Source organism: Hydra vulgaris, chromosome 02 (assembly GCF_038396675.1).
Source record: "Hydra vulgaris chromosome 02, alternate assembly HydraT2T_AEP".
NCBI classification, from domain to species: domain Eukaryota; kingdom Metazoa; phylum Cnidaria; class Hydrozoa; order Anthoathecata; family Hydridae; genus Hydra; species Hydra vulgaris.
The window spans coordinates 13,880,001-14,015,000 of record NC_088921.1 but is presented as its reverse complement, the minus strand read 5'-3'; the positions used below and the strand labels follow the sequence as shown (position 1 = coordinate 14,015,000).

Sequence of the window (135,000 nt, the reverse complement as noted above, 5' to 3'; positions counted from 1 at the left end):
TTCAAATAATTCTTTAAAATTATGGCTTACAAAAGGGGTTTAAAAAACATCCAACCTATCCTTTTAAAGATTGTAATTTGTAAATTCTTATCTATGGTTTTTTTTTGCATGATTAAATAAATCTTGATACTAATTATTGAACTTATCAGCTATTGTAGCATTAATCTACAATAGCTGATAAGATATAATTAATAACTCTAATACATCTTTTTTAATTAAGTTCTACATAAGAGATCTCATTAGTTTTTTAAGTTCTTGATATAAGAATGGTGCTAATGAAGAATCTGACTGAAAAAAATCTTAAAAAAGACCCTGCAATTAAGCTAAATATTGAAAAAAATTTTTTTTTTACCAGGCATCATTGACAGTATCAGTAACAATGATCATTGACAGCATCAGTAACAATGTTTACAGTATAACTTTAGGTAGTTTAGATTGTGTGACATACAACTTCACATCATTATAAATATCTAAAGCTTAAAACTAGATCATGGAAATATGGGGCAAGACCATGTGTGATGTTATAAGCCACTTTAGTTTTTGCAACAGCCATTTTTTTAGCTATAAAACTGTCAGAGAACATAGACAGAAACAGTTGTCCTATTTTCGAACATGATCTGAAAGAGAAATCCTGCTGTGCAACATATAGCGCCTAAAGTATTTCAAAATGTGCTAAATCATTTTGAGCTATAAATAATGAGAAAGGTGCTACTATTGTGCTGGAAGAATTTGTTGAAACGATTGGTATTATTTGAGAAGATTCGACTACTCAGAAAGCTAATAGCAATGATTAAGCAAAATTAAAGTTGATGTTGATGATTCAACCCCATGATGAGTGACATTCAACCCCATGATGAGCGACATTCAAGATTTAATCATTATCAAAGTAAGTTATTTTGGACATTTTTTATTATTTCTATAATATTTACCGGGAAAAAATTAAAATTGTATTAACATAGTTGATTAAAATCATGTGTTTCGATAGACTTATATATTTCAAAGATATGTAACAAACTTTAGGTAATCATATTTTATTTTTCCATGCAATTTTATAAATGTATGGCAAAATGGATATAAATTTTTAATTTGATTAATGGTTGTGTGAGAGTTTGTGAAAAACATTAAAAAAAATTTCAAATTTTGAAAATAAAGATTTTTCCCCCTGAATTTTGAAAAAAAAAACCTGAAAATCCCTGACTTCTCCCTAATTTACCTGATTTCCAGTTGGCTGGCCACCCTTCGTTAGATGTCAAACTTTATCAAAGGTTTTAGAAATATCATAAGCAATAGCCTTAAACTATCCACATTTATCTAATGCATGATAAAACTTATCAGTTATAATCGTTAACAAATCAGCTTACTGGTGATCAGAATCATGATTGAATGATAAAGATGTGAAATTAAGTGTTTGTTGATTAAAAAAAACCTTGCTTATGATAGGAAGAAGACTAATGGGACGGCAGTTAGATGAATCAGATCCCTCTCCAGAACTTTTGAAAATAGGGATAAAAGATGCCACTTTCCAGCATACTGGAAAACAAGACCGGTCTTGAAATTTGTTTAGGGGACCTTTTTTTTTTTAAGAAAACAAATTTAAAAGATTTATATATTACACCCCACCCTAGTATTTTACATTTTTCCAAATAAAAGTATAAATAATTGACCAAAATAATGTCACATTTATTAAAACATGACGGCTTTGACGCCGACATCGATTCGCCACTAATTTTCATTTACATACTTTATTCACTTATTAATATAAAGAATTAAATTAAATTTGCTTCCTTTTTGCTTCTCCCATGAGTACCCTTCACAGGTACTCACAATTTAAATTTTATATGACAAACTTGGTGAATCCTTTTGCTACCACGCAAATGATTTTATTTTTTGACAACTTGACCATGACTGTTTAGATAATATTTAAATATTTTAGAAATGCACTGAAAAAAGAAAAGCTTGCTTAGCTTAAACTAGAAATAAAAATTCAAAAATAAAACTAATGAAAAAAGAAAACAACTCCTTACAAAAAATGAAAATATTTAAGCACTAAAATAAAACTCAAAAAACCTAAACTCAAAGCGAAAATTGCTTTTTGTTACGTCTTTAATTGCGTTTTAAATAAATTACTTAAAAAATTATCTTTTGAAAGGTTTTATTAACATAATACTCCTTTACAGATTACTTCAAATGATTGTTTTATGAACAAATTTTATTTAAATTAAGCAAAAGTGTAATATAAATTATTTTAAACATTTATTATTTTCAAAATGCAAAAAAAAAAAGAAAGTTTAAAAAAATGTCTATTTAAAACAGAAATTTTTTTCATTTCATGCTCTGATTTGCTCTGTCAAGTTTAAAAAAAAAATTTTTTTAACAATTCTTTGTGAAAATGGAAAAAAAAAAAAAATTAAATAAAGCAATTAAATCATTCCATGGCAACAGAAAATTTATTTTAACGTATAATTTAATGTAACTTAAAAAATTTCTTTCAAAATTTTTTTATAATTTTAAAAATTTCTTTCAAAAGATTTTTAGAAAGACCTGGAATTGTTTCAAGGAATAGTTTCAAACATTTAAGTTTATCATAAAAAACATTCTTACATAAAAAAGATTTAAATATAACATTATTTGTTAATTTACACAAAATGCGTTGATTTCACTATAATTAATCATCTTATTTTTAAACCTTCACATAAAATAAAAACTTTAAAAAAGGTCAATGATTTAAAGTTATTCATAACGTTACAATTTTTTTAATAGTATTTAAATTGTTAAAACATCAAAATCGCCATGGTTAAATTGTAAAGAAAAAAAGTATGAGCGTGTCAGTTACAGTGTGCACGTCATTCCTGTCCAAGCCTTCTAGATACGTCGCTGTTAGCTAAAGGATAAAGAGAAAGTACTTGGTCAATTTGATCATAAATAACATAGGAAAGACTGCAGTCTTGAGATGAAAGAGAGTGATAGAGAACAAAGTGAAAAGCAATAGACTCAAGTGGTGCTAAACGAAAGCACATAAAAGAATAGTCTATGGATTCAAATCTAACTTCCGTACAAATAGGTGAATACTTACAAATGTAAATGCCCAAGCCAAGCATGCGACTATTGGAGTATTTACGAATTAAAGGAAGATAACCATCAACAAGACCAATCAAGATCACAAGATGAGACAACTTAACTCAAATTAATCTCGCAAAGAGAAAGTAGGTCTGGTGAACTTTACAAAAAACAAGACTCAACAGAAGAAAAGCTACTTCAAAGACCACGAATATTAGTGAATATTAATGATAGATTTAGTGAACTTGGTGATAATGATGGTTTTTTGTGTTTCATAGTTTTTTAATAATGTAGTCTTTTTATAAAGTGGTTTAAAAAACTTATTTTGAAGCACAGGTAGTACTCAATACATTATTAAATAGTCCAAGTAATTGTCTCATTACTATTAATAAACCCTAAGCTGTAACAAAGAGCTCCAAATGTGGGCTTGACAATGCACACCAAAAGCAGGAACATGGATATCATCCATGCACAGAACGGCACTGTTAGTACTCTGATAATTTACAGCTTTTAATGGAATCAGCCTCTCTGAGAGCAACTACAGAGTTTGGAAACCTGACTACCAGACGACCTCCGAACCATCAAACTTTAGAGTTTTAGAACTGTACCCTCATTAGGAGATAATAGAACTAGTTGCCTAGTCATAAAAACAGAGACACAAGCAAAACCCATGCATTGAGTCAAGATCCAGCATTTAACATTCTAAACTGGAAACAATGTATTATGAATATCTATACCAGCCTAACAGATAAAAAAGGGGTGCGAAGCTGGTCGACAGATGGCTTTTTAATTGATTGAAAAATCAATTGAAGAAACTTATTTAAAAGCGATTTAAAAAGATAGAAAAATTCTAGAGCTGCATTAAAAACTAACAGTTATTGGCATTGCGCCTGTCATTTTGTCATATATATTTCCAAAGCTTGTTTTAGCATAAAATATGTAAATATTCTAATAAGGAAGACAATTCTGTTAAGATTTGTTAAAACCATTTTTGTTGTTTGGATTCAGTTAATTAAGTATGTGAAATTTATTTTTGAAATTTTTTAAAAGATTTTACCTTATCTTTTTTTTGTTTAATGTTTTTAGTAAATTGTGAAAAAATTGATTTTTATTTGGTTACTAAGAACACATGAGCTATATAGTATCAATAAACCTAAACTTAATGAATTATTTCTACAAATCCTGAGCAACTAAGACTGATCTGAAAGGTTGTTTTAAATTCTTTTTTAAAGACTTAAAATCACTTTTTATTTTACAAAAATAAAATATTTATTCTGAGAAAAAATAAAATTATTTAAAAATAAAAAGATTTCTAAAAGTCCTAGAACTAGCAACAGCAGAAATGAGTAGTTTGTTACATGTTCAAATACATAAAACGTTTTCGAAATAGTCTGTATAAATAGAATCATTTTATTTTATAACTGTATAAAATAGAATGATGGTATTTAAAGAAAGTCTTATAACCTTGGCAACTATGCAAAATGCTCTGTTGCTATGCATTTCAAGTTTCCCTAGAAACTGAATAAAAATCAGTGCCATAGTTCCACAAGATATGTAACATTAAAATTATTCAATCTGGTGATTATTGAAACAATCAGATATAAATTTTAAAAGTTATTAGTTTTGTCCTTATAGTGATGATTTTGGCCCAATGCACAACCTTTACAAACAAAGTCAGTAAATAATGATTTTGGCCCAATGTGCAACCTTGGCAAACAAGGAGTTACTTTTAGTTAAAAAGAAAACACAATTGAAAACATAAAAAGTAAAACATGTAAGTGAAAAACAATTCTTCAATAAGTAAATAAAAAGAAAAATCAGAAAGAAAAATTTTTTTAATGTAAATTAATTTAATTGCAAAATTAAAAATTTATTGCAAAGCAAAACAAGTGAGAAAACAAAAATAATTAACTAACATATTTATAACACAAATGAAATACTTAGCTGCCATAAGCGTAATGAGTGAAAAAAACAAAAAAACTTATATTTAATAAACATATTTATAACAAACATATTTATAACACAAATAAAATAAATACTTAGCCGCCATATGTAACAATGTTCTTTTTGATTTTCCATGAAAAAAATTGACATCAAAATTTTTTCCAGTTCCAAGAAGTTCAACAAATGTTCTAATCAAAAAATATAAATTAATATATATACTTACAATGGTGAAATGTTAGATTTTTTTCCATTATCTTCAGTTTTACCATATTGTTATATTTGAGTTATTGGCAATGATTACACAAAAAGCAATAAAAAAAATTATAAGTTGCAATAGTTACAGAGATTAATTTTTTTCTTTATATTTATATAGTTATGATTAACACACATTACAAAAAAATATTTTTGTAAATAAAAAAAGCCAAATTGTATGAAAATTTCAAATATTTTATATATCATATAAAATATTTCCACCAGTATTCTTATTTGTCATCGGACTGTTTTAAAGATATTGACATTGCAGCTAAAGACATAATTAACCATGGAACTTGCTCGTCATTCGCAACTGGTATGATCAGTGAGTATGATCCAAAAAAGGAAAAAAACGTTTTTTCTATCTTGAGTTTTTATTATTTGAAAAAAAATATTTTATATTATTATTGTTATTACTATTATTATTACTATTATTATTATTGTTATTATTATTATTATTATTATTATATATTATGATTTTATATAATATTTTATATATACATTTTATATATAAATGTATACTTTATTGCAAATTTTTTCGATATATTAATACAAAATATGATGAAAAATTTTACAATTTTTATATAAATTTTTTTTTTGAGGTTGAGTTAACATAAAGGGCCGATTAAATGTTCCACACCTAGTCTTCTCTGTTTAGCCAGCATTTTCGCTCAAGTTTTTTTGCGCTTGCCCACACCCCTGCAAAAACTTTGGCAAACGCATAAAAATGTGCTTGCCAAAGAAATAAAAGCGTTTTATTTTAAACGGCAGCAAAAAACTTTTTTGTTTATTTATTCAACTTTTATGAAAAATAGCTTTTTTCAATCTGTTTTTTTTTAATCATTTTATAAAGTATTTATTCAAAGTTTTCTTTTTTCTATTTTTTTTAAATTTAAATAGCAGAAAAAAATGGATTTTTTAAATCGCATAGGCTAACTTAAAAATGACTATCATTTGGGTGCTGGCATTAAAGTTCAAACGGAGAAGACTGAGCACCATATTTTTTTCTTTTTATATTACTGTATTAAAATTATTACTTGGTTCGAAATAAAAATTAAGGAGTACTTTTTTTTAATTGTTTTTCTACATTCACATTTATTTCGTTTACACACTTTACTGTAACTAGAATTTCTAGAATATATTTTAGTGGCAGTGGTTTACTCCAACATTTTAAGAAAAAAAAAATTATCTTCAACACCAATAATGTAAGAACTAGCTTATCTATTATGTTTATTTATTTATGTTTTATTTATTTATGTTCAATTTATTTATGTTTTATTTAATGTAGCTATATTATTGTATTATTAAATTCTATTATCACGTATTCTATTTAATGCTATATTACATTTGTCATGTTAATGATGAAATTTCTGTTTTTTCTCCCAATGTTATTCACCTTTCCAAGACTTAGGGGCACACTACAGTCACTACAGTGTTTCCCTTAACTCCTCAACTCTAAAACACCAGCCTGGATGAAAAAGGTTCTCGCACAGAGAAACAAGTTGAGCTTGGTGTTACCAGGGATGTGCTAGGGATCAAATTTGGAACTTCTCATTTAAGATGCGAGCGCTCTCCTACATATATTTTATGATTTAGGACTTATGGTAAGAACCTCATTTTAACTATTTGTTGTCTTTTGTTTATTTTAATAATTTATAAGTTTATTGTTTTAGGTAAGTATTTTCAAAATGATTTAAGCGCATGTTTTACATATACATATTTGTATGCAATTATACATATATGTAATATGTAAATTACTTACAGGATAAAAATATTTAAATAAATCACATCAGGATTACAAATATTTCATGACGAATTATGCAAAAAGCTAATTAATTTTTTAATTTTTAAGAACTTTTGTGTTTCCGCTTTTATTTTAATTGTTTTGTTTATAAATAAAAGGTTTATTTAGAGTTAATTAAAAAGTTTTTTTGTCATTTATACTATAAGTATTTTACTCATTTGAATATATATGGGGTAGTGGTGTAGTGGTAAAGTGCTCCCTTCAAAAGTGAGAGGTTCCGAGTTCGATCCCCACCATGTCCCTGGTAGTACCGCACTCAACTTATTTCTCCGCGCAGCGGCCTTGCTCGTCAAGGTTTTTGTTTCGGAGTTATAGAGTTGAGAGAGGGTTATAACCGCTATTAAGTAGCCTCCTCATCTGTAGTGGCCATCTCGGCCTTGAGGAGGTAAATAACAAATATATATATATATATATATATATATATATATATATATATATATATATATATATATATATATATATATATATTACTACAACGTTTATACTCTAAGAGATTTGGGGTTTTTATTTTAACTATAATTATTTTATTTTGAATTTAAATAAAATTTATGAAAATATATTATTAAAAAATTATTATTATTTTATATTTTTTTTTAAAATTAAAATTTTACTTTGTATTGACATTTTCATTTTAACTACTTTATTTAGAATTTGAATAAAAAGTTCTATATTCCACTTTTATTTTAATTTATTTTGAATTTAAATAAGACGTTCATTTTGCAGTTTAGTTTTTTAAATTGCTTTGTTCAGAATTTAAATAAAACATTTATTTTTCTTTTTTTTATTTTAATTAGTTTATTAAAAAATAAAATAAAAAAAGTTCTTTATCCTGTTTTTTATTGAAGTATTTTATTTAGAATTAGAATAAAAAGTTAGTTTTGCTGTTTTATTTTTATTCTAAATATGGAGAAAGTTGAGCAGCCATAGCGCAGTGGTTAGCAAACTTCACTTGAAAGCTAGAGATCTAAGCTCTAGAGATCTAAGGTTCAACACCACCTTTGGGCAAGTTTTACAAGATTGGTAAGGAAGGAGATGTGAACTTCCTTTTAAATACTCTTAATAACATTGAATTAATAGAAGTATTTATTATATATTACAAATGCATGATGAATTACCTGGGCTGATTCTGCATTATAAATGATAGTAACATAAAATATGCTGCCTTCGGGTCTATGAAATAAAATATAATGAAAAAAAGTCTTTTTTTTGTTTAACGTAATAATAAATAACCTAAAAATTAAAATGTCTGTGTTTCTCTTAAGCAATTTATACCTTCTGGTAGTTCAAATGATCTTCCTGATTTTAATGAGCGAACAAGTCTCTGAACAGCCTCCATTTTCACAAAACCTGAAATACATAAAAACAAGTGTAATAAAAGCAGGTTACAAGCGGGTTACAAAGCGGGTTGTTACTAGTATATTAATTGTTACCTTTAATACTTGTTATTATTATTATAGTCATATATCAAGCGCGGATGCAGCTTTTTTTTTGATGTTTGACTTCCAGACAAGAAACAAATTATAAACATTTATATCTTAATACTTATGTCAAATAAGGATGCTTTGCAATAAATTGTGATCATTAAAACCTGGGAACAAAAAAGCTCTAAAATATTAACTACATCTGCTCCAAAAGCAAGAGCAACAAGTTGATAAAACATTTTTTTTTTACTATTCTTAACTTTATATTTATCAATAAATTTTTAATTTCAAAGTATAATCTCTCAGCGTTCAAACATAATGACCATTTAAAGTTTGAACCCCCCTCAATTTGAGGAGGTTAATAATTTTATACAGCCATAATTTTTAAATGGTAAAAGATAAAACTATGAAATTTATCGATGAATATAATTTTAATTGAAAAAAGTAAAAAAAAAATGTATCAACTTGTTGCTCTCTCACTTGAGGCAGGTGTAGCTAATAAAGGTGTAGCTCCTAAAGGCCGAGAAGGCCACTACAGATGAGGAGGCTACTTAATAGTGGTTATAACCCTCTCTCAACTCTATAACTCCGAAACACGAACCTTGAGGAGCAAGGCTGCTGCGCGGAGAAACAAGTTGAGCGCGGTACTACCAGGGACGTGGTGGGGATCAAACTCAGAACCTCTTGCTTATGAAGCGAGCGCTTTACCACTACACCACTACCGCATATATTCAACATAGCAACATAGCTGATATATTCAACATAGCAACATAGCTGATATATTCAACATAGCAACATAGCTGATATATTCAACATAGCAACATAGCTGATATATTCAACATAGCAACATAGCTGATATATTCAACATAGCAACTTAGCTGATATATTCAACATAGCAACAAAGCTGATATATTCAACATAGCAGCATAGCTGATATATTCAGCATAGCAACATAGCTGATATATTTAACATAGCAACATAGCTGATATATTCAACATAGCAACATAGCTGATATATTCAACATAGCAGCATAGCTGATAAAAGAAAATAATAATTAAAGTGTTTGAGTTCAAAGTTGCCTTAAGATGGATATATAAAAATAGATCTAGCAATTTAACTTTGAACATTTTTACTAAAAATCTGTCAAAAACTGCTTTGACGCTGTGTTTTGTTTTTTAAAACATTAAAATAAAATTTTAAAAAATTGAAACTGGTTGATTTGATTGTGTAGCATTTAATAATGTAGCATTTAGCAATCTCATTTGAATTTCTATTAAATTTACTACTATGAAGTTTTTGTCACTAAACAATTAGTTCACCAGAACTATTTATTTAAATATAGTAGCACTACGTTTAAACAACTAAGCGCTACATTTAAACAAGCACTATAAGTGCTTGAGTTATTATCAACAATACTAATTATTACTTTCAATTTAAAAAAAAGTAAAAAAAAACAAAAACAAATAAAGAAAATAGAATAGAATAGAAAATACACACTTGAAGTTGAGTCTTAACCACATTGAATTAATACTATGGCAGCCACTAATAAAAATCAAGTTTAAAATTAAAAAATTTTTCTATACTATTTTTAAAATTTTTTGAATTTGTAAATATTCAGCATATTCTACAATTGTTACTTCGGCTGGATCATTCCTGCTCAAATCTGGAGTGTGGTGAAAATTAAGGTGGAGGGTGGTGAAAATTCTTTCCCTTTTGAAATTACATACATTTGAATCAGATCAGATTCTTCTATTCTGCAAAGTTGGCAATTCTAATATACTGTGTTGCATTAGTTCAAGACTTTTAACCTCCTTTATTTTGTACTCCAATACGGACTACAAAGTGTTGCTTTATATTCCAAATTGGGACATATTGGGTCATTCCATGCCAAGTGGTGCAAATTTTAATGAGGTCCCTCATGGACCATCTCAGATTTTATAGAAATTTTTTGATTTTGTACATATATATGTTAAAAGCATGTTTTGAAAATTTTAGATCAATATCTAATATGGTTCTTGAGAAAACGCTATTTAAGTAGTGGGCTATTTTGCATAAAATTTCACTCTACAAGAAAAAGGGTTTTTTCATCATTTTTAACAGCCAATAACTTTTGAACAAGTTAGTTTTATACTTCAATTATTATAAGATAGCAAGTGTGCTGTGGATACTTTGAAAAAAGAAAAAAATATTATTTCTGGCATCTTAACTTTTTCCATAATGGCGGGCTAAAGTTGATTTTTTTGTTTTAAGAATAAGTTTTTTTGTGATTTTAAAGACCTTAATCTTAAAAACTAGTTACAAAGTTAATACAAATCAAATTGCCTGCTGATCTACATGTGGTGGATAAACATTTTGCATTCAAAAGTTATAGGTCTCCAAAATGAGTCAGATCGAGATTTTCGTAAAATTGATCTGTGATGCAAAGCATCTGTTACCTAAGATGGCACTTTTTTTTTTTTATAAAATTTTTTATACGCATCAATTAAAGACTGTTAATTAATAAAAACCAAAAAAATTAATGGGCGCTTATTTATAACCCCCAAAAGGTAGTCTCTAAAAGTCTGGTAAATTTTCCATAAAATTCTGAAATTGACATAATAAATAAATGCATTGAATTATATAATGTTATTTATTATGAAATATCGATTAAAAAATATCAATGCTTAAAGCCTTTTAATCCCTTTAGATAAAGAACTTTTAAATCCCAATAGATAAAGTCCCCTCCCCTCTGTCCCCTCCCCTCTGTCCCCTCCCCTCTTTATAATACAATAATTTTTTTAATGAAAAACAAACAAAATGTTTTTAAGAAAATAAACAAAAATAATAAAATTTACATAAGGTTTAATTTCTCAAATAATAAAATAATCTCATTGATTTCTTTTAAGTCAATACTATAAAATCTTCCACTGTTTGACTGGACTTTAAGAGATTGCACTTTGCATAAAATATGCATTAGAGGTACCCAACAAAGATCATCTCTGCATGGCCACGTAAACTTGTTACATAAAGACTTTTTCATGAATTTCATATTAAGATCTTGATGCTCTTCTGAAATACTAAGAATATTTCCTAAATACCATTGAGCATCGTAAACGCAGGCCACATATTCTCCTGGTGAGTAACTGGAAATTTTATTAATATAAATTCTGCAAGTAGAAAAATCCACATTAGTGCAAATAATATCAAATGAGACTCTTCTTATTTTTATTGAGGTAAGTGACATTGGGATAAAACTGTGGTGGTTTCGTGTCCCAGGTATTGTCGAACAAGAACGATACCTCTCTTCCAAATTGAAGTTTGTAGTATGTGTTTCTATTGAAACTTTGTCAACAAAAAAAAAAGATATTCCTTTGACGTGTTGAACACACCAGCTGTACATTTTGCTTGGTGTGTCAATAGGATCGTTTAGTGATTGTAGACTGGCTCGTGCAACAAGACGTTTCACTGTTCCACCAACACCATCACAAGGGCTTTTACCATGCGATGTTGCAAAAAAGTGCCACTCTGCAGTCATGTCAAAATCGTGTTTATGGTAGCATAAGTTGATAAGATTTTTGTAATTTTTATATTGTGATGCAGCTCCATCACTAAAATAGATAATGTGTTCAAATGTTTGTAATTGTTTAAGTTTATCAATAAAATTATTGATAAAGCAATGAACAGCATCTGTTCCATGTTTCAGATGATCTGATATAACACAATAACTTTGACTATCAAGATTTCCATCTTTTATAAAATACGCAACAAAGGGGTGCACAGTTGCTTGGCTGTTATTCCAGTGAAAACCTTGCACTGCATCCTGTATTAGAAAACTATAGTTTTCTGCAAAGTCAAGAAGAACCAAAGCTTGATTTTCTTTTAAATTAGTTTTCAAGTGTTGGTAGTAGGTGGCTTGACTTTTTGATATAAAATGATGCACTCGTAAACTATCTAACTGTTCATAAACCATTTCAATAAATTCATCTAAAGGTAGAGTTGCTGGTACTAAAGTACATTGGTAATTTGATTTTTCCCATTGATAAAAGTTAACTTCACTAATTTCTTTTTCTGTAAACAAAGTGTCAATGTAGTCTAACAAAACCTTTTTAGCAGGACATTTATCGCAGCTATGCAGCATAGAATCTCTATTTTCAATGTTACAAACCATTAATTTTAATAAGATTTTGTAATCAGAAATTCCAGGAATTTTCTGTACAAGGAGCTTTACATTTTGATGGTACTGGCAAACACAAACTGCATGCAGACCAGAAGCACCACCCACAGGAATGCACCACTTGGGCCTTAGCTCACAAAATTTTGAAAATCCAACTTTAAGATAATTATATTTCTTTTTAAACTCAATATGTAGCTCTTTCATATTGACTAGTAGAAGGCGCTTTTGGATATGTTGCTTTTTACTATCTACTTTAACTGAAACAAACTCTTTTTTTCCTGGACAAACCCTTGAATATTCATCGCATTCGTAGAAATGAACAACCTCTGTAATTACATCTTCGCTTAGTTTTCTACCCGATTTTGGAGAAGGTTTTGATAGTATTCCACTTTTTTTACTTAGTTTTCTGGCTTGTACTACAGATCTTTTTGAAGTAAAAAAAAACTTCTGAGTTTTCTCTATTGACCAACTGTCTGGAGTGAGTGTAAGAAGTGTGATTTTTTCAGAATTTGACAATGTTTTTTCAAATTTTGACTTAATTTGAGTCATAATATTGTCTAAATCTGTGATTGTTTTTTTCAAACATTTTTTTGAGGGTGATTCAATTCCACAAAGTGCAGCTATTTCTAAACCTAGCACATTGGCAACAGCCTTTTGTGTATGAGCACTTACGCTATCAATTTTACGCTTTCCATATGCAACTCTATCTTTTTTTGAAACAAGTTTTAGAGGTGAGCATCCAAAACTTGCAATACTTGAATTAAGATCTTCTTTTAATGTATGGTTGTCAACATAAATTTCTTTTTCTTGGAGTTCATTTTCTTTTGTATTATGTTTGCAATTCAGAACTTTTCTGCAACTAGTGCAAATTTTTTGACCAGGTATTAAACCAAAATCTTTGGCATATGAAAGACTGATAACTCTAAGAGAATCTAAAAAATAACGGAAATAATTATTAAATATTTTTTTTTTAATTTATTTAGTGTTATTAAGGTATTTTTATTAAATTAAGATATTAAATATTGAAACTTACTTTTCACATTTTTTGCGTGCTTGTTCAACGGATTACAACAATACCTGCGATGTTCATTCTCATACCTCGACAAGTAAACTTTCTCGTGATAGCTACAAATAAAATCTATGGGATTTATTTTGCTTCTCAAAGAAATAAGCTCTTGGTTTAGTTTATACAGTTCTTGGTAGCGTTTACTTTTATTAGATAGATAGCACTGTTCATTTAACGCTTTACCAATACAGCAAGTAGAAAGCTCAGGCATATTACTTATTATTAATTAGTTCTAAAATACAACAATTTATTTGGTTTTATTAGTACTTTTTAGATTGACATACTAGTAATATAGAATTAAATGAAACAATAACTAAACTTTTAAAAAGTAATAATTTTTTATGGAAAATTTACCTGACTTTTAGAGACTACCTTTTGGGGGTTATAAATAAGCGCCCATTAATTTTTTTGGTTTTTATTAATTAACAGTCTTTAATTGATGCGTATAAAAAATTTTATAAAAAAAAAAAAGTGCCATCTTAGGTAACAGATGCTTTGCATCACAGATCAATTTTACGAAAATCTCGATCTGACTCATTTTGGAGACCTATAACTTTTGAATGCAAAATGTTTATCCACCACATGTAGATCAGCAGGCAATTTGATTTGTATTAACTTTGTAACTAGTTTTTAAGATTAAGGTCTTTAAAATCACAAAAAAACTTATTCTTAAAACAAAAAAATCAACTTTAGCCCGCCATTATGGAAAAAGTTAAGATGCCAGAAATAATATTTTTTTCTTTTTTCAAAGTATCCACAGCACACTTGCTATCTTATAATAATTGAAGTATAAAACTAACTTGTTCAAAAGTTATTGGCTGTTAAAAATGATGAAAAAACCCTTTTTTCTTGTAGAGTGAAATTTTATGCAAAATAGCCCACTACTTAAATAGCGTTTTCTCAAGAACCATATTAGATATTGATCTAAAATTTTCAAAACATGCTTTTAACATATATATGTACAAAATCAAAAAATTTCAATAAAATCTGAGATGGTCCATGAGGGACCTCATTAAAATTTGCACCACTTGGCATGGAATGACCCTATTACAATATGTATAATAATTTCAATGAAAACTCATCCAAATACTCAAAAGAATTTTTTATCATGCAAATTTCTATTTTCTTTGCCAATAGCTGAATATGATAACTTTACTTTAGATTATTTGAAACAAAAATCTATATTTATATCTTGGATCCTTTTTAGCAATATAGATGACTTTACATTTTGATTCATTGAATTTAATTGCCCATTCTTTAGACCATTTTCTAACATGTTTCTTGTAATAACTTAAAAACAATATGGCCATGATTGATTGAAATAATTTTGGTATTTTGTTGGAGAGATTACAACTTTTATTATTAACAAAACCACGTTGCTTTTCAGAAATAAAATTGTTTTTAAGGATATGCACCATTACCTGAAATCTAACAATTCTCTTCATAATTTTAAAAACAATTGATGTTAATGAAACCGGTCTATAAATGGTATCTTATTTATTAGCCTTCTTAAATAATGGAATATTTGCATATGACCACAAACTTGGCATATTGCCTGTATGAATGATTTATCAAAAAGTAATGCTAAAGAAAAAAGATTCAGAACATTCTATATTCCAAAATAAGAAATTCCAAATTCATTAGGAGTTTACTATCTCTTAATTATTAGTTATAACAGCATTATGTAACTTGATGACTTTTATTGCTAATAATTCATATTAATTTAAATAATTTAAATTTAATAATTTATATTAATAATTTAGGATTATCTTTAATCCTTGTTTTATTAAATATACACTTTTAGTATTGCTTTTTGAATTATAAGGTAAGATTCTTTCAAAATTGTGAATATTTTTCCTGATGGGTCTTTTTATTTCTTTATTTAATTTTTTATATTTATAGACCTTTGAGACTTTTGAAACCTGAATTTCTGCTTCTAAACTTACATTTCTTTTTTTTCTTTGCACATACTTTTAAGTTTACTCCTCATCCACGGTGAGCTTTTTTTTTAAGAATATATTTTTCACACCCTATTTCATATTTTCTCAGCCATTTTTTGTAACATTCAATAACGCCAAGACTTTCAATTTCCTGTGCCCAGTTTTTCATTCATTCATTTCATTCAGTTTATGTTTTTAAAATACAAAATTAATTCCTTTTATTTTCCCTTTTAATATTTTTTGTAATTTTTTATAATTTAACTCTTTTTAGTTTCCCTTTTAATATATAATATCTTTTATATATTTTAATATATATTTTTTTCTTTGTTGCGTTATTATTAAATTAGAGCTATTCACATAACCAAATTGATATTTCAAAATATGATGTCCATGTTTGATGCCACCTAATGGCATAAAATACTCCAGAACGCAAACTCAGTTGCTATTAGCAGTTAATATGAGGTCTAAAATGTTAGTATCTATACCAACTCAAATATAATATACTAACTCAAAAACTGAGTTAATGTTATGTCACTCTTATTTGCTATTTCACTTAATTTTTCATTGTTACACTTGATGTATGGGTAGCTGGAATCTTCACATTTTAAAAAACCAGTACATTTTTTATGTTGCTTGAGTACATACACTTTTTTAATGATTTTATGATGTCAATAAACTTTTCACCACCACAACTAAGTTGATGATGTTTTCTAAACAGAATACAACCTATAATATAAGTAGCTGACATTACTAAGTCTGACCACAAAGTCTTAGTTAAATCAGGATTTGCATAAATACTACTAATCTTAAAATGTAGTTTTTTTATTAAGTCATTTCTTGTTTTCTTATTTCTTAACTCAACAACCACTGGTAAATACCTTTCTGTATTTAAATATAAACATACAATATCATATCATGCTTATTCTATCGATAATTGATGCAATTAACTAAAAACTTCACTTTCATCATCTTTCTTTATATCAGCGTCTATTTTATTTGATTCTTCTAAACCAAAAATTTTCATGTTTTTCTCTCTTCTTTCAATTTCTTTATTTTCATTTGAAACCCTATTAATAATATCAATATGAGATTAGGTTTTATTAAGTTATCTACCCACTTCAATATACTAAGCTTTATTTGAAGCAAGAACAATAACTTTGTTTTTGCTAAAATATTCATTCTTTTCAGTTCATTTAGCTGCTTTTATTTCTAATGATCGCAATTTTTTATTCAAATCTGCTGCAGCATTATCAACTTTTGATTTATATTATTTTTCAGTTTCCTATCCAGAACATCTAAAGTCTCTTTAAACTCCTTTGCATTCACCATAATTAAAATATTTAGACCAGATTAATTGATCATTAAGATTATTATATAAAAGGTTTTTAAATCATATAAAAGATAACTATATAAAGTATTATAAAAATTACCTTCAAAAATTTTTTCTAACCAAACATTATATATTGTGGGTATTGATCAACTTTAAAATTCATATATTGTAAGCAATGATTTGCAATGCAATAAAATATTGTAATCAAACGCCCCCCCCCCCCCCCCCCCCCAATCCTCAAGAGCTGCGCTTTATTGCATATTTCAGCATACTTATAATCTTAGACCATTAAAAACTAGTTTTTAATGGTCTAAGCTTTTAATAGGCCGTTGGATGTTCTTGCTCCTTTGACTTTCGATTTCATTTATAAATAATGTAAAAAATGAAATCGAGTAAATAAAACAAACGAGTCAGTCCGCAATGAGTAACGCCGACGACCAGCATAACATGTTATGAAGTTGTTAACAACTTCAATATATTTATATCCAGTATTTGCAGGATTTAAAGTGGTACTACCCTACAAATTTTATTTTCTAAAATGTGATCTTTTTCTTAAAATGATAATAGTTAACTAACTGAATATAAAAAACACCATTTTTCATTTATTTGTCAAAAACAGATGCTGAGTCAGCAAAAAAAGGCAAAAAACATGCAGTTACAAGTACATAAATAGCTTTAAATTTTACAAACATGTAGCTAAATGGTTGTAGAATTAGTAGAACTTTTCAAAACTGCTGAGCCAAAATAAAATGATATTAAAATTTTGACTTCTAATCAAAACAAATGTTTTTTATTTATTCTATTACCAAGTCTTTCTACAATATTTATGAACAAACTGTTAAATTTTCAAATAAAAAGAGTAAATAGTTACTGAGATATTTATATTCTAGTTTAAAAAAATTCGAAAAATGTTATTCTGAGAAAAACAACTTTTAAAATAAAAAATATCATCAGCTAATAAAATTTCTCATTAAAAAACATAAAAACTGACTAGAACAATAAGAATGACCATTTTCAATATCTTGCTTTATGTAAAAATAAACTTTCTATAGTATCAATAAAAAATTGTGAAAATAGGCCAAAAACATTGACAGACATGGTTGCTAAGGCCGTTGTTAGGGGTTCAAAAATAACCTTGTTACCTTTTAATACAAATTTTGTAACTTTCTGTTAATTTTTGAAGAAAAGTTATGTTTTAGGATGTTCAAACTGTTAGATTTTAAAGAATAAAAAGAAAATACTTTTTTGTTGCTGATTTTAACAGGGTAGTACCGCCTTAAGTCTAATATATAGTATAAAAAATACTTTATACTACGAATTAGTTTACCCGTATTAAACGTTGCCGGGGAAATCGGGTATACCTAAATTACTACTTTTTCAAAAATCTTTCAAAAGAGTGAAAACAGAATATAAAAATTTAATGAAATAGATATAAAGATATAATAAAATGTTTATTGCTTTGTTACGAATTAAAAATTAAAAAACTTGCAAATGTGAAAACTTTCGAATATGATGTAGAGAATCTTTTTCTAAATAAGATGATATAAGATTGAACAAAAATAAACAATCTATTTTTTTTTTTTTTTTAATTTACTTATTCAAATATATTTTGCGTTATGTTCCGTATGATTTCATTTAAAATGAAAATCAAAATTAGGTAAAACTAATTTATTTAAAGAAAAAGATCACGATAAGAAAAAGTGGTCATTTGCAGTTTTGATAAAAGTTTCTTTAAAAAGTGGTGTTGAGCTTTAAAAACGATTTGCAAAATTAATTGCGTGTTTCTGATGTCGATAGAAAGATTTATGTTTCGTTTTGTTAGCGATTCCCTTTATAGAATTTTCATAATTTATATTACAATTAATAAATGGATAATACAGTTGTGTTAATTATCATTTATTTAATATATGTCTAGCTTTACATAGATTTCGAATGGATTTATCAAATTTTTATAGAAACATTTATTTTTATCTTTAAAACATGATTTTATCTATCATGGCTATAAGGAACTTTGCAACTTTTTCTTTATTTAGGATTGTGTTGTCAATTCAGGTCAGGCATGATATTTTGAATTGTCTCTCTTTTTATTTAGATGCTGGGCAAAAAATATTCATTTCGATTTGATATACAAAGACAAACTTTTTATTTGAACCAATTTATTTTAGTTCATCATTCATTTTAATAAAAAATATTTTTTATGTCTTCGAGTGACTTCGTGTGAATTGAATATAATCGTTTCAAAAATTATGGTCTTTAAGTAATTCTTGTAAAGATCATTTATGTATATCAATATGAAAATGGCTCAAGTATGGTTCCTTGGGGAACAATTTTATATTTGTTTGTAATTACGACGGAGATTCGTTCTTATATACAAATTGTTTACGGTTATTAAGATAGCTTTTAAACCAATTTGGGGATTTATCTCTCATATCACAGCTCTTTAGCTTTTCCCATAATATTCGGCATTTAATAGTATTAAATGCTTTGACAAATCAATGAATAATTCAAGTAGTGTAAATTTTGAATTCTTAAAAGAGCCGTCATTACTGTGCGTTACTTGGAAAATAGTGTATTCGGTAGAACAGTTTCTCTGAAAACCAAATTAATTTTTATAACGAAGTATATTATCAGTTTTGATTTTTATGATGCGCGTAGTTTATTAAGTTATTTAAATTTATTTATACAAATTATATAAATTATATCAACTTATAAAACTCAATTTTTTTGTACTCTTTATACTTTTTTAGTTTTAAATCAATTTCTTTTAATTAAAGAGTGTTTGCTTAAACCGAAATTCTGAGTTGTTTTATGTGCACTTAACTGCTCGTGTTCCTATTTATTCAGTCAATGTATGAATAATGTAAGCACAGAGCATGTCCCCGTTTACGTAATTCAATGTATGTACACTAGGCAGGTACGTGTTTAGGGATCGGAAAAACTGTAACTTTGCCACTTTATTTTCCCATTCTACGTTGATATACAAGACAATTCCAAAAAAAGTTATAAAATATTTCAATTTTCTTGACCTCCTAGAGGGTTTGAATATTTTTAAAAAAGTCATTTTTGACCAATTATTCGTTAAATTGCTATCTTAATTGGATCAAGGACCAACAAAACTAATAAATTATTTTTGTGTGAGCTGACTCTACTATTAGATAGGTTCGTATAAAAAATTGAGCTCAAAATATTTAAAATTTCTCGAGATAACACATTTTGAAATATGACCTGGTTTCTTTTAAAGACCTGGTTTTTACTATGTTTTCAATTGTATATTTATCTAAATACTCCTAAATATTCATTAAAAAAATTAATAAAATTTGCATTTAAGAAGTTTGTTAAATAAGGAATCCAAATATTGTACTTAATAAAGATAAAAAAATAAAAGTAAACTGTTAAAAATGTAAAAGACTTTGACTAAAGGTTTTACAAACACATTTTGTAAATAATATACATAAAAAATTTTTCTTATATAAAGTTAAACTTTTCTTACAATTTATTAAGAATTTCTTAGGACCAGTTACACTTATAAAATGGAAAATTAACTCTGTGTTCCTTCAAAACCAGTAAAATATCTTGTAACTTTTCCTCTTTAATTGTTGAATCAATAGTCTTTTACCAATTTAATAGCTCTTTCGCAACAGTCATTGACACAGACTAATCTCTTTATAAACGATGCCTTTTTTATAAAACTTTGCTTAGTGTAGTGCATACATTATATAAAAAAGATGATAAAATTATTCTAAGAATATTTTGTTAATGTTCCAATTCTCCCCCTCTCTTCCCTGAAGATACTGTCAAGTTATAAACTTAAATTAATTTTATAATATTTTTAAGCTTTATTAAATAATCATCATTAATATTAATGCATATTAAGGTGGCACAAAAAAAAAAAAAAAGAAAACCTCGCAGTACATTTTCCGGTTCTACCAAACTTAATGAGTCTACAAAAAAAAATTTTAGATTCCTTAGTGATCAGGGAGAGCTACTTGTAAATTTTACGTTTAAACATTTTTTCTTTCTTCGCATTATTTTATTATCTTAACATCATTCAGCAAGTTTTTACATGTGTCAAAAACTCAAGATGTTTCTAAAACATTTGTGGTCATTTACAATTATTTTCATAAAAAGTTTAATTGCAGCATAAATTTCGTGGTTTGCGTTTAATCACGTGCGTCACGTGGAAACTTTTGATTTATTAATCATTTTGCTTCGAACTTTTGAATTTTTTTTTACTACTTACATATCCGTAGAAAATGTTGAAAATCAAAGAGAGAAGTTATAACAAAAGAAATTCGCTATAAGGCTCGTAGGTCTGTTTACCTGCTTAACTCACCTTTAAGCTATCTACCTATAAAGCTACTTCCATCGAATAGAAGTGTTCCTCAATATTACTTGTTCCTAACTTCAGCTAGAGATAAGCGATTCAAACCTATTAAAATAAACTTTTCATGTTCTCAAGCACAAGAGGATGTTATATGCAAAGGGAAAGGCAAGTTTCGTAATTCAAATGCCGAAAAATACTGTTTACTTCGACAAATTGTTAATATTTGGAAGTCTGCTGGTTTCAGTAATTACATGATTTCTGAGAGAAGTGTTGTGGAAAAGTTTAAATCTCTTAACAGCAAATACAAAATTTTGTGCAACAGTAAAATCTTTCAAATCAAAAAGCAAATTTTCGAACGCCACAAAAATGACTTTTATAATATGGTAGAGCAACTGTTTGACATCAGTGCAAAAGACTTAGAGAAGAAGTTGAGATACGATGAATCAATGCTTCGTAATACTTCTGCTTTACAAGAGGTATTGGCCTTCTTAGATGATCAAAGGAATTTTTTTTTATTGAAAGACATATCTACTAATTTATCCCAAATATAAAAAATCATTTTTATGAGAAATTTTGTTTTTATATTCAAATTTATCTTACGCTAAGTGTTTTAACAACTTTTTGCACAGAACAAACAGAAATATGATTATATCTTCTAATATTGACACAGAACTTGAGGCGTAGTTTCAGAGAAAGATTAATAGATGCAAGAGGAAAGAAGAATACAAAGATCGAACACAGAATAGCAACGATTCAATAATTCGTGATAATAAAGAGGAAGTTGGTGAAAAAAGGCAATGGAATCATAAATTTTTTCCTAACAATGATATAGATTTCGATTTCGCAGATTAGGAACCTACATAACATAAAAAAAACAAGAGGTGAATCACAGTTAGGTAATATCAAAGTATAATTTGTTTAACACATAAAAATATTTATTTCAACTTCTGATTAAATAAAAAGAGAGAATGTAAACAATTTTTTCTAATAGTGCACGGACATTTTAAGTAAAATTATTAATTTTTTGAAGTAAATGTATAACTGAGCTAAAAGTCTTTATATTAATTAAGATGCTGGAAGTGTAATTGCTCCAAAGTTTTTGTCCCAAATAAAAATGTTAACTTTCACGAAGCAAGCTCAAAAAGTAGGCATCATTTTAGACCAGCATACTTGAGAGTTGGAAAGGAGATAACTAGTTAGGGTCTCATTGTAACAACAACTTCCACCAGTATAATAACCGATCTCAGCATTCAAGATCCAGCCCTTATTATTGCAAGCGTAGTAAACTAGTTAGGAGGAAATGTTAAACGACTAAAGTTAAGCAGAGAATCTGGCAGAAGGTGACGTAACAGATTTTTAGAAGAGGAAGGAGGCCAGATACGTAATGATTATATTGATTTAATGGCTAATAAGATAAGTATATTGAGGAGGACACTAGACAGGCAACTACTGCATATCAATAGTCTACTATTAATATTTGTAACTAGCCCAGAGTTTGAAAACAAAGATAATCTTTTACTTGGTGTTGTGCCAACTGATAGTGGTAAGGGAATAAATTAAAAGTATTATGAATCTCGTTATAAGTATTATGAATCTCCAAGAATATTTTGAAATTTGTGACTATATTGTAGGATTCTGTTCACAGTAAGTAACACTGGATCGAAATCTGGTGCAATAACTATTATGGCAAGTTTTTTAGTAAACCATTTCTTTAGTTATTGTGTAGACACCATATTAGCGAGATAAATATCACTTGGGCTTTTAAAGCAATTTCAAATGAAACGTCTAAAGCCCCTGCAAATAAGTTGCTAAAAGATTTTCAAAAAAGTTCAAACGGTTTCCTGAGCAAGACCTTATTGTTGGCAGTGATCTCTGCAAATTCTATTTGAAGTCTAAAAAGTTTGCAACTAAAGTACTAGAACATGAAATCTTCCCCAGGTTTGTAACAATAATATAAAATAAATAAGTTTTTCCATAAATAGACTTTTTTTTTTAAAAGGATATTAAATAAAAATAAGAATATTTTAAAAATGATTATAGAGCATATTGCTGGATATTTGGTGCATTACATGAACATCCATGCCTACATTACATTTTCACATCTATCAGCCAGGCACCTGTCACAATGCAAGGTTTATGGCCTTTACAATATACTTTCTAATGCTCGATATGACATCTGCAGTAGGGTGTTTGATATTTTTCAATTTTTCAAATCAAACTCGCAAACCGATCCATAATTTGACCATTTATATAAAAATAAGTTTGAGCAAAAAAAAAAAATATATATATATATATATATATATATATATATATATATATATATATATATATATATATATATATATATATATATATATATATATATATATATACATAATTTTTAGGGTCCCCACCAGTTCGATTTTGGGCAAATATGTTGGGTGTTTTAAACGCCTGGCGAAGACCTTTAAATTTATCCTATAAAATTTTTTATTCATTTAAATAATATATAATGAATTGAATATTAATTACATAAAAGGAGCATGTTGAAAAAATTAACCCTTTCAGTGCGTGATTAAGTTTAAACGCCGTACCGAGAAATTAAACTAAAAAAGAAAAAAAATCAAAAAACAACTATTTTAAGTTTTAGTTTATTTTTTGTAGTTTTTAAAAGAATTTAAGAAATGTGATGTATTTAATTCAAAACTGTTGTATGATAATTAGAAAAGCATCCAGGGCTCAGTCCAACACAACATGACTGACATTTTCAACTGGTGCGGACTCGAGTTTGGTGCCCAGCAACACATTTTATTTTTTTTCCTGAACCAATTTTGACAAGGTTAAGACCATATAAAGGATTGTTAATCGCTGTGTGTTGAGGAAGCGGATATGGTACAATTGTACTTCTAGCCACTTCAATCTCCCTAGATGTTCGTCTTTTAGTTACTATTTTTACTGGTTGATACCCTCCAGCTAAACTTTCCACAATTGCCATCATAAAACTTATTCTAGACATGGGCTTACGTTCATTAGTGTTAAGCTTATACAATAGGTAGCTGTTTAGAATAGCCCTGCCAAATAAAGAAAAGGCAACTTTTGTAGTCCACTTTATTGTCTTACGCTCTGACAGGTACACGTAATGCTGTGCATCTCCCAAATCTACCCCTCCCATAGTTCGATTATAAAAGGCAACAACATTTGGCTTCATAACTAAATTACCTCTTCTGTTACGCAATTTAGTAAAACCTGACGAAAAACAAAGTTGTAAGTCATATCATGGGCAACAGCTGCTTCATCTGGATTTTTTCCTCCCTTGTAAATTTCAAACAGAGACATATAACCATTGGTGCTGTCTAAAACACACCATAATTTTATTCCAAACCGAGAATGACGCTTGTTTGGCATATATTGGCGGAGATGTGGTGTCTTTCCCTTGTAACCAATCATGCTCTCATCTATAGAAATATCTTTTGAGGAATATAAAAATACAGAAATTTTTTGTTAAAATGTTCAACTAAATACTGAACTTTATAAGTCTTATTTAGTTGTTGTTGATTAGGGATAGAGATATCAGTAAAGTGAATAAACTTAAGCAAAAATTGAAAACGGTCACGATTGAAGTGAGTAACAAACCAGGGAGTGGAAGCACAAAGATGACAAATATCCCAATATAATTAATACTAGCTTTCTTGATAAGACCCATATTAATAACAACACCAAGGAATGCCTTTATTTCTAAAAGATTTGTTTTTCCTTGCTTTATCCATACATGACCTATCAACAATGGATGGGATCTCAAATGTTGTTGGCTACTTTGTATCCATGCATCAGCATACTGGTTTGTATAAGTTACTAAATTTTCCAAAGATTCTGTTGTGAAAAATAAGTCAACATAGTCAATGGGCTTTGACTATAGTGAAATAGTATGTTTTGGTCCTGGTACACCAGTAAAAGGAAAAACATTTGGGCCATTATCATCTCCTACAACAGTTACAATTTTCCTTATTTTCCATATTTAGTTTATGAACAGCGGTATTTTTGCAGAAAAAGTTATAGTTTTGAAGAACACTTTCAAAGCCACGATCGTGGCTCTACGTGCTCTGACGGTATAGCCACGATCGTGGCTCCTCGTCCTTCTTCTTCTTCATCATCTTCTTCATCTTCTTCTTCTTTTTCTTCTTCTTCTTCTTCTTCTTCTTCTTCTTCTTCTTCTTCTTCTTCTTCTTCTTCTTCTTCTTCTTCTTCTTCTTCTTCTTCTTCTTCTTCTTCTTCTTCTTCTTCTTCTTCTTCTTCTTCTTCTTCTTCTTCTTCTTCTTCTTCTTCTTCTTCTTCTTCTTCTTCTTCTTCTTCTTCTTCTTCTTCTTCTTCTTCTTCTTCTTCTTCATCATCTTCTTCTTCTTCTTCTTCTTCTTCTTCTTCTTCCTCTTCTTCTTCTTCTTCTACTTTTAAATCGTCTCAAGTTCTAAAACAATCAGTAAAGACGTAGATACTAAGAAATTGCTGTTTTGACCAATGTGTTCCGGTCTGATAATTTTTTTTTGAATTTTTTTTGTTTGTATGTAAACACATATATAAATACACACACTTTCACACATACATATATATACACACATACATACATACATTTTGTATGTATAAATTTTCCTTATTTTCCATATTTAGTTTATGAACAGCGGTATTTTTGCAGAAAAAGTTATAGTTTTGAAGAACACTTTCAAAGCCACGATCGTGGCTCTACGTGCTCTGACGGTATAGCCACGATCGTGGCTCCCCGTGCTCGAAGGGTTAAGATGCGCCTCCGAGTTATAAAATACGCCACCGAGTTATAAAATAGGTCTTTGTAAAGAAAAAAATTTTTTTTTTAACCAATTTCAGAAGGTTCTATAGCACAATTTCTTAATTTTTTTAGCATGCTCCTTTTATGTAGTTAATATTCAATCCATCATATATTGTTTAAATGAATGAAAAATTTTATAGGATAAATCTTAAGGTCCCCGCCAGGCATTCAAAACACTCAACATTTTTGCCCAAAATCGAACTGGCGGGAACTTTAAAAGTTATGTAGATATATATATATATATATTTTTGCTCAAACTTATTTTCATATAAATGGTCAATTTATAAATAGATTCGCGAGTTCAATTTCAAAAATTGTTAAAATTAGAGACACCCTAATCTGGGAACTAACAATGGGAACTTACTTCAGAAAACCATGAGTATTTGTCTCCTAAAGTTGTCGTACTATCGTTAGGTGATCCTTATATGAAAGCAGATGCTAAGCGTTTAATCATTGAGAAACTTTTAAAGTTCCCAGTTCCTAGGTTATCAGTGATTTCTTTAGAAGCTCCTTCTTCCGTTATTTTTACCAATAATAGTTGATTAGAAGATTTAATTACAAAGGAGAGTTGACTTTCTTTTATACTTGCAGGACACACCGAATCTGTTCGAGAATGGCATACGTCAAGTGATTTCTTAGCGTTAGATTCATACACACATTTCACTAAGTTAGTTCGCAATCTTAGTGTGACCAATGACTGCACAGAAAGAAGTTTTAGTTTAATTGAAAAAATTGTTCACAGTTCCCACAATGAGGATCAGAGACATAAAATTCTTTTGGTAGTCAGGGATCATAGAAAGCTAAAAACAAAAGATATGTCGCTTAAGGAATTGGTAAAGCTGAAAACTAGAGTTGAAAAATTAATGTAGAATAATAGCTAACTGTATATAACTATAAACAGTATTTTTTCAAATCAAACAAAAGTTTAATTATAAACATATTTAAACCCCTAAAAATGACATAAAGTTCAGCTAATCATGAAGACATGTAACTTTTCAAATATTGAGATATTTGAAAAATTACATGTAGCACTTCTAAGGAACAAAAATAAGTGAAACTTTGTATTTAGACCAACTGAATGTTGTAGAACAGGATAAGCAACTGCGGTTAATGATTTTTGAAAAATTTTATTTTTTGTCCCGTTTTTTTTTTTATGTCACCGTTATGCATATTACTATATGTATCGTGGTTTTTAAAAAAAGTTTTTAAAAAAGTTACAATTCAAGACAAAAACTTCAATAAACAAATCTATTGTTTTTCAAAATCATTAACGTATTTTTATTTTTACAACGCATTTTACATTTACAGTTTGTAAAAATAATCAAAACAGTTCTATTTTTAATGTTATTTTTTGCAAGTTGCTTTTTTTTAAAAAGTGTCTTAGAAAATATACCACATCATCTTAAGCCGGGAAAATATCAAAGAAAGAGAGAGAGAGAGAAAAAACGGAAACAACGAAAAAAAGGAGAAGTTAAAAAAAGACTCCAATGATGAATTTTTTTTGCTGCGAGCAAATTTACTGCATTGAGCTTAGATACGTTAGAACAATTTAAATTTGAGTTTGTTCTTGACGCACCGCGGAAAAGCATTTGAAACGAAGTTCACGCCTCAACCCTTACCTAACCACTGCACTACGACTGCTATATATATATATATATATATATATATATATATATATATTTTAGTTTTTATCTATTATATTTCCATAATATAGTTTACATAGTTTACATTTTTATCTTTATAACTTGTTAGTGGTGAAAATGTTTACTCGCAGAAATTATGTGTCTTTACTTAGAAATTTGTTTTTCGATTTTTTATATCCGTTTATAAATTTGTTCAAATTCACAGCTATTTTTAGTAGCTGAACATCCAAATCTTCATTTTTTTAAGAAATTAAAATTTTTTTCTCCTTTCATCGCAATGTTCGTTTTTCAGTTTTAATAAAACAACACTTCATTTTTTATTTTATTTCTTCTTCTTCTTCTTCATCTTCTTCTTCTTCTTCTTCTTCTTCTTCTTCTTCTTCTTCTTCTTCTTCTTCTTCTTCTTCTTCTTCTTCTTCTTCTTCTTCTTCTTCTTCTTCTTCTTCTTCTTCTTCTTCTTATTATTCTTCTTCTTCTTCTTCTTCTTCTTCTTCTTCTTCTTCTTCTTCTTCTTCTTCTTCTTCTTCTTCTTCTTCTTCTTCTTCTTCTTCTTCTTCTTCTTCTTCTTCTTCTTCTTCTTCTTCTTCATCTTCTTCTTCTTCTTCTTCTTCTTCTTCTTCTTCATCTTCTTCTTCTTCTTCTTCTTCTACTTCTTCTTCTTCTTCTTCTTCTTCTTCTTCTTCTTCTTCTTCTTCTTCTTCTTCTTCTTCTTCATCTTCATCTTCTTCTTCTTCTTCTTCTTCTACTTCATCTTCTTCTTCTTCTTCTTCTTCTTCTTCTTCATCTTCTTCTTCTTCTTCTTCTTCTCTTAAATCGTCTCAAGTTCTAAAACAATCAGTAAAGACGTAGATACTAAGAAATTGCTGTTTTGACCAATGTGTTCCGGTCTGATAATTTTTTTTGAATTTTTTTTGTTTGTATGTAAACACATATATAAATACACACACTTTCACACATACATATATATACACACATACATACATACATTTTGTATGTATAAATTTTCCTTATTTTTTAAAATATAAAGTCTTACATTTACAAATATTGGAGTTTTTATACTTTTAATAAATTATAATAGAGAACCACATCAATAAGATTCAAAATAAAATAACAAAAAGAAAGTTTAAATAAAAACTTGGTATCTGATTGAAGATCTAATGATTTTGTCGCCAGAAAACATAAATCGTTATAATAAAATATAACTTAAGATATTAATATATATAAACAAATAAAAATGACAAAATATAAAAAACAAAAGAGCGTGTTTATATAAATTTCAAAATATTGTCATTAAAAAGTATGAATTCTTTTAATTTCTTTTTAAAGACTGAGAAGGTAATTCAAAATTAGGTAAAATGATTTTGTTCCAGAGATTTGGTGCACGACAAGCTATACAGAACTGATTGAATTTTGTTCGAGAAAGGGGTTCATAAAGTGAGTTATCATTTCGTAGTATATACTTATTTTTTGTTTTTAAGGTAATAAAATCTTATATATATATATATATATATATATATATATATATATATATATATATATATATATATATATATATATATATATATATATATATATATATATATCAGAGGGGGGGTCACACGGGCCATTTGGCTTAGGCCTCGACCTAAATAGGGGCCTCCAAATTTTATCGGAAATTTAATATATTTTTATTAAATTGTGATAACATGAGCAATTACATAAAATTTTAATCAATGTTGAGACAATATTTTAATATACTTAATTAGTTGATTATTAATACACATAATTATTATTTTAATTAAATTATTTGTGTTGTATTAAGTTTGTTCTGATATTTATTTTAATTCAGTCATTAATAATTGTTGTTTGCAGCAAGATCGAAAACTTTTAAAACTAATGTCATTGCTAAATTTAAACATGAAGAGAAAATTTGAAAGTGGTGCATCCAAAAGGCGAAAAAGACAAAAAATTGAAGAAGAAACAAAGAGCCTAAAGTCAATAACATCATTTCTAAGACCACTGGAAAATCAAGCCAACCCAACACACGGTAAATCAGATATTGAAATATCCGGAATTACATCTTCTGAAAAATCAATGTTACAACAAAACAAAAATCCCCAGATAGATACAAATGTGCAAGACATCTCAAATACAACTTGTGTCTCTGAATCTGGAATTACAGATTTAGAAAGCTTGGAATCAAATTGTGAAAGCTAATTGATTCATCAAAGCAACAGTCAGCAGAGGGAAACAAATTTGCAAGCCATCTCAAATGATAATTGCATCTCTGATTCTGAAATTTCATATTCAGAAAGTTTGGACCAAAAATGTGAATCAGATTGTTCTAATATATCAAAATTGATTGTGTCTGACATTGGCACTGTTGACAAACAAAATATTACTCAAATGCAAGAAAGTTTCCAAACAAACTTTTTAATTCCAAACAATATTCCACGAGATTCTTATAATCACGCCTTTCCTACTCGTCTGAGATCAAAAATTCTTCCCAATGGTGAGATATGCACAAGAGATTGGCTTTGCTGGAGTGATGTGCAACAGTCATTCTATTGTGCACCCTGCTTTCTTTTGAACAAAAGTGATTCCAAGGTATCCACCTTTTCAGAACAGTTAGGTTGGAATATCACCAGGGGTTGGAGAAAGTTGAAAGACCGAATACCAGCACATGAAATGTCTGTATTACGCAAACAAAACTGTCAAATGGAAATCAGCCAGTAGAGCAGCCATCAGAAAAAGTTCGATTGATAATTTACTAAAAACAGAATTGTCAACTGAAACCAGTAATTGGACAAAACTTCTTGAGCGCCTTTTGAACGTCATTCTTTTTCTTTCTGAACGTGGGCTTGCTTTATTTGGTTCCAGTCAACACATTTATGACCCTGACAATGGAAACTTTCTCGGAATAATTGAGCTCCTCAGCAAATATGATCCAATTTTATCAGAGCATGTGAAAAAGGTCCATGAATCTCAACTGAACAAAAAGCGCTTACAAGTTCATTATCTGTCCACCCGGACTCAAAATGAATTTATTGAACTCTGTGGATCTTTTGTTCAAACCAAAATTATTGAAGAGATTCAAAACACCAAATATTTTTCAATTGTTGTTGATGCAACATCAGACTGCTCTCACAAGGAGCAAACAACTTTCATTATCCGTTATATAAAAATTGATGGATCTAAATTTTCCATTGAAGAACGGTTTCTCTATTTTGACGATTACTCAAAAAAAAACTGGAAAAGAAATTGCAGCAAGGATTCTTCACGTTTTAACTTTGTTGAACATAGATTTTAAACTGTGTACTGGTCAGGCATACGACAATGGTCCAAACATGGCTGGAAAATACAAAGGTGTGCAAGCAGTTTTGCTAGAAGAAAACCCAAAATGTATGTTTGCCAGCTGTGGAAATCACACTTTAAACCTTGTTGGTGTTGACTGTGCTGAATCATGCAAAGAAGCAATTCTTTACTTTGGAATTGTGCAGCAAATGTACAATTTCTTCAGCAGTAGTCCACAAAGGTGGGAAATTCTCAAGCAACATGTACCTGCTTCACTACATGGTATTTCCAAGACCCGATGGTCAGCAAGGATTGAAGCAGTAAAACCAGTTGCCCGTTACTTGAATTCACTGAGAACAGCTTTAAAAGAGCTGCAATCTCTCAATCTCACAGTATCAGCTCAGTCAGAACTTCAGTCCATTCAAAAGTATTTGTCAAAATTTGAATGCATTGTAATGTCATCTTTATGGATGAAGCTCCTCACAATGATTCACCAAACCAATCTTATAATTGAGGCAAGAAATTGCCTCAATTATAAGATTGCAGTAAAGAGGAAAACATTAAAAATCTCATGGACAGCATTCAACAAATTTGTGAAAAATGGGATGCTGTTCTGAGTGAGTCAAAATTAATTGCAATGAATATTGACATTTCACCAGAATTTTCTACCACTCGAAAGTTGAAAACACAATTTGATTCAGAACAGCACTATAAAATCAATGTATTTTATGTAATATTCGGCTCTATTCTAGCAGGTCTTAAACGTCGATTTGAGTCACAACAACAAATTTGTAGTATTTTTGGATTTCTTTGGCACTTCAACAAGATGAGCAATGAAGAACTACTCAGTGCCACAACAAACTTTCAAAAAAAGTACCACAAGGAAATACTGTCTGATATTTCTGATGAGATAATCTTTCTGAAACAAATTTACTCCACAAACTTTACATCAGATTGCAAACCAAAAGAATTGTTTCAAGAAATATTAGAACTTGGACTGTCTGGTGTTTTTCCTAACATATCAATTGCTTTGCAAATTTTTATCAGTTTGCCTGTCTCAGTGGCTTCAGGAGAAAGGTCTTTCAATGTGTTGAAACAAGTAAAGAACTATCACCGTTCAACCATGGGACAAGAACGCTTGAATGGACTTGCAATGTTGAATATTAACTGTGATACTGCAAGAAAACTCAATTTTTCAACAGTTGTCAGTGCATTTGCAAAAGCAAAAGCAAGAAAAGCATTTTTAAAATAAAAATTATTACTAATTTGCTGTTTTTTTATTTATTATGCAATGGCAGTTATTTTATGGTAAGGGCCTCAAAATTTGTAAATGGCCCGGGCCTCACTCAGTCTCTGAAAGGGCCTGTATATATATATATATATATATATATATATATGTATATATATATATATATATATATATATATATATGTATATATATATATATATATATATATATATATATATTTTCTACTAATGTATAATTGCTCTGTTCTTTTAAGAACATTGAGCACTCTATTTTGTAGAATACATTTTAAAATTGTTTATATATATATATATATATATATATATATATATATATATATATATATATATATATATATATATATATATATATATATATATATATATATATATATATATACATATATATATATGTATATATATTTAAACAATTTTAAAATACATTCAACAAAATAAAGTGCTCAATGTTCTTAAAAGAACCGAGCAATTATAAATTAGTAGAAAATCACTTAACAAAAATTTTTTTCATTTAACACCGTACTTCATCAATAAAGACTCATCAGAAATACATGATCATATTAATAAAACTTCAATTTATACCAAAAATTAAATTACAGGAAGTCGCAAATGTCTTACATACTGTACATCTTCACACATTTGTGGAATTTGCAGACACTAATATAAAAAGAATTATTTGGAAATGATCACTTATGCTTTTTTAGAAAAATATTTTTTTAAAAGGGGGACCTAATGTAACTATTATTTGAGCTCATCTATTTTTATAGTTTTTTAACTTATTTTCATGCCGGCATTTAGAAATTAATTCCGATTTTTGTTAAATAAACATTCTTGGTTTGCATGTGTAGTTATTTTAAATTTTTCTTGTAAGCATAGTAAATATTTTTCAGAAATATTGTTATATGCAGGTGCTGTTTTAAGGATGGGCCAATTCAGTATATTAATTTATTAGTTTTAGTTGGTTATTAAACAAAAAAAGCATATGCGACTTCCTGTAATTTAATTTTTGGTATAAATTGAAGTTTTATTAATTTGATCATTCGTTTCTGATGAGTCTTTATTGATGAAACACGTGTCAAATGTGAAAAGTTTATAATAATTGATTTTCTACTAATTTATGCATATATATATTATTATTATTATTATTATTAATATTTATTTCGTCATTTTACACATTTTACAATGTTATCTATAAATTTAAACAAATATATATATAATTACAAGCTGACTGGAGCAAGTAGAAGTCAAAATGTCTTATCATCAAGCTCCTTCGTGAAATACAGAAAACTACAATAAAATTTTACATCTTCCAATATTATATATAAGAGTGAAATTAATAAGTTTGAAAAAAAAAAAAATTTTAAGGTTAAAAAGAATTTAAAGTTAAAAAAGAAATTAAAAAAAAAAAAAAATAAAGTTAAGAAAAGAAAGAGAAAAAAAAAAAAAAATTAAAAATAACAAATAAAAAATTACAAATCAGTACATATTCGTATACATATACATATTCAATACAGTATTAAAAAAAAAAAAATCACAAATCGGTACATATGCGTACACATATTCAATACAATATTAAAATAAATAAAATGCATTAAAAATAAAAAATAAAAAATTATTTCAATTTTTTATAAAAATGAGAGAATGTACGTTATGTTTAAATTTAGTAAATGTTTTTTTATAGTTTTTTTAAATGTATTAATAGATTTTTTTTTTTCATATTTTCTTCAAGAACCGAATTCCACAAGCGTGGTCCCCGTCACATAGTCGAGAAGTCAGATTTTTTGAGTGATGTTAGTGGGATGAAGTAATTACTCATTGAGTGTCTTGTTTCATATTTATGATTAATTTGAGTGAAACGTTTAAAAAAATATTTTGGAATTATTTCATTTTGAAGTTTAAACATAAATAACAAAGTTATGGTATATATTTAGTTCGTATACGTTTAGAGCATTTATTTCCTTGAGTAACGGCTCAGCACTTTCGTATCTATCTGCGCCCAAAACTAACCGACTTACTTGCTTTTGTTTTGTATAAATAATTTTTAGGAAAGATGAATGATTGTTTGCCCAGGCAATATTAAAATAGTTAGTATGACTATGTATATATGAAAAGTATAAATTTTTTAAACATAATTTATTCAAAGATGTTTTGTCTTGTACATAATCCCCAGAATCTTTGAAACTTTGTTCTCAACTAGCTTTATTTAGCTTTTCTAATTTAAAAGTTCATAGAAAATTATTTCGAGTATTTTCATTGAAAAAACTTTTTTTATTTTAATATTGTTAACTGTTAGTTCAGGTAATTTAAGTGGAAGGTTCTCGGATTAAGATGATTTAACAAACAAAATATATTTCGTTTTTTCAATATTTAATGAAAGTTTATTTGCTATAAACCACTCATTAAGATATATTAATTTTGTGTTTACAATATAAAAATTTTTTTTTTAAATTTGAGTCAGAAAAGAAAACATTAGTGTCATCAGCAAAAATAATATAATTAAGTATTTTTGAAGACAAATAAATATCATTAATATAAATTAAAAACAGCAGAGGTCTAAGTATTGATTCTTGGGGAACTCCGTAACTAATTGATTCAAATGGGGAACATGTTAAGTCATGTGGTACTCCTTGTTTACGATTTTGTAAATAACATTGCAGCCACTTTAAGTTGGAGTGAACAACTCCATAATTGCGTAGTTTATAAATAAGAATCTTGTGGTTGACAGTATCAAATGCTTTTGATAGATCTAGAAAAATCCCGAGTGTGTAACTGCTGTTATCAAAACCATTTAAAATTTGGTTGATAAAATCAATTACTGCATGTTCCGTAGAATGGTTATTGCAAAAACCAAACTGTTTATGAATAAGAATGGTTTTTTTTTCGAGATAATTGTACAGTCTAATGTGCATAATACGCTCTAGTTTTTGGAAAAACAGGAAAGTAAGGAAATTGGTCTGTAGTTTGATTTTATCGAGTCATCACCGCTTTTGTATATCGGAATTATTTTTGATAATTTTAGTTGATCAGGAAAAATCAGATTAAAAATTTTAAAAAGAGGTTTCTTTATAATATCTTAGACCGCTTTTACAACATCAGGGTTAACTTCATCCAGACCCGCACTTTTATTTGTTTTCAGCATACTAATCGCTAGTCGAAGTTCATCAATTAAAAGCTCCGACTCCTCCATGAAGGAATCAGAGTTTTTCAAAAATGATTTAAATAATTTTCTTTTCTCAGGAATTGCGCCGGCAAGGTTTTTTCCTATATTTATAAAGAAATTATTAAATGTTTCTGCAATTTCTTTATTAACAAAAGCATCTCCTCTATTATCATCTCTTTGCAATCTTTTTGGCAGATTATTACATTTTCACATTTCCCACTCCTGTTATTTCTGTAATTACATTGCAGCCATCACTAACATCATTGCAATTAGTCAATGGTTCCCAGTTTACTTCATGTAAGAGGTCACGAAACGTGGCTATTGATTCATTATTTATATTTCTTACGTATACAGTTTTTATTTTTATTTTATTCTCAAGGGTTGCATAATTTGTTATCAGAAAAACTGGAAAGAAGTCAGTTATATCTGTTTTAATAATACCACTTTGGATATATTAATATCTATATATATATATATATATATATATATATATATATATATATATATATATATATATATATATATATATATATATATATATATATATATATATATATATATATATATATATATGTATATATATATATATATATATATATATACTTATGCCAGTTTTTTCAATTGCTTTGCAAATATTGGCATAAGTGCAGATCTCTATATCAATATTTTAAAATTCTTTGGGTGTACTTATGTCAGTTTTTGCAAACTCTTTTGGTGCTTTTATGTCAGTTTGCACTTATGTTAGTTGTTTTCTTAACTGTAATCAAAATAACAATAACTAAAAGTATGGTATTAGGGCTGAGAGAGATTCTACTTTAGGAAATTTTAAAAAATTACATAAAGATGGATTTTTAAAAAAAATACTCCAGTTAAATCTTAAATAATATATCTTTAGCTTTAATTTTAGTTAGAATTGCACTTTTGGCAATTCTAACAAAAGTAGAAGCTAAAGGCATAGCTCTAACTGATTTTGTTAGATAACTTTTCATTATGTATTTTTAAACATTGCGCATAAGACTAACTTTGAAATGAGATACTCGTAACATAGTCAGTTTACAGTAAAAATATTCTTCAATTCCGCTATCAGTTATTTTCTTCTTTGCTTTAATATTCGAGTAGAGTTTTTAATGGTTTTTGAGTTGATTACTTTTCTTAAAAGAGGCTGTGCATGCCATACCTTTTATTTGTGCATGTACTGATGCACCAATGCTTCCAGAACAATCATATGTCACTTGAATAAATTCATCAACAAGCCCTGAGTACAGAGTCTCAAGTTGGTTTTTATTTGCAGTGTTTATAGTTTTTCATACTTTTTCACTATGTCACCAGATTTTATATTGACTTGTTGTTTATATATAACAAATTCAAAGTGTATGAAACATAAATACCTTATTATACCTATACATTGAACTTGTCAAAACATAAACACATTTCAGTACCTCTTATGCCCTTCAAACATAAACACACTTCAGTACCTCTTATGCCCTTCAAACATAAACACATTTCAGTACCTCTTATGCCCTTCAAACATAAACACATTTCAGTACCTCTTATGCCCTTCAAACATAAACACATTTCAGTACCTCTTATGCCCTTCAAACATAAACACATTTCAGTACCTCTTATGCCCTTCAAACATAAACACATTTCAGTACCTCTTATGCCCTTCAAACATAAACACATTTCAGTACCTCTTATGCCCTTCAAACATAAACACATTTCAGTACCTCTTATGCCCTTCAAACATAAACACATTTCAGTACCTCTTATGCCCTTCAAACATAAACACATTTCAGTACCTCTTATGCCCTTCAAACATAAACACATTTCAGTACCTCTTATGCCCTTCAAACATAAACACATTTCAGTACCTCTTATGCCCTTCAAACATAAACACATTTCCTCCTTTGCCCTTCAAAGATTTTATTAATAACTGTTTAATTGACAAACCCGTCCGTATTCGAGACCTTTAAAGGGTGCCTGTAGATTGCCATTGAGAAAATGTTTATATACTGAGTGATTACTAATTTATTTGGTGAAAAAATGGTGCTAAATTTATCGTACATTTTTTTGTCGAAATATTTAGCTTCCAGTTATTAATTCTTTTAGTTTGAATAAGCTTGAGTAAACGTAATTATTTGCTTCAGCAGCTACAAGATTATTTTTATTTAAAACTCTAGCTTAAACTGTTTTTGACAAAAAGTTGATACGTTATTTGGATAATTCTAGTGTTGCATGAATAATTTTTGCTGATTTTGTTTAAACTTTAATGAAATTGTTTCTCTCAGAATGGCGACTGTTAAGTGAACATATATTTCCGCAATAAAAACATTGTTCTTTAAAATTAAAACAAATCTGTTTTAATTTAGTTAAACATTTTATTTCTTTAGAAGCTATCATATCAAATTGAATTTTTAATTCAATTTGATATGATAGGTGAAAGTAAACTTTGTCTTCTTCCTGTTGTTTTTTATACAGTTTGCAAATCAATACATTCAAATTCAATTTTGAAGCACACGTAATTAATCTTTTCAGAGCTTTTTGTTTCACACCATTTCTTTCAAACCTTGCCCCGACTTGGTTCAACAAATCTCCTTCAAAGTTTTTTTTACCACATTTTTTTTAAGTCCATAATTTTTCAGTTTAGCTAGGAATCAAATTCGTAAGCGTTTACAAATCTAAATTTTGGCAATCAAAATATGAATTTGGAATCTTTTGTATAATCAATTCCTAGCAAATTTCCAGTGAACCTATATAGATATTTTGAGCAGCTCATAAGAGTTTTGCTCAGCGGTTACTTAGTGGATCATTAGTGGAATCCACTAAATGTGACCAGTCGATAAATTTTCAACATTTAATATAGTAGTTAATAATCGGCTAACATTTTTGGCGGCTACCACTAATGTTCTACTAAGTAACCGATAAGCAAAACTTCAGTGGACCATCCAAAATGCCCATATAAGTCTACTGAAATTCCGCTATAGAATGCTTTCATGATTGTAAGAAAATTTCTATTATAATCTCATCATAGCAAATCCTATACAACTATATAATTGTATAATTTTATAGACAATAATTTATAAAATGTTTTTGATTGAAAATATCAAAACTAACCATATGTACCAAGAAAACATTCTAGAGCAGAAATTTAGTGGACCTGGAGAGGCATTTTAGGCGGTCCACTGTAGTTATGCTAATTAGTTATTTAGTGGACCATTAGTGTGAGCCGCCAAATGTTTTAAGTTGATGACTAGCCACTATATCACATGTTAGAAAGTTATTGGCTAGCCACAAATAACGACAAGTTCAATATTCTAATAACTTTAGGATTCAAAATAACACAGAGCTGCAACTTTTTATTTTCCCTGTCTATTCTTACCGTCTTTTAATATTCTAGAGACACAAAAGAAAATATATTTAACACTCTTGCACCATTTAAATATAAAAATTACTATATAAACACTGCAATTTTTGAATAATGTGTTTAAAAACTATTGGCAAAATTTAAAATTTTGTTTTTTACCTCCTAATTTTTGTGATGCCACAGGTTTTTTTCCCCTCATTCTTTCTTACTTCGCCTTTTTTAGTAAGTTTGACTTGTTTTTCTGACAGTAAATCCAAAAAACCAATACTTGCTTTGCTTAATTTGTATCTAATGAAACATCCACTAAACAGGTGAATTGCTGAAAACAGGTGAATTGCTGAAAACAGGTGAATTGCTGAAAACAGGGGAATTGCTGAAAACAGGTGAATTGCTGAAAACAGGTGAATTGCTGAAAACAGGTGAATTGCTGAAAACAGGTGAATTGCTGAAAACAGGTGAATTGGTGAATGTCTTCAAATATGTTTATAACATTGGATCATTTTCGGGGAAAAAATATTGCTCGTAAATATTGCTCGTAAATTTGGGCAATGGAGCAAATATTGACAAAACCATAAATTTATTAGGAATGAAAGCTCAAGCTGAAATTAATATAATTAATGAATTAGAAAGTGGGGTAAGTTATTAGCAGATCCGAAAAAACATTAAAATATGGCAAAAAATAAAGAATGGGAATAAGTTGATTTGTTAGTCAAAAATGTGGTATTTAGAAGGTGCCTTGCATATGAAATACAACTCATTGTAAAACTTGCTAATAATGGGAAATACCATGGCACACTTTTAATGATACCTTTTTTTTGGTATATAAATTATCAAAAATATTTCCTATTGTATTATAGTATATTATATAATATTTAATATTGTCAAAATATTGTATTAAAGTTTGTGTTGTATAAAAACTTGAAAATGTTAAATATTATAATGTAAAATATTATATAAATATATAAAATATTATTTTTTATAATCTTTTAGAAATAATAAAAACTTTTTTTATAATGAACAAAAACAAATAAAATCAATTAAAATATTTAAAATAAAATAAAAATGTTTTAAAAGAGGATTTCTATTATTTTGCGTTTCAAGAATGTTCAATTAAAATTAAAATCAAAATTAGGTAAAACTATTTTATCAAAGAAAAAGACGACGATAAGAAACAAAAAAGAGGTTTTTAATTTGGAAAAATAGCTTTTATATTTTTATCAATACAAAGATCCCAGCTGGCACACTTACGCTAGGCCAACGTAGGTAATAACGTAGGTATTGCAAACATCGGCTGTTTTTTTCGATGCAAATACTACGCTTTTTCAGATGCAAATTCTCCGATGCAAATACAACGTTGATCCGATGTTAGTTTTATCGTATTTATATAAATAAAAACTTTAAAAACAACGTTTTATACGACGGCGATTTATACATTGGATCAACTTTGATCCATATACATTAGAATAACTTTGGATTATATACAATAGATCAATGTTGTGTTTGCATCGAGAAAGGCAGATATGCAAATATATATGTGTATAATTTATAAGAATTATTTTTCATCCAAATATTTCAGTTGATTATGGAAATATATTTTGCTAATATATTTGTCTCTTTCTTATATAACGAAATATCAAGCCACAAGCAAAACAAACATGAACTCTTTTATGAGATGCTGATTAATTATACTTCAAAGTATGAATCGCATATGTATATAACTCTTTGACATTTTACTTTATAAAAAATGCTACGTTATTATTAAAAGCTAATTCTCGAATTAGTTTACAATTAATACGTAACTGCTGTCATTAGGTAAACCTAATCTCAGCATGTTTTCCACCTATTGCACAATCTAACATCATGTGCAATCCTGTCCGCTATCTCTATGCTATCTTTCTAACACGACTACTATCTTTCGCTCTAAGATAACTTCGTTCTTCCGAAATTCTCTTTACTCTCGGTCGTAAAGCAGTTATGACGCTCCTTCTTGGGGGGCTGAACATGTCTTTGCGTGCTTTGGTATGGTGGTCTCTGTATGGCAACTAGCCGGAGGAGAATAAACCACAATACCTTACTCTTTGACATTTTAAAACAATTTTTCTTCAGTAAATTTCATAATCTTGATTGAAACTGCGAATTCATCGGAAAAAAACCCTATCTTGCAGCTGTTGTTGATAGTCACTCAAACCATTACGAGTGAAATATGGAACAGCAGATGTCACCATATGTTTAACAATCAAAAAGTTTACCCAATGGCAGTAATCAAGGTATCAATTAGGAACATCAGAAGTATGATTACTTCAAAATATAATTATCATGTCCGAAAAAACACTGCGGACATTTTCTCTCAATTTTTTTGTATTAAAAACGTTTTTTGTCAAGTAGAGAATGGTAATCTGAAACTAAACATATGAGCTAAACTAATACACTTGCTCATAGTAAGAACTAATTGTTTAGTTAAGTTTTCCTGTTCCCTGCAAATATTTTTCCCTTTTTTATAACAAAAATTTTGTTAATTATGATTAGACAATCACTGCCAGCTCTTATTTTATGATATATAGCTTTATAATTTGAATGTTTTCTGTAGTGTTCATAACGTGGTTTTTGTGTAACGTGGTTGTCTTTTTTTTCTTTTCTCTAATAAAATCTTTTTTTACAAAAAATTTTTAATTTATCTTTTTTTTTAGAATTTTCTATTTATCTCGTCATTTTACACATTTTACAATGTTATCAATAAATTTAAACAAATATATATATAATTACAAGCTGACTGGTGCAAGTAGAAGTCAAAATGACTTATCATCAAGCCCCTTTGTGAAATACAAAAAAAAAAACAATTAAATTTTACATCTTCCAATATTACACAAAAGAGTGAAATTAATAAGTTAAAAAAAAAAAAAATTTGGTTAGAAATTTTAGAAGGTTAAAAAAGAACTTAAAGTTAAAAAAAGAACTTAAAGTTAAAAAAAGAAGAAATTTAAGATAAAGTTAAAATATAAAATAACAAATAAAAAATTACAAATCTGTACATATTCGTATACATATTAAAGATAATAAATAAAAAAAAAAAAAATTTAATTCGCTTCATATGCATATACATATTCAATACAATATTAAAATTAAATAAAGTACATAAAAAATTAAAAATACAAAATTATTTCGATTTTTTTTTTAAAAAAAAGAGAGAATGTACGTAATGTTTAAATTTAGAAAGTGTTTTTTTATAGTTCCTTTAAATGTAGCAATAGATTTTATTTTTTTCATATTTTCTTCAAGAACCGAATTCCACAAGCGTGGTCCCCGGCATATAGTCGAGAAGTCAGATTTTTTGAGTGATGTTAGTGGGATGTAGTAATTACTCATTGAATGTCTTGTTTCATATTTATGATTAATGCGAGTGAAACTTTTAAAAAAATATTTTGGAATCATTTCATTTTGAAGTTTAAACATAAATAACAAGTTATGGTATATATTTAGTTTGTATACATTTAGAGCATTTGTTTCCTTGAGTAACGGCTCGGCACTTTCGTATCTACTTGCGCCCAAAACTAATCTACGTGCTTGCTTTTGTTTTGTATAAATAATTTTTAGGAAAGATAAATGATTGTTTGCCCAGGCAATATTACAATAGTTAATATGACTATGTATAAATGAAAAGTATAAATTTTTTAAACATAAATTATTTAAAATATGTTTTGTCTTGTACATAATCCCCAGGGTCTTCGAAACTTTGTTCTCGACTACCTTTATTTGGCTTTTCCAATTTAAATTCTCATTGAAAATTATTCCTAGTTTTTTCATTAAAAAAACTCTTTTTATTTTAATATTGTTAATTGTTAGTTCAGGTAATTTGAGTGGAAGGTTCTCGGATTTAGATGACTTAGCAAACAAAATATATTTCGTTTTTTCAATATTTAATGAAAGTTTATTTGCTTCAAACCACTCATTAAGATATATTAATTCTGTGTTTACAATGTAAAAAATATTTTTTAAATTTGAGTCAGAAAAGAAAACATTTGTTTCATCAGCAAAAATAATATAATTAAGTATTTTTGAAGACAAATAGATATCATTAATATAAATTAAAAACAGCAGAGGTCCAAGTATTGATTTTTGGGGAACTCCGTAACTAACTGATTCAAATGGGGAACATGTTAAGTCATATGGTACTCCTTGTTTACGATTTTGTAAATAACAATGCAGCCACTTTAAATTGGAGTTAACAACTCCAAAATTGTGTAGTTTATAAATTAGAATTATGTGGTTGACAGTATCAAATGCTTTTGATAGATCTAGAAAAATTCCGAGTGTGTAACTGTTGTTATCAAACCATTTAAAATTTGGTTGGCAAGATCAATTACTGCATGTTCCGTTGAATGGTTGTTGCGAAATCCAAACTGTTTATGATAAAGAATGTTGTTTTTTTCGAGATAATTGTACAGTCTGTTGTGCATAATACGGTCTAGTATTTTGGAAAAACAAGAAAGTATAGAAATCGGTCTGTAGTTAGATTTTATTGAGTCATCACCGCCTTTGTATATCGGAAATATTTTTGCTAATTTTAGTTGGTCAGGAAAAATGTCGTTTTTTAGGGAAAGATTAAAAATTTTAAAAAATGGTTTCTCTATAATATCTGAGACCGCTTTTACAACATCAAGGTTAACATCATCTAGACCTGCACTTTTATTTTCAGCATACTAATTGCTAGTCGAAGTTCATCAATTAAAAGCTCCGACTCCTCCATGAAAGAATCAGATTTTTTCAAAGAAAATTTAAATGATTTTTTTCCCTCAGGAAATGCACCGGCATGCTTTTTTCCTATATTTATAAAAAAGCTATTAAACATTTTAGCAATTTCTTTATTAACAAAAGCATCTCCTCTATTATCATCTCTTTGCAATCTTTTTGGAAGATTATCACTTTGCATGATTCCCAATCTTGAAAATCTTCTTCTTAAACCTCGATTTCGAATCTAAATTCTTGATTTCGCACAACGGCTCAAAAATAAAAAACAAAAAATTAAAAAATAAAATAAAATAATATTAAAAATGAGATTCTTATTAAAAAACTAGAAAATTATGGAATCTGTGGTAATTTTCTAAAATTACTTAAGAGCTATTTAAGCAATCGTAAACAGTATGTGCAAATTGATGTATCCTCTACAACAAATTTACTAGATATAACATGTGGTGTACCCCAAGGGTCTATACTAGGACCACTTCTTTTTCTCATTTATATTAATGATCTTTATAATGCCTCAAATTTAAAAACAATAATGTTTGCTGATGACACAAACTTTTTTTTGTCTAGCAATAATATCATAACACTATTTAATGACATGAACATAGAGCTAATTAAAATTTCAAAATGATTTAAGTCTAATAAGTTATCAATTAACATAGAAAAAACTAAATGAACTCTATTTCATCAAAAATCCAAAAAACAACTTTTGCCAAATGATATGCCTCAAATATATATAGATAATATTCAAATAAAACAATCAAAAGTTATACTTTTTCTTGGTGTTTTTATTGATGAAAACCTTACGTGGAAAAATCATATTGAAACCTTGCGCAACAAAGTTTCAAAAAATATTGGAGTACTATATAAAGCGAGAAGTTTTGTAAATAGACACGCATTAATTCAACTTTATTACTCACTTATTCAATGCCATCTAAATTATTCAAATATCGCATGGGGCAGTGCTAAAAAATGTCAATTAGATCCTCTTTATCGGCAACAGAAGCATCTAGCACGACTAATAAATTTTAAAGATCGTTTTACTCATGCAAAACCACTTTTATTCAAAATGAGTATTCTTAATATATACCAACTAAATGTTTTTAACACTCTTTGCTTTATATTTAAATGTAAGATAAACTTAGCTCCAATACCTTTTCAAAATTTATATGCAATAAAGCCCAGAAACAAATATGATCTAAGAAATGACAATTTTATTTATCAACATTATTCGCATACAAATTTTGGAAGGTCTCTTATATCTTATCGCGGAGCTTATTTGTGGAACCAAATAGTTTTAAAAAATTTTGATTTTTCCCAAAGTTGGAATTTTTCTTCTTTCAAAAACAAACTGAAAAAAGTTATTTTCTCAATAGAAAATATTCTCGAGTTCTTCTGATCTCGTTTCTCTTTTATAAGTGCTTCTAAATGTAATTTAAAATATTTGTTTTTATTTTTTATTGTTTTTTTAATCGGTATTTTATTTGTATGACGGTTTTCATAAAAACGGTATTTACTAATTTCTAATATTTTATTTTATTTTTTTATTGTTTAGTTAAACGGTGTTTTATAATTGAGGTTATTTTATTTGTATGAAGGTGTTTTACACTTAAACGGTGTTTACTTTTTATTTTATATTTTTTTGAAATAATTGGTTTATAATTTTTGTATTGTTAAACGGTTCTCGGTGACAGGATCTTATGATCCTCTTCGAGTTTCCGTGTTCTTTGTATATTATGTACCAACGTCACTTTTACCAGAGAATATTGTTAAATGAAAAAAAAAAAAAAAAAAAAATACAAAAAAATAAAAAAAAAAAAAAAAAAAAAAAAAAATGTGAAAATTACAAAAAAAAAAAAAAAAAAGTAAAAAATTATTATAAAAATATAAACATAGATAATGTTAAATAATTACGGACAAAGCAATGCTAAAATTACGTGACAAAGCTATATTTAGTATTATAAACGCATGTTATAACGTTGTAATAACGGAAATATATATACAAACGGAGAGAATGTAAAACTTGTCGTATACATTAAATGTTTTTTTATACAGAAATAGTTAATATTTATTATTTTGTAATAAAAAAAACAAAAAAGAGTGAATTCTAACATTCTAACATCCAGTGCAATTATCTGTCCGCTCTCACTATGATATCTTTCTAATTCGACTTCTTCTCACTTTGACCCTAACTTACTTCTTTCTTTGTAAACTCACTTACTCTTGGTCAGAAAAAGTGGGTAATGACGCTCTTTAGTGAGCTAAACTTGTCTTTGCTTGCTTGCTAATTAGCCTGAGGAGGATAAATCACAATACCCTTCAGCAGTGATGATTACGTTTATACAAATATATTAATTAAATAAGTTATTAGTACGAAATGCACAGACCTAGACTTGGTAGCCGCCGCCTCTATTCATCCGCTGCCGCCAATTTAGTCAATATCCAACTACCACCACTTTTTTATTAATAGCCACTAATAGCCGCTATTTTATTCAAAATGCAGCCGCCGCTAAAATACAGCTGAAATGGTCAGTTTTTGTTTTTTAAAACTATAATTTTACGATCAATCCTTTTTTTTTTCTCTGATTTTTATAAACTTTGTTGTGCTTCATTTTTGCGCTTATTTTTCGTTCGACCATGGCAGTATAATAATTTTTACTTCCATGGTTTGACTCGGTTTATAATTTGATAACAATTTTTAAAAGTTAACATCTTAGATAAGCTTTTATAAAATTTAATTAAGTTGAAACATCTGGTATAGTATGTAAACTTATCCTTATAAATTTTTTATAATAAATTACAATATTTCTAGGGGTTATATATACCCTCGTTATTCAAGTAATATAAAAAACCGTTAAAAAAACAAACAAATAATAAAACTTCAATGTAATGTGTTCTTGCGTCTTAAAAAAGAAAAATAAGGTTTCCAAAACGACGATGTGACGTATTCACCGTCGTCTTCATTCAAACCGCCTTCATTTGGAGAACACTGGTGAAACTGGTGAAAAACCGCCTTCATTTGAACACTGGTGTTGTTATTATTCCAGCCAAAGGCACGATGGCAATTTCTGGAATGCTCCGCTACGGCCGAATTTTTCCATTTTCCCTCAAAAGTATGTTTTTGATGTTGGCAAATGCAAGTTGAAACCTTGAGTTTTGTTTCACCTACATAGAGCTTTCCACGCGAACACTCCAGTTTGTAGACTCCTGGGTAAGAGTTGTAGGGATCTCGAGACTTGTTTTTTTGAGTTAATAATTGTTGAAGGTTTTTTGGTGATTTAAAAACTGGAGTAAAGCCTACACTTTTAAATATCTTTTTTAATTGATTACTTAATTTTGGTACCCATGGTAGAGAAATATAACTTGTTTCTAGTTTTTTGATGTTATTGTTGTTATTTTGTTGATTATTTTGCTTATTGTTTTTTATTTTTTTGACAATGTTTTGAAGTATTTTTTTTATTATAACCATTTTCTGTAAACACTTCTGTTAGAAACTTCAATTCATGATTTATGTGTTCTTTACTGCATAATGCAAAAGCTCTTTGGATAAAACCTTTAAATACACCATAAATTATTTTTGGATCGTGACAAGAATGCGGCTTTATTTGCACATTAGTTATTGCATCTTTGCAATATTATATTTATTCCAGAAATTGCCTTGGTGCCTTCGGCTGGAATAATAACAACACTGTTAAAGTAGAGGAAGACTATTTAAGAGAAAAGTGAGAGAGCCCTTAGAAATACAGTTTCACCAGTGTTCTCCAAATGATGGCGGCCTGAATGAAGACGACGGTGATTACGTCACACCGTCGTTTTGGAAACCTTATTTTTCTTTTTTAAGACGCAAGAACACATTACATTGAAGTTTTATTATTTGTTTATTTTTTTAACGGTTTTTAATATTACTTGAATAACGAGGGTATATATAACCCCTTGAAATAATGTAATTTATTATAAAAAAATTATAAGGATAAGTTTACATACTATACCAGATGTTTCAACTTAATTAAATTTGATAACACATATTTCTTATTTACCGCCGCATTAGGAGAAAACTGCATATAGAAGAAATTTCCTTTTCTTCCAGGTACATTTACATTTTGGTAATTAGAGATTTAATATGAAAAGATCAATAAATAATACATCATTATCTTGTCGCGAACCAAATAAAAACTGATCAATAAAATATTTGAAGATAAGATTGTGCAGCACCTTTAAAAAAAATGTGCTTCACTTGTTCGGAATTATTATGGAGAATTCGTAGCTGAAGATGGTCAAAATCTCGATGAAAGCAATTATTATTGCAAACCGTGTTTGGAAATTGAAGAAACCAAATTAGATAATAAAAAGCCTGCCCATTTGTCGAAATTCATTCAGTAAAACGTTCTACATCAAATGGAAACATGAAAAATCATTTGTTTTTAGTTAATGCTCACAAAACCAAACTTAAATTTTATTTTTATAGATTTAAGTTTGATTTTGTGAGCGCTTACCCTAATAACATTTGCATTATTTATATGGTAATGAATGAATAATATAGTTAAATAAATGAATAATATAGTTACGTTAATTGGTGTTAACTCTATATATGTCTGACTTTATATAGAATTACGGCGTTTTTAGCAATTTTTATGGAAATATTTTCAATTTCTTATAACGTTCAAGTAATTACTAGAATATAAATGCTTTTCGCCAGTTATTTATATAAACTTCCGTCGTTATTTTTAACTTTATATACTCTTTCGAAATTTCTTCTCTTTAATTAATTTTTTCACTTTTTTTTGAATGTCAAAGAATAAAAATTGTTTCTAATAATAGACTCAATCTAAATAAATTTTTAATCAAATAATAGTTTAACTGAATATCATCTTAGTAAGAGCATGACACAGATTTTAAATATTAAAAATGCTTTCATTTTGAGCAGACTTTCATCTTGAACAGACTTACTATAATTAGTAATGGTTGACAGCACTTTGAGATTTTTATAGGTTAATGTTTTTTTAGATTATTTATATATATATATATATATATATATATATATATATATATATATATATATATATATATATATATACATATTTATATATATATATGTATATATATATATATATATATATATATATATATATATATATATATATATATATATATATATATATATATATATGTATATATATATATATTTTTTTCCATTTGCAAGTTTATGATTGTTTTTGATTAAACTTTATACTTTTTTAACGCGATATATATATATATATATATATATATATATATATATATATATATATATATATATATATATATATATATATATATATATATATGTAAATTATGTTAGTGTATTTTACAAATAGAGTGCTCTATGTTCTTAAAGAACAGAGCAATAATAAATTAGTAAAAAACACTTATCTAACTTTTATCTTCAACTTTAAGAAGAGTTCTTCCTGATGATCCAGCAATGGTGAAACTTAAAGTTGAAGATAAAAGTTAGATAAGTGTTTTTTACTAATTTATATATATATATATATATATATATATATATATATATATATATATATATATATATATATATATGTATATATATATATATATGTATATATATATATATATATATATATATATATATATATATACATATTTTTTTTCTATATGCAAGTTTATGATTGCTTTTAATTAAACTTAATACCTTTTTTAGCGCTTTTTAAAACTTTTGTTTTATGCTTAAAAGTTAGTTAAGTATTTCTTACGTAATAATGAATAATATTAAAAATTTTTTTCGTCTCTAGTCTCTGATTGACTTTTAATTTAAAAAATACAATTTTTCCTTTGTTATTTAATTTTTTTTTGTAAATTTTTAATTTTCAGAAAGTTGTTTAATAATGAAAATTGTGAATTATATGGACTTTTGATGTACAAGCTTAAAAAAGAGGTAGCTCAGTTGGTAAGAGTGTTAAACTAAAATGTTAAACTTACTCAGATCTTAATCCAAATAAAGGGATTGGCCATAAATTACGTAACACTCTAGAGGGGCAAGGGTTAGTTGTTTTGTGACAACTTGTACGAGACTTGTTAATAAGGAGTTGCGATGTTGTTACGAAAAAAGTGAGGGGTCAACCACAGTAAAAAAAATTGCGTTACGTAAATTATAGACGACCTCTAAGTTGTGGAATGCAAGTTTAAATTAGGTGTTTCCTACCTCGATGCATAATTTTTAGGTACAAAAAAATGTTCATCAATAACTGAGGCTGCTTTGGATTAGTTTTCTAAGAGTATTTGAATTTTTTTTTGTGTCTGGCAAAGATGGTGCTTCAAGAAGTATGTGAATAAGGTGCTCCAAGGGCGCTTTAAAAAAAAAAGGTCTTACCGCTGCGCCCATGCTGCTTAAAGCTATTTCTTTGCTCAGCAAATAGTATCATCGGATGTATATATATATATATATATACATCCGATGATGTATATATACATATATATATATATATATATATATATATATATATATATATATATATATATATATACATATATATATATATATATATATATATATATATATATATATATATATATATATATATATATACACACATATATATATATGTGTATATATATATATATATATATATATATATATATATATATATATATATATATATATATATATATATATATATATGTATATATATATATATATAAATGTATATATATATATATATATATATATATATATATATATATATATATCTATATATATATATATATAAATGTATATTTATGTTTCTGCTTTGTGATCAAAGAAGCCAGTAGGGCTTCAAATAAAGAGCATTTAACTTAGAAGTTTAAGCCTCTTTCCTTACCAATCGATACATCATTAATGTATAGATCAAAGTCATTACGTTTAGATTTTTTTTTTGATTTCCATAATAAATATAGACTTTATTTATAATATTGATAAATTAAAAATATATATTTTAGTTTTCAAATTAGTTTACTTTGAAATAAATTGAGCTCTAATGGCCAATGGTGCATGATTGTTTTGTTTAGTACTTAGTTTTGAAGTTTTTTATTTTTACTGTTTGAACCCATTGTTATAGTTACTGTAAGTAACCATAGTTACTGTAAGTAAAAAGCTTTCATCTCCAAAAATCAAAATCAGGTTTGATTTTGATAAAAAAACATTTAAAAAAAAATCAAGAATCTTCAAAGTTTACCACGTTTTTGTTTGTTGGTGCACCAACACCGCAAATTGAACGCATTTTTTATTTAATATGTATTTGAAAAAATTTATTCTCTAAAAAAATTGATTATACACATAGCAAATTTATATTATAATAAAAGATGCACTGACAGCTACTAAAGATAGTTTATTATTATTAAAATGTAAATGAAATAATTTGAAGCAATAAAGTAAAAGTACCACGAACCGGACGCAAAAACGGACACTTATCAAAAAACTAATCATCTTCACTAAAAATAAAGATATTTGCAAAATTTAAAAATGTTTTTAATTCTTAGTGTGTGGAAAATTATAAAATTTCAAAAAAAGATTATTCAGATGATTGCTTTAATAAGATATTTAAGTTTAAACAAAATCTAACCACTAAAAATCAAATTTATTTTTGGAAATTAGATTCTTAGCATGAAAGGTTTAAAAAGGCAATTTAAAAACGTAGGAAACTAATTTGTTGGAAATTTTCTGCTAATTTCAAAAATAGTTTTAAATTTTCATAATCTTTAAAAATGTTAATATATTATGAGGAAAATAAGATTTTTTTTCAGTTTTCATCTTAATTCGAACACAATAAATCCACCCTAAAATCAATTAAAATTTAATAGTTTAACCTATTTATTATTTTTTCACTCTTGTTTAATTTTTTTATTATGTTGAATTTATGTTATTTCTTTTTCACACTGACTGAATATTTTTCATACTTTTGTGTTAACTAATTTTGTACTTTTGCACTTATACTGTTTAAGATAAAGTGCAAAAGTACAAAAAGTAATCATAAAAGTGCATCGTTTCTTTAATTTCAAAAATCTGTAACTGAATTGAATTTACTAAACTTATAATGGCAAAAAATAAAAAAACGAGAAGCCTTACACTGAGAAGAAAATAAAAAAAGCATTGAACAAGATTGAAAATGGCGAGTTAAGCTTAAGAGGCGCAGCTCAATTCTACCGCTTACCAAAATCAACGTTATCCGACCGAAAATCAAATAAGACTTTAGTAATTGTTAGTGACAACACAACAAAATTTAGCCTTTTGTCTAGTTAACCATGGTTCACCTTCTTCAGATGCTTGGCCATTGGGGGTTTTGGTAGACGATTAGACCAAGTCTAAAGTTTAGTGAGAGACTATTTAATTGAAAATGATGAAACGTGTTTGTTCAAAATTGGAACGCCTAGTCACAAATGGTACAAAGTATTTATGAGTCGATGGCACTTAAAACTAAGCGAAAGAACAGCAACAAACATCGCATCTTAGAGAGCAGAGTCATGCACACCAGAAATTATTGCCCGTTATGTTGATGTTTTGAAAAAACATTTTGATTTAACAAAAACGGGTTTTAGTAAAGTGGAATTGTGATGAAACTAGTTTCAATGGTGACAAAGGCGATGAGAAAGTAACTACCTGAAGAGGTGCAAAGCGTTACTAGTATTAGCTGGAAATAACGAAAAAAAAAACTACACTGTTCTTAATTGTGTTAATGGTGACAGATTCCTTCTACCACCTTTTATTGTTTACAAATCAAAGAATCGACTCTATGATGATTGGATTAAAGGAGGCCCACCAAACACACTATACACAAAATCACCATCTGATTGGATGGAAAGTAATCAATTTTTGCAATTGCTCGATGAAACGTATATTCCTCATATTCAAAAATGATGATGGTCAACATATTTTGGATAGCCACAGAACACACGTGTCACTAAGCGTAGTCTTAAAGTGTAAAGGAAACAATATAACACTAATTTGCCTTCTCGCCCAATCATCTCACATTCTGCAGCCTCTTGATGTTGGTGTATTATGCCATGTAAAAGATGTTTAGCGTGATATTTTAAAATTTTTTTCCGAGTTGCACAGTTGTATAGAAGCAACAAAGCTTAACTTCGTACTCAAATTATTGCTTGTTTTGTAAACACTTGGCTCTTTTCATTAAATCAAGACAACATTGCCAAATTAAAATAATAAGTTTGTCAAACTTTTAGTAACACCTTAATAACATCATCAGCAGTTTCAAAATCACCCAAGTTCTTTGCCTGAAACTGCTCAACAAATGCTAATCTTAATTCCGCTTGCAACTGCAACTTCAATTTCAACTTTAAACTTAACTTCTCAAGAAGAATTGGCGAATTGTGTAAAAATCAGTCTTAAAAGAGCTCTCTTCAAACAATTTCTTGAAGCAAAAGCTCAAGCTTACTTATTTATATATATACATTTTTTTTCTGTTTGTATTACTATTATGTGCATATTTTAAGAATAAAAATAAAAATGTTGAATTTATCAATTCATCAATATTTTTTTCATATAATTTGGAACTGTCCGCTTTTAGGGACAATTTTCCGAAGAGCGGACACTTTTTTAAAAATTAAATCTTATTTTCCATAGAAACTTGAATTTTTTTTTTACACTGCAGAATTGCTTTCATAAACAACTATATTCCAGAAAAAAAAATCTTATAAAATCTCAATATTAAAAAAGTTGTTTAGCTTTTTTGAAGAGTGTCCGGTTTGCGCTACTTTTAATCTACTAGAGTTGTTTTTTGATGAGAGGTGTTTTTTGATGAGAGTTGTTTTTTGATGAGAGAGTTTTTTGATGAGAGGCTTTTAAAAAGTAGTTTAGCTTTTTTTTTTTTAAAAAAACAGTGATTAAAAAAAATAATAAACCGTGATAAAAGGTCATGCATAAAATACGTCACACAACTTTTGACCGTTTGTGATCCCTTTCCCCTCGTCACAACATCGTAACTCTTTAGTAACAGGTCCCGTATGAGTCATTACAAAACCACTAATTTCTCTCCCCCTCCCTCTTCTCTGGAGCGTGACGTAATTTATAGACGACCCCTAAAACCTTATATACTAAATATTATTTTTACAAAGTTTCTGAAAGCAAGAATTTCATACTTAAATAAGTTTTTAAAAGTAAACTTTTTAAATGATCACGACAAATTTTGTTCTGTTCTAATGTTATACTGACAGCATATATATGTATGCAAGTGATATTGTGAGTTTTGTAGAACCGCTTTTTTACGATGTCTAGCAATTTTTACTGATCATTAACAGCTTAGACCGATCAAAATTTCAATCAGATCAAAACCAACGACAACTAATTGGAACGTCTCCAAAATAAAAAAAGACTCAGTGAATATGCGATTGTTGATTAAAACTAAAAAACTTATTTTATTGATTATTTTTGCTTTTATTTGTATCATCTTAATAAACTTAAATATTACGATTGAATATAACAATAAGAATCGCTATAACAACGAGAATAGTGCTAATAATGAAGAACTTCGCGATTATAATATCAGTTATCGTGAATACAATAAAACTTATGGTGAATATATAAAAGAGGATCGTGAAAGTTCAAATGATCAATTAAAAGATAATTTGATAGTAGACATTAAAACTATAGAAAAAATACAAAAAAATCGCATAAATAAAAGTGCGTGCGTATTACCGTATCTCAATCCAGTTAGCCCTGATATATTGCATTTTATTCAAACACCTCACCTTAATTGTTCGGTTAGACGTTATGGAAGAATTACTAATGATGGCTGGTTCATATTAAAATCAAATAATGCTAGTGTTTCGACAATTACCATAAAGTATATTTATCGCAAGACAGATTTTATTGTAAAGTTTTCAGATGCTATCTTAGTGAAACTCAAAAACGGTAAAATTAATTTTTTTTTTATTGTATTTCTTAAATTTACAACTTTATAATGGACAAAATTATTATACGCCTTGCATTTTTTCCATGTTTAGCAGACTTATCTATTATTTAACGTAATTTGACCATATTCAACACAGTTAATCTCGGGTGATGTTTCTGGAATCTATGGTAGGCAGACAGAGTTTTTCAATACAAATAACTTTATATCTCTAAGTACTCAATCTAAGTACTCTAAGTACTCAATCTAAGTACTCTAAGTACTCTAAGTACTCAAATATCTCTAAGTACTCAATTCGATTAGAAAAATTTAATAAATTTCAAAAATTTAATTTTTTCATAGACTCATATCGTCTATATTTTTTTCAAACATTCTAAAAAATTGTAGATAATAACCGAACATTTTTAGAAAGCTCGGATATAAAAAAGTAGCGAATAAGTACTGCTTAAGTCATTTTTTTGTAAAATAATTTTGTAAACTACCTGTCCAGTAGGGTGGAGTGAATTTTAGTTTTTTTTACAATTCGTTTAGCCTGGGTGTGCAAAAGTTGTCTATTCATTTCAGAAATACTCTGGTAAAATATCAATGCTCTAGGAAATTATCTTGAGGTGCCTCAAGACCTTTAAAATTTTAATGGGTCCCTAATATTACGTAAAAAATTTTTTTTCAAAAGTATGTCATTTTGGGTCTCAAAAGAAGCAAAATTTTATAAAAATTTCAAAAATAACAATTATTTAAAAAAAAGTTGTTATTATATAGTTTATTGCAGAAAAAATGACCTTTTAAACTAAAAATGAAAAAAGTTTATTTTTTTTAATTAAAATTTCAAAAAAATCTTATTAAAATGTTATTGGAAATTTATTCAACACCGAACACTTCTATACTTATTCCTTACACCAATATTTTATAAAAAGCGATAGAAAAATTATTATAGTATATACATAAAAAGACAATAAATATTGTCTACTTTTTGAAATTATGACCATTTCTATACTTATTTTTTACATAGTCGTTTTGTTTCAATAATTTTTAGTAAGTGGTAGAAAATCTTTAAAATCTTTGTTTTGAATTAACGATTAATGTTTAATAACTTATTGTAAAGATAGCATTAACTTATTGTAAAATTGTAAACTTAGTGTGTTAAATACACAGACCACTAATTACCTAAGCGCATTAATAACATAAAATCATCTTTATCGTGACATATGAGCAACAATTTCCCTCGGTGTTTTGATGTTTTTAAAAAGTTTTTTTAAAAATTCTCTTTTTTTTGTTATAGTATATAATATCTTTATATATGTTATGTATATGTATATACATGACATATAAAAATATCTTTATATACGTTGTTTACTTTATAAAAAGGCAAATAATTGTTATTAATTAAAATTAAGGAGATATTCGAAAATGACGAAATGCAATTTTCATGTAAAAATACATTTTGTAATAAAAAAAAGTGCTGCGACTTGCATATGGCTGCAATGAGTAGCGGCAGCAGCAGCGGCAGCATTAAGTTCAGTATTAAAATATTATATATAACCTAGATTGAAGTCCGAAATCTTGATTGCTTAAAAAAATGTCGGGTGCCCAATTATCTAAGTGGATTAGAAGTAGTGATCCCTAAAAATCTTTATTCGAAAAATTTTTTGGATCTAGCATAACTATTTTTAAAAAGATTTCAATTTTTGTGTGTGCTCATTATATCCTAAATTTACCTAATAATAATTGATATCATAATTAATAATAGATATTATAAATAATAATAAATATTATAAATTGATAATCATAGTATAATAAAGTGATAGTATTGTTAAACTTTATTTTGTAATACGCGTATAATTTGCATACCAAGCGCCCACCTGGCACATTCAATTTCACTTTCAAAATGTACACCCATATAGACACGTGTTAGTGACGAATACGTGTGTATTCGGATCGAATAGACAAGTATTCGTCTTGGTGTAAACCAAAACCATGTTAATTTTGCGAGCAGTTTGACACGATTTAATCACACCTTCTTTGTGGTTTTAAAGTTAAGTTTAAATATCGCGTGGTTTTATTACTGATTTTACATTTGTTACTTAATATATAAAATAACAGTAAAAACAAACTAGAAAATTATTTCTATATAAGGGAGAAGGAGACAGTTTTAGACTAGTTAAAGACAATGCAAAAATAAAGAAAATACAAACTTATCAAACAAGTTAAATATATTAGTTGATCGGTAATACATTTGCACGAAACGTCACAAAATTTTTAGTCAATTAGCTTTTCTACAAACTTTTAATGATTTTTGAGTTTTTCCTGAGTTTAAAATATTTATAAGCAAGGATTTAATGAGGAACTTACTTCTCCAAGGAATTTATTTTTTACATTTTTAGTAAAAGGGACATGTTCTACGATATAAATAAAAAGTTCAATTACAAGATATAAAATTTTCAACAAAAATTTGTGGAATATATTTTGAAATCAGCGTTGAGGCAGCGTTGGGCAAGTTTCATGTGACACATTTGGACGTACTATTTTTATTATTATTATTTTTTTAAACATCTTCGCTTCCAACAAGACTGCAAGCAGCCTCTAATTAAAGTTGGAAGTTACTGAAAGAGAAAAGATGAAGATTGTAGAGCAAGAAAACGATTGACGGACGAATTAAAGGATTGCAAATTATATGAATCAGGAAAGCAAGATAAAGGAAACAAATTCCAAAGAGCTAATGTTCGAGGAAAAAAACTAGACGAATAAGCGTTTTTGGACCACTTAGGAACTGTCACAGAAAAAGGATGAGACTTAATTGAATGACAAGTAACACGAGAATGAGTTGTAGTTGATGGCAAAAGAGACGCTTGCTCTTTAGAGCAGTGCCCATTATAGTATTTGTAGAACAGAGAGACGGAGAAGACATACTTTCTTCCATCGTCTTCATGAAAAGAGACTCATCCCATTAAATCTTCCAATTTTAGTTGTAAATAACTCTTGTATAATAAGAGAGCGTTCATTGTTATTTCTTAGTGTTGTTATTGATGAAAATGTGAGTTGGAAGGAGCACATAAATATAATTCAAAATAAAATTTCGAAAAATATTGGTCTACTTTACAAAGCTAAGCAGTTATTAAATCAAACCTGTTTAAAATACATTTATTTTTCATTTATTCATAGCTACCTAAGTTATGCAAACGTTGCCTGGTGTAGTACTAACGTAACTAAAATAAATAAACTATTAATTAAACAAAAGCATGCTTTAAGAATTATTGGAAATGTAGATCGTTTCTCACACACTAAACCTCTATTCATTAAATTTAATATTCTCAACGTATTTCAACTAAATCTTTATCAAATTCTTATTTTTATGTTCAAAGTTAATAAAAAAATAGCACCTATTTTATTTAACTCTTTTTTGGAAAAAATTTATCATCTATACCCAACACGATTTTCAGAAAACAATTATGTTCAACCTAAAACCTATTACTCTGTTACTAAGTTCTCAATTGCTAACAGAGGTCCTAAACTATGGAAATGCTATTAAATAATGAGTTAAAAACTATTTCTTCTATTAAACAATTTAAAAACAAACTTAAGCAAAAGCTTTTAATAAATGACAACGAATTAAAATTTTTCTGAAGCCTTTGATTAGGAGTAATCACGTTTGTCTATTTCTTTATAAATATGGTTTAAATATATATTCTATATACATTTCAATTTGTACATTATGACGTTTTTTTTTATCTGATATAATAAACTTTACATATATAAAAGACACATTAAGATACTAAAAATGTTTTTAAAAAATGTTTTTTTTGTTTGTTTGTTTGTTTGTTGTTCGTGTATTATCTGTTATTTTATGATTTAAATTCAAAAGGTTTATAAAGCTAAAACCAGTTAGGAAAAAAATAATTTAATTAAAATAAATAAAAAATCTTTGTATACTTTTGGATATAGTACACTGTAATATAGCGTAAAATGTTTTTTAGTTTTTATTTATCGTTATTTTATTTTAACGCAACGTTTTGTTTAATGTTTATTTAACGAGTTACTTTGTTTTGTATTTTTGTTATTGACATTTTTATTCAAAGGGGCTTGGTGATAAGACAGAACTTGTCTTCTTCTTGCCCCAGCCATGTATTTATATATTTGTATTGCATAAACTTGTAAACTTTTCTTATCGGCGAAATACATAATAATAATAATAATAATAAAAATAACATTACGACAATCTGATAATGGTTAGAGGTTGGCTGCAAGAGCAGGTCCAACTATGTTTACAATGCGTTTTTGAACCTTGTCTAAAAGAGAAAAAGCATCATTAGAAGATCCGCCCCAGATAAGGCAACAGTATTCCATACAAGGCCGGAGTTGAGATTTATAGAGATAAAAAATAGAATACGAAGTAAGAAAGTGACGAGCTCAATAAAGAGATGCAACCTTAGCAGATGCTAATTTTGCAACTGATTTGATATATGGTTTCCAAGAAAGATTAGAAGTAAGAGTTAATCCTAGGAGATGAAGAGTAGATGACTCATCGAGTACATCACTGTTTATAAATATAGGAAGATCTAAATTATTGCGATAAAGATTGGCTGAAAAAAATTGAGTTTTATCTGTATTGAAGTTCACCAACCACTGTGAGCCCCATGCTGTAGCAGAAGTGAGATCCTTTTCAAGTTCAAATGCCCCCTCCAAGCAATCAGAGAGTGTTGGTTTTTTATCACAACAAGAATAAAAGGTAGTATCATCAGCAAACAATGCTGAATAATACTACCATTTAAATAAATTAAAAAGAGTATTGGGCTAAGGATAGAACCTAGAGGAATCCCTAAAGTTACAGAATAAGAAAAAGAGTGTTGTCCATCGAGGACAACTTTTATACTACGATTGGAAAGGAAGGATTCAATAATCTCAAAGATGTTGCCGGATACACCATAAAAAGAAAGCTTATGGAGAAGACCAGCATGCCAAACTTTATCAAAAGCTTTAGAAATGTCAAGAGCGACGGCCTTACCTCTCCACTTTTATCTACTGCACAATAAAACCTATCAGTTATTACTGTTAGCAAATCAGCTGTGGAACGAAAAGATCGAAATCCGTATTGATGGTCAGAACGAAAGTTATTAGATTCAAGATGAGAAATTAAGTGTTTGTTAATTAAAGATTTAAAAACCTTGCTTATGATAGAAAGAAGACTTATGGGACAGTAGTTAGACGAATCAGATTGCTCTCCAGAATTTTTAAAGATAGAGATAACAGATGCCGCTTTCCAGCAGGCTGGAAAGCAAGACTCTGATAAGCACTTGTTTAATAGTTTTGAGAGTATAGACGACAGCTCCGGAGAACATCTCTGCAAGACAATAATAGGTAAGTTGTCCGGGCCACAAGCTGTAGAAGAGTCTAGGCAGGAAATCACTTTAGATACAGATGCTGGAGTGATATGAATGTCAAGCAATGGATCAACCTGTTTGTTGGCAAAATCAGGTAGAACGCAACTAGTGGAACCAAGAGATGATATTGATGAAAAGTTTTTAGTAAACAATTCAGCTTTGTCTTTAGGTGAGGTGACAAAGTCTGAACCATACAAGAGAGGTGGAGTTAAAGATTTTCTCTTATTATTGATTTATTAAAGACACTCCAGAAGCCTAATTTTTGAGATGAGATACGAGATTTCATGATCTGAGAATGCGGGTTTTGGTGTTAGACAAAACCTTTTTACATTTGTTTCTAGCAGTAATAAATAGACGTCTGTTTTCTTGAGAATTGCTTTGCTGATAAATATGGAAGTAACAGTTTCGATTGGCAATCGCAGCAACACAGTGTGAGGAAAACCATGGAGGAGAGTGAGGCTTGACCTGGATTCGTAGCAATGGAACAAAAGATTTCATGCCAGCCTGAATCCACGAAGTTATGTATAAAGCACATTTGTCGACAGGAAGACAAAAAGTTTCTACCCAAGAGCCATCACGAAGAAAATCATGGAAAGAATCTCAGTCAGCTTTACTGTAGTTGTAAGAGGTTCAATAATAGGGGGATTTAGGTGATGAAGAAGAATGAAATATTAGAAGTATTTAGAGAGATCAAGCTGTGATCAGATGCACCTAAGGGTGAATGTGGAGAAACTGAGCACTGACTAGGATCAGAAACAAGACATAAGTCGACTAGAGAAGGTAAATGATTCGGGTTATCTGGAAAGCGAGTTGGAAAGTTGACTATTTGAATTAGGGATTGGGAAAGGCAAAAGTTGTGGGCTTTAATGCCTGCAGAATCACTGACACTAGAGCCAAGCCATTCAGAGTGGTAAGCATTAAAGTCACCGACAACAACTATATTTGCTGTTGGATAAAGAGAGAGGGCTTGGTCAATATAATCAGAAATAATATCAAAAAGAGTGCAGTTTTGAGATGAAGGAGATCAATATAGAACAAAGAGAAAGGCAAGAGAGTGAAGTGGTGCTAAACAAAAGCACATGAAAGAATAGTCTGTGGATTCAAATCTAGTTTCACGACAAATGGGTGAATTCTTACGAATGTAGATGCCCAGGCCAAGCATGTGACTATCGGAGTGTTTACGAATTAAAGGAAGATAACCATCAACACTAATATCACAAGATGATACAGCTGAACTCAAATTAGTCTCACAAAGAGCAAGTAGGTCTGGTGAACTTTGCAAGAGATAAGACTCAACAGAAGAAAAGTTACTTCGAAGACCACGAATATTAGTAAATGATAGATTTAGAGAACTTGGTGATGATGATGGTTTTTTGTGTTTTATGGTTTGTGGTACTTTATTCATTTTTAAATTAGATTGAAAAATTTACTCAAAACATAGATGTACTCAGAACACTGTTTAATAGCCCAAACAATTGCCTCATTACTACTAATAAACCCTAAGCTGTAACAAAGGGCTCTAATGTGGCCTCCGCAATGCACACCAAAAGTACAAACAGGGACGTCATCCATGCGCAACATTGCAGTGTTAATACTTTGATATTTTTCAGCTGTTGATGGAGTCAGTCTCTCTGAGAGCTTCCACGGAGTTCGAGAAACCTAACTACCAGCCGGCCTTAGAACCATAAAACTGAGTTTTAGAGCTGTACCCTCATTAGGAGATAATAGAATGAGTTGCCTAGTCATAAAAACAGAGATACAAGCAAAACTCATGCATTGAGTCAAGAAGATCCAGCATTCAACATCCTAAACTGGAAACAATGTATTAAAAAAACAACTGCGCCAGACTGTTTGTAAGGAAGTATAGATAACTTTTGTACGAAATTTATGCCGTTTATTTTTTATTATTGCTAAATTTCGACATGCTTATAAACGTACATACAATATAAACATACAACGATATCAAGACTTATCCGTTCTACAATTCTTAAAACATTTCACTTAATAGGCCGGTTGAATATTAAACGAGCAATTGCTTTTACTCATTAACTGTTCAGCTTTACGTAAATAAAAGCATAACCAATTTTTATTTATGTAGAGCTGAACAATTACTGAGTAAATTGCTTAACTTTACGTGAATAAAAATTTGAGGAAAACTGCCAAAGTTTTTATTTACGTAAAGCTGACCAATTACTGAGTAAATCAATTGCTTATTTTCATGCTTTCATTATATGCTTTTATTCACCCGGCCTAGTAAGTTATTTACTACTTAACAATAATTTAGCCTAATCCTTAGAACACTTTATGAAAAGAAAAAAGAAAATAGAAAAAGAAAATTTACCAAATTTTATTTTTCTGTTTGATTTTATTTTACTGTTTAATATCTAAAAATTAAATGTATTATTTAAAATATTAAAATATTTTTTCAAGCAGTATCAACTCAATAATTTAACGTTGCAGAAAATAGTATTTTAAAAAATTTAATGCATTTAATATATCAAAATTCATTCAGCATCGAAGCTTAGTTGAAAATTTACCAGCAACCGAAAAAGTTATTTCGCTGGATGTTGACGTGGGCTGAATAGCTTTGAGAGCAGCATCAATCTTATTTAAGTTCGATGTCCAAACTCCACTTGCTTCAAACATCCTAAGTTCCATTATTATCTTTGAAAATGGATCAGAACACCTAGTTTTGGGTCGGAAATAAATCAACTTTGCTTTGGAATTGTTGTAACTGTGTCTAAAGGTTATTATTGGCTTCTTCAGCAACTTGATGATTCGACATTGACACTATCCAATAGTTTGTTAAAGTTTTGTTTAAAATTTTGTTTAAAATTTTTACATATTGAATAATTGCTTGATTGATGAACAATTGGAGCCATCGTTTTTTGTGACGTATTTGAGTTAGGGTTTTGTAAATATCTCATTAGTGACACTAAATCCTTGTTGCGTCGCTTATCGTATCGCTTTTTGAGGGAATCTAGCATCAACGCACTTAAGTTAGACATTTGTTCAGAAAGATTTTTGAACTAAAACATGTGAGCACCTTCACTAGTCAGAATAATTGAATTATCCTTACTTAGCTCCTTAACAGCCGATTCAAAAGGTTTTAACACTTCTAAAATATCTCCAAAAACTTTAAACTCGATTTCCTCATAAAAACTATTTGTTCCAATGTCCAAAACTGCTTTTTGAATGTATGGTTTCATTTTTATCAACCTTTCAATCATGGGAACCAAAGATTTCCACCGAGTTTTAATGTCAAGTTTTGGCATCAGTTTTTTATTTGCTTGTTCGAAAACATGCTTTTGCAATATGGAGTTACGAACGCTTGACAATTTAATAAATTTAATCAGTTTACGTGAATCATTCAACCTCGAAATGTTCGGTTGATGCTTCCATGAGCAGTTTTCTCTATGATATCAACAAAAAAATCGCTGCGATTCAATCTCTTAAGATAATTATTGTCATTATAATCAGAATCTGAATCATTATCTTCTTCCGAAGTAAAATTAAAAAGAAGTTCTTTGGAATCGTTTGCATTATCATATTTAACGGCATCTTCTTCATTTGATTCGTCACTCGAATATATTTGGTTTGGTGGTACGTAATTTTTTGTAGAAAACATCGATTACGGCCAGATAAATACGGTGATTGTGGCACAGTTGACTCTCAGCAGGAATTATCCGTATATAAACTATTATTATAAAAACTTTAAACTAACGCTATAATAGCTGTATGAAGGTAATAAAAGCAGTATCATTTACTTAAAAACTTTAAGTTGATGCTACAACTATTATATACCTTTTATCATAAACTTCTTCATGCCGAAATAATTTCGAAGGGAATTGTAATGTTGCAATCGTTAGTAATATTCCAAAATAAATTATACAAATTGTTTAAAGGGAATTGTAGCGTTGCAATAAGTACGATATTAAAAAGTAACTAATTATTACAAATATTTTACAAACTTGTGGTTTGCAAACAGCGTAACAAAACAACTTATATTTTTTGTCATTCATTTACAAAATTCAAGCACAAAAAAAAACATTAGTGAAAATTGCTATCTTTATAAAGTTCAAATTATTAAAATTTTAAAAACCGTGAAAAATCGGTATTGGTAGGTAAACGGTTTCGGAATTGAAAAAATTTAGTTGAATAGCGGTTTTCAATACGGGTATTGAAAACCGTGGAAACTGCAGCTAAAAAAAAATATTTTCTAACATGAATTGAGTTTACACTTTATTTATATGAATAAATATCATGTCGTAAATATATGAAAACACGAATTACATTTACAAAATCTTATAAATAGATATTCATAAAATCTTATAAATAGATACTTATTTGCATCAAAACAAGTTTGTAATACTGAGACCCAATTATTCAGGGCCGTCCCGAAAAGGTCTCGCACGGGGGAAGTTGTATGTGCTTTTTGCCAACTAGAGACACAAATAAATAAAAAATAAAAAATGTTCTTCGATATTTGATATTTGCTAACTATACTTCAAAACTTGCCAACTAAAATACTAAAGGTACAAATGTGCCAACTCAAATGCATATATACAGCTTTTCGAATAGGGTAGGGGGGGGGGGGGAAGTACCCCCAACATCCCCGTTCGGGACGGCCCTGCAATTATTACATAACCATTTAGAATAAAATATAAATTATATATTTATATATATATATAAAAATTCCATTATTTTATTAAGAGCGGATTGTTTATTAGGTCTTGACTAAAATACCCCCAATCCTTTTGTTCCCCTCCCCTCCCCCGAACCTTGTAATTAGCACGCGATAAGAATTTGTATTATTTGATTTTTTTAAATCATTTAATGCTAATAATAAAACATTGAATATTTAAAATAAATATTTAAATAAAAAGTATTATTGCGGTATAGATTAAAATTTTTATTTCAAATAAAATATTACAGAAACATTATTTCAAATAAAATATACCACAATAATATAAATGCATAGACAGTTTTACACTGAAATAAGGAGGGGGGGTGCTAATTTTATTTAAGCGTTTACTCGTAATTTTATGTAAGGATTTTTCGGTAATTTTAAACTTAAACTAGTTTTTTATGACCTAAAATATGGCCTTCAAATATAACAAATGCATACGTTTAATACGCTTTCCTTCCACACTGGACAATATCCGTTTTAAAGACTAAATATCACTGAAATTATATAAAACTTTTTTTAAATCATGTTTTTACAAAAAACTGCATAAATAACATTTAAATAGCTTCAAATAATGCAAATAAATGTTTTTAGAGCAAGCTCGTTATCGTTCTCTTATGTAAACTGTCATATAAATTATCTAATGATATGTAACTTTAAATACTATATACATATATACAGCGGTGGCCAAAAATTAAAGACCACTCATTTTTTAGTTGGTTTCTTAATCTTTAAATTAAAATTAAGAAGATTCTAATTGACATATTAAGTTTTTTTTTTTAAATATTTTGTTAATTAAAACATACGGATTAAAGTAGTATAATTTTTTTAATCTAATTCTAATTAAATAGCGTTTAACTTATTAAAAAACTGATGAGTACTTATAAATCTTCTTTAAATAAATGGGACAAAATTTAACGACCACTATCAAATCTTTAATTTGCACTTTTTAAAAATAATAATCCATTATTTTTTTTAATTGTCTTAATTGCTTATTACGTTGGCTATAAAATAAAATGTCGAAACCTGAGTTTCGATATCAAATAAACATTTATTTTTTGAATTGCAATAAGGATATAAAAATATTGCAAAAATGCGTGCAAAGATCGAAGAAAAAGACAGATACGCGGCTCTTGTATTAAAAGAAGAAGGCTATGGCATCAGACAAATAGCAGAAAAGCTCGGAAGGTCTCACTCTTGCATTATTAACATAATTCAACGATACAAAGTGACCCGGTCAATTAATGATCGTCATAGGACTGGACGCTATAAAATTTTATATGACCGTGATGTTCGCTCGTTAGTGAGATTAATGAAAGAACAGACAAGCATCATCTACAGGCTTGTCTACGAAATGGACACTGTCAAATGGACTGAAAGCAAGCCCTAGAACTGTGCGATGGGTCCTCCACAATTTAAATTATTTATGGCGTGCTGCTGCAAAAAAACCACGCTTAAATAAAAAACAAAAATTTGTCAGGAAAGAGTGGTACAAACTACATAAAAATTGGTCAACAGATCAGTGGAGCCGTGTGGTCTTTAGTGATGAAATGAACGTTAAGGTAGATAACAGAAAAGGTCGCGTAATGTTGCGTAGACTTCCAAGCGAACGGTTCGATGAATCATGCATTTTGAAACGAACAAAACAAGGCAGTGGTTCAATAGGCAATTGAGCCTGTATGAGTACCTGTGGAGTTGGCGTTTTTCATTTATTCGATGGTAGACTCAACAAAAAAAGGTCCATCAAAATTTTGGAAAACTCGCTTATTCCTAGCATTGATTTATGGCAGTTGCAAGATGGATTTATTTTCCAGCAAGATAATGCGCCGTGTCATAAAGCGCATGTTGTTAGCGATTGGTTCCATTCTAATAAAATTCAAGTGCTTCCATGGCCTGCCAATAGTCCAGACTTAAATCCAATAGAGAATTTATGGTCGTGGCTTGATCACAAGCTTGGTAAAGAACAACTTTATAATTTGGAAGATTTGAAATCTTCTATCTCTGATCATTTGAAAAAATGTGCCTAATGAAGTAATCAAAACTTTAATGAATTCAATGCCAGAACGAGTACAAGAGTGCTTAAAAACAAATGGTGGAACAACACGTTTTTAAATTATTTTTTTATTGCTTTTTGAAATATTTTTGAAACTGGTCTTGAAATTTTGTCCAATATTTTTTCCCATTTATATTTTTTACTAGTCAGTTTTTTAATTTTTTAACATTATTTTGTAAAAAATTATATATTCTTTTATAATAAATATAAAATACAACAAAAATTCTTTCTAAAAATGTTTTTCTGTTTTTGATACCTTTTTCCAAAATAAAACTATACAAAGGTTAAAATAAAATTTTGAAAAAAAAAAGAGTGGTCTTTAATTTTTGGCCACCACTGTATATATATATATATATATATATATATATATATATATATATATATATATATATATATATATATATATATATATATATCTTTTAAATTTTTTCTTTTAGAATGTTTTAAATGTTTTTTTTTAAATTAAAACCGAAACCGTGGTTTTTTATATATATGCGGTTTTTTGGAAACTCTACAATAAGCTGAGCAGTTACTCCAAAAACGCTTAAAACAATTAAAGTAAAAACAATTGCTTTTTTTATTCACTCGGCCTATTGCTCCTCAATTTTAAAATCAGTTAATTTATAGTTTTTTGTTTACATATTCTGAAAAAAGTCGTTTACCATTTGCAAAGTCTACTTAGTTTTATGAACAATTGTTACTGTACTGTCAGAAGCTCGCCCCTTCAAGCCCCACAGCCGACGACACGAAGGAGATGGAAGGGCCGTAGAGGAACGTGCCCCCTCCCACAACACTTTTTTTCTAAAGAATTTTTTTTAAGAAAAATTAGTGATATAAAAGACTGTTTTTAAAAATAACGATTGTTACCTTCCCCCCCCCCGGCCCCCACTTTAAAACCTGTGTCGACTGCCCTGCGGCCTATCTGGAATCGACGACTGATATATATATATATATATATATATATATATATTTATATATATATATATATATATATATATATATATATATATTATATATTCTTTTCAATTAGGTTTTGTGATCCATACAAAACCTAATTGAAAAGACCAGGCTTTTTTGAAATACCAACACAATAGTAATGATACCAATATAAACAGTGATCGCACTGAATCCACTTTTGAAGTTTATTGGCTGATTGAACATGTTGACAATGATAAGATGGCCAACTATCGGATGAAGTGCTCTTACATCGTACTTCAATTTCTGCCAAAGCAGACTCATCAAAATATTGTTTAACTTCATGTAAATTAGCTCTTTTATCATTAATTATATAAGGTACAGTAGAAGAAAGATCATTACTTGAGATTTTACTACCACTTTGTGATAAATTTTGTGCAACAGAATCTTTGACGAACCAAGTTAAACGCATAAAATCTTTTTCATACACCCCAAGTTTCTCAAGAGGTTTTGCTACGTCGTAAAAAAGTTTTTTTACAGCTTGTCGACCTAGGGGAAAACGCTGTGGTTTTTGTAATACAATTTATATATATATATATATAGATATAGATATATATATATATATATATATATATATATATACATATATATATATATATATAAATAAATATATATTGTTATATATATTGTTATATATATATATATATATATATATATATATATATATATATATATATATATAACAATATATATTTAAACAACTATAAACTATAAAATGTATTCTACAAAATAAAGTGTTCAATGTTCTTAAAAGAACAAAGCAATTATAAATTAGTAAAAAAAATCAATTAACAGAAATTTAAAATGAAAAAAATAATTAAAAAAGTTTTTGTTAAGTGATTCTTTACTAATACATATACATATATATATATATATATATATATATATATATATATATATATATATATATATATATATATATATATATATAATTAGTAAAAAACACTTATCTAACTTTTATCTTCGACTTGGAGTTTCACCATTGCTGGATCATCAGGAAGAACTCTTCCTGATGATCCAGCAATGGTGAAACTCCAAGTCGAAGATAAAAGTTAGATAAGTGTTTTTTACTAATTAATTATTGCTCTGTTCTTTAAGAACATTGAGCACTCTATTTATAAAATACACTAACATAATTTACATATATATATATATATATATATATATATATATATATATATATATATATATATATATATATATGTATATATATATATATATATATATATATATATATATATATATATATATATATATATATATATATATATATATATATATATGTATATATATGTAATATATGTTAGTGTGTTTTACAAATAGAGTGCTCAATGTTCTTAAAGAACAAAGGAATAATTAATTAGTAAAAAACACTTATCTAACTTTTATCTTCGACTTGAAGTTTCACCATTGCTGGATCATCAGGAAGAGTTTTTCTCTTCCTGATGATCCAGAACTCTTCTGATGATCCAGCAATGGTGAAACTTCAAGTCGAAGATAAAAGTTAGATAAGTGTTTTTTACTAATTTATTATATGTATATATATATATATATATATATATATATATATATCTAGACCAATTATTTCAATAATCGGGACATATAAATATAAACTTGCAAAAAAATCTTTCTGATTAATTGTCTCCTTATATACCTAAATTTTATTCCATCTGTGACTCTTTTTCTTTTGTTGAGAAATTAAAACAAGTTGATGTAACTAACAAATATATAGTTTCCTATGATGTTGAAAACTTTTTCTTAATATTCCACTTAATGAAACTATAAATATAGCTACTGATTTATACTTTAAAGATAAAACGTGTTTGAAATATTTTTCTAAAGCTCACTTCAAAAAACTACTTAAAATCTCAACATCCGGTTCTAATTTCTTATTTACCGGGAAAGTTAAATCCATCTTTGATATATAGTACTTATAACCATAATAAAAGATATAAAAAGTTTCCATTTATAGGATTTTACTCAAATTTTATTAAATCTTAAGTTAATAAAATCATTAAAAATATTGTAAAGATGTTATAATTAATTTAATTTTCACTACCAACTAATTACAAAACAGTTTATGTATAAGAGATCCACTTTCTAAGCTGCTCAAATCCAATGTTGTTTACAAATTTTCTTGTGCTGGATGTAATGCCAGTTATATTGGAGAAACATTAAGACACTTAACAACAAGGATTCATGAGCATCTTACATGTGACAAACAATGTAATGTTTATAAGAATTTAATTTCATCTGTTTATTGTAAAAATCTAAGTACTTATAATTATTTTAAATTTTGGATACTGCTCCTAACAAAAACAAATTGAAAATTAAAAAAGCAGTCCATATTAAATCGGAAAACCCATCTTTAAAAAAAGAAACTGCTCATTATAATATAAATTTGTCTAATTTTTCTTTAGTTTTATTTTTTATTTATTAACTTTCACTCTTTTTCTTGGTATATTTTGGTTTATCATATTTTGTATTATAAATTTTATTGGTTTGTAACAATTTTATTTGTCTGTTAATATCTCCCTGTAATGTCTTCAAATTTTGATTTTATATTTATATCCAGAGTTTTAAATTGTAACTTTTTGAAAATGTAGTAAGTTAACTACGAAACATGTGTATATTAAAAAAATATCATGTTTTTCTTCAAAATAAATTCATATATACATATATATGGTCCACAAAAACAAGTAACAGATTTCAGTTCTCCATAACTTTTATTTTTTGTTATGATGACAGCTTTGCAAAATTTTAATGAAAACAAATATAAAATAACAAAATAACATTTAGAGTTCATCCCATTTGACAGTTTTTGGATTATCTCAAATAAAATAGTTGTCAAATGTTGATAATTGATTTAAAACTTAAAATTAAAATTATTAATTAAATTAAAATTAAAAAATTTTATTAAAGTTGTAATTAAAATTTTTATTTGAAAATTACAATCTAATTCAGAATTTGATTTTAAAATTTGACTGTTTTTGTAATTATATACAGTTTTATATACAGTTTTTATATAAATTTTTATAAATCCACAGTAGATAACATACGACTTATGTGATTTCGTTGATGGAGTTGAAAAATTCTTTCGATGGTTTGCGACCAATTGAAAAATAAACTGCTTCTATTCCTCGTTCTTTGTCAGTGTGTTATTGAGATTTTTAATAGAAATTATTCCTCATTCAGCTACATCATTTACGATTGCCATGTGTGTAGCCAGTTCATTAAACTTCTCGAAGACTGGACCAGATATCCACTGCGCTGGTGGTTTCTTAAGGAAGGTCTAAGACCTTTCTTTGCTTTTTACCACGAGTACATCAAAGAAATATGTTGTTCTTTCTGTTACCAGGTCTTCCAATATTAACTGTTTAGATTCACTTTTCAACTTTATATGCAGAGGGCTGTTTGCCAATGCTGGTTGATGCAGATTTTGTACTATCTTTTTTTTTAATTAATACCAAAACTCTGTCTTCTAAAAAGGCCATGCAAATCAGATATTCAGAGAGAAACCAGGGGTGCTTTAAAAATGGTCGATGTGCCTCTCTGGAAACAGTCTTATTCGAATAGGTCTTCAGATTTGACAAAAATTCATGTCATTGAGAGGGTTTCGGATTTTAAGTGATGCTTCATTCCACTGTTTGACATAAACAAGACTGACAAGCAGAGCCAAATCTGTGATATTCTTGGATTCTTAAGCAGTCAACTTGAAAAGAAATTTTTCCAGTATGTATAATGGCTTTGCTATCTATTGCGCGTGATGTGTTGGACGGGGAGCTCAAGGTTTCTCCCAGCCTTTTGTATTTACCGAGACACCAGAAAGATAAACGTAAAGGTACAGTTGATGGGCATTTAATCTAATCAAACAGAGGCATTAAAACAATTGAAAGAATAACTTTAACGATAGGATGACGGCATGCAATCCAGACCATATCAGTTCGAAGAGCTAGTTCAATTCTAACAAATGCGCTATTATATAGCCCTGTATTGCTAGCTGTGTTGAATACAAACCTTTTGATCTGTGAGCATAGATTCCATTTCTCAATAACTTCAACGCAGAAATTTGCTTGAGCCTCTCTTGTTCCTCTATCAATTTTTGGATTAGCCAACATTCTTTCCTGGCCATTCCCAGTAACAATAACAGCTATGCAATCCACATTTTCCTTTGATCCATCAATGTCAGGCAATATTTTGCAGTCCCAATGAAGCAACAGTGATCCTGCTAAAGAAAATCCTTTTTCATCCACTGCAGCAGTCCGTTGCCTTTCTTTTATTCTGGATCGCCTGATTAAACTTTAGGATAAGGTTACGTCTGAAATGTCATAGCCTAGCACCTGTGCAATAACTCTGGCATCAAACATAGTTTTAGGGTCTGGAAGGCAAACACAATCTAAAGCACCGACAACTTCTGGTAACTTGAAGATATTCGTAAATTTCTTTTTTGGTGATAAAGCAAAAGTTGTTGAAGCTGTTGATGTTGATACTGCTAGCGTACATGGCTGAGTTGACTGATACTTTCCATCTTCTTGTGATTTTGAATTAGATGTCGACTAAGAAAGTTCACCTTCTGTTTCGTTAATGCCCTTTGGTCAAGGGTTCTTCATATCTTATTCTTTCTCTTTCTTTCTCGTTTTTCTAACTGCCTTTTCTTGTTTGTTTTTTTGCTTTGTCTTTACATTTACTCCACTCGTGATGCAAGAAAAATACTTTCTCTTTGCATCCAAAGGAATTGCTGATTTTTTTTGTTCTGTATTTCTGTCATCACATCCAATGTTGCAATATTAAAAAATTCTTCAAGACCACCTTTAAACATGTTTTTTTTCATCCTGTCGCTTTTGCGTTGCTGTGTTCTGTGCACCTTTAAAGCCAGATAGTTCTGTTGCAGTAAGAACAGTTTTCTGAAACATGGGTCAACCTGCTGTTTGGTATCCTGGATTTCATCCAAATATAAATTACTGCATCACAAGACTTCAACTTTCAGGAAGAGGTCTTCTTTTACTTAAATGATGAAACTGGAGCAGTAGAAGTACATCCAGCATACATGGTAATCTTGTTGTAGATAACTGAGAAATTTGCTTTCAAATAAGCTAGTGCTTAGGAGCGGATCTCAAACTGGATGATGCCAATTTATAGTTTAGTTTATAGTTTATTACTTAAAAAGTTCAATAGTTCAATTTTACTTTAACATCAGTTCAGTATTAATTCAGTAACAGTAACACCTGTAAAATAGAAAAAATTAAAAAAAGCAAGTTAGAATACCGAACATCAGTAAGTTTGACATAAAGTACTAGTTGCTGTCTTATTGTGCCCTCCACTATTTACAGCCTTTTAACACCATGGACTGAGATTAAAGGCCACACCCTTACTGATGTTGGATGCTTCACAGTTTTCACCGGCCAGTTGGGAAAGTGTTTCTAATCAAAGCAACGTTGAATGATCTGGCACTAGTTATTAAGGACTTGAAATATTGACTTATCACTACAGACAAAAGCCATGAATTTAGCCAAAAAGAGAAAAGACAGCTAGTAGAATGGTTATTAGCATCATAATCAATTGCCCAAGGATAATACAACAATTTATTGATTGTCGATTCATTTTAAATTTGATAACTCAATAAGCAAAAGTTATATTTAGAAGTGTTTTACTCCATTAAAAAACTAGTTTAGCCAGCTTGGATAAGGTGACAACAAAACAGCTCACAGAAAATTTGTTGAAATGTTGTTCTTTTGGCATGTGTGATAATTTTCTCTCTGATGTGGAAAGTTTTAAGATTAGACTAGCATCTTAATTTTAGCCTCTGCTAAATAGTTTAGATTGCCTTTTGAATCAAGCCTAATTATTCACTAATTTCCTTCTGTCTCACAATCCCAATTTTAACAAAGTCTCCACTTTCACTCTCTTTCATGGACTTGGATCTCCACTTTTTTCCTGCAAAAGTACATAAAAATTTAAAGTAAATAGAAAAAAAAAAAAAGGTTCGACATACTACATTACTTATTATTTAAAAAACAGAAGTGCCTATGTTTTATTTTTTATAAAACAATAAAAAAACGGAAGTAAAAGGATATATAATATATGTATAATTGTAAAAACAATACGTTATTCATCAATTTTACATGAAATTATTCTAGAACTCTAAGAACAATCAAATAATTTTCCACCAGCATTTTAAAAATAATTTTTTGAAACTAAAAAGAAACTTAAACCAGAGTTAATCTGTTGAATATATTAAATATATCATGACAATTGCTAATTTAGAAAAAAAATATGTTGTATTTCTTATATCTTTCACACCACTTTATATACAAAAACAACTAACCTTTGAATTTAAGCTTTTGTTTTATGTTGTAAATATCTCTAGATTTAGTTTTCAAGCCGCTTCAAATAAGGTTATCTGTCACAAGTACTGTGTTTACCCCATGTTCAATCAACATCAATGTCTGCTGTTCTAACAATCCTTTTGGTTGACGTTTGGTGAACTATACATAGAAAATTTTTCTATACAATATGAATGGTTAAATTCAAGGAACAATTTTTTAGTACCATAGCATTGTCGTTGGTTGTCATACGAAACATAAATAAACATTTTGCAACCACATGGAAGTATTGCCTGATTATTGCGCGTACCTTGATTTTTCTTTATAAGATAAGGTTTTTGATGGCCAAAATGTTTGCATGTCCGTCTCTAACCATGTAAAATACATGAACAACACTACTTTTTAAAAGATAGTTATTGTAATTGTAAATAAAAATATTCTTTTATGATTATCTTTTAAGTATTTATTTTAAAAGGAAATCCATATATACCTAATAGATATAAATAAAGTTTAATAAATAAAAATATTAAAAAACATAAATGCAAATGTAAACCTGCATGCATTTATTGAATTTAAATGTTGATTTTTATTTGTAAATTTTGCTTCACCTTCTTATTGTAACTTTCAAACTTTACCTTAAAATCAACTCTTATTGGGTGAAAATGTGTATTGCAGTACGCATCACAGCCTTTTCTGCAATATCGAAATTGCAAAATTTTTCATTTAGAATATCTTGCTTTGTTAAAAATTTTTTTAAATATAGTCTTCAAAAATCTAAAAGATAAATCTTAAAAACTATGAAAAAACTCTTGATAAAGACAAAACAAAATCATAATTTGTATTCAATTGTAGCTGTACAGTTTTGAAATACAAACAATTAACTTCATACATTTTTATAGATATAAATTTTGATTACATATCTATTTAAAAAACATTATCAGTTAGACACAGTTTAAAATTGTTTGTAAACTGTGATTAAATTTATTGTTGCTACTTGTTTAATTTAACACTACAAAGTTAATTTAACATAAATCCTTGTTTAGGATTTATGTTCAATTAACTTAGCTTTGTATTTCAATTATCAAGGACACACTATATTCACTGATGATGGTTCAGAGATGATGATTTTGGAGATGGGGATGGTAATTCGGAGGGCCTGATAAATAATGGCTAGCACTGCTTGTCAGGAATACATCATTGCTTTCTGTATCACAGCCTGTTGCCTACACCACTTTAATTATTTTAAATAAATATTGCAACAAAAAAGACCTCACTACAAAAAGGTTGTAAAAAAAGTGGATAAGAAATAAAATACGCAATACACAAATAATATACACAATAATCGTATTGCTGTTGTTGATTTGTTTTGAAGTGAATCCAAGTGATTACTGAATGACTAAAGACTCCTGGTGGTACATGTTTTATAGTTTAAGGAATGAGGGAGATAAGAGAGGTAAAGGGCTGAAAAAGGCAAATCTGGTCCATATCAAGCTACCTTGTATGATTTGTTTTCAAAGTGAAAGTAAGAAATGAACTTAAGAAATGTTTCTTAGAAGAATGTAAAAAATGAAAGTGAGAAATTTTACTCACTTTTGTTATTTTAAATACGCCTTGGGGCTCTTGTTAGGTAAAAGCTAGAGATGGAATATCTATAAAAGTATTAATCGTGGGCAGACATAAATTGCATCAAGCAACTGTTTTGTTGAAGTTTCTAATCGTGTCTCACTCAATCCCATGGTTTTCACTTTCCGAAGGAATTCAATTTTGATTCGTAATTGTTTCTTTCATTTTTTTTAAATAAATAAAGATAAGATAAAGTATAAAGAGCAAGAACTGTTAGGAAAAGTTAAGAAAAGAGTTGACAGAATTAAAAAATTGAAAATCGTATGATTCAAGAAAACATGAGAACTGGAAAGAATTCCAACCTCTAATGTACAAGAAATAATAATGGATGAACAAAGATTTTAAGAGAGAGAAGGAACAGATATATTAGGCGGATACAAATTTGCTGAATGAAAACTAATGTCAGATTAAGTTACAGTTGGTGGAATAAAAGAAGATAGCTTGCTGAAGCTGAGACCATGTTAGTATCTATGAAAAAGAAAAATAGATTCTGTCATATGATGGTAAGACAGGAGCTAAACCAAGAAAGTTGTAGAAGATCCAACTATATTTACAAACATTTATGAACCCTGTCTTGAAGAGAAAGGGAGTTATTAGAAGAGCCAGTTCAAACGTGACAATTGTTTTCCATAGTGGAATGAATACGAGATTTATAAAGGTAGAGAATGGAATAACGGGTAAGAAAATGGTGAGCACAACTAAGAGTTTTAAATTTCGCTTAGTAAAATTTCACAATTAGGAGAAATTTTCGCTTAATAAAAACTTTGTTTGCTAAAGATTAACAAATTAAAGAAACATTAAAAGTTCTTTGTGTTTAATAAATATGATAAAAAATTTTATCCTATCTATTAAACACAACTAAAACGGTGAGTACAATTAAGAATCAGCCCTAGCAGATACTTTGTAATGATTTTTAAATAAGATTTACAAATCATTAACTCAGGAAGATGAAAATTAAAGGACTCAGTAAAAGTGTTTCAATTCCTCAACAAAAAGATATCTACAACATTGTGATAGTTATTAGCAGGAAACAACTGACTTATGTTAGGTAACAAAATTACCAGTCACATTTAACCAAAAGCTGTCACAGAAGAGAGGTGACATTCAAGGCCTGCCTGATCTTTTGAATGTAATTTTTTACCAAACTGCACAAAAAAAAGCACTAGCAGAGACACCATCTATGCACATTGCACTAATAATATTCATCCAATGTTCATTATCATAAGCAGGAAACAATGTTACACAAGGTTGGATCTATGGCAGCGAAATAAATAAAGAAGAGTCAAGACAGTAGCCATATGCAATTAAATATGTTCAATATAAGTATTTTTTTTAAGCTACCATCTCTAATTTGTCCTCAACCAAGAGCCCTAAGGCAGGGGGTATTTTATGTCGGAGTTAACTTCCCCTACCTGTACTTATAAAAGTAAACTCTACAAGGCAGCAGAATGTGTAACATCTAGTACAACCATGGTTGTAATGGACTAGATATTACCAGTAACAGGGTGATCAATATGACCTGACCTAACATTTATTGCAAAAAATCAACTTAAAAATATATTTATATATGTTTGAAGTTTAAGCAAACAAAGTTATATTAAAGGTTCTTTGTTTTTAATAGATAGCATAGAATTTTTATGCTATCTATTGAACACAAAGAACTTTTAATATAACTTTGTTTGCTTAATCTTTAAGCAAACGAAGTTTTTATGAAGCAAAAATTACATAAAAATTTTAAAAACAAAGCAAATATTTGCATTTATACTTACTTTGTTTCAACATCAAAAAAACTATCAAAAACAATATATCTTAATTGATGTTAATTTTGATTGACAATATATGTCAATGATTATTAAATTTAATCCTACATAAATCGATTGTCATTATTTCATAAATATTGATACACTACGACACTTGTCTCCTATATTCTTTAAACTTTTTAAACGTTGATTGGTTCATTCAGAAATACGTCATTTTCACGGAAAATAGCCAAAATTGCTTCATAATTTCCATAAATTTTCACGGAAAGTATAATTTACGATCGATAATGGTAAAAAAGACATTTTTTAATATATTTCATAAATCATACTCAAAACTTACGAGATCAGAGTCAAAATATAAAACTATAAAAAAACTGTAGTTTTTTTATAGTTTTATATTTTGTTATAGTTAAACTATTATCAACTGCAATCTACAACACAACAAAATGAACAACACAGTCGGGCAACTGCACCAGCTATCATGCATAACGTCTGAAAGTGATCTAGGCTTTGTTTAATACAAATTATTAAAAGGTCAGTAAACAAGCATTCGTGACAGCATCACTTGCCAACCGTATGCTTTGCATAGTTAAGAGTGCTTTTTGAAGCCGTAGTCTTGGTCCATGGCGCACATTGTATATTTAACACGTTTTCCCTCACTTAGTATTTGCAATACAAACCATATCTAGCTTAAGATATAGCCAAACTCAAGCAAGTTCAATAACGAGCCATAGAATATATCTCTACCATAAAACACTTACCATTTACTCAGCAGTTATCAAGATTAAATCTGACAACGTGAACCGAACGACAAGCAAGATCTTTTTAACAATACAAAGTAAACAGCAAAATTGATATAATTTACTATGTGGTTCCTCAGCGTCAAACAAGCTTAACGTCATCAAAGTACAGTTTTCAAACTCGCGACACACCATACAACATAAAGCACAACCAGTCAAACAAATTCAACAAATGAAAAAAATATTTTGAAAAGTAGTCTGTATTTTTATGATAAAGAGGCCTGGTGTGCCGCTCTTTATCAATAAATTTGTAAATTTTATTGATTGTGAATAAATTAAAATTAAATTAAAATAAATTAAAAATCAAACTCGAGCTTCTACTTTCAGTTTCTTTTTTAACAAGATCATGCGAATAAATTAAAAAAAAATTCAATTTATAGATTTATCTTAAAAAAAATTCAATTTATAGATTTAAAAAAATTCAAAATATAAATTAAAAAAAATTCAATTTATAGATTTATCTATGAAATATTGATTGTTCCCATAGGAAACTCATTTCTCAAAATGATAACTGCTTTGAAAGAAAATTAACTACTTAAATATAAAAGAAACAATTTGATAAGTGGTAAGAAGCATTACTGCATTACTAATATTAGATTAGAAGTTTTTATTATCAAATAAGAGCTTTTAAAAAGTAGTTTAGTTTTTAATAAAAAACAAACCGCATTTTAAAAAAATAAAGCGATAAATATACTTACACTTCATATATTTAATTTTGAGTTTACATGTGTTTCTGATATTTTGTAAGTCGTATTTCGTATTTGAATAAATTTTGAAATAGTAAATTTTGATCACAATAAACTTTGTTTTGTTTAATTTTGGCAGAGTACAAGATTAAATTTGGAATGCAATTGAAATAAATGAAAGTGTTTAAGTTATATAACCGCTTTTTAATGACAAATTATAGAACAAATTTTCAACGATTCTTGCATTTCTTGCTATTATTAGCTATACAGACCGATAAAAGTTTTACTTGAACTTGAAACCACGACAATCAATGAAAACTATCGTCGAAAAAAATAACAACAAAATACCCGTTAAAAATGCGATTGTTGATTAGAAATAAAAAACTTTTTTTTTTATTTATTATTTTTGCTTTTATTTGTATCATCCTTATAAACTTTAATAACATGGTTAACTATAACAGCTATCGCGGATATTATAAAAATCAACGTAAATACATAAAAGATGATCATGAAAATAAAAATGATCAACTTAAAGATAATTTGATACTTGACATTAAAACTATCGAGCAATTACAAAAAAATCGCTATGGTGCAAGTGCATGTGTATTACCGTATCTCAATCCATTTAGCCCTGATATATTGCAATTTATTCAAACATCTCACCTTAGTTGCTCGGTGAAACGTTATGGAAGAATTACTAATGATGGCTGGTTCATATTACAATCAAATAATACAAGTGTTTCCTCAATTACTATAAAGTATATTTATCGGAACACTGATTTCTTTGTAAAATTTTCAGATGCTATCTTAGTTAAAATCGAAAACGGTAAATTTAATTTGTTTTTTAATTTTATTTCTTAAATTTAGATTTTTTCATTTTTATAATGGACTAAATTATTAAACGCGTAGTATAATTTTACTTGATTAACAAATTTATCTTATATCTAACATAATTTTAAATTTAAACACGGGACAATTATGTTATCATAAGATAATTATATTTTCAAATTTCAACTGCACATCAAGTCGTCAATCTCTAGTGACGTTTCTGGAATCTTTTTATTAATTATGTCAACAATTTTATGGCATTTTTTACTTCCCCCTTCCCCCTTGTTAACTAATTGTCAAACTTCCATTGACTTGTTAACTAATTGTCAAACTACCCTTTACCCAAATAAAAAATTACGTCAACATTTGATTACCCTACCCCAACACACCCTCACCCGCGAATAAAATTAAAATGGAAAAAAATATTGTTGAAATCAACTTTTCAACCCTCGGAATTTGGAACAATATGGTCGGCAATCAATTGCCCATCTCAAACTGTTAGACATCGACATCAGGTCGGCAAAAAAAAAAATTGACACAAAAGGGTTACCATAAAACATAGAAACGAGGTGTGCAATTTTTGCTGACCTCAAACACTTTGAGGTCGGCAGTTAGGTCAGCATTGCCAAATGCCGACCCTTATTTCGAGGGTTGACTTTTCTTGCCCTTCCCCTCCCCTTTGTTAACAATTGTCAAAAAATTTCAACCCCCACTCTTTCCTATTTTGTTGATATAGTTGATAAACAGCCCCTAAGCAGACTTTTCTACACAATTAACTTTATCTTTATGTAGTAGAGCAGTTTTTACTAAATCTAACAGATCTCATGAATGTCAGACTTGCACTATTTTTTTACTATTGGAAAGGTAATTGAAGAGTATAATTCTTTAGCACTAAGCTCTTCTATTGCTTTTAGCGTTAAAAGTAATAAATCACAAAACAAATATTTTGAGAAAATCTACTTTGATCAGCTATTTTAAACGCTCATTTGAATTGTTACTTCTCTGGTCAAAGCAGATTGTCTTAAAACATTTATTTTGTGACATAAATACTTTTACCACTAAAATCTACAATTCAGGAGTATATATAAATATGCATATATATATATATATATATATATATATATATATATATATATATATATATATATATATATATATATATATATATATATATATATATATATTTATATATATATACATATATATATATATATATATATATATATATATATATATATATATATATATATATATATATATATATAAATGAGTAAAAACACTTATCTATCTTTTATCTTCAACATAATGTTCACCATCAGTAGGTTCATCAGGAAGCTTCCTGATGAACCTACTGATGGCGAAACATTATGTTGAAAATAAAAAATCGATGTGTTTTTACTAATTTATTATTTGCTCTGTTTTTTAAGAACATTGAGCACACAATTTGTAGAATACACTGAAATAATTTATATATATATATATATATATATATATATATATATATATATATATATATATATATATATATATATATATATATATATATATATATATATATATACATATATATACATATATATACATATATATATACATATATATATATGTATACATATATATACATATAAAGTCATCACTTAACAAAAAAATTTTTCATTTTACACTGCGTTTTATCAATAAAGACTCATCAGAAATTTTTTGATAAGTGATTAATCAAATACGTGTTAAATAAAAGATTTTTTTTTTTTCATTTAACACGGTATTTTTTGGTTGGTGATATATTTGTTAAATGTCTTTGATCATTATGTCTTTGTTCATTAAGTGTTTGTTCATCTTAAGTTTTTTTTTTTTTGTTATTGTAAGTATTGCTTAGGTGTATTGCCTGTCTTATTTTTTCATCATGAATACATTTTTAAATATTTTTCGAACTATCTTTATTTTTGTCTTGACAATTTTCAAAATATGTTTTGTTCGAAAAATAATTCTCCTCTATTCTAATATACTTCATTTTCCCCTCAGGCGTTTACTGCTCATGCGTGATCGCTCGGCGAATTTATATGCCAATGTTTTTAAGTAATAAGATATTATTTAGCATAAAAACATTTATTATTCTAACATTTATTATTCTATGTTTCCTGACTTGTCTTTCTAAAACACCCCACACGTGCTCTATTGGGTTAAAGTCTGATTAATGGGGAGGAGAATGCTGTTGTTTTGGAATATTGTAAAGCAAACATGATTTTACAACATAAGCAGTGTGTTTCCGATTTTGATCCTGTTCAAGAATCCAATTATTTCCTATCTTTAATTTAGTAGCATCTAGTTTCAAATTATTTCTTATAATGTCCAAATATACCCATTTTAGGCTGAATAAATATCTAACTCCCCATTTTAGCTGCAGTCATTGACCTCTAAAACAACATGCTTCCACCTTCATTCTTTTTTCTCTATATTATACCACGGTTTTCAGGTCCGAAAATTTACTCTCAACAGTAAATAAAATTTGTTTATCTTCGTTTTCATACTTTTTCGGCAAACTCCAATCTTTTTCGTTTATTTTCTACGCTTATAAACGCATCCTTTCGAGGTACTCTGCGATTTAATTCGAATTTTCTAAGTACTGTCTTTTCTTCTAAGTACTATATTTTCTGGATAAATTATCTTTCTAATTTCAAGTCCAACATCAACTGCTATTTTTGGTGCACTAATACGTAAATTTAAATCGACTTTTTTAATTATACTCCGATCTCGTAAATTTAAATGTTTTGATCGCCCACTTCTTGGTAATGTTTCAACAAAACCAGTTATTTCAAGTTTTTTAATAACACTTTGAACGGTAGAATGTGTTTTACCTAAAAACATTTTATTTTTTTTTGACGGAGGGAATTTTTAACTTATAGGATTTTATTATTAATTCACGCCTGTTATTAGACGAGTGATGTTCCTTATTTAAACTCATGTTTACAATTAAAAACATGTAAAAAAAATTATTATTACCTTAAAAAAAAAAAGCGAACAAGTTTTTACCAACTTGAACAACTTTTTTTTACCAACTTTGAACAAGTTTTACCAACTTTGAACAACTTTGAACAACTTTTTTTTACCAACTTTGAACAAGTTTTTACCAACTACGAAGGAATTATTAGACATTGGTTTTATTAGTGTACGAAAACCTTTGTGATATATTATCAATTCAAAAGCTAAACTTTTAAAAATTAATATTTTTATTTAGTTAACTTTTTATTTTCTCGTACGTTTTTTTTGCATTTAAAATGGTTTTTATTAAGTGATTTTTCTCAATTGTAAAGTGCACAAAAACTTTATATATATATATATATATATATATATATATATATATATATATATATATATATATATATATATATATATATATATATATATATATATATATATATATATATATATATATATATATATATATATATATATATATATATATATATATATATATATATATATATATATATACAGTATCGGACAAAACGAGTGCAACCAAATAATGCTAATTTAGTTTCTTTATATAAAAGTGTTGCATTTTTTCAATTTAGAGAAATAACTATGTAACTGTTTAGAGACAAAGTTCTTCAAGTTTTATTCATCACAAAGTTCATTATTTGTACACGAAAATTAATTAATTAATCAAAAGTATTAAAAAATGTTGATTTCGTTCTGGACAAAACAAGTGCAACTCGACAAAATGTTGACCAAGCTGTATTTCGCTTTCAATATTTCGTGGCGAACCCTTTGTTTTCGATCACAGCCTTGCATCTTCGAAGCATAGATTCGATCAGGTGACCAATGAAACTTTGTGGAATCGCTGCCCAGGCGTTTTGGATTTCCCACAGGTTCTCGATAAGGTTGAGATCCGGAGATTGAGGCGGCCAATCCATCACCGATAGGTGGTTGTCTTGAAACCACTGCTTGACTACTTTTGCAGTGTGTTTCAAATCGTTGTCTTGCTGAAAAACCCATTTTATTGGCATATCCCATTCAGCATGAGGTAACATAATATCTTTCAGGATATTTTTATACATGAAACGGTCCATTATTCCATCGTTTCGATGTATTGGACCTAGACCGTTAGCAGAAAAACACCCTTAGACCATTACATTGCCTCCACCATGCTTCACGGTCTTATGGCAGTAACGTAAATTGAGGCGTTTTCCGGCCGGTCGACGTACACGGCAAATGCCATCGCTCCAAACGATGTTGAACTTCAATTCATCACTGAACAGGACAGTTCGCTATTTCTGCACATTCCAGTCAATATGAGATGTAGCAAACAAGAGTCTTTTCTTTTTTTTTTAGTGAAATCAGCGGTTTCTTTGCAGGGCGTCGAGAAAACAATCCAGCTTCAACAGCACGTCGTCTGATTGTTCGGTCCGATACAGGCAGCTCTAATTGCTTTTGTATCTCGACTGATGATATTCAGGGATCCTTCTTGATGGGTCTGACGATCATAGAATCCTCTCTAGAAGTGGTGGAACGCGGTCTTCCACCTTTTTTATCTACTGCCAACTTCCCCGTAGAACGATTTTTGGAACATAGTCTTGATACAGTCCATTTTTTCACGCGATATTTATCACAAATACTTTTTTTGTGACATTCCACTTACGCAATCGCCAATAACTTTCTTTCTTAGTTCCAATCCAAGACTTTCGGGAGCCATTTTTGCATCTGAAGTCATAAAAATAATAAAAATAAATAATCACGCTTCTCAAGGCCTATCGTGTTACATTTACCTTGTGATGATACAATAATGCTCTGTGGAACACAACGTCTTGGTTAGATGTGGACTGTATTGATGTAATGAAACACTTGTTGTATTTCACTTCTTGTATTGATGTTCTCCGATAAAACACTTTGATAAAACTCATTGCGATAAACTGTCTTGATAATACTGACTGATTGACTTCCATATACTGACTGAATTACATGTCGATTTACATGTCTCTTATATAGTAAAATGAACCTGTGTGAACCTGTTCTGGAAGATTCTAGATGCTTCTTTTCGATGTTTATGGAAGCTTCTGGATGCGTCTGGATGCTTCTGAATGTATCTGGATATTTCTGGATGCTACTGGATGCTTCTTCTGAAAACTTCTGGAATCTTCTGCATGCTTCTGGAAACTTCTGGAAACTTCTGGATACTTCCTTTAATTATTAAAAAACTTCCGTGACGTTGACACGGACCAGAATTAAGAAAATGAAATAAACCAAAAAAGCTGCACTTGTTTTGTCCGCTGCAAAATGGCACATGTCAACGAAACTCTGCCTGTGTGCTGTCACCTGTCAGCTGATTGCTCAAGTCATGGCATGCTATGACTCCAGACTCCTGAACTGTTTGCTGTGGTAGCATAGTTCGTTTCGTTTTTAAGACATGTAAAATTAGAAACGCTTTTTAGCATTGTTCGATGTTGGTTGCAAATGTTTTGTCCCATACTGTATATATATATATATATATATATATATATATATATATATATATATATATATATATATATATATATATATATATATATATATATATATATATATATATATATATATATATATATATATATATATATATAAGGAAAGGAGGGTAAGAGTGCGCACATAATGAGTTTTTATTCATAAAAAGAGTAATTAAAAGACAGTTGAAACTTTTATACAATAATCATTAATATATAACAAAACTTTAGACATTATACAAATAATATTGCAATTAAAGAAAAGCTGGGAAATATAAATTTTATAAAAAATTAGAATTGCGCACTTTTAACCGATCATGAGGATAAGAGTCCGCATATGAGAGGGTAGAAGTACGCACTAACAGTTATCGCAAATATATAGCCCAGTTCCTTCATAACTAGTGCATTCTTCATGCCACCAATCCTTGCAAAGTCCGCATTGAATCCATTCTTCATCTACTTGTTCTTCTTCTTCACAAGCTGGACAAATCGTTTCTTCATTTTCATCATTTTTTATTTCTGTAACATTTTCATCGTTTTTGACTTTTTTAACATTTTTAGCTATTTTAACGCTTTTAAAACTAGATTTTTTAAGAAAATTCTATTATTTTTTTAGCTTGATTGGCTTTAACCTTTTTTGATTCTTGACTCGTATTTTCTATGTCTTCTAGCTTCTTTTTATACGCGCACTCTTGGCCGCTTTTGTAATGTGTTTTAAAAGTTATAACCAAATTGCAATACCGTACACAAATTAAATTCTAACCTCACTTATTATTAGGAACTAAAATTACTACAACTCAATATAATATTTATCATACTTCATAAACAATAAATGCGAGTATTAACTAAACTCCTTTTCTTTAAATTTACTTGCTAAAGTATGGAAATTATATCTTACCTGATATTTCAAAACACAGATAGATAATGGAATTAAACGACACGCGTTCTTGTATTATTCAGATAGTCACACCGACACATGAAAATGATACTTGCTTGCAGTGCCGGTAATAGTCGGAATTACACATGCGCACTCTTAACCGACCGCGCACTCTTACCCTCCTTTCCCTTATATATATATATACACTTCAGCGTACCTTTTAAAAAAACAACTCTCTCACGCTTTTCTATTACATATCGTGGTCCCTATCTGTTCAACAAATTAATATCTAAAAATACTCAACTTGAAAAATCAAATAACTTATATTTTCTGAAAACTTTACTGAAAAATCTCATCTTAAACACTAATAATTATATGAATTTTTATTAATCCAAAAATTCTAAAATTAGCGTATAAAATAATTTTGTTCTAAAAATATACAAGGAAAACTCTCAAAAATAAAAAATACTATTAAACTTGCTTATTTAAATATACGTAAACGACTACGTATTCGCTATATAGCAAATCATGTACTAACATATTTATGTGTATTAAAATTAAATTTAACTTCTTTTTTAACTGAAATTAGTTTAATTTCTTTTTCGTCTGCTTTCTTTTATACATACATATATATATATATATATATATATATATATATATATATATATATATATATATATATATATATATATATATATATATATATATATATATATATATATATATATATATATATATATATATATATATATATATATATATATGAGTGCTCAATGTTCTTGAAAGAACAGAGCAATATATATATATCGACAACCAATTTTTGTGCGGAGTGGCTAATAAATGGTGTTAGGGTGTCATATTTATATAAAAAAAAATTTTTTATTTTTTATTTTTTCTTGATAGAAGTATTCGCGCCGATTGTTCGAAGTTAAGCTTATTATGATTTTTGACTAAATTTTGAGCAAGTTCCAAGCATTGACGCAAATAGATTCTGATGTCAAATCCAGTTAATTTGTTCAACGATACTTTCTTATTGTGTTCTTGTACCAAAAAAATACTGAGCTTATTAATTTAAGAGATATATTGTACCCATCTTTCACTGATTACGATAGATAAATGTACACTTAGGCTATTGTAAAGTGATTTTTTGTTGATCTTTGAGTTTTTTCCAGTCATTTCACAAACTTTATGATTTTTACCTCATTTTGGTATCAAACGATATTTTTTTTAAATACTGTTACCGGAGCCTTGGATTAAAAAAATCCAAATCCGAAAAGAATGGGTAAAGGTCTTTTGGTCTTTCGTTGTAAACTAAATTAGATCAAAACATCGTCAAGAAATACATTTCTTGTTTTAAGAAATAACAATCGTACCCTGCACTTTGTTTTTAAAAGCATGAAATATATTTTCTTGTTTTGAGAAATAACTTTATTAAACTATGGTCAATAGGTTTACGATTTTGCTGTGAGTTCTGATGAGTTGTTAGCAACTTTGAAAGGTTTTAAAAGTTTTGAAATTGATTGTATCCAAAAAATCTGAGGGAGTCTCATCCGTAGGCATTATATCAAACTATGACCTAGAATAACGAAAATTAATGAGTAATCTGGTGAAATATACATTTTAAGACTTAGTGGTAGGTCTTTATCATCAAAAACTACTTTCAGAAGGATTTCAACTTTGATTTTATCCGTTTTTACATCTTTTCGGACCTCCCTTTATTGTGATCTCGGTCAAAAGATGCTAACGCCAGCACCAAATACCTCTATGATTTTACCATCATTTGAGTTTCACCTCTGCAGCAGGGTCAATTATACATCTGCCAATAGTCTTGTTATTGTTAATAGTGTAAATTAAAATTAATGCAATGTAGATAATATATGTAGTGCAGATAAAATAAAGTTTAAAATAAAACTGTTAAAAGCTTATTACATTTAATTTTGATAAGATAAAATCTCAAAAATCAAAGTTCTGTTTCTAATGATTTCATTTTTATTATATTTCTACTGATTTTAAGAAAAGTCTCTCATTGGAAAAGAAGATTGGTTTAGAGTCATTTTCTTTATTTTTTACATCTGATTTCACACCATTTTGCAAACCATTGTTTTAAAACAATTTGTTACTTTATGGTACAAATTATTCTTAAATAATAAGAATAAAATATCAAAGCTTATGAAATTAAGTTTTACTTTAAATAATGCTGAATCGAAAAATCGCACATCTAAAACCTAGATAGAGAAACATAGTCAGCTATTCTATTGATCTCTTTAAGTATTTTATTACTGGGAATAAAAACCGGCCTGATTTTAGATTTAAATCCTACTAGAGTTTCATGAAATTCAAGGCTCCATATTTCTTAATTTTTACCTAACGGACTGATTTTTTTCCGCAAGTTCACAATAATCTCTTCCTTTTTCAAAATTCAAAACGTAAATAATTTTAAAATTAGAAACTTATTCATTTTTATTGCAAAAATTTTAAAGTGAAGTAGTTTTATCTTTACTTTACTATTTTTTACCCTTTTTATGGTTTTATGATATAAATAGTTTATTCTCCAGCTTAACAGTTTTATTTACTGCTACGGCTATATGAAGCTCTCCAATATGATGGTAGGAGGTTGACAAGATTAATGGTTGGCCAGAAAACTTAGCTAATCTTGAAGTTGGTGAACTGTATGAGATCAAAAACATCTAACAAATTTCTAATTGCTGTATATTGGCGTATCAGATAGTTAGACCTACAAAAATCTCGATCTTTTTATGTTATTCTACAAAAAAAAACGTCTACTAAAAAGTGGAACTAGTTTTCAGATAACCTACAAGAAGATTTGTTGCTTAAATTGTTTTATGATTTATTGTTTTACCGATTTATGACTTTTCCACCTATTTTATAAGATTTCATTTTCAATCAATTTGAGATAAATTAATTTTTAACCAATTATCTGGTCTGTGTTTTTAATGTGTTTTTTTAAAAAAATACATTTTTTTTTTTAAATTAACAGTCAATAAGTTTTCCTAGCATTCATCAAACCTTATACCTCCACATTCTGAAGACAACGCTTCAACCACTGCGCCAAGGCTGATCAAATTTAGCTCGTATTCAAATCAACAACAAAGTATCCAGAATACATCGCGGAAAGGCGTTGTTATAAAATACAGTAGGTCAACGATGTAGTAGGCTGGAAAGTTAATAGTACATGTTTTAATTAAGTGTAAATAAAAAAATCAAAAATTGTCGGTCGAAAATCAAAAACGTCATATTCTTCGATTTACGAAATTTCAAAATTAGGTTGAGTTATAGGCCAGCTTTATAAGGCATCGATGCTATCGTGTTTAAAAACCGCGTTTTTTAATTTCATAACGAATTTGAGCGTTTTTAAAATATCACTAGTTAAAAAAAATATTTGTAATAAAAATGCGCACAATCGGTATAGTAAAAAACTTTTCATTATTTAAATCGGTGAATGTTAAAAGTCTGAAGTCCAACAATGGAAATTTTCGGAAATCAAAGAAAAACTGCATTTTCACCCATAGTAAATTTTTGTTAATGATTTAAGAATTTTTTTTCTGATGAGGATAATGTTTTTTACTTTCAAAAAAAAATTATTAAACCATTAACAAAAATTTATTACGGGGGGAAATTCAGTTTTTTTTAGTTTCACAAAAAAGTACATTGTTGGACTTCCGCCCTTTTAACATTCACCGATTCATTTTTAATGACGTTATTATATAGGTAATGATTTGTAAATTTTTATACGCGCCGATAAAATTAAAAGTCTACTCCAGTGCTCAACCGCCATGAATCCAAAAAATCATGAAATGACTGTCATAGTGTTATTAAAATAATTCATTATAAAAAGTTACAGTAAATATAATTAATATATTTTTGTGTTACATAGTGTAAATAAAAATCATGTTTCAATTATGTTTTTGTAACACTGTCCTTGACAATTATGCCTTAAGTATTACTTTACGTCTAATACGCTTTAATGAAATATTTGACTTGCTTTTATTAGTAAACTTATAAAAGCAAGGAAGATAATTCAAAAGCAAGGAAGATAATTTAAAAGCAAGGAAGATAATTTAAAAGCAATAAGAGTAAGCTTTTACTCTTTTATATTTAATGAAATGTAGTTTATATTTAATATACAATTTTTTAATTTCAGAGATTTAATTCATTTATTTGTTATAAAAATTATTATTCATGAGTTATATAAAACTCAAGTTATTGATTTGTAAAAAATGTTAATCAACACAATGAAATATAAGGAAGCAACTTTTTTTATTAAAAAGATAAAAGAATTAAAAACTTTTGTGTTTTCTGGCGCTTGGCAACCGGTGGAAACCGCAACCAGTTAACGGGTTTTTTGCTCAGTTTTTTCAAAATCGAAAACCGCTTTTTTTTTCTAAAAAAAACTTTTCGTTATTTTACATTACTAAATAGATAAGTAGTTGAAAAAATTCTTGTTTTGAAAAGCTAACGAGTAACGTAAAAAGCACAAATATTATGAAAATATATATAGTTGAGTAGAAAATGTATAATATAATTTGTATTGCATTTAGTTTTATTTCAATATTTGTTTTAACAATAATTATTAGAGTACTGACATAATCTTTAATTATAAATTCTTGTATATTTTTACAATATAATTTTGGATACAGATCACATGCATAATTTTTACATAAAAGTAGCATATTCAGTTATGAATAGTAAGTTATTGAGTTAGTGAGTTGTCATAAAAAAAAATTTAAAAAGAAAAAAAAGACTTAAAAGAAAATATGATCCAAGTTCATCAGATTCGAACTAAATCAACAACGAATAAAAAAAGATGTAAATATTACTGTACGTTGATAAAAATTAATGTTTTATAATCAATGGAAAAAATTTTTTTTTTTGTTATAAATATGAAAAACATTCGTTTAATTTACAGATCTAATTCCAGTTTATCAATCCTGTAGGTTACATTTGATTACTACGACAATAAAAAAACTTGGTTTGTATAATAAAAAACCGGTGTAAAGCCGGTTGTCCGGTTTTACATTTTTTCGTTGATTGCTGTATTGGATCAGCTCGGTAAACTGTAAACAATATATTCTCGGGCATTAAAAAAATATACTTTTTTCTTAGCCAATTTTTACCAAGTTAAGTGCTTGTCCATAAAGTGCGTACACTCATAGGGGGAAGAGGAAGGGGTCTATAAACAGCTACTCTGGGTTTTTTCATATATATACATATATATGTATATATATATGCGTATATATATATGTATTTATATACATTTGTATATAAATATACACATATAGTAGTAGTAGTAGTAGTAGTAGTAGTAGTAGTAGTAGTAGTAGTAGTAGTAGTAGTAGTAGTAGTAGTAGTAGTAGTAGTAGTAGTAGTAGTAGTAGTAGTAGTAGTAGTAGTAGTAGTAGTAGTAGTAGTAGTAGTAGTAGTAGTAGTAGTAGTAGTAGTAGTAGTAGTAGTAGTAGTAGTAGTAGTAGTAGTAGTAGGAGTAGTAGTAGTATACATTTAATGCAAGGAGATAACTCCTGGAGCAGAGCATGAGTACAAGCCCTGCGATTCGCAGTGCAATCAGGTAATTACATTGTACATTTTATGTAATAATCAAGTTTTTTTTATCTAAAAACCTATTTTAATGGGTTATAAAAAAATTGCCGAATTTTGTTGAACAACATTATTTGGAAGATTGTTCCAAGGATTCGCTACTCAATTAGTGAAAAAATTATGACGTATTTTACGATTTAATTTACGAAATTAATTGTTAAAGAATATACGAATTAATTGTTAAAGTGTCTAAATTAAGGAGGTGCAAGCGATCTTCATAACAGAATTTTTTTAGACTGAGATTTTTGTTGCTCTTTTCTGAATAATTATTACACAATAGAGTCGCAAATTCAAAATGCGGTCTGATATAAACTGCATAATTTCTTCCGTAGATTTTCTTCCATGATAATGAAATTTTCATCCATCCAAAGATGTTATCAGCTTTTGATGCAAATTCGGAAGCATGTATATCTTACTTGCCATTCGACGTAATTGTAATGCCGAGATCATGCTCCTTTTCAGATTTTAAAATTTTTATGGTAGTTGAAGTTGCAGTATGAAACATGTAGTAATTATTTTGGGAGTTGTTTTTACCCATATGCATCACTTTGCATTTTTTGTAGTTCAGCTTCATGCAAAACCTTTCAGACCATTCAGTAATAGCATTTAAGTCAATTTGTAGCTTGTCTAAATCTGAAGCATCTTTAATTGGAATAATAATTTTGCAGTCACCCGCATAAAATGTACAAGGAAAGTAATTATTAACCGACGGTAAATCGTTTATATAAAGGATGAACAAAAGTGGACCCAAGACACTGCCCTGTGGTACACCACTAGTTACGTCTGCCCAGCTGGACTCGCACTCACCAAAAACAACTCTCTGCTTTCAATTAGTAAGAAAGTCACCAAAAAGTACATCAAAGTAACCAGAGATCCCAAATACTTTTAGTTTGGGCATAAGACGTTGATGCGGCACAGTGTCAAAAGCCTTGGCAAAGTCAAGAAAAATTTTATCAACATATTGCTTATATGCCAAAAAAAGAAGAAATAATATCCATAGACTCTAAAAGGTTGATGACACAAGATTTATTCCTAACAAATCCGTTTTGTTGTTCTGCAATAAGACCACTTAGGTTGTTGTATAAATGATTTAAAATTGTGCCTCGGATGATTCGTTCTAAAACTTTGCACGGTACAGACGTGAGCAAAACTGGAAGGTAGTTTGCCGGATTTAATCGACTTCCGGTTTTGTGTGAAGGCGTGACGTTAGCAATATTCCAAGCATAGAGGATGGAACCATCTTGTAGTGAACTTTGAAATATTTTTGTCAGGGGGCATGCCATTGTACTGACACATTCTTTAAGAACCCATGGTCGCACACCGTTTACACCTGAAGCTTTATAGTGGTCGAGTTTGGTTAGACTTAGGATTACTTTATCTAAATAAACCTCCGTAACCAAACTAGATTTAAAATATGAATTTAAAATATTTTGAAATCATTTTGAAATTAACTCATTTTGTTTATTTAACAAATTATCACTTTTATATGTTAAAATAAGGAATTTTTCGTATAAACAAATATTGCATATTTTTGACGAAGTGTTATAAGGGTTGCAACGTTTTACAATTTTCCACTTAATTAAGGGTGTAAACATTTTGCCTTTTATGTCCCAAATTTCTTTAGACAATTCGGTATCATTTTTATATTTATTAATATTAAAAGATTTTAAATGGTTAGCATACCGAAATTTAAATGGATTTAAATGGTTTTAAATGGTTTTATGGAGTTTAATGGAGTTTAATGAAAAATTTATGGAGTTAAATGATTTAAATGGTTAGCATACCGAAATTTAAATGGATTTAAATGGTTAGCATACCGAAATTTAAATTATATATATATATATATATATATATATATAAGTATATATATATATATATATATATATATATATATATATATATATATATATATATATATATATATATATATATATATATATATATATATATATATATATATATAAGTATATATATATATAAGTATATATATATATATATATATATATATAAGTATATATATATATAAGTATATATATATATATATATATATATATATATATATATATATATATATATATATATATATATATATATATATATATATATATATATAGATCTATAGTTTGTTGGCTTTGGGAAGAGCGGAAGGAAAAAAGTGATTCTTACGCCAACACATACGTCACTTTTAATTACTTTTGACTTTCGTCCAACATTTTCGTGTTGGACGAAAGTCAAAACCATTAATTTAATTACAAATTAATTGTTATATAAAAAAAACCACAAAAACGCAAATTTAATTGACCGGAATGTTTTTAAAAACATTCTGAATGTTTTTAAAACATTCTGAATGTTTTTAACAATATAAACAATGTTTTTATTTTTATTTTTTTTAATAAAATGTTTTTATTTTTATTTTTTTTAATAAAATGTTTTTATTTTTATTTTTTTTACTGTAAATCATGCGCGGAGTGTTGCTACATCGACTATCTTATAGCCTGACTCGGAAGGGAGTGCTGCTACATCGACTGACAAATAGCCTGACTCGCAAGGGAGTGATGCTACATCGACTGACAAATAGCCTGACTCGCAAGGGAGTGCTGCTACATCGACTGACAAATAGCCTGACCCGCAAGTAAGTGCTGCTACATCGACTGAGGGTTTGGTTGGGGCAGGCAGTCTATCATTATTAAAAAAAAAAATTCCGGTCTTGCATTTTAATTTTTACTTTTTGTCAACAAAATATGGAAAAAACTTTCGGACAACATCTAAGGGTTCTATATATATATATATATATATATATATATATATATATATATATATATATATAGATCTATAGTTTGTTGGCTTTGGGAAGAGCGGAAGGAAAAAAGTGATTCTTACGCCAACATATACGTCACTTTTAATTACTTTTAACTTTCGTCCAACATTTCCGTGTTGGACGAAAGTAAAAACCATTAATTTAATTACAAATTAATCGTTTTTAAAAAAAACCACAAAAACGCTAATTTAATTGACCAGAATGTTTTTAAAAACATTCTGAATGTTTTTAAAACATTTTGAATGTTTTTAACAATATAAACAATGTTTTTATTTTATTTTTTTTTAATAAAATGTTTTTATTTTTATTTTTTTAATAAAATGTTTTTATTTTAATTTTTTTTACTGTAAATCATGCGCGGAGTGTTGCTACATCGACTATCTTATAGCCTGACTCGCAAGGGAGTGCTGCTACATCGACTGACAAATAGCCTGACTCGCAAGGGAGTGCTGCTACATCGACTGACAAATAGCCTGACTCGCAAGGGAGTGCTGCTACATCGACTGACAAATAGCCTGACCCGCAAGGGAGTGCTGCTACATCGACTGAGGGTTTGGTTGGGGCAGGCAATCTATCATTATTAAAAAAAAAAAATTCCGGTCTTGCATTTTAATTTTTACTTTTTGTCAACAAAATATGGAAAAAACTTTCGGACAACATCTAAGGGTTCTATATATATATATATATATATATATATATATATAGTTCTATAGTTTGTTGGCTTTAGGAAGAGCGGAAGGAAAAAAGTGATTCTTACGCCAACACATACGTCACTTTTAATTACTTTTGACTTTCGTCCAACAATTCCGTGTTGGACGAAAGTAAAAACCATTAATTTAATTACAAATTAATCGTTTTTTAAAAAAACCACAAAAACGCAAATTTAATTGACCAGAATGTTTTTAAAAACATTCTGAATGTTTTTATAACATTTTGAATGTTTTTATAACATTTTGAATGTTTTTAACAATATAAACAATGTTTTTATTTTTATTTTTTTTAATAAAATGTTTTTATTTTTATTTTTTTTAATAAAATGTTTTTATTTTTATTTTTTTTAATAAAATGTTTTTATTTTTATTTTTTTTAATAAAATGTTTTTATTTTTATTTTTTTTACTGTAAATCATGCGCGGAGTGTTGCTACATCGACTATCTTATAGCCTGACTCGCAAGGGAGTGCTGCTACATCGACTGACAAATAGCCTGACTCGCAAGGGAGTGCTGCTACATCGACTGACAAATAGCCTGACTCGCAAGGGAGTGCTGCTACATCGACTGACAAATAGCCTGACTCGCAAGGGAGTGCTGCTACATCGACTGACAAATAGCCTGACCCGCAAGGGAGTGCTGCTACATCGACTGAGGGTTTGGTTGGGGCAGGCAGTATATCATTATTAAAAAAAAAAATTCCGGTCTTGCATTTTAATTTTTACTTTTTGTCAACAAAATATCGAAAAAACTTTCGGACAACATCTAAGGGTTCTATATATATATATATATATATATATGCTAAAAATGAAGAAATAATATCCATGGACTCTAAAAGGTTGGTGACACAATATTTATTCCTAACAAATCCGTTTTATTGTTCTGCAATACCACTTAGGTTGTTGTATAAATGATTTAAAATTGTGCCTCGGATGATTCGTTCTAAAACTTTGCACGGTACAGACGTGAGCAAAACTGGAAGATAGTTTGCCGGATTTAATCGACTTCCGGTTTTTTAAATGGATATATATATATATATATATATATATATATATATATATATATATATATATATATATATATATATATATATATATATATATATATATATATATATATATATATATATATATATATATATATATATATATATGCTGTGGAGTCGGAGTCGCGTCATTTTAGCGGAGTCGGAGTTGGAGTTGCTAAACAAAATTGTGACTCCGACTCCAATAGTAAAATTTCTCGGTTTTGCACTTGCATGCACAAAATACTTAACCTCCAAAGAACTTTTCATAAATTTGGCAAAAAAAATTTTTCAAATTATTGTGTAATATTTTTTATCGAATTCAAAGAATTTTTCAAAAATTTTGTTTTGATTATATGAAGGTATCTTCAAGCATAAACTAGAAGATGACTTCATTCAAGTTGAACACAACGTTGAAGGTTTTCATCATACGGAATTCCATGCTCATATAAGTTCACGTTCACAAAATATTTTGAGAAAAAATGCATTAAAAAGAGCGGGTGAGTCAAATATGTATATATATGGAAATAAATCTTTTTTTTTTATCTTCTAACAGTTTTTATCTTTTATCATTTTCTCACTTTTTTTTGACTATTGGCGAGTAGATGTATTTTTAAGTAATATATATGCTTTTTCACTATTAGTATTTTTAAATATCATTTCTCTATTTAGACTAATTGCAAATATTTGTATTTTTAAACAACTATCTTATTTTGTTATATAAATATCTTATTTTTTCATTATTAATATTTTGTAAATTTATCGGCGTATTAGTTAAATAATGTTTAGCTAAATTTTCTACTTAGTTTACTTACCATATTTTACTATTAATGTTGTGATCTGTACTTACTTACCATATTTTACTATTACTGTTGTGATCTGTACTTACTTACCATATTTTACTATTGTATGTATGAATGTATGAAAAAGTTGGTTGTTTGCTGTCCATATCTTCTTTTAGCTTATGTCTGTTTATCATTTATATATTTGTAACTAACTTTTTTGTGTGAAAAGTAATTGGGGTTTATATAAACAGAAAAATAAAACAAATTTATAATAAATTTAAACAAATAAATATATATAATATTTTTTTAATCAATTATATTTGTTTTCTTTTAGATGTTAAAGGTTTAGGATTAGACATTGTTCTCCTAATGATAGACTCTCAATCTAATGCTAACTTTCATCGTCAATTGAATAAAAGTATGCCGCAACTTTTAAATGATGAAAATACTATTATCTTGAATGGACACACTATAATTGGTGATGGTACAACGGCACAGCTAGCTGGAATTCTAATAGGTTTAAATAATTTATTTATTGCAATGGCTTTTAATTGGTGGGAAAAAGCAGGAAAAAAAATGAAAAGATTAAATCAATACAGAAAAAAAAAAAAAAACTACAGTTGGTAGAGAATATGTCCTTATTTTATATCTCTGATTTTAATGAGCAGAGATATAAAATATTATTTTATCTCTGCTTAATTTAAAAACTGTTATAATATTTTTTAATATTTATGATGATTAGCTAGATTATGAGTTTAGTTTAAGGGTCTTCCATAAAGTATGTATGCGTACGAAGTCGTGCAAGCAGAGTAGGGGGGGAGTTAAGACGTTCGCGGTTTGACTCCATTTCTGTATCTCTCCAGATAATTTGATTTTTGTTTTTAAACAAAAGCGATCGAGCTTTACAACTCTTGATAATTTAATTTTTGTTTTTAAACAAAAGCATCGAGCTTCACAACTTTAAAAATTTGATATTATTTTATGTAACAAAGGTATGTCGAATTAAAGTTTTGAAAATTCCATACATTGGGAAAAGGAAATTTGGTTTTCGTAAGAAGATTGCAGAAAAGGGAGGATAGGGGGAGGTTTAAATTAATATAGAAGCGTATAAATGGAAGGATGTCTTAAATCAGTGGTTTTACTGCATATTTACATAATGGATGTCCCCGTAGATTAGTTGCTTTTTTTCAAAATTCAGAATTTCAGAAAAAGCAGATGAATATTTAGGATTATTTCAATAAGAACAACATCAATAGATTTAAAGATGATATTGTTATGCTCATAAGAAACACATCTATACATAAAAATATTTGGTTAGAAATGTATTATGTAAAACATTAGTGCTATACCTTTTAATACTACTCTTCTTTCTAAAATTTCAACTTTCACTTTTCTATTATACCAGAAATAAATCATAAATGTGCTTTTGTAGCTTTTCGTTTAGTAAAGTCATTGATGATATCATCAAAGTTCATTTCTCTTGATGTCACTTTCAATACTCATAAGGGCCGTTTTAAAAGTATTGAAGTACGCTGCCATTAAAGTACGCTGCCATTAAAATACGCTGCCAATGTTTGATGATTTTACGAAACAATCATTCCGCTGATCAGTTTGTTATGATCAGCACATGATAAATCCGGAAATTAATCTCAACATTAGGGGCCTTTATAAGCCTTTTAAATTGAATTAAATCATTTTCGAAAGAGTATGAATCCAAGTTGTTCATATAAGAACAACTTGGATTCATGTTCATCAACGGCTGACTTGACATTCCTAGGAATCCAATAATTTAGAAAAGAAGCATTAGAGAGATGATATATGACGATAGACACATTTTCCAGTTAATAGGTGACGCAGAGTGATCAATCTCTGAAATAAAACTCTCAACACAAAACTTCTGGGAAGATGTCATTTGAACGAAGGTGTACGTTCATAGTCTATTGGAGTTAGCGGCACATTTTGAGTTCCTAAGGAGGTATCAAGTTATTTAATTTTCTTTGCTCCTATTTACTGATTAACTTTAAATATTCAGGCTACGACATGAGAAACGTCTTTAGTGATTGAATGCTATTTTTTTTCGTTTTTTTTTTTTTGTTGACAGGCAGGCGTCAAGGTAAGTATGTGGTCTAGTTTATATAAATTAAACGTTTATATGAGGGGTCGGCAACCTACAGTTTGCAAGCCTTATATGGTTTTTTCGATGTCAAGATGTGTCTCGTTAGCTCTATGCACAAATATTAATATAATATTAAGATGTTGGTAGCTCTTTAAAAATTAAAAAACATTCTAAATTGAAACATTTGGCTGTTCCGTCTAAGATGGTTGCCGACCTCTGATTAATACAATTTATTTAATGCTTTTTTTGTTACACTAGACTCTATTACGAAATAATTGGCTTTCACTGAAAACTGGATTAGTTCTAAAGTTAAAGTGAGGAGGATTGACAAATTGAACTGTTGTATTAATTTGAAAATGTTTATAACTTAAACGTGTATACATTTTTGTGAACCCTTTTTTTATTCTGATTTAGCTATAAGTTAAATGTTTATCAATTTTTTTTTCTATACCTTTTCCTTTAACTCACTTTTTTGTTTAGATTTGTAATTATAAATTCATTTGAACTATGTTAATAAGTTTAACTTTGAATAGATTTTCTTTTTTTGTAAATATTTTATTTTTAATCACTTTTTTGCTTTAGTTGTAAAATAGTCTACTTCAAATATTGTTTTGTAATTATTTTCATTTAAAATTAATTTTTAGGTGTTGGGGCAGGGTCTAAATGTTGGTGTAATTTTGTAATTTTATAGGGATGGCGGGGTCTCTCGAAGTTTGACAAGTTGATGACAAGAAGGAGGGGGAGGAACAAATGCCAAAAATTTGTTAACGTAATTAATGAATAGCCCCTAAATATAAATAATAATAAATTTTGTGCAATATTAAGTCGTGACATTGTCAAGTCTTTTGTTGATTAAATCAACATTTTTGAAGAGCATGTGGACATAGGTCTGTAATTTGAGACACAGAGAGCATCACCAGATTTAAGGACTGGTATTAACATTGCATTTAAAGTCATATAACTATTTGTAATAAAAGTTCCTAAAATTACTATTTTTTTTGTGTGTTTATTTAAAAATATGTTTTTGTAACGAGAAAGAACAGTAAAGTTGTATTGCTACTAAACAATTATTCTTATTTTTTGTTTATATTTACTTTAAATTCATAATCAAATTTTTTAATTTATATATATATATATATATAATTATATATATATATATATATATATATATATATATATATATATATATATATGTATATATATATATATATATATATATATATATATATATATATATATATATATATATATATATATATATATATATATATATATATATATATATATATATATATATATATATATATATATATATATATATATATATATATATATATATATAAGGATGTGCATCTGTAATACATCTTTGAAGTCTGAAAAACACAGAAGTTTAAGAGGTAGAGTGGGATAAATTCCTAATTTTAAGTAGACTTAGTTATATATTTAAATAGTGTTAGCTATATATTTAAATAGACTTAGTTATATAAACAATAAATTATGATTTTTTTGGTTCAGAAGTTTAGAATTGGTAAAATTTTAAATCGAACAACTTATATTAAACCTAAAAACTTAATAAATCTTAAATTAAAAAAGATATTATAAATTAAAAGTTAACCCTAAAAGCGAATCCATAGAAGGAGGAATGAGAGGGGAGGGGGCGATGAGACGATTGCCTTCTCCCCTTCCCCCTCCTCCCTAGATATTTTGGAAATGATTCGTTTTTTTTTCAAATTTATAAATTTAACTGAACAATTGTTTGAAAACGGAAGAAATTAGGGAGGCTGTTAAATGGTGATGAAAAATTGTATTACGTTTGTATTATTGTAAAATTGTATTATTGTTGTTTCCGACTAATTATCAATATTTAACGTAACTTCATAGTTTAAGTTTACATAGATAAAGACAGTGAAAGACTAATGTTTTTAAAAAATTAATTAAAAAATCTGAATATTGTCCTCTCCTCCAATATTATAAGAAATTTTGTATAAACCAAATCAAACTCTTCTTTACTAAGTGGTCAAGATGCGCCGAATCGGGAAAAAAAAAAATCGCTTTCCCCTCCTCCCTACCCCCCACTTCCACTTCCTACTTGGTCTGGATCCACCCCTGTCTAAATTTAAGTATAAATTAATCATGAAATTAAAACTTAAAATTTAGAATAACCTTGAATTAGTTTTTTTCTAAAATATTTTTTATATAAGGCGAACACGAAAAAGACCTTCCGGAAGCAAGACGCAGTTTTACTTCATCTGGTACTTGTGATAAGTTTAATTTTATATTCAAAGATTTTCATAAAGCTGGCTTTATCACTATGCTCAGTGAAGATTTTCCACAAAAAGGTGCGTTTCATTATCGCTTGAATGGCTTTATTAACGAACCTACATCATGGTACCTACGTCCATTTTGGTTAGCACAAACTCCATCACCTAAATGCGACGTTGAATATAACAACATACTTCTCAAAACGTTTACAGAAACATTTGAAGATATACCAAAACTTTCTTTAGTTATGAACTCTGAAATTGCGCACGGTAATATTAACAATTTAAAATTAATTGACAACGATATATTAGAAATTATCAACTATTTTAAAATGCCTGAAAGAATCAATCACACAATTCTTATAATTTTTGGAGATCATGGTGAACGAATAAGTGAATTCCGTTTGACTACTCAAGGAAAACTAGAAGAAAGATTGCCTTTTTTTTCAATCACGCTACCTGTAAATTTTAAAGAAAAATACTCAAATTTATTTACAGCTTTGAAAAAAAATTCAAAAGTTTTAACCAATCACTTTGATGTTTATGCAACTCTGCAACATATGATAAGTTATCCTGATTTTCCAAAAAAAAAGTTTATTGGACAAAGTTTATTTACTGAAATTAATCCAGAACTACGAACTTGTAAAAGTTCTGGCGTTGCTGATCATTGGTGTCCTTGTTTAAAATATGAAAACATTTCAGTAACAGATACAAAAGTAAAAATGGTTGCAAAAACGATTGTCGATTTTATAAATAAAGTGCTTAGCAAAAACGAAAAGGCAGCCATACTCTGTGCGAATTTAACATTAAATATTATCATATCATCAGGATTAAAAACTCTTAAAAATGAAGTCAAAAATTTTAAAAAAACAGAAAGAAACAAAGAGTGCGATTCATGTGGAGTTGTTTACAATACCTCAAGTGTTGCAAAAGAATATTATGAAGTTGTTTTTACAGTAAACCCTAGTAATGGAACGTTTGAAGCAAATGCTGATGTTTTACCTGATAATACAATAATTGTCGATGAAAATATCAGCAGAATTAATCGTTATGGAAACCATCCTCACTGTATTATGAATGAGTTTCCTCATCTACGTCCATACTGTTATTGCACGTAACACATAATTATCTTTCTTGGAAATTTATGTAGTATCTATTTAAATTAACTTTTATGGATTTATGTTTTAAAAAAAATACTTTAAAAGATGTAAAGAAATTTTTTTTTGTTTTAAAAAATGGCAGCTAGGATTACCAGCTTGGTATTTTTGTGTTGGATCACTTATTCTGGTTGTTATTTGTATTTTATTTACCATTACATTTAATTAAATGTTGTAAGTTTTCTAAAAAATTATATATTAATTAAAAACACTCAATAAATTTACTATTAATAATAGTAAAAGAGATTTGAACCTAGAATTGGTTTAGACAAGTTTTGGTAAACCAGGTCCTGGTTTAACACCATTGGACTACCCGAAAACGGCGCTGGTCTGCGATATGGTAGTCTTTTTCTAAAAAAAAAAAAGAAAACATAAATATATATATAAATTAGTAAAAAACACTCATCTAACTTTTTTCTTCAACTTTAAGTTTCACCATTGCTGGATCATCAGGAAGAGTTAAAAAAGTTAGATTAGTGTTTTTTACTAATTTATTATTTCTCTGTTCTTTAATAACATTGAGCACTCTATTTGTAAAATACACTAACATAATTTACATTGGATTACACTGGATAGTTGTTTTTATAGGAGCACCAATTCAATAATTTTTTGTTTACTTTTTTAAAGAGTTATCTAACTGTCGAATAGTAGGAAGTCCATAGTAGATTAAATCAACTTTTTGTTTTTCTTAGTCGACTAATTTTGACTTTCGACTGGTCGATTTAGTCGAACTCGATAACAACACTAATAAAAAATCCTTCCATAATGAAAGTAAAGCAAATTTTACAGAACTTTTCACATATATCCGAGAATTCAAAAAAAAGGGATTTTCAAAATCTATTTTTTGTGAAATATTATTAATATGGCGGAGCCGTTTAAACATTGAGGAAGTGTGCGTAATTTTTTCTTAATCTAAAAAATAGTATACCAACGTAGAATAAGAAGTAAATAGTAAAGAGATAAAACTTTAATACATGGTAACTTCTAATGTATTAAATAAATGATTTCCATAAGTAGTCAAAGAATGAGTACCCGAGAAAACGTAAAGTAGTAGATGTATAATGCTGCTATTAAGACAGGTAATAAAACTTTTATGTTTCATTTAAAATATAAAAACTGTTTTACATATTGTTTTTAAACCAGGTAAATTTTTTTTCGACAACTACATAATATTACACAACTATATTTTTTTACTATATTACACAACTATATAACAAAACTATCTAAATTTTCTCGGTAAAACAAAAATCTCAAAAGGCATTAGTCTACTTTATAAAGCTCGACCCTATCTATTATTCTAAAACTTAAAACGACTTTTTTTTTGTATATGCACAGATGTCTTTCATACAAAAATAAAACAAAATCAAGTACAGAAAACTTTTTTACGCCTATAATTTTGGGCGGCAGATTTTTTGCTCAAGGTCCACGTCCACACAGGAGCAGAAAATTTTTTCTCACAGAATTATTTTATGAAAACCGACATTACAAAAACATTCTTGCCCGAACGTCGTATTTCTCGTAATATACCCTGTTCGCTAGCGTCTATTTCACAAGAAATACGGGAACGTCAACCAACCAGCCACAATCATTACCAGTGTTTTCCAGTTTTTGACCATTCCTTGATAGATGCTGATCGCTTGCAGCTTTAAAGTCAATTGAGAGAAATTTTTGGTTTCAAAATGAAATCCATAAAATCTTACAACTTAAATCCATTTTCAATACTTACCATATTAGTTTCACTACTTAAATTACTGAAAAAACCTGTAAGACAGCAATATAGGGAAGATCCAGTACTTTGTCTTTAAGATATCTAACTGCCAGATATGGAGCAAACTCCAAACATTTATATGTTTATACTTCTGTCAAACAAGGATGCTTGTCAAAAAGTTGCGATGATTGGAGCCTGGGAACACAAAATACACAAAATTTTTCCATAAGTTGTTATGAGACTTATTCATTGATATGAACAGTGCAACTGTTCATATCAATGAAAGACCGGATAAATAGATTTTCAAAAAGAAATCTAAACATCTACTTACACTCATTATTAATAATACATTTTAAAAAACCATAGTTATGTCACAATTTGTGCATAGAATGATAATTTACGGTGCTTTTTTTATTAGGTATTTTAAGAATCCTCCGTTAGGCACTTTGTCTCAGAAGCTTTCAAAGCAAGAAACAAGAAAAACAAGACCGCACGACTGTTGGTTATGCACGTCTAACTTTCTTGGCGGAAAACACTAGTGATGCAGCTAATTATTTGTTTATGACATTTGATAAGTATCACTTTTGATTAAAAATAAAATGGGTAAAAAGAGTGAAGGCTATGAACAATTTAAAAAGAAGAGCGAAGGCTCTGAACAGATTAAAAAAAAAAGTGACAGAAACAAACAGAATGCTGAGTTTTTTTTTTCATATTATGCAACTATTAATAGTTCTGACTATACTTGTTAATTTTTATTTACATTTTGGTAAAGAAATCTTGTTTATAATAACAATTCAATGTTTTGTTGTTTTTTGTTTATAGAAAAAATTTAGGAAATAATTTAATAAACTTAAACTAATATAATAACTAATCTAAGAAGACCTATATCATGAACTAAAATATTATACTGATGAGCTTTTCTGCGTTGATTTTTTTAAAAACTGGCTATTTTCAAACCCCACAAGTTATTAAAAACATCTATTAGAATAGTACGTTGAAGAAATATGTAAGAAACCAAAGAGCGAAAAATCAGATGATAGCAGATTTATTTATAGTTTCAATAAATTTATATTTAATGATATTATTTATTATTACATTGTGTTTATGATATATTTTGTAAAATTCTATAAAACTTTGGCGCTCATTGCTTTTTGAATAAAATTATCTGGACTTTCTAGATGAACTATCTGGTAGTTTTCTAGATTTGTCTAGAATTCTTCCGGATGAAATGAAAAAAAAAAAGCCTATTTCCTCATTTTGTATTAGAGCGACGCATAGTGCAGCGATACGACTCTTCAACATAGTGTTAAAGTAGCATTTTATTTGAATAAAGTTGGTTACGCTGAATAGAGTTGGTTAGGCTGAGTAGAGCTGGTTAGGCTGTCCTTTGATTGTAACGTCGACTCTCGTAATATTAATTACAAGGTTTGGTTTTTTAGGCTGTTTAGAAAAACTAGTTAACTATATAACTAGTTAACTATATAAGAACTTACTTATAAAAACTAGTTAACTATATAAGAACTTACTTATAATTTTTGCATGAAATATTTGCATCAAAATGCTATGAGGTTTGCGTTGCAATCATTTGAACTTAACGGTGACTTACTATTTGCTTAAAAGCCAACCCAAAACAACTAGCAATACTATAAAAAACATCATCAGCTAGCTGCGGATTATAGACAATTTTGTATTGCAAAGCAACATAGTTTCTAGTTTTATTTCTTGAATATGCACACATTTTACAATGTTATTCTTGATAGTTCTAATAAATATATATAATTACAATCTGACTGGGGCAATTAGAAAACAAATTGTCTTATCATCAAGCCCGTTCGTGAAATAGAGAAAAATAAAATTTTACAAGTTCTAATATTATACAAAATAGTAAAATTAAAAAGTTTGAAAAAAAAAATTTAATTCCTTAAAAAAATTATAAAGTTGCAAAAAAGAAATCATCTATAAAAAAAAGTTTACAAATTCGTACATTTCGTACATATCGTATCGTAATATAATCGTATATATCGGTACATAGGTATCGTATTATAACGTAAATATAAAAATAACGTATTATATAACGTAAATACAAAAACTTACAAATCGGTATATATACGTATAAATATTCAATACAATACGCAATATACATTAATATACAAGAAGATTCAAAATATTTTGAAGATTTAAATTTATCTATTTACATTTCTTATACAAAACTAAAACAGACTAACAAAAACAACAAGATAGATATGTCATAAAATAAAATTCAATTTCTTAAAAAAACTGTTAGAGTGTATGTATTTTTTAAATTTAGCCTTTATAGTTCTTTTAAATATATCAACAGATTTTATTTTTTCATATTACGCTTTTGTATTTTGGAAAAAATGGAAAGTATGGAAATTGGTCTATAGTTGGATTTGATCCAGCCATTATTAATTATTTCTTACTTAATTGGTCTAGAAAAATGCCGTATTTTAGGGGAAGATTAAAAATTATGAAAAGAGGTTTTTCTATAATATCTGAGACTGCTTTTACAACATCAGATGATTAATTTCATCCATTCAATAATTACATCATCAAATGGGTAATTTCATCCATTCCTGCACTCTTACTTGTTTTCAGCACATTAATCGCTGCCGAAGTTCATAAACTGAAAGCTCCGGTTTATCCATATTTTTTCAAAAAATTTTTTAATGATTTTTTCCCCTCGGGAATCGCACTGTCTAATTTAACATAATATAATGGATTGTTTGGGGTAACACTAGTATCAGTTGAAATAATTACTTGGCCCCGGTCAGAAAAAAAAATTTCATTCTCAAACTGATTACCAAAGCTTAAGTTGCGAAATGGATCCCTCAAATAAATAAGTTCAAAATCAGAAGGACTGCAATACCCAGACCCGTTTGGAGCAGGGCCTCAACTGAAAGCATAACTGATAGTAGCATTAGGACCCATCATTGATCCTGTCGAGCTACCAGAGCATAAAAGGGTTAAATTCCCAGGGTTAGCTCTATCATTCAAAAATCTTTTACTTCCAAGTAACCCCACAATTCATTAAGAGTTGTATTCTTTAACCTTGCATACAAACGGTGAGTTTTAGTTTTATCGGTTGCCCTAAGTTAGCTGCAAGCCGAGCTGTTAAATTAGTACCTCTAATAAGGGGAGCACTACATATTAATTGAGCTGACTCCGACTACCATGATTGTTGAAAGACTTAAATATCGAATTTGAAAAACATAGCCAGATGGTGATGGAATCGTTGACTGCGAAAGGTTAACAGTAATTATTTGCTGTCTCCGTGGGACACAATGGTTTGAAATAATCAAAAAGTGGCATTAGTTCAAGATTTGTGAAAATCCAATATAAAAAGTTCTGTTTGTGCAAGATTGTTGCAAATTAGTCATGTTTTCATGTTCTTAAAAAATTTTTGTTTTAGACCATTCGGCGCTTTCCTGCAGATGCTCAAAGTTGCCATTTTTTAAAAAACAATTATTTAGTGAAAGCATTAATTTCAAACTTTTATTTTATTTCTTAAACTACACCTGTGAACCTCCATATATTATATACACTACCAAACATTTTTTCACTTTTCACTTTATACAAGAGGTTTGGAACAAAAATAATGTTCTTTGGATGGCTCTGAAGACCAAATGCATAGCCAAATTTGTCAGGGTCGAACCATTTTTTGGTAAACTAGAGGTACCGGTTTTCCCATTTTTGTAATAAAACTAAGCGATGTTGTTAGGGTATATGAGTGTATAATTGACAAAAGATTAACTAAACAGGATTGTAAGTCAGTCAGCAGAAGTCAGCCATCGTTCTCTTATCGGCGTACCCCCAGAAGCGATGGTCAATAGTTGAAATCGTTTAGTGGAAACGTTCTCCATGCTCGTCTGTAATGTTTCTCTCGAAATGCTTGGTGAAAAAGTCCAAATGGCTATGCAAAAAGTGAATCTTTGGCGACATGTGCACATTCATTTCTTTGAAGGCTGATAACAGTTCTGAGATGATGTCTTAATAGCCGTCCGACCGGTGCATGCCTGAATAAATGAGTGCAAAGAAAAAATTCTTTGATAGAATACAAGTATTATGTACTTAATTCCTAAAACTTTCAGATACTTACCCAGAAAGTTCTCCCCACAGTCTTTAAAAACCTTCCATGCTCTGAGCTCAATCGGGGACAAGGAATCAGTAAACTGTTGGCTTTTCAAAAGTTTTCGAGTGTCTGGTCCAACGAATACTCCTTCCTTAACTTTTGCATGTGGCAGTTTTGGAAAGGTCTCCTTTATGATCTTCATCGGTTCGCCGTCAAAGTGTAATGCCTTAAAAAAGCTCTTAAACAGGCCAAGCTTTATGTGCAATGGAGGTATAATAACTTTGTCAGACTAAACAAGTGGCTCATAGCGAATCTTGTGAACACCAAGGGTCGCATTGCCTCGTGCTAGCCACTCATTCCTGATGTAATGCTCATATTTCGCGGCTATCCCACAAACATATGAAGCATGTGTATTTCACGTAACCTCCTTGCACACCTGTCAGCAGACCTACAACTTTCAGATCCTTCCAGATTCATCTGAAATGTGTCATAACGAACAAGCTGCGAAATAGATTTCATGGTTTCATAAGATTCTTTTGCTGTAATTGAGTAAGCAATCGGGATGACTAGATATGCGTTCTCATTATGCAAAAGGATCTCCTTTACACTTCTTGTGCTGCCATCGATGAACAACCACCAGTCATTCTCCACTTGTGTATAGATAATCATCTTCATCAACAAACCAGGAATATCACAACAAATTACAAAGTTATTGTCTTCACTTCTCTTAAAAAATGGCACGTAAGCTGCGTCTCTTGTCTCATAAACAGATGTTCTCGTTTCCTTAGCAAGAACACCGAATTCTCATAGCATTGAACCAGCCAAACACGCATTTTGTTTGGACAGGCCAAGTCTCTTAACAAATAATTCCCGCTGTCTCTGACTGACTTTGGCTTGTTGTTAGGCAGCCAATCATCATTATCTTCAAAAAAATTTTCTATGATAGCTTTTTTTTGGAAAAAGGCATCATAGAAATTATACCCATCGACTTCTCTTAATATAAAGTATTTGAAAAATGGAGAAATAAAAATTTCCATTTCACGAAAAAATGATTCAACCGATCAAAACTGTACTTTTTCTTTCATCATTCATTTAGTAATAAATGTTTTCGTTACAGTTTCTCTTGTATAAAAATTTATGTCTGGTAGTGATATCAATCAAAAGAATATTAAACAGGCTTTCAGAGTTTATTGTTAAATACTTTATAAAATTACATTTCATGCCGTAAAAATGCAGAGAAAGATAACTTTTTAGACCAGGAAATAATAGCATGTTTGAATGTGACTTTTATTAAATTCAGTATGTTTTTGTAAAAATCTGAATGGATAAACTTCGATTGGTCTTCTTTTAATCCAATATAGGTTTTGATGCCGCCCGGACCCGCCCAAAGAACAACTATTTTCAATATAAAAAATTATACGAATGGATAAACTTCGATTGGTCTTCTTTTAATCCAATATAGGTTTTGATGCCGCCCGGACCCGTCCAAGAACAACTATTTTCAATATAAAAATGTTTCTACCGAAAATGACCTTTTTTTTTTTTTACATAAAACATGGCATTCTGTATGTAAATCAGTACTTCTGGTAGTACTGATTTACATACAGACTTCAAACAACTTTTAAAAATAATATTGTAAATAGGAGTAACTGAATTTCTAAACCACGACAAAAAACATCAGTTAAGTTGTTAGTTCTTGAGGTTTTTCTTGCATGACTCATACGATCTTTTCAATGACATTTGTGAAGACTCTCTAATTTTCGCCAAAAGTTCCAACTGGCAAAATTATTTCAACTACAATTTGAGCTCCATGAGCTAACACTAGGAACACAAGTAGGAATTTTATACCATCAGAATATTTCTCATTGATAATTAAAACTGTTTGTCGACAATAATTTTCAAATTTGATTGGATCAATTAGAATTTGACAAGACAAACATTAATATTGCTCTTAAATATACAGTAAGACTTTTATCTATATCCAAAATTTCTGATAACAATATTGAATCAGAAAAAGCTCGCAGTGAAGTATTGCCATTATTAGATAAACCAGTGCCATCTGGATGGGGTTAGTCTACGTGCAAATGTAATCTTTCCCAAAATCTTTTTTGTATAAGACTTTTTCGAGCTTTTTTATAACCTTTATTTTATTTTTCCTTTTGTCTGCCATTGCCTAATATCCAATTTGTACGACAAATGAAGGAGATGTTCCATGAAACGGATCCACCAATGAAGTAGATTTATTCCAAAGAGTGAAAATGCTTTCTCAGTGTTAAATACATTGTTTGTGTAGTTGTCAATGTGACTCATTTTAGTGGGTGTTGCTTTACAAAGCGGACATGATAAGATGGTGTTTCAGTGGTTTCCGCTAAAACTTTTCCATCGATGACTGTTAAAAATAAAGAGCTACTGATATTAAGAACTTTTCGATGTTGAAGCTATATTGTAATATCAGAAAGTTCATTTATTTGTTGTTCAACACAAAATTTTGTCTCGAGAATAAGCTCTTTACCTTCTTTAGCATGCTTAAAGATCATTGTTCTGCAAAATCTAACAGAATTAAAAGCTGGGTTTGCCCAAAACACATCCCAGTCATATATTTGAAATCTTAAGGGTACAATGGTAACAGAAAAAAGCGAATCGTCTAATGAACTTTCAAATAACTCATCGAATTTTTGATTGAATTAGGAAAAATTACTGGCCCCATCAAATCCCCAATTTACAACAAAAATCAACTCAATTGAGTCCTTTTCTTTATTAGTAATTTTAGATATAATTTGCGCCTCTTGTGGTTCTACTATTCTTTGAACAGTTGTATTAGAAGATTTTGTAATAGCACATTTGCCTCCTTGTCAGAGATGTGCTACATTTTTTTTTAGATTCCAGAATATCGCTGTAAAGCGAAAAAATATCAGCACCTCTCTCTTTACTTTCCAATCTTATCTCCATGTACTGAGATTGAGTAAAACCATAATTTAATAGTAACAATGTTTAGTATTTAAAATTATCATGCCCCCCCCCCCCACCCCAGAAAATGGAGGAGGGGGTATGATAAAAACTTCTGAGCTATTAGAGCAAATTGCTTGATTTTTTCTTTGTTACCTTTTGTAATCTTCAGTTTGCATGATTTTTTTTAAAAGAATTTAATCGATTTAATGTAAGCAATCTGCTGGCTTGAAATTAATTATTTAAATAATTAATTTATAAACTTAAGTTTAATAATCAATTTATAAAGTTAAATAATCCGGCTAAATAAGACCTTCAACCAATAAGGGGTATAAACAATTAATTAATTTATATTGTTTTAATTATGTGCTATTTTGAATGATTCATTAATTAATTTTAACTATTACTTATATTTTGGCGAAAAAATAATGAAACAATATTATTATTATTATTATTATTATTATTATTATTATTATTTATAAATTATTAAATAACAAATTTTTAAAATTAAAAAAAATATTGTGTTTTTTTTCAAAATCTGCAGAGAGAAGTTTGAAACATGTAAATAAAATTTATTTAATTGGATGCATGACTCACCAAATTACTGGTAATAATTTACCAAATAGACAAGTTTTACGCAGTTTATTTTATAATATTCGTCAAGTAAAGTTAAACGTAAAAGCGGCTAGACTAACAGTAAAAAAAATTTAATTTTTTGGGAAAAAGCAAGAATACAAACAAAACACTTAAAAAACCGTTGCAAAGCTGAAAAAAACTTCATAAGAAATGGAGAAAGCTCCAAAAAAATACAAATAGAACGAGTGCTACTCAGACTAAAAAGGAAGAAAGCTTTTAAGGCTACACTTAAAAACATACTTGACATTATTTATCAAAATGAACTTGAAGCTGCAACAGAGGATGACAAGTTATTCTTACTAAAACAAAGAGAAAAAGGTTGCACAGGCTGCATGGGAGGAGAAGATATTAAGTTTTTGAAAACTGAAGGAGTGTGGGCAAAAGAAACATGCTTCGGAAATAAGAGCAGCTTAATCAAAGAAAAGTGTTGGTAACTTATGTAAATCTATAATCATTTATTAGTTTATAAAAAGATTATAAATGTAAATTATAATTATTCATTATGTTTAGTTTATTTATTCCTTTTTATGTATTTTTTAAATTTTTTTCGTAATTAATCGCAACATTTCTACACAAATATATATATATATATATATATATATATATATATATATATATATATATATATATATATATATATATATATAAAATATATATATATATATATATAAAATATATATATATATATATATATATAATATAAATATATATATATATAAAATATATATATATATATAAAATATATATATATATATAAAAAATATATATATATATATATATATATATATAACATAATTTACATATATATGTATATATGTAAATTATGTTAGCGTATTTAAAAATAGATTAGTAAAAAACACTTATATAACTTTTTTTTCTACTTGAAGTTTCACCATTGCTGGATCGTCAGGAAGAGCAATATATATATATTATTATTATATATATATATATATATATATATATATGTAAATTATGTTAGTGTATTTTACAAATAGAGTGCTCAATGTTCTTAAAGAACAGAGCAATAATTAATTAGTAAAAAACACTTATCTAACTTTTATCTTCTACTCGGAGTTTCACCATCGCTGGATCATCAGGAAGAGTTACTAAATCTAAAAAAAATTCAATTTATAGAAAAAATATTTTACAGGAAGTTATAAATTATTATAAAAAATTATAAAAAATTTTTAATTACAATATTTTTTTGTTAACGGGAAGTTACAGAAAGTAATTATGAAATAATTTTCTTTGGAATGGGGATAGTTTAATTTGGTCATTTGTTTTTATAATTTTTTAAGAGGTATTTATTTTCGTGCCTACATTTAGAAATTAATTCAGATTTTTTATTTAATAAATTTTCTTGATTCAAATGAGTAATTATTTCAAATTTTTCTTGCAAACATAGCATACATTTTTTGGAAATGTTATTATAGGCAGGGGCAGATTTTAGAATAGACCATTGTAAATTAAAATTTTTATTTTTTTCTTTTAAATCCCAAATATATTTTGACAGCATAGTCTCTTTTGAATATTTTTTGTGTTTAAACGATTGTTTGTGGTTGGCATAACGTTTTTTCCATTCCCCCTCGGTTAAGCCAATATATTGTTTATCAGGGTTGTTTTGTGAGGAAACAATGCACTTGTAAATTACATTTTTCGAAAGGCATTTTCCATTTAGAGGGCAATCTATTTTTTGTTTACAATTACAATAATCAGTGTTTTTTTCTTTTATATGTTCATTTTTATTAATTAACGCGTAGTTGTGGCCTTTTATAATTCTTTCTAAATTTTTTGTACAACTATAACTTACTTTAATGGTATTTCTGTTAAAGTAAGTTATAGTTGTACAAAAAATTTAGAAAGAATTATAAAAGGCCACAACTACGCGTTAATTAATAAAAATGAACATATAAAAGAAAAAAACACTGATTATTGTAATTGTAAACAAAAAATAGATTGCCCTCTAAATGGAAAATGCCTTTCGAAAAATGTAATTTACAAGTGCATTGTTTCCTCACAAAACAACCCTGATAAACAATATATTGGCTTAACCGAGGGGGAATGGAAAAAACGTTATGCCAACCACAAACAATCGTTTAAACACAAAAAATATTCAAAAGAGACTATGCTGTCAAAATATATTTGGGATTTAAAAGAAAAAAATAAAAATTTTAATTTACAATGGTCTATTCTAAAATCTGCCCCTGCCTATAATAACATTTCCAAAAAATGTATGCTATGTTTGCAAGAAAAATTTGAAATAATTACTCATTTGAATCAAGAAAATTTATTAAATAAAAAATCTGAATTAATTTCTAAATGTAGGCACGAAAATAAATACCTCTTAAAAAATTATAAAAACAAATGACCAAATTAAACTATCCCCATTCCAAAGAAAATTATTTCATAATTACTTTCTGTAACTTCCCGTTAACAAAAAAATATTGTAATTAAAAATTTTTTATAATTTTTTATAATAATTTATAACTTCCTGTAAAATATTTTTTCTATAAATTGAATTTTTTTGAGATTTAGTAACTCTTCCTGATGATCCAGCGATGGTGAAACTCCGAGTAGAAGATAAAAGTTAGATAAGTGTTTTTTACTAATTATATATATATATATATATATGTATATTTCCCAGCTAGCACACTTACGTAGGGCCAACGTATGTAAAATCATCGCAAACGTCGGCTGTTTTTTCCAATACAAAACCAACGTTGATCCAATGTCATTTATTTAATGATGACATTAATACCGACGGAACTAAAAGCAGCATACATTGGTTCAATGTATGTAAAAACATCGCAAAAAATTGATTGTTTTTACGATGTAAACCCAACCTTGGCCCAACGTTATTAAACCGACGTTGATTTAATGTGTATAAACCAACGCTGAATTAATGTATGTAAAACATCGCAAAAAGTTGATTGTTTTTACGATCTAAACCCAACGTTGATTCATTGTATATAACCCAACGTTTATTCAATATATATAAATTAACGTTGATCCAATGTATGTAAAAACGTTGGATCAACGTTAGAATGTAGTAACTCTACCTGATGATCCAGCAATGGTGAAATAAGTATCCGAACAAAACATTTTATTGTGAAAAATAAACTTTGTCAGGTTATTTCAGAAAACATATGTTTTTGATAAATATTTTTATAATTATTCTCAAAGCAAATTTAATTACGAATTTATGTTGCAAAAAATTAATCAACGGTAATTAACTTGCGTTGCTAAAATTTAACGATTCCCGAAGGAGTGTTAAAACTTCAATGAAAAATAATTATCCGAACATGTTGTTTTGTAAACGAAGTTTTGAAATTGATTATTAAAAAAAGTTTTTAAACCAATGGTTTTAGAAATATTGTTGTTTTACAACGAATAATTTTTAATAATTGACTGATATATTTTTAAATTCATTTGATTTACCATTGATATCATCAAGTATGGGAGTTAAAATCAAGGAATGGTTCCAAGCTCAGCGCAATTCGGTTATTGACTTGTTCAAGCAAGGTAAAACGTTTAGGTCGATAAATAAAGCGACTGGAATGGCATTAGGAACCATCAGCGATCTGATTAAAAAGTATAATATGTTTGGATATGTACAAAAGCAGCCCAGATTAGGAGCATAGCGTAAAACAACATCAAGAATAGATCGACAAATTGTCAAGATGATGCAAAAAAACCGCTTTTTATCAGCACCAAAAGTGTCAAGCCTCCTTGAGAAAGATTTTGGGTTAAAAGTGAGCTCATGTACTATTCGAAATCAATTGAAAGAAAGTGGATTCAAAGCAAGAGTTCCACGCAAGAAACCATTCCTTTCAAAAATCCATCAAAAACGAAGACTTGCATTTGCTAAAAACTATGTAGATATGCCGGTATCATTCTGGAGGAAAGTTTTGTTGACGGACGAGTCAAAATTTAATCTTGTGAAATCCGATAGAGCTCAAAAAGTATGGAGAAAAAAAGGGGAAGCATTCACACTCAGTTGAATTCGAGGCACAGTAAAATTTAGTGGAGGCAATGTTATGGTACGGGGATCGATGGCTTGGAACGGAACAGGAAAACTGGAGTTTATTGATGGAATTATGGGCTCTGAGGTTTATGTTAACATTTTCAATAAAAGTTTTGTGGCTTCAACTAAAAAACTGCGATTAGGAAAACATTTTATCTTCCAACTAGACAATGACCCTAAACATACGTCAAAGAAAGCAAAAGAGTTTTTTATCCAAAAGCAAATTGAGTTACTTGATGGCCTGCGCATAGTCCAGATCTCAATCCAATTGAACATCTCTGGGCTATTCTGGATAAAAAATGTGGCACACGATGTCTAAAAAGAAAAGAAGATTTAAAAATCATGCTCCAAGAAGCTTGGACTGATATCGACTCAGATACGACAAAGAAATTAGTTGAATCGATGCCATGTCGACTTGCAGAAGTCATAAAAGCTAAAGGCGGTCCAACTCGATATTAAAAAGTCATAAAAATAGATACTCGGAGAAACGTTAATCTTTAAGCCTTAATCTTTTTAAATTTTGTTCGGATACTTATTTAATGCTAAAAAATTGCATAGCTTAAATGTATCTTAACTTTTTATCAATTAAATATTGTTATTGATATTTTTTTTGCATATTGAATTCGTAATAAAATTTTCTTTCAGAATAATCATTTCTTTTATTTTTATAAAGTTTTTTTTTTCGGAAATAACCTGACAAAGTTAATTTTTCATAAAAAAATCTTTTGTTTGGATACTTATTTCTCCAACTGTATATACTTAAATGTATGTAGTAACTCTTCCTGATGATCCAGCAATGGTGAAACTTCAAGTTGAAGAAAAAAGTTAGATTAGTATTTTTTACTAATTTATGCATAAATATATATATATTTATATGCATTTACTGTATTCGTTCTAAAATGACTTGCTTTAATGTTGGCGTTATATTGCAGTTTCTATATAGCCAATATTGTAAATCAATATTCGCTATATATATCAAAATGTGGACATTTTATATTGGTGCAATATTGTTAACAATATTTAGCCAATATTGAGATCAATATTGTACCAACATTGCGCCTATGTTGCTTGCTACTAGGGCTGCTGTAAATGCAGGTTGTATTTAGGGTCTTTGTGTTGTTTTAGAACAATTGATGGGGAAAAAGTAATTGTACCTTCAATGTCGCCACCATATTTTGGAAATAATACTTAAAATATGTTTTTGATGGTTTGATGTAAAAGATGACCTCGACCTAATATTTTCAAAAGATTTCAAGCAGAATGGCAGAAGATTGATAAGAAAAAAGTTAAGCCAGGAATAGATAACAAGGCTACAGCGAACATATCAACCTTTAATTTTAAAGGTTGATTTGTTCGCCTAAGCCTTTTTACATTATAAGATAGTTGTCTATTGATCAACTCTGATAAAATGGTCGATTTTCTACTAGAGCAGTTAATAAAATTTTGCTTAATATTTTTGGGACGCTTCTCTTCAGATAACATCACGTTTGCAACTCTTGAAGCTTTTCATCATGCAAAATAGATTGCAAAAGCGCTACCCAATGGGCACAAGACGTAAAAAAGACGTCTTTTGAACGTTCAAAAGACGTCTTATTTAGGTCCTGTGCCCACTGGGTATATTTGATTAAAATATACCTTTTTAGAAATCAAGTAAAGTTGACAGAGTTGTTGAGAAAAGGGTTTCACAATCTCTACCAAATTATTATTAATGTTATTGCAGAAGTATGGTTGGATGCCCCAAAAACAACATTTCCGAACCAGGGTTTATAATCAATAAAATCTTTAGCCGATTACAAAAAAATTAAAAAACAAATGTCAGATACAACAATGAAAAGTTTTGATTCATCTATCCTATCTGAATCCAAAACAGGCTGCTTTTGCATTGTTTAACAAACCTTTAAGTAATTGTGTAAAGAGGAGAATAGCGATAAAGTTATTAGAAGAGGATGAAGATGAAGATCTTGACGAAAACTGAGTTCTAACATATTGATCCGGAATCATTGAGTAAAAACTACGCAAACTTAAGAGGTCTAAAAATTGTAAACAGTTGAAGAGTCTGAGAAAGAGTCGTGAATGATACAGCTGAAAGAAGTATCAAATTAATATCCGATTTTAACTCGTGCATTACAAAAGATGAAACAGGGGTAATACTTTTGAAAGTTGTGTCTGAATGTCGGGCAAGTTTTCCCGGTTGCTTTAAAGCCTCCTTAGCTGCACCAATGCTTTCTAATCAATAAATTGAAGTGTATCAAATCTAAGAAAAGTTTCACAAATGCAATCTAGTAAAAGTGAATAAAAATTTGTTATCTTATAATAATAATAATAATAATAATAATAATAACAATAATAATAATAATAATAATAATAAATATATTGCATATTGTTTCAATATTTTTCCCCCACTGTAATAGAAAAAAACAGAATATTAGTAATAATTAAAATTAATTAATAATTCAAAATAATAAACAATTAATTTATTATTAATTAGTTAATTATCATATCTCTTATTGGTTAAATGCCTAATTTAGCCCTATTTTTTAACACGTTAAGTTTATAAATTAATTATTTAATTTTAAGCTAGTAGATTGCTTAAATTAAATCTGTTAAAGTGTTTTTCAAACAATAATTTACATTAAAAAAGTTAAAAAATCTAAATATTACAGAAACTATTGGCAGATAATGAAATTTAGAGAGAATAACCTAGTGAATAAAATGAGACCCATATTACACTTATAGGTTGTTTTCATTTTACTGTAAAAAAAAATATATATATATATATATATAATATATATAACATGTATATATAAATATATATATATATATATATATATATATATATATATATATATATATATATATATATATATATATATATATATATTTAAACAACTTTAAAAAGTATTCTACACAATAGAGTGCTCAATGTTCTTAAAAGAACAGAGCAATTATATTAGTAGTAGAAAATCACTTAACAAAATTTTTTTCCATTTAACACTGTGTTTCATCAACAAAGATTCATCAGAAATGGATGATCAAATTAATAAAACTTCAATTATATATATATATATATATATATATATATATATATATATATATATATATATATATATATATATATATATATATATATATATAAATATATATATATATATATATATATATATATATATATTAGAATTAGTATAAGTAATTGCTGTAACTGGTGTATATTAGAATTAGTATTAGTAATTGCTGTAACTGGTGTGAGCCAGTGAGTGTGGTACACACTATGACAGCCGATTTGCTTGATTGCTGCTCATCCAGCAATCAAGATCTACTTCAAAACTGTTATCTGATTGAGCTTTAACCAACTCGCTTGGCAAGCTATTCCACAAATTGGCTGATCTATTAAAAAAAAAGTTTCTAATACACATAATAAAATATTTCTTTGACATATTTAAGGCTGTGACCTCTCGTTTGAATTTGGTAAATACATATTTTTTTGATTGTTTTCGAATCGTTAAAACCGTTGAAGAATTAAAAAAGCTGAATCAAATCTTCTTATTGTCTCCTATTTGTCAAAGTAGTCAAGCCGAGAGTTTTCAGACGACTCTCATAGTTGATTTTTTTAAGTGATGGTATTAATCAAGTTGCACGATGTTGAACTCTTTCTAATAACTCAATTTCTCCCCTTCGAATAGCTAACAAAACTGATATTGCAAACTCTAACAGTGGTCGCACAAATGAAACACAAACTATTCTCAGCAGCCTAATATCTAAACAAACAAAGCATTTTCTAATCCGACCCAACATTTGGTTGACATTTTTTACGCATTTTATTACATGATTTTTACATTTCAGATTGCTTGAGAGATTACTCCAATATCACTTTCAGATTCTGTTATGTTTAACTTAAAACATTTTGTTTAAAAACATGGAGTGTAATTAAAGAAATAATAGGAAAAATCATTTATGCGAGAAACATTCTGCCAAAAAAAATAACAATTGATAAAAACACGATTTATGATAAATCAATTATTGCTGAAAAACTAAACAGCTTCTTTACTAATACTGGTCCGAATTTGGCATTAAAAATTCCTATGAATTCAACACCATTTGAATCTTATTTAAAAAGTTACGATAAAGTCATGGATGAACCTAATTTAAAACTAATTGAATTGCAAACTGCCTTTTTTTGCCTTAAAACTAACAAAAGTGCTGGATTTGATAAAATTAACGTTAATGTTGTAAAATCAGTATATAATATAATAGAACCCTCGTTATTTCACTTATTTAATCTTTCACTTAAAACAGGTATCGTCCCTGAAAAGCTAAAAATTGCACGAATCACGCCGATATTTAAGTCCGGAGATGACTCAAATATTTCTAATTATAGGCCAATATCTATTTTACCTTGTTTTTCAAAATTACTTGAGAGAATAATGTACAATAGACTTTTTAATCACTTATCAGAAAACGACATGCTGTATTCAAAACAATTTGGTTTCAAAAAAAAAATTCAACGGAGCATGCAGTGATTGAACTAGTAAATCAAATATCAAGTGCATTCAGTAGTAACTACTTTACCTAACGAGTTTTCATTGATCTGTCAAAAGCTTTCGATGCCGTTAATCATAATATACTAATAAAAAAACTTGAACACTATGGTGTAAAAAATAACAATTTACTTTGGTTCAAAAGTTATTTGGCCGATAGAAAACAATTTATAGTTTATGAACAAAAACAAACATTTCCGACTGCCGTAAATGTGGGGTTCCCCAGGGCTCTATTTTTGGACCACTGTTGTTCCTAGTGCATATTAATGATTTAAATTTAGCAACAGACCCATTAAATTGTATTCTTTTTGCAGATGACTCCAATATTTTTTACTCCCACAGTGATATTAATACACTATTTGAAACAACAACCGAACAATTATTGAAAGTTAATGAGTGGTTTAAAAGTAATAAACTTTCTCTAAATGTGGATAAAACCAAATTTATTTTGTTTTATCCACATTTAGACACAAAGTTAATACTAATATTCCCATCAAATTACCTAATCTAATAATAAATAACACTAACATTAAAAAAGAAAACTCAGTAAACTTTCTAGGCGTAATCTTAGACGAACATTTACGTTGGAGTTTACATATAAAAAGTATTGAAAATAAAATATCAAAAAATTTAGCAATGATATATAGGGCTAAACCATTTTTAAGCACTAGTTCTTTGAAAAGTTTATATTTCTCTTTTATTCATTGTTATTTAACTTACTGCAATATTGCATGGGCAAGTACAAACATACAAAATTAAAAAATTGTACTGTAAACAAAAACACGCGTACAGAATAATTTTTGGAGCTAATAGAACACTACCTTGTGAGCCTCTTCTGCGTATACTTGGAGCATTAAATATATATAAAATCAACTTACACCAAGTTTTAATGTTCATGTATAAAACAAATTTAGGATTATCTCCTAAAATATTTCAATCCTATTTTGACAAAATAGTTCATAAATATCCAACAAAAGATTCAAGTTACAACTTTGTTGTCCCAAAATATAATTCAAAACTAACTTCATATTCAGTTCTTTATCGTGGACCCGACTTGTGGAGAATGTTTCCCAAAATTGTAAATACACATAAAACTAGTATAGAGCAGTTTAAAAATGAATCAAAACAAGCATTCTTACTTATGGATTTTAATATATCCGATTTTAAATGTTATTTTTAATTAAAACTCAAATACATAAAATAATTAATACAAAATTATGTCACTGAGTGTATCAACATTTTTTTTTATTTTTTTTTATTATCTTAATTATGGTATTACCTCTATGACGTTTGCTAATTTATTTACGTTATTTCTATGAGGTTGACTAATTTATTTTTATTATTTCTATGGCGTATATTAATTTATTTACTTTTTATTTTTAAATCTTACTTTAAATTCTTAATTCTTAAATAAATGATAATACCTTATTTATTTTTTCTTATTCTGAAAAAATGATCTTACTCTTTCCTTAAAGTTTTATTCTTTAAGTTTTTCTTTAAATGATAAGGAATTGTTATCTATTTTACTTTTTTTTTTTTTTTTTTTTTTTTTTATAAATAGTTTGTTAACTATAGATATTTAAATATTACGGTTTTTGTAAATACGTGAGAATAGGGCTCGGTGATAAGGCTAAATTAGTCTTCTTCTTGCCCTGCCAATATTTATTTTTATTTATGTGCTTCGAAATGTTTTTGTGAAGCGAAATGATTACATGCCACCTCATAATAAAAAATCATTTCATCAAACATTTCTTGTACATTTTTATTATTGAAGCATTGTATCCAGGCAACATTTGAAATTAGATCAAAGTTGGAATTAGGAAACATGTATCTTTGCTTACTTTTATTGTCACGGATTGCTTTATCAGACAAGATGAAACTGAAACATATTATTACATGGCCTCTGTTTTTGTTTTCCAAAACAAATTTTGAATCTATTTCTTTAGCATTTGTTGACTGAGTTATAAAGACCAAATCTAAGGTATTCACAAGTTGTTCATCTGACAGCTGGAAAGTTGGTATGTTAATATGCTGATAAAGAAAAATATCATATATTTAAAATATCTGTAAACTAGATATTTAAAATATCTGTAAACTTATATTCAATTCCAATCTCATTTGAAATTGCATAAACACACCGTTTGACCAGCTGATTGATGGGAAATTGAAGTCACTTATGATAAGTAAGTCTATATGTTTGCGTTCCAAATTCTGCCGTAGCTAAAAAATTATTTGGACTGTAGATACATCCAAGTAAATACTTGTCATTATCAAAATAAACAACTGCCTACACTTGTTTTAGTTTACAAGGATTTAGAACAGCATCATTTAGTTCATAGGAGCCGAATGAGTTGTCTAAATATAAATAAACACCACCACCTTTGTCTGATCTGTCTTTTCTATACAGATGGTAACCTTCAATGCTTACAACTGAATTACTTTTAAATCATGTTTCAGCTATAGAAATTACATTTGATTTATATTGCTCAATAACCACTTTAAACTCATTTAACTTGTTATCGAGAGAGGTAGCATTTAGGTATAAACATGACAGCTTTTCAATTTCATTGCAATCGGACACTGAATTATGTAAAAATTTATTGACTTGATCTTTTTTGAATTTAATAATTTTATTTGCACAGATGCCATACCAAAAGGGGTCATTGTCTGTTCTTGCTTGATTCATCTTGTTTCTTTCAGTTCTAAGGTTAAAGTATTGAAGTATATCTGGACTAAAATAAATAACTTTATGTGCTACATTACTTCTCAATTTTTTAGCTGATACTAATATTGTGTCGCGAAGAATATCCTCAGCTAATTTTACAAGAATTGGACCTGGTTTATTAGTTTTAGATCTCAGCCGTCTAACAAATTTTAGTATTACATTCTCTTGATTTATGAGCGTAAAAATTTCATTTACTTTTGACTTCTTTTCTTTTGATTTCATTTCTATGCCTTCTTTAGCTGATTCGGCTTAAAAAGCTGGCTACACCAATTATGAATGTCTTTAGCTGTTTAAAAGTGTGAACTGGTACCCTATTTTGGCCAATTGTTCTGTTTAAAAAATCTAAATTTTCCTTAAGTGATATTGTCTACTCTATTGATTAGAAGGCTACAACCCTGAATATATATTTTGGTTATTGTTATCCCTGTTATAATAACCTAATAATCTTATTATTGATATTATTACCCTGAATATATATTTTGGTTATTGTTATCCCTGTTATAATATAACCTAATAATCTTATTATTGATATTATTAGCTTTTTACTTCTATTATTTACATAGCTATTTACTTATAAATCATTATCTTCAGATCTTTTCAAATGTTGCAAAGGTTAGTCATTTTCACTAGTTTAAACTATGGCTTTACACTGTCATCTGTGTAAAAAAAAATAAGTTTAAGTTGCCGCTCAATTCAATGTGACATCTGTTTGTTTTGGACTTATTTAAAATCCAGCAGGCTTGATACTGAGTACAATTTAATTCAATTAAGTCGTTTACTGCGGCATTGCGTAAGTTGTACAAAGAGTGTCTAACCATTTACAAATGTACCAGATAATGAATTCAAATTACTATTTTCTTCTGACAAAATTCTTATAACAGATGATTTACCTCCGTCAATAATTCTCTTTCCGTCTTCTCATTTAAATGATGTTTCAAATCAAATTAATTATTATATTTCATCTCATGTTTTAGATTCAGATAAAGAAATCCATGCGTCAATAGACATACTGTGCAAGTATTATAATGTAAGTAAATTCTGCTCACTAAACTTTGACAAAATTAACGCACTCTCTTTATTTCATCCAAACAAATCATACTTGCAAAAACACTTTGAGGAATTAAATGTATTACTATCGTTAATGAGTTTAAAATTAAAAATTAACTTTCCATAATTATAACTTTTTCATAACGATAACTTTCCATCATTGGTATAACCGAAACACGATTAAAAAAAGAAACACTATCAATTCATCCAACCCTTATTGATAACTACAACATTGAGCACACACCAACTGAATCTTCTTGTGGAGGTATATTTTTATACTTATCAAAAAAATAATTAGATAAACAAAGGGATAATTTAATCATTAATACACCATGTTGTTTAGAATCAACATTTGTTGAAATAATTTTTTCTAAAAAATCTAATATTGTTTGTTGGATTTATAAACACCCTTGCATGGGTATAAACAATTTTACAAATACCATATCTGTCCTCTTTCAAAAAATAAATGCTGAAAGTAAATCGGTTTTCTTATTAGGTGATTATAATATTGATCTGGTATAATCAAATAATGACACTGCAACGTCTGATTTTTTAAACTTGCTTTCTTTTAATATTCGCCCTTTTATCACTTTGCCAACCAGAGTTACTAACCAACTCTGCTACAATCATTGACAATATTTTTTCTAATTTAATAACTAATGAAATTTATTTCAAGAAATTTGACAACTTCAGTTTCTGATCACTTACCTCAATTTTGTATTTGTTCTAATTTTAATAAGTCGTTTATACCACGCAATCACAATTTATATTGCAGAAATTTTAAAAACTTCAATAAAATAAACTTCAAATCAGATTTAATAAAAAATAATTGGGATAATCTTATAGAGAACAGTGATGCTAACTCTTGTTTCAAAAATTTATTTCTAAAATAACCATGATTTTGAATCGCTACATCCTTTATTTATTTAATTAGAATTAAGAACTTCAAGCGTCGGTTTAAGCCTTAGATTACAAAGGAAATCTTAAAACCAATTCAAATACGCAATCTTTTTTTTTTTAAAAAATGTTAAAATCAAAAAATATTAGGAACATAAACACATTTAAAACTACTTTTAAACAATATAAACACATGATAATTACCTTAATCAAGCTCAGTAAAAAAATGTATTTTAAAAAGTGCTTTACAGAAAATTTATAATTTGATAAAGTCAAAAACTCACTCATCTCCCAACTGTTTACAAGATAATGAAACATATATAACTGAACCAAATCTTATCTCTGAAAAGTTTAACACTTTTTTTACAAATGTTTCACAAAAACTTAAATCCAATATTTATTTGTCTTACATAAACTATACAAAATATCTTAATTATCTTAATTTACATAGTCTACTCCTATCTCTAACAAATGATCCTAAAATTTCATCTAACTTGAAGCTGAGAAAATCAATAGGTCCAAATAGCATTCCCACAAACATTCTTATCAATTTTAACTATGAATTTTTAAATATTCTTTCTAAACTATTTAATATATCATTCATAAATGGAACTTTTCTAAAAGTTTTAAAATTATGCAGTGTTATTCCAATATTTAAAAACAGCTCTAAACTTTCATGTACAAACTACAGACCTATTTCTCTTTTATCTAACATTAGTAAACTTCTTGAAAATCTTATGTATTCTATAGTGTACTCTTTTCTTAACTCTTTTAACTGTTTAAATGAACTTCAATTTGGTTTTCGTTCAAAACATTCTACCTGCCATGCATTGATAAGTATAACTGAAAAAATCAGAAAAACTCTCGACACTGGTTAGTCTGTTTGTGGTATTTTTATAGGTTTACAAAAACCTTTTGATACCGTTGATAAGAACATTTTGATTTCTAAATTAGAACACTATGGTATTTGTGGTGTTTTAAGTGACTGGTTTCGATCTTATCTTACAGATCGGAAACAATTTGTAAGTATTAATGGTAATAATTCTACTAATAATTCTGTTGTGTGCGGTGTTCCTCAAGGTTCTGTTCTTGGTCCTCTTTTGTTTCTAATTTATGTTAATGACCTAAACAACTCTATTCGCTTCTCGTCAATTCATCTTTTTGCTGATAACACAAACCTATTGTGTATTAACAAAACGTATAATTCTCTATGTAAAAACATAAATTCGGATCTAAAATGTATTATTCACTGGTTAAATGCTAACCTAATATGTCTTAACGCAAAAAAAACTGAACTTATCTTTTTTTCATCTTCTAGAAAAAAAAAACAATCTAAAGAATAATTCTGAAATTCGAATCAAAATTAATAATAAACGGTTATATACTACAAAAATTATTAAATATCTCGGTGTTTTGATTGACTGCAATCTCTCGTGGAATTTTCATATTGATGAGCTACGCAAGAAACTTCGAGCTAATAGCGCACTTTTAATAATTTGTCATTATGTCGATAGATTCACACTAAAGAATATTTACTTTGCACTATTTTTATCGCATCTTAGTTACTGTTGTCAAATTTTGGGTCAAAATGGCAACTATCGCATCAAAAAACTGATGTCCTCTCAACGTCAATTCATAAGAATCATAAACTTCCAAACTTTTAGTCAGAAACAACAGAATCTTTCAAAAAACTAAAAATTCCAACCTTTCAAGCGCTTGTAAAAATTGCTAATCTACTTTTTGTTTTTGACTCTCTTAATAAAAATTTACCCTCTACTATAATAGACTTTTTTACAGAAATAGAATAATACATACATACTCTACTAGAAACATATATAATGGAAAACTTAGTGTGCCATCTTTTAATACTCAGAAGTATGGTAAATATTCTATTGTCTATCAGTGCATTTGGAAATGGAACAAGAGTCTTGTATGCATCGTTAATGAGTTCAAAAAACTACAACTTCAAACACAGCTATCGTCTTTTCTTAATCTTAAACAAAATCAATTTAAAAAATTATATGAACAACATTGTTTTAACTTATTGACATGATATTCACTTAATATTTAAAATGTACTCTTATTTTTTTAATTTGGATACTTCAACTATTATCATTACCTTCCTGTTTGTTTATTTTTTATTATTATCATCTAAGTATGATTTTTAAATGTTTACTTTATGTTTGTTTTTTGTGTGCGTGCTTATTATTAATCATAATATATTTAAAAATTGGTCTCACTCCTTTGATCAAATGTTTTTTTTAAGCAATTATTTTTACTACAATCAATGGAATTAGGATATTTTTTAATTATTGTTATTATTATTGTTATTATATTTATTATTATTATAATATTATTGTATTATTTAAAAAGGAAAATAAATATCTTGTTGTTGTTGTTGTTAAATAAGGGTAGATTAACATGAATATGTTCGCGGGCCTTAATTTTTTTTATGGTAATAACAATATCTATATTGAAAACGTAACTTGAATTTATTAAACTTAAAGTCTATAATACGATGTGTCATTAATTAGTTAGGTTGGTCAACGAATCCTTACCTTTTTTAAACAAGTTTCAGTTGTTAGAAATTTATTTATTTAGCAAAATATTTCGTAATATAGACTTTTAATAAAGTGGCCTTTTCTTTAATATTGATATTATAAGTAATTTTAATGAAATATATAAAAGAAGATAATGTAATTAAAAATAGAAAGTATTAAAGAAACCTCTATCTTTAAAAGAGTTTTACAAATAAATATGTTTTTAGAAAACAAGAATATTCTCTGATTTCCTCTAAAAAAAATATTTTATAGTATAGTTGTATATATAATATAGTTGTATTTAATTGTATTACAATTAGCAAATTTTTTTGATTGCAAAAAGTTTGATAACTGCATCAAATTCTAATTTACTTGCAAGAGGTGTCTCAATTGCCAGTCTTCCTAAATTAGAAAGTCAATCTTGATACATCGTTGAACGTTAAAGCATTTTTAACTCTTGCAAACGTGCAAAATAAGCGTTTTGCTTGTGCAACGGTCACTGGAAGAGTACATAAGATTCTAATAAAAACTAAAATGTTTTGGAAAAAAGAATCAAGTTTTAACTCAAGAAGTGAGTTGAAGTTTGATTGGAGCGAGTGAGTGAGTCAGACAATCTTTCTTTCCTTTTTTGAGCTCCAGATTTGTGATTGTAGATCATTTTTTATTTGACTAATAAATAAGATTATCTTTAATAAGATTAATTATCATTCCAGTAAATAAAACATTCTTTATATGATATATCGATGGTATGTATTAAAAAACAAAATGCGCAACAATTTTTTCTTAAGCATTAGCGTAGCGAACGGAGGCCATAGAGGAAACGGCCCCAGGCGCAAAGGCTTTAAGGGGCCCAAAAAAAATCGAGGAGCAAAAAAAAAGAAGCTAATTTTAACATAAAAAGTAATATTTTTTAAATTTTAATGTAAAAAAGGCGAATTTTTTTCATTTTTGCAAAAACCCTCGCTACGTCACTGTTTTTAAGCGTCGTTTATTGTAAATAAAGCAATTTTTATAATTGAACTATAAATGCCTTTTTTTTTGTTCGTATTACGTATTAAAATCCTTTAAAACATATAAAATCCGTAGACTTATAAATTCAAAGTCTAAATAACAAAAAATATATATATATATATGTATAAAATACAAACAAAGGTATCTGATAGAAGATCCTAATGATCTTATCGCCTTAGAGATGAATAATAAGTTAGAAAGAGTTTATCAGAGTGAGGTAAAATACAAAAGGGCAGATGTCCAGTGGAAAACAAAGAGTTTTAAAGTAGAAAAATACTAAAAACTGATCTAAGTAAAATGTCCTGAAAATAAACAAGAGCTGTAAACAAAAGTCAAGGATAGTAAGAGTTACTAAATTGTTGTTAGTGTCCAGCGTAAATGTGATTTATTAGCAGTATCATTGATGGAGCAGAATTATTCGTTTTATAAGTAGTTACCATGTGGTCTGTATTATTAGGGTAATAAATATACATCATAGATATAAGTGTGTCATAGACGTCTCCAGCACAGTATGGGTTTGCGCCTTATAATAGAGTATGAACACAAGAAGACCTCCAGCTTTCATCCGAGACTGGTATCCTAAAAGAAGTTCCACTCTGGATGTACACTAGGGTATCTTTTTGTTAAGGTATCCCGTTGTGTTGTCCCAAAAGGACCAATCTCATGGTATCCCATCAGGACAATTGCCACAGACCTCTGTATTGACACTGAGACTAGAGGATACATACGATTGTGAGTAATTTTATGATGTGTGTGGCAGTAAGTTTAGTGGTTAGTTGCAGTATAACGAGGGTCAGTGAGAGTTGTGAACTACTTTAAGTTGTTATAGCTGTGTATGTAATGTATGTGTGCGTGTACACTGTAGTAGCATTTCTTATTAGAATGAGTTATTAGTACAAAATTGATTGAAAGTCATTTAAACTGGTATAACAAGCTATTTATCATATCGAAAACAATTTGTCTATAGACAAATTGTTTTCGATATGATAAATAGCTTCAAAACCATTGTAAAACTCTGCTATTTATTCCGCAAGGTTTAAATTTATTGAGCAAAGTATAATAATCTACAGTATCAAACGCTTTAGATAGATCAATAAAAATGCCTAATGTAAATTGAGAATTTTCAAAAGAGTTTGAGATTTTGCGTACAAACTGAATAATTACATGTTCAGTTATTTTTTTTAAAACCGAATTGATTTTTGTATAATAGATTGAAATAATTGAACATTCTATCGTATATAATTTTTTCTAAAAATTTTTGAGAAGGTAGAAAGGACGGAGATAGGGCGATAATTACCAATATTAGTTCTGTCAATTTCTTTTACAATAAGAATAATTTTTAAAAATTAATGTGTCCAAAGTGGTTTCTACATTATTTTTTTCTTTATATATTTTCTTTTTAGAATAATTTGCAAATAACTTATAACTTATTGTCTTCGCAATAGGGCTATGTTCATGGGCTTGGACTTGTGAATTATAAAGTGTAAAAATTGCTTTTTTAAACATTTGTTGATCAAAACAATATTATAAGCTAGAGCTTATAAAACTGACTTAATAATGACCTTATAAGACTTTGTCACTGAAAACTGTTTAACAATATGATAAAAATATAACCTAAAATTTTAAGAATACAATAACATACCGTTAACAATAATACCGTTAACACAATAAAACCTTCTAACAATAAAATTTATAAACTCCAAATATTTAAAATATGAAATATTTTTTTATAAATATTATATAATTAACCAAGTATTTCAAGTATCACATTAAGGAATCACACAATACGGATCACATTAAGGAATCACACAATACGGATCACATTAAGGAATCACATAATACGGATCACATTAAGGAACCACACAATCCCATTCTTAAAAGTACTCATTATCAATTAACAAAATAACTTTATTCAGTTTATTTTTTGAAGGAAGAAAATTCCAACTTTTAAAAAAACCAAAATTTTCTAAAACTATTTGATTCACAGAAAAGATTCGCGATATGGTATAAGAGATTTGTATGCGAATAATCTCGATGAATAAGATTTAACAAATTTGATGAAAATAAATTTTGAAAGGATATAGGCATTAAGTTGATTTTACATTTGTACATAAAACAAAAAACATTTAAAAAATTTAGTTGATATATATTAAAAATATTCATTTCCAATAAAAATGATCTGTCATAAGTATAACGATCTTTGAAGTTTATTAGACGTGTTAGATGCTTCTGTTGCCAATAAATAGGATCTAATTTTTTTTTAGGACATACTTAGAAAATGAATTCAATAAACCAACAGCTTTTTTCAAATCTTAAGTGGCACCTTGTAAAGTTAGACTTGTTTTATTAAATCTTTACAGTATAGTGTCCTAAAAGACAGTCAGAGTACCAGTTTCCAATTCACCAAGACATTTTGCTTGTCCAAGCACCTCTTGTTGAACTTCAACTTTTGTACGTTCATCAGTTTCAATTTTATCTAGAGCAGATTGAATATTTTTAAAACCCTTCTGCAAAGTACTTGTTGCATCAGCATGTGCTGACCAACGTATGTCTGAGTTTTTTAGGCACTGGTGTCTTGTCTTTGGCTAGTGCTTTTGTCAGGATTGTCCATCGATGACTGAAGGTACTAAAGAATGTGTACTAAAGAATTTGTAGATCCGTTGCACAATACCAAAAAAACACAACTGCTACAACAAAAACAACAACAACTTTTGCAACAACTAACAGCATTTTCGACAACTTAAAATTTAATGAATGAGTAAAAGTGTGTAAATAGCACATTCACAAACAGATAAAGTATGAGCTATAACGTCATTGCAACAGACATATTTGATGGATTATCATACATCTGACCACGACAATTGTCAATGTCAATAATATTTTTCTCAAAGAACTCCACAAATGCATTTGAAAACCCAATTCCAGTGTGACTTTCAAACTTAATGAATATCAAAAAACGCTCAATTGGTTCACCTTTACAGAACGCACTGGCATAGACAACTGATCGACATACAAAAAGTCAGGTGTTGAATCAATTGATACATTATGGTACTTTTTGTATTTCATCAACAATAAATAAAAGTAATTTTTGACTCATCAATTTAATGAGTTTATCACATGCAGTACAAGATAATTATGATACTTTGTCGTAATCTGGGTTGCCATGTCATTATGTGCAGCCTAAAAAAAATAATAAAAAGCTAATACCTCAAGGATGCCCATAAGGTTACTATTGTGTACTAAAACAAATTTCTCTTCATGTTTACGAAGTGGCAAACCACGCTCAGTTAAAAACTTTACCACATCCACCGTCCGCCGAAGAACAGATAACCAATACTTAGATTCATTTAAGATTTTTATTTTCCTGTTCCTTGTCAACACAACCAATCACATCGCGTTGCTGTACAAATGTTAATTAAGCCAATATATGGCTTTTCACTATTTTTATGAATCTTGACATCACGTTGTCCTTTTTTGCAATGATTATACCCTTGTGTAAAAAAAGAATTATTCTTCATATCCAATAATAAAAGCTTACAATTCAAACATTAAATATGTCCATATGATGGTGAGTAGATAGCCAAAGATGTTCAGAATACTCACCAGTTAATTTTTGATGTCGAGTGAATACTTAAGAGGTGCAATTCCGGTTTCGATTTAAACTACTGTCCAAGAGTTTTGGTTGCAGAAACCTTTCATTTTTATCTTGACATTCAATTCCACTGGTGCTGATAAAATCAAATTGAATGTTTGATGAAAATTTTTTCCATCAACCCAAATCAGTTTCATGAACAATTGGCAGGTCTACCACTGCTTGTTTTTGTACATGTTCAGTGTCAGCGTCTGCTTTAGCTGTAACTGGTTCAAGATCAACTAGTTCTTGATTTTGAACTTTTCTGATTTCACATTCACCTTGACTTTCTAGCTCTGGACTTTTACTTTTCTGCTTCTGAGCTTTTGTACAATGAAAAAAAGTTTCCAGTTCAGATGAGCACGCCAAATCTCTTTTTTCTTTGGCTTCTTTATCCAAGGGTTTTTTTCGTTTTACAGTCCCAGTCTCATACTACAGACAGAGTCAGTCTACCAGAAAAAATAATTGTTCTCAATCAATCAAAATATATTTCTGAATACAAAATTTGTACAATTCAAGGCCATTTATAGATAGTAATAAACTAATCTGAAGTAAAAACCTGATATTCAGAGTTCTGCGAATAAAATCAGAAGGGGGTTAAGCTTTAAAACGTACCTACTGGTTCCTTAAAAAAAATAGATCCTCAAAACTAAAATTTATCCAACAAAATGGTGTCAAATACCCAACTTGCGATTAAATTCGTAAAAAAACCGACTATAACTTGAAAATCAGCTTCTTTGGAGAGGAATGAAGGGGGGGGGGGAGGGGACAACCCCCACACCCCGTGAACCCGTAAAATCGCCTCTGCTGATATTAATGACAATAATAAAATTCTGAAAAAAAATGAAAGTAGTAATATCAATAATAATACATATATTATACATATTTAAAGATATTTAATAAAAGTAATGCAATAGCAAATAATAATAATTACAATACATACATATGATAATAATTAATACAACACATTCATAATAATTACAATATTAAATAAATAATCATACTAAATAAAAAATAGTAATATTAAATAAATAATAATAATAATATTAAATAAATAGTAATAGTAATATTAAATAAATAATAATAACATAAAAATAAAAAAATAAACATTATATAAATAATAATAATATTAAATAAATACTTAATAGAGAGAATAATAGTTATAACAAGAAAAATTAGAATAAATAAAATAAATCAATATAACTTGTACTTCCATACAACTATTGTTTATGCATACATAGTTACAGTTACAAACAGTAATAAATTGACAAAATGTAAAAACTAACGATGTCATAAAATCGGTTCTTGTTAAAAAAAAACTTATAATATAAATATAATAATCATAATAGTTTTAATAACCAAAAATAATTGCAAAAATATTAAACAAATAAAATATAAACGAAAACAAGCAAAATACACACAAAAAAACACTTTACAAAACAAAAGAATTTACAACAAACAAATCAAAATAAAAAGGGCCGATGACAGCGAATTTAAACTCTTGAGTGAGTCAACTCATAGATGTTACGGAGTTTCGTAACTATTGTTGTGTATTAAAAGAAACGTATATTATTATGAAAATTGTTCTTGTTTTTTTGTTCTTTCTTTCTAATGGTACATGGTTTTAAATACTTCGAGTACAAAAATCGTACTTTTTCAAAAAGTGTGTTAACAAAATTTGGGGACCAGAGGATTTATAGGCTAGAGGCACGTGTCTATACTGCCTCAATTATAACCTTTTCCTGAATATTGTTTGTTTTTTATAATATAATTTGTGCTCTTGTACAACAAATTGCACCCGTTGCCCTATACATCTTTTAGCATCCCAGATTCTTATTATACTAATGTTTTTAAAAATAAATGTCGCTATTTTTATTACATAACTATATTTCCATCAGCGTTGAATCAACGTTGAAAACCGGTCGCAGCGTAGAAAAAGCGTTGCAGTCACAATTACAACGCGCTTTCAACGTTGAATCAATGTTTGTTTTTGTATACTAAATCGCGGTAAATTTCAACCTTGAATAAGCGTTGAAATTGTAACGTATTTTAGGCGTCTCAAAAAAAACGTTTGTTCAAAATGGAATCAACTTACGCAAAAAGCCACTTTAAAGACGATTCAAAATCTGCGCTTTATCAACGTTAAAAATAAACCGCCTTTTAAACGTCACATTTTCAACGTTGAATAAGCGAATAAATTTCAACGTATATTATCTTCTCAAAAACTCTCGTTTATTTAACGTTGAATAAAATTACGCAAATAATCACTGTAAAAACGTCACTATGTTTAAGGTTTATCAACGTTAGACATAAGCTGCTTTTTCAACGTATATAAGCTATTTATGAAACAGCGTTTATTCAACGTTACATATACCAACGTTGAAAATGTGGTAGTTGAAAAACGTTGAAAAAGTGATACTTTGCCAACGTTAATAAAACGTTGTTTTGACAACGTTGAGGAAGTGGCTCATAGAAAATTATTGTCTCATTAACTAGCCATTACAAAAATAATTTGCCGTAAAGTAAAGACAAGGAAAACTTATTAGAATGCTGTTATAAAATGATGTTATAGAACCAATTTTAATAAAGGTATGTTTTATAACTTCTTTTTATTGCGGCTAATTTAAAACTTTTAGATTTTGCATCAAATTGTATATAATATACCTAAATCTCAGCGTATATTCGGTTTATTCAGATTTTTTTTGTTGATGATTTATTTATTTTCAAATGACCATTTTAATAAATTGCAAAGTTGTATTAAATATGTTATTTCTAAGTTAGAAATAGCACTTAATTTTGATAAGATTCAGATGTTTTAAG

At 28.2% G+C, this 135,000-nt stretch overlaps 3 protein-coding genes and 1 long non-coding RNA gene across 5 annotated transcripts in view; 2 read left to right on the top strand and 2 right to left on the bottom strand.

Annotated features, from left to right (window-relative positions):
* The window catches only part of LOC100197347 (E3 ubiquitin-protein ligase HACE1), a 46,518-nt gene extending 29,271 nt beyond the window's left edge, over window positions 1–17,247 (bottom strand). The window contains exons 1-4 of one of the 2 annotated variants that reach the window (XM_065790179.1): window positions 17,068–17,247; window positions 8,330–8,404; window positions 8,173–8,227; window positions 5,097–5,189 (exon numbers count right to left, since the gene is read on the bottom strand). In XM_065790179.1, coding sequence (XP_065646251.1) covers window positions 5,097–5,189; window positions 8,173–8,227; window positions 8,330–8,393 — 212 coding nt within the window. In that variant the 5' untranslated portion in view covers window positions 8,394–8,404; window positions 17,068–17,247. Of the gene's footprint in view, window positions 1–5,096; window positions 5,190–8,172; window positions 8,228–8,329; window positions 8,405–8,487; window positions 8,643–17,067 lie in introns of those variants that run through there. The other variant, XM_065790178.1, reaches the window with a different exon arrangement.
* On the bottom strand, window positions 11,309–14,100 carry LOC136075864 (uncharacterized). Its single transcript, XM_065789301.1, has 2 exons — window positions 13,665–14,100; window positions 11,309–13,563 (listed from the first exon to the last, which is right to left on the bottom strand). Exons 1-2 carry the CDS (start codon window positions 13,906–13,908, stop codon window positions 11,309–11,311), a joined length of 2,499 nt encoding a protein of 832 aa, XP_065645373.1. The 5' UTR covers window positions 13,909–14,100.
* Window positions 17,248–39,396: 22,149 nt separating the features above from the next.
* On the top strand, window positions 39,397–102,484 carry LOC136075863 (uncharacterized). Its single transcript, XM_065789300.1, has 7 exons — window positions 39,397–39,444; window positions 42,651–42,655; window positions 49,416–49,491; window positions 53,835–54,447; window positions 96,434–96,571; window positions 97,191–97,373; window positions 101,174–102,484. Exons 1-7 carry the CDS (start codon window positions 39,397–39,399, stop codon window positions 102,349–102,351), a joined length of 2,241 nt encoding a protein of 746 aa, XP_065645372.1. The 3' UTR covers window positions 102,352–102,484.
* Window positions 102,485–134,474: 31,990 nt separating this feature from the next.
* The window catches only part of LOC136076396 (uncharacterized), a 7,267-nt gene continuing 6,741 nt past the window's right edge, over window positions 134,475–135,000 (top strand). The window contains exon 1 of the long non-coding RNA XR_010636233.1: window positions 134,475–134,769. This is a non-coding gene — a long non-coding RNA (uncharacterized LOC136076396). The remainder of the gene's footprint in view (window positions 134,770–135,000) is intronic.

Excerpts from the sequence above, each read along its gene's own strand:
- LOC136075863 (XM_065789300.1), top strand. The coding sequence starts at position 39,397 with ATGAAAGCTCAAGCTGAAATTAATATAATTAATGAATTAGAAAGTGGG. Across the intron at positions 96,572-97,190 it reads AAATGCATTAAAAAGAGCGG|ATGTTAAAGGTTTAGGATTA; the intron begins GTGAGTCAAATA and ends GTTTTCTTTTAG. Across the intron at positions 97,374-101,173 it reads GCTAGCTGGAATTCTAATAG|GCGAACACGAAAAAGACCTT; the intron begins GTTTAAATAATT and ends TTTTTATATAAG.
- LOC136075864 (XM_065789301.1), bottom strand. The coding sequence starts at position 13,908 with ATGCCTGAGCTTTCTACTTGCTGTATTGGTAAAGCGTTAAATGAACAG. Across the intron at positions 13,564-13,664 it reads GCACGCAAAAAATGTGAAAA|ATTCTCTTAGAGTTATCAGT; the intron begins GTAAGTTTCAAT and ends GTTATTTTTTAG.